The sequence below is a fragment of the Mchenga conophoros genome, linkage group LG3, assembly GCF_057382185.1.
Source record: "Mchenga conophoros isolate Kocher_MC1m ecotype Shallow Benthic linkage group LG3, M_conophoros_male_GT1.1, whole genome shotgun sequence".
In the NCBI taxonomy this organism is placed as follows: domain Eukaryota; kingdom Metazoa; phylum Chordata; class Actinopteri; order Cichliformes; family Cichlidae; genus Mchenga; species Mchenga conophoros.
In genome coordinates this window covers 30,611,466-30,755,644 of record NC_140528.1, presented here as the reverse complement: position 1 = coordinate 30,755,644, position 144,179 = coordinate 30,611,466, and the positions used below count along the sequence as shown (strand labels likewise).

The following is a 144,179-nucleotide window of genomic DNA, read 5'->3' as shown; positions in this document are numbered from 1 at the left end:
CCTAGGGCCAGCTCCCCCGCTGACCCCAGTAGGCACCCCCGTCCTCTGGTACCCACCAAGGCAAGGGAGCCCAGGCCCATCCAGCCCGGGGCCTACGGCAGCAGCACTGCCAAGCCCCACAGGACCCGGGGCAGCCCACCCTACCCCACCGCAGAGGAAACTGTACCCACCCCAATATTCAATCATCTCCCAGACCACAAAAGACAACAGACACCCAGGTTAAGTTTAGTCTCCACCTCTCCTATGTCTCTTCCCCACCTGCAGAGTGGACTCCTGCAAGGATGGAACAACCTCCCTGCCAGTTGAAGAGCGTCCCAGTTAGGTCGATGCACAAGAGGCCCCCTGCGCCAGGGCTGAGCCCCCGTGCACCCACCCGCCCACAACCTCGGTGACACACCGAAGAGGACCGAAGGATGTTTCACTTAAAAGCAGTACAAAAGAATGGCTATGTCTTCAGTGTTGGTGTCTTCAGTGTGAGCCAAAACAAAAGCTCGTGTAACCTGAGGAAACGGTACGTTTTTTCCAAATATCTTTTTAGCTGTGGTTAGCTGGATGTCAGTCTTATGTTACAGCACCTGTATCGCGCTCGAGCTGCGAGTCATATTTTCGGCGCTACGTTGTAGTGAGATAAGTTTGTGGGTGTTTTGTGCAGCTTTGGCTGTCCTTTTAACTGCTCGCTGGTTAGCTAGCGTGAGCTATAAGCTAACAGCTAGCCTGGTTAATGACGCTAGAGTTCCATGCACATGTAAACACAGCTCGTCTCTACTAGTGATGGGATTTCCGGCTCTTTTTAGAGAACTGGCTCTTTCGGCTTGGCTCACTACAGGGAGTGCAGAATTATTAGGCAAATGAGTATTTTGTCCACATCATCCTCTTCATGCATGTTGTCTTACTCCAAGCTGTATAGGCTCGAAAGCCTACTACCAATTAAGCATATTAGGTGATGTGCATCTCTGTAATGAGAAGGGGTGTGGTCTAATGACATCAACACCCTATATCAGGTGTGCATAATTATTAGGCAACGTCCTTTCCTTTGGCAAAATGGGTCAAAAGAAGGACTTGACAGGCTCAGAAAAGTCAAAAATAGTGAGATATCTTGCAGAGGGATGCAGCAGTCTCAAAATTGCAAAGCTTCTGAAGCGTGATCATCGAACAATCAAGCGTTTCATTCAAAATAGTCAACAGGGTCGCAAGAAGCGTGTGGAAAAGCCAAGGTGCAAAATAACTGCCCATGAACTGAGAAAAGTCAAGCGTGCAGCTGCCAAGATGCCACTTGCCACCAGTTTGGCCATATTTCAGAGCTGCAACATCACTGGAGTGCCCAAAAGCACAAGGTGTGCAATACTCAGAGACATGGCCAAGGTAAGAAAGGCTGAAAGACGACCACCACTGAACAAGACACACAAGCTGAAACGTCAAGACTGGGCCAAGAAATATCTCAAGACTGATTTTTCTAAGGTTTTATGGACTGATGAAATGAGAGTGAGTCTTGATGGGCCAGATGGATGGGCCCGTGGCTGGATTGGTAAAGGGCAGAGAGCTCCAGTCCCACTCAGACGCCAGCAAGGTGGAGGTGGAGTACTGGTTTGGGCTGGTATCATCAAAGATGAGCTTGTGGGGCCTTTTCGGGTTGAGGATGGAGTCAAGCTCAACTCCCAGTCCTACTGCCAGTTTCTGGAAGACACCTTCTTCAAGCAGTGGTACAGGAAGAAGTCTGCATCCTTCAAGAAAAACATGATTTTCATGCAGGACAATGCTCCATCACACGCGTCCAAGGACTCCGCAGCGTGGCTGGCAAGAAAGGGTATAAAAGAAGAAAAACTAATGACATGGCCTCCTTGTTCACCTGATCTGAACCCCATTGAGAACCTTTGGTCCATCATCAAATGTGAGATTTACAAGGAGGGAAAACAGTACACCTCTCTGAACAGTGTCTGGGAGGCTGTGGTTGCTGCTGCACGCAATGTTGATGGTGAACAGATCAAAACACTGACAGAATCCATGGATGGCAGGCTTTTGAGTGTCCTTGCAAAGAAAGGTGGCTATATTGGTCGCTGATTTGTTTTTGTCTTGTTTTTGAATGTCAGAAATGTATATTTGTGAATGTGGAGATGTTATATTGGTGTCACTGGTAAAAATAAATAATTGAAATGGGTGTATATTTGTTTTTTGTTAAGTTGCCTAATAATTATGCACAGTAATAGTCACCTGCACACACAGATATCCCCCTAAAATAGCTCAAACTAAAAACAAACTAAAAACTACTTCCAAAAACATTCAGCTTTGATATTAATGAGTTTTTTGGGTTCATTGAGAACATGGTTGTTGTTCAATAATAAAATTATTCCTCAAAAATACAACTTGCCTAATAATTCTGCACTCCCTATAAAAAGAGCCGGCTCTTTCGGCTCCCAACCGGCTCCCAACCGGCTCTTCAGGTTGTTTTGTTGCTTTAATTAATTTATTATTAACAAAAATATAAAATTATGCCCAAAAGGAATTACTAATGTAAAAAAAAAGAAAAGTGGTTTTATTTATATATGTTTATATATAAATATATGCGGTGGCACGTACAAACTCCAAAACACATTTATAGCATTAACTGAACTTCCAAAACAGAACTACCTAGATCACTTAAATTACACAATTGAAAGCATATGTGTATTGTTTGTGTATTTATACACAAGCACTCATATATATTCAAATAATTTAAAAAACAAATGTTCATTTACCTGTTACTACCACACACCAAATCCGGTTGTTGGTACTTCCTGGCTTGTGTAGCCACTAGGTAACAAAAGCTCAACACTGCCCCCTAGTATTCTGGACCACTTCTGTTGTCTTTTGTACGTGTTTTGGAGTTTGTACGTGCATCTGAGTTTTTACGTGTTTTGGAGTATTTACGTGTTATGGAGTTTTTACGTGTTTTGGAGTTTTTACGTGCTTCGGGGTTTGTACGTGCTTTGTCTCTAGGGGCCACCGTAAATATACTTTTATTTAAGATAAGATAAGATAAGATAAGATAACCTTTATTAGTCCCACACGTGGGAAATTTGTTTTGTCACAGCAGGAAGTGGACAGTGCAAAAGTTATGACGCAAAAATTAGAATACAATAAGAATAAATACAGTACACAGCTGTACAGAATAGAATAAAATAATATACTATATACAGTAGAATAAAATAGAATAAAAATATACAATAAGATAAAAATAGAATACGAATGCTATATACAACTGAGTAAAAATACAACGATGCCAGAAAAGATTATTGCACTTAGTGTTATTGCACATGTGTGGATGTGTGTGTTTGTTCAGTTAAAGTCTTTGTTGTGGAGTCTGACAGCAGTGGGGAGGAAAGACCTGTGAAATCTCTCCGTCCCACACCGTGGGTGCCGCAGTCTCCCACTGAAGGAGCTGCTCAGTGCTGTCACAGTCTGCTGCATGGGGTGGGAGACGTTGTCCAACAGGGATGACAGCTTAGCCGCCATTCTCCTGTCACTCACCACCTCCACTGGGTCCAGAGGGCATCCTAGAACAGAGCTGGCCCTTCGGATCACCCTGTTCAGTCTCTTCCTGTCCCCAGCAGAGATGCTGCCGCCCCAGCAGACCACACCATAAAAGATAGCAGAAGCCACCACAGAGTCATAGAAGGTCTTCAGGAGTGGGCCCTCCACCCCAAACGACCTGAGTCTCCGCAGCAGGTACAGCCTGCTCTGCCCTTTCCTGTAGAGGGCGTCTGAGTTATGAGTCCAGTCCAGTCTGTTGTTCAGATGAACACCAAGGTACCTGTAGCTGTCCACAGCCTCAATGTCCATACCCTGGATGTTCAGTGGTTGCAGTGGAGAATGCTTGTGCCTGCGGAAGTCTACCACCAGCTCCTTGGTTTTACTGGCGTTGATCTGGAGGTAGTTCAGCTGGCACCAGTCCACAAAGTCTTGAGTCAGTCCTCTGTACTCCTTGTCGTCCCCATCAGTGATGAGGCCGACTATTGCAGAGTCATCAGAGAACTTCTGCAGGAAGCACTGGGTGGAATTGTGGGAGAAGTCTGCAGTGTAGATGGTGAAGAGGAACGGAGCCAGAACCGTTCCCTGTGGGGCCCCCGTACTGCAGACGACCCTGTCCGACACACAGCCCTGAGTCCTCACATACTGTGGTCGGTCGGTGAGGTAGTCCAAAATCCAGGTAGTGAGGTGATGGTCCACTCCAGAGTTCTCCAGCTTGTCCTTCAGAACCAAGGGAAGAATAGTGTTGAAGGCACTGGAGAAATCAAAGAACATGATTCTCACAGTGCTTCCAGCGGTCTCCAGGTGAGCGAGGGAACGATGTAGGAGGTGAATGACGGCATCATCCGCGCCAATGCCAGGCTGGTAGGCAAACTGAAGTGGGTCCAGTGATGAGCTTGTTAGGCGCCGAAGCTGAGCCAGGACCAACCGCTCCAGGGTCTTCATCAGGTGGGATGTCAGAGCCACCGGCCTGTAGCTGTTGAGGTCCTTGGGGCGTGAAGTCTTTGGCACTGGTACAACACAGGAGGTTTTCCAGAGCTGTGGGACTCTTCCCAACCTCAGGCTCAGGTTGAAGAGGTGCTCCATCACCCCACACAGTTGGTCCGCGCAGGACCTGACGACCCTCGAGCTGATGCCATCTGGGCCCGCTGCCTTCTTGCCATTAATCCTCCTCAGTTCCCTCCTAACCTGGGTGGTTGAGAGAGACAGGCTGGAGCCTTGTGTTGAGTGTGTATTGGATGCTGTTGTTGGGGGTGGGGGGGAGTGAGCAGGGTGAATAGAGGAGGTGTGAAGTGTCTGAGGTGTCTGAGGTGGAACAGCAGCAGTGGGGGTGGGTGAGTCTGCAGCCGATGTTGTAGACTGTCTCATGGTTGAATCAAATCTGTTGAAGAAATGATTCAGTTCATTTGCCCACCTCACATCCCTCCCAGGCAGAGAGTTCTGCTGTTTGTGGCCTGAGATGGTTCTGAGGCCTCTCCAGACTTCACCAACGTTGTTTTGCTGAAGCTGGTTCTCCATCTTCTGCCTGTAGCTGTCCTTCCCATTCCTTATCAGTCCCCTCAACTCTCTCTGCACCCTTTTCAACTCCTCTTTGTCTTTGGATTTGAAGGCCCTCCTCTTCTGCTTGAGGACAGCTTTAATTTCTGGGGTAATCCAAGGTTTGTTGTTGGAGAAACACATTTATACCCTCCACATAAAATGTAATAAATAAATCATATAATACAAAAACCAACTATTCACGTTTCAACTTTTAACTATTTAAATTTTCAGCTTTTTCCTTTTAAACAAACACAAAACAACACAATTAAATATAAATTAAAATATGAAAACAAAAACAGCATGCATAATCTCTGTCATATAGGCCTGGATTAATAAACTTTCTCAATCCTTTATCATCCACAACTGAAAATAGTTGTGGATGATTACTATAGCTTTCTAATGTGACGTTGTTGTCCCTGGCTCTCTTTCTCTCTCCCTCCTGCTCTGTTCCTGTGCTATTGCGTGTAACTACCGCCCCTCCCCCCTCTTCCCAGCGCAAAGCACAAGGCTCGTATGCGGAGTGAAGCGGAAAAAAAGTGCAAGAGGGCGAGAGAAAGAAAAAGAAACCCACAGCTCGCGATAAGGAGCCGGCTCGCATCATTCACGTCAAAGATCCGGCTCTAAGAGCCGTTTCGTTCGCAACCGACACATCACTAATAGCTACAGGAAGGTTCAGCCCGCCCACAGCAGTGACCCCGCCCACAGTATTAGTCAGATTTGAGTGAAACTAGCACACAAAGGTCACCTGAGGCGTTGTCACTCAGTCGTCCTCAGTGGACTTGAACTGTGAACCTCTGAACCTTCTTTTTTGTTTCACTCATTCCAACAGCTGTGATGGAGTCAGAGCAGCTTCTTCGCTGATGTTCAGGTGAAACTGAACTTAATAAACTGTGTATAAATGATACACCTGCCGTTTCTTTCCATTTTTTACAACCACTTAAAAATATTACTAAAACTAAAATAAGAGAACAATCAGGTGTTGCAATGAGATGCCCCACAAATGATGTGTGCCAGTAAAAAAAAAAAAAAGTTTGTACACCAAAAGACAGAGGAGAACAGCACAGGGATAAACCTGCAGGCCTGACAACAGGTGGTGTATCACTCCGCTGGTTTTCTACTTAGTGACAGTGTTTACGTTGCAAATGTGCCTCTGTGACATTCATTAGTGCCCTCACTGACGCACAAAACAAAACAACTACACAACAGTAATTGGTTGACATGGTACATTTTTGTTTTCTGTAGCATCTAGTCCTTTTTACTGAATTATCCACCACATTAAATTTCATGGATTTGACCACACACAAGGCATCTCCTTCACCACCTCTGTTTTGCAGAGACTGTGAATTCATAACAATCTAGTTATTGATAGATGAGAAGAAGTTGTTGTCAAGATCTATTTCATATTCCAAGTCCTGTGTATTATGATCCATATAGTTAAATGTTTTCAGTTCCAATTGATCATATTCTGCAACTGTCTGACTGATGCAGCTATTTCTTCCAGATGTTTCAGTTCTTCCTTCCTGTGTGTGTCATAAGTGAGTGTGTGGTTGTTTGTTACCTTGTTTGTAGTCCAGATCATGTTGCTCACTGATATTTTTCAAGATCCACCATGTCTTTAATAGTCAGAACTTTAACGTCATGCTCCCCAGGTCCCTCATTGCTGTCAGCGGTCACCGCCTGAGCGTATGACCGGAGTTCAATATGGAGCCCATTGATGATAACGTCATTTATCCTGGAGTATTGTTCCAGGTTAGCAACCCTACTTTCCAGGTATGCAATCTTTTTATCTTTTTCTGCAGTTTGGATATGGAGGGGCTTTACCTCCTCCACAATTTCAAGGATACTTTTCTGCTGCAACCGATAGTGGAAATTTCCTCCATTAAGAAGTCAAGAGACTTTTTAATGTCCTCGACTTCCTCAGCTCTCGGTGACCTCTTCGGCATCATTTTATCTGGATTCACTGGTAGTAGGTACGGGGGCTTTATTTTGATTTCAATGTAAAATCCTCATCAATACAAAGCAGCAGACATCAGCAGCATCAAATGAATGCTGCAGTGTTTTATTGCAAAGAAGTTGGGGAGGAAACCTGCTCCCCCTGTTGCTAAGACCCCCACCAATGTTTTCTGCCTTAGGCGTGACTCTGCCACCTCAACTGCCTTCTCGGCCTTCCACTTTCTTCCTGTCCTTACCTCAATACCTGCTGATGCCACCTTGCAGTCTTTAGAATCCCTGTACTGTTTTTTTTTTCTGTTATTAAATTGTTCTCCCATTAGGAGCTCAGTGTGAGTGGAGTTTTTTTTCTCCTCCTCTCACCTCATGTCATGTATTTTTGTTGTTTTTTTTTTCCTATCAGCCTACCTCTCTGATATGTCTGCCCAATGTGTTGTTTGTGTAAGTTTGGTCAGAAGGTTCCTCTGTAAGTGTGCATGCGCCATTAGGGTGCTGCCTGCTGTAACCCTAATTTCCTTCGGGATTAATAAAGTATTCTGATTTTGATTCTGATTCTGTAGGGCTTCTCGTGTGCGAGCCACCTTGAACTCATCTGTGAGACCACTGAAGGGTAACTGCAAGCTGTTGCTTGCACCATACAAGGCGGCGCTGGTGAGGCTGCAGGGAAGTCCCAGCTACTTACGAAGAAAGCCACTAATCTTCCTTTCAAGGGATTCCAAGGTAGTTATTGGAACTGTATAGACAAGCAGAGGCCACAGGTTTCGGGGCAGGATGGAATGCTGGTAGATCCAGGCTTTAAATCTTCCAGGCAGGCTGGACTTGTCCACCTTAGTGAACCACGCTCCTAGCTCCTCATTTGCCTTCTGAATGGCAGCAGAGTCTTTCAGGCTGGAGTCAAAGAGTTTCCCCCAGTGTTAGTGACATGTCACTTTAACCTGCTGCTAAATGAAAACAAAACATTTATGTCTATGATTCAAAGGCAGCTTTGCTTCCTGTGCTGCTGCTGCTGTGCTCCTGGATGATGCACATGTGGATTTGAATGCTTCTCAAATTAAAGCATTGCCCAGTTTGGATCACAGTTCAGTCACTACTCTTATAAATTCTTGCTGTGGCCACAGTTTCATCATCACTTTGTAAAGAGGGAACTTCATCTGACACATTTTCACACTTTTGAAGTGGAAATGATGCTTTGAAGGAAACACAGAATGGATTTTCTGCCACAAAAGAAACAGCAGCAGACTGAAGAAGTTGGAATGTTACATTTCAGACACTTTGATAAGTCTTCACATATCTCGCACCAAAACTTCAGAACTGGTGGACAGAACCAAAGAGCGTGGATATAATTGTCCGGTGAATTGGTTTGGCAGTGTGAGCAGTTGTTGGTAGACGTAAAGCCCATCTTGAACATCCGATGACCTGTATAGTGCACTCTATGTAGTATTTTGTATTTAATTAATTGAAGACTGGGATTTCTGATTAGATGAAAGGTTTTTAAGCAAATCTGAGACCAGAAGTTTAGGTCTAAGTTAACTGATAAATCCGCTTCCCATTTTGCAATAGGAAGTGATATTGATTCATCTGTTTTAGAAAGCATTCTGTATATTTTGGATAGTAATTTGGGGGTTTTAAGAGTAAGAAGTTGAACCACACTTGGTGGTGTTTGTAGTTCAACTTGACCCGGTTTAAATTTCTTTTTTACTATGGATTTAATTTGTTGATATTCTAAAAATCTTTTCTTGTTGATCCCATATTTAGCCTAGCGTTGTTTCTGCTTAGCTCACGCTCTGCTCTGCTCTGCTCTGTATGGATGTATTCAGCTAATGCTAGCTATTGCTGAGACGGCATGAAATGACAAATTTGTTAGTATTCAGCTGGTTTATTTAATTCAGGAGGAGCAGATGGACGTCTTGCTGGTGTGGTAAAGGCAAAGCTTGTGTGGTCCTTTCTGCGAGTGTGAGCTGTGAATTTTCTGTGACCCGGAGGACTGTGTTTGCCGCACTCTACTGGCGGCCTTGACCCTTTTCCTCCCACCTGTCCCTTTGAACTCTCAGGAGCCGTGAGTACTGATATTTGCATGTGCCTTCCAAAAATCAGTAAATAAATTCAGCAATACATGCCTGAGAAGAGCACATGTGACCATGGCATGACATGTGATTAAAAAGGGGCGGCGTTGGCAGCATCCGAGACATAATAATGTGGCTTCTATTTATTCCAAGCAAGTGCATGTATAAAAGAAAACAGCCAACATGTCATTATTATTTCAGCTGTGGACTGTGAAGACCAATAAAGGCTCTCCATTCACTTAACACAGCCAGATCTAAAGTGTGGTGAAATTAATGTGATCTTATAGGCAGGATTACTGTCATATAGATGAGACAGAAACAGACTGCAGGCTGTCTGACACATATCAGCAGAGAGAGGCCACAGTACTCTCTAGTTTCTACTTTCAATAGAAATGTAGAAATGTTGTTCTACCTTGTTCTAATCTGCTGCTGAGTTTCTTTCACACTGCTGGAAACACAGAACACACACCAAGAATATCTGTTTAACCAATCACATTCATTTCACTTTGATCTGCCACGAACTGCAGCGATTTCCACGTGTCCTTTTCAGGCTGTGGGACGGTAAGCTTTACCCATTCAGTGGATCCAGTTTAAAGTTTCACAGCTCTAATGTGCAGCCGTGTTACATCCCCCAGTAGGATACTATTTTTTCCCTTGTGAAATCATTTCTTGTGTTTTGTCTTTAATTAAAACTACTCATGCTGATAAAGGGGATCAAAGCGAGGGGTTTCATCCCTGCTTTTAACCCTTCCACTTCGATGGCACTGTGTCATTGACTGGAAAGCCTGAGGATGAAAACCCCATTAAAATACTGAGAGATACGGGAGGGTCCCAATGTGTGATCTTATCTAATGTATTATCAGTGGGTGACCGTTCCTCCTTTCATGGTAGTATTTTGATCCAGGGAGTTGAAATGGGTTATGTTGAAGCTCCTTTGCATTATGTACACATCAAGTCAAATTTGATTAGTGGCATCTTCTCTGTGGCAGTACGTCCCTCCCTTCCGATAAAAGGGGTGCAGTTTATTATGGCAAATGATATTACCGGTGGAAAGGTGCGAAACTTGGAAAAACAATGACCTAGCAACATGTTTTCCATCTATTTTTCCTACTTGTGTTCTCACCAGGGCTCAAACACAGCGTAGAGCTGCAGAGATTGATCTGGCAGATTCCTTGTTGGCTCAGACTTTGGCTGCAGATGACTTGCAAACCCTGACTGAACTTAAAGGCAACTCAAAGGATACTACTGAGAAGTGGAAGGATCTCCATCTCTCTGTTGGACTTGCCAGTCACACGTGGAAGCCTTATTGCTGCTCAGAAAGCTGATCCCTCATTGAATCAATGCTTTGCTTCTCTTTCTGAAACATGAGATAAGGCTTATTTTTTTTGGAGAATGCGCAAATGGACTGCACACCAAATATTTCAATCAGATGTAGAGGGACAGTGATCTGATGACTGTGACTGAGGACTACTTTGATTGTTATGGCTCTTGGCTATTGTCACTATGTAGTGTCCCTTGCACATGAGCACCCCCTGTCCGGTCATTTGGGAGTTACAAAAATGTACCATAAGATACTCAACCATTTCTTTTGGCCATTAAAGGCTGATGTGGTGAAGTTTTGTCATACTTGTAAAGCATGTCAGATTGCATGGAAGCCAAACCAGATTGTTCCTAAAGCCACTCTCCATCCTATAGCAGCACTTGGTGAACCTTTTGAGCATGTCGTTGTGGACTGTGTTGGTCCATTGCTCAAGACAAAGAATGGTAATCGGATTTTGCTGACTGCAATGTGCACTTCGATTTGTTTTCTAGAAGCTGTTCCACTCAGAAGAATATTTGCACTTCTGGTGATTAAAGTGTTAAAAAGTTTTTCACCACTTTTGGTTTGCCAAAAGTAGTTCAGACAGACCAAGGTACCAACTTTCTGTCTAAACTTTTCAAACAGGTCATGCAGACTCTTGGGATTAAGCATGTTGTGTCAAGTGCATACCATCCTGAGTCTCAAGGAGCATTAGAGCACTGGCACCAGACATTCAAGGCAATGTTGCAGAAATACTACTTAGATACTGGAAAAGAGTGGGGTGACGGAGTACCATTGGTGGTGTTTGCTATTCGTGAAGCTAAGCAAGAATCATTTGGGTTCAGCTCAAATGAACTAGTGTTTGGTCATTGTGTTCGGGGACCTTTGAAGTTGCTTAAAGACCAGTTCCTGTCAACAGACAATGTAGTGAAACTAATGTTCTGGATTATGTTTCACATTTAAGCGAGCGCCTCCATAAGGCCTGGTTAGCAGCAGCAGAAGCCCTCTCCTCTGCTCAGGAGAAAATGAAGAGTTAAGAAATAAGAAAGCTGTTCCTCGATCGTTCAATCCAGGTGACAAAGATTTGATTCTTCTGCCAACTGCTAGCATTGTTTGCCCGTTTCTGTGGACCATACCTGGTGGATAAGAGGGTAAATGACACTGACTATGTGATTAAAACACCAGACAGGAAGCATAGATTACGCTTGTGCCATCTCAATATGCTCAAATCTTTTAATTCTAGAACTGATTCTCTCTGTGGTCTTGCAGATAAGTCTGCTGCATCTTCATCAGAACAAATTTCGTCTCCAGAATCTCTCTTGTTAAGCTCTTCTTCAGGACTGAGGCTGGGTTTAGATGAAGATGGGCCCAAACTCTGATGCCAGCTACCAGAGTGCCAGAATGCTTAATTCTGAGCTTTAAAACTAGCAAGAAATACACCTTTAAAAACTGACATCTTGACTCCTCATTCACTATTTTAACTTTATGTTAGTCCCTCCTATCCCCTAGGCTAGCCAGGGGACGTAACAGCCGCCACCTTAGAAATAAACAGCAGCACTGAGAACGCACTGGACCCTTTACTACGAAAACACAGCTCACTGTCTTTAACAGACTCAACGTTTTTCTTCCCTGGTTTTTACGGGAATTTCTCCAAAACATGTGTTGATCAGAATTATTGATAGACTGGTATAACAAGCAGGCTTGTTCAAGCTGAACATTTCTGCTGCTGCTGAATCATTTGAGGAATTTATAGCTCTGTAAATGTATTCCTATCACTGCTCAGATACTGTGTCCACACTCATATGTGATTATTAAATGTCAGCTCCCTCCAAAATAAGAGCTTTTTCAAAAACTCCAATTGAGATAACATTATTTAATTTAGAAACTTAGTTTGTTAAAACTGTTTCTTGGAGCATGACCTTGAATAATTAAGAGAAAAAAAATCTGATTTAAAAACACTTCATGATGCTCAATGTTTTTAATATTTTATACCGTGACTACTCTTGGATATCCACTTCTTTACGCATGAAGTATTCACTCTGTCAAATGTGTTTGTATTGTGTCAAACATTTTGATTCTTTTTCACCCTCATGTTGTGTTCTGGTCAAATTTTGACCAGTTTACAAGTTTGATCTCTGACAAAATGATTCCATGACTTTATCCACAAAGAGGATTTCAACATATAAAATTGTATTAATTTGCATACATTTTTTTCGTGCTTTACTTAACATTTGTTCACTCCTGGCATCCCTTGTCAAAAATGAACTATCATTAGAAATAGAAACAAGACAATAATACATGTACATAAACAGCAGTCTGCATGAGTACATAGGCATGTGGCCACTTCTATGTGCATCTGTCTGAGTGATTGCGATTGTGTGAAAGAGAACTCTTTAGAGTTCTTTCTTTTGTGTTTTTACCTTTATTTTCTCTTTCCTTCTGGCCCTTAACTTAGAATACACCAATAAAAAGGGTACAGATATCTTAAATGAGTAAATATAAACAAACCAAAGACTACCCGAATTAAGGAAGTAATCAAAACTAATTAAACTAACTAACTAATCAAAACCAGATTACAATACCCCCTGTCTCTCTAGAGCTGTATATTTCTTGAAAATGTATGAATTTCTTTAAAATGCTTTTCCTCATTTAATTTTTTCCATCAGGTCTCTTTTAGCTATTATGGCTTTGATGCATTCAGTTTCTTGTCAAAATATAACTGTTTTCCCCTCTCTGCAATTTAACTTTTGTGTCTCTCCAGTATTTATTTCTGCAAAAATGATGGTTAGAATAATTTTCGGTATCACTTTAAAATGCTGCCTTCTATCTCAGCCTAAAGCCATCCCATATTTGTATGCCATTTCTGATTCATATCCACTGGGACTTTGTATGAAGGTAAGGGTGCAAACAGGCATTTATTTGGTGTAATTATTTTTAATGAGGATTTGTTTCTGTGATAATTACATTTCTTTCCTTACTTTTCTTGGCAAGTTATGTTCTGTTTTAATATTTAATGACCCACTTTCACCCCCCCCAGTAATTTGCTGTCTTGTGACCCCATGATAATGTATTATGTACAAATATAAGAGTTAGAGCAGGTTACACAAACGCATTTCAAACCCTGATTCCAAGTTTTCCCTGTTATTTTTTGTATTTATATCAGTCATTTAATCAGAAATTTTGCGTGTCACGAGTAGAATCAAGCCACTAAGGCTACATTTACACTGCAGGTCTTAATGCTCAATACAGATTTTTCGGTCAAATCTGATTTTTTTTTTGTCTGCTTGTTCACACTACAAATAAAATGTGACAGCAAACGTGCTCTAGTGTGAACCCTCAAAGCAGCCCGCATGCGCAAAAGAAGACGCGACACACAACGCGCTCTGTTTAGACCCAGACCAAACAGTATTGTTTGACTGATGGCCGTAAATATAAAGACTTGTTTCAGACTTTACGTTTCCCAATTTTGCTTTAAGTTATAAAGTTATTTTGTTATTTACATATGGCCTAATAATGATCCTTATTGCTGATTTAGAGAGGAGTGGTGCTTCAAAGGATAGTTGCAGATTTCTGTCAGAATCTGTAGATTATACAGTACAAATAAAATGTTCACGTTTCTCCAACGTTGTCTTCCAAACAGTTTCACTCGATGGCCAGGAAGCGTTCGCGATGTCTTATCGGGCGCTTCTCCGGCGCTGATAATTGGCGTCTGTCTTGTGTCAGTGACGAAGAAGACAGATTTAATGCGACATGACCATTCAAACAGCAGTCGCTTTCTAAAGATCAAATCAAATCAATTTATTTATATAGCACTTTTCACAGGATAAAAACCACAAAGTGCTTCACAGTAATATAAAAACAGAAATGCATAAAATACATTAATAATCAAACATACAGCACAAATTAATTAAAAGCCAATCTAAATAAATGAGTCTTAAGCTGCTTTTTAAAAGAATAAATACAATCCAGGCAACGTAATGATGGAGGGAGAGCATTCCACAACCTGGGGGCCACCGCTCTAAAAGATCTATGTCCTCTGGTCTTAAAACGAGTTCATGGGATTACCAACAGCCTTTGATTAGATAATCTCAGGCTGCAAGAGGGAGCGTGGGGTTCTAAAAGATCAGAAATGTAGGCAGTGGCATCACAATTCAAAGCTTTAAAAGATTTTAAATTTTAAATTTTTTTAAAATGAATTCTAAAATGTACTGGAAGCCAGTGTAATGAACACTGGTGTAATGTGCTCTCTTTTTCTTGTCTTAGTTAAGAGCCTTGCAGCAGCGTTTGGGACTAACAAACAACCAAGAGTCCACCTTCGGCTGATTAGAGTGAATCGACTCTTTACAGGTGCACACCTGACAGACGTCCTCCAGATGTTGTTGGTCTTTTATTTTTATTTCTAAACCACACCTTCGGCTTTCACATGCCTACACATATCTCAAAGTCTCATAACACAATTACCTACCTACAGGTGGCTTCCACATTAGCATCTGCTGTACACTGTTCTTTCTACAGCAAAAAATTAAACTTCAAATCTGAGCAAGCACGCTAGCACGCTGCTACAGGAATATTCACAGAGAAACCCCTGGATCCCCCCACTGAAATGACCGCTGCAGCACCGTATTTATTTTTTGCTGTGTTTTACTTACATCTATTTGAAACAGTGAGTGTAAAAACAAAACATTATTTTATTTTATATGCTGGAATATGCAGAAAATAGATTTAAATGTTAAGAAAATTTCTTCTGTGATTAACAGTCAACAGTCAGTTCAACAGTCAGACTGTTTCTCTTTCTTGGACAAGTAATTAGTAACTAATTACATTTTTCAAGTAACTTGACCAACACTGATGGGCAACTTTGACATGCAGAAAATCAACCCTCTCAGACCTACTTTCAGTTAAAACGTTGACATGTGTATAAATTGAGTAAAGCAGCATGTCTTAAAGCAAATTAACCCATACCTAGTATAATCAAGAAAAATCATTACATGATAGTGAGCTTAGACTTGTTGAAAATGCAGGGTTGTGAACTGAGCTTTAGTGAAACACAACATACTGATATTCAGCTTTGAGTGGAAAAAGACAGAAAAACAACATGTGGATCCTGGAATAATGGGAGCTTCCATCTTTAAAAGACTGAAGAGGAAGAAGTTTACAAGGAATCATTCAGAACAGTTTAAAACATCAACTGATTGAATTCATGAATCTGAAAACGTGTTTCTGAGCGTAAGAGACAGACATGAACAGACTGAACTATCTGTTCAACAGTCAGAGTGTTTCTCTAACAGGAGGACACCCTTTACACTCCACTCAGCACAGGGACACTGAGGAACCAGAAAAGAGGTAACCAGTGTAGCTGTACCCTAATCGAAACCCAGGATAAAGAGGTTCAGTGAATGTGGTGTTGAAGGTGTGGAGGTGGATCAGAGTGTCAGAGGAGACTCTGTAGAAGGACAGAGTGCCAGCAGGACAGTCCACATACACTGCTACTCTGTTAGAGACAGAGGAGGAGGAGGAGGAGGAGGAGGAGGAGGAGATGGGAATAAGAATTTGCTTGTTATTGTGCCAGACACAATGAGGACCACCAGCAGAGCATTCCAGACTCCAGGACTGATCATTACACCCAAACAAACAGTAATTAATATCTAGTAGCTCTCCTTTCCTTCTGATTCTTCTGTAACTCACTGATATATCAACATTTCCTCTCCACTCGACCTCCCAGTAACAGCGATCAGTCAGACCATCTCTGCACAGCAGCTGATACCAATCAAATCTGTCTGGATGATCAGGATATGACTGATACTCCTCCGCACGTGTCACCTTCCTGTTGTCGTCAGACAGTTTGAGTTCTCTGTTCACTGTGTTTGTGTCGATTGTGAGTTGACAGGAATCTGATGAGAGAACAAACACAATCCAGCTGCAGTTATTGATCCATCATCTGTTCATTGATTGACACTTTGATGATGACTCCTGACATCAGAGATGTGAATGAGTGATGTGACAGTTTGAAGATGGTTGAATGTGTGCTGCTTTGTTTTCATGAATCACATTAAAAACACACTTACACTTCCTCAGACCTGGTCTCAACCATCGGACTCCAGCAGGCTCCACCCTGAAAGGAGGAGGGGGGTCAGACCAGCACAGTCTCTTTCAGCATGCACACATGGACATTACATGGCTCTCGTACACATACTGTTAGACACTGATAAAGGAACAGTCCAACATTTTCACAAATACACTTCAAGCTGGGCAATATGGGAACATATTTGTATATTTTAAATACAATTTTATATAAATAAAATCAGTATTTCTGTCATATTTAAATGGTTCCTTTTTTTTTTGCTGAGTGAGATGGTAAGATAGATGTTGAATTTAAAAAGCACTGAAAAACATTATGAAGTTAAATCAATAACATAGGTACAGTATAGGTGTATATATAAAGAGGTAAAATCTTATTTCATACCAGTCTCAGTTCCATATAAATATGTCTTAATGCATCATCCCTCATGCAGGAAAGGAAATCCCAGAAAATGTATTCTATTCATCCGTTAATCTAGACCAGGGTTATCAAACTCATTTTACACTGTGGGCCACATACAGCCCACTTTGATCTTAAGCAGGCTAAACCACTGAAACTCCCCTTTCTGTCAGTGTAGAGAAGTCAAACATTTAACTCTTTTTCTGCATGTTAAAGATAAAGCTGCTGTGACAAAGAAAGATCTGTCAGCATGATTCTTTGGAATTAAATTGTAAGAAATAAATGTGTAGTTCTGGTAGTTCTGGTAGCATATGGCCCAGACTGTCTTTTTGTTTGTTGTTGTTGTTGTCATGGTTGTTTGTTTGTTTCTTTAACTAGTAATTTAAAAAAAGACTTCTATAATAGAAAATGAAAAACATAAGCTGTGAACATAATACAACACAAACTCTCGTAGAGGATACAAAGTCAGAGAGAAAAATTTTGAAATGACAAGGAGCAGGCGCATCTAGTCCGTCAGTATCGTAAAATCTTTGCTCTGCTACTAGTACACTTATTCATGTTTTGTCAGATGCTGGTAGTGCCACTCCTTTCATATAAACCATAGGTTTACTTATCAGTTTGATAACTAGCTTTGTGAGACTGCTTGTCCCCATTTCTGATGTTAATGTGAGTGAAACCAGGTCAGTAAAAGAAAATTCCTCTATGTTGCCCTTGCTTTGTAGTAGAGGGCTCAGCTCTTCTTCCTCTATCAGACATTCTCTCCATACCTGAGAGTGTCCAGTCTCCAGCCTTGATCCTTCAGTCCAGCCAAGAGCAGCTTCATTCCTGAGTCTCCTGGATGATTGTAGCTCACGTCCAGCTCTCTAAGATAGGAGGGGTTGGACTCCAGAGCTGAAGCCAGAGAATCACAGCCCTGATCTGTGATCAGACATCCTGACAGTCTGCAGACACACAAAATAGCAATACAACTGCTTTAGAGCAGCATGGGAATAGTAACTGAATTGAGCGGAGATTCCAGAGTGTGGAGAATTAAGCAGAGCAAATAAAGAGAATCCAGAGTTTAATTGGACAGGTTTCAGGCCTGACCAGGAGAGCTGAGGAGGTGAAGCTGCAGACAAGGTGGGTGTTGGATGATCAGAGGCAGATGTGAATGAGATAAACTTTGACTGTTCTACTTTTCAGGACAGGGTCGAAATGGTTTCTCCTGGTGGATCTAGGGAGTTTTGAATCACTAAATAGTGCTAAGGAGAATACTTCTGTGGGTTGAGCATCAGAGTCGGTTGTGCCCATAATCCATCCAGCCATTCGCTTCTGCTTATCCTTTTCAGGGTCGCGGGGGACGCTGGAGCCCAGCTGCCATAGGGCGAGAGGCGGTGTACACCCAGGACAGGTCGCCAGTCTGTCGCAGGGCTAACACACAGGGACAGACAACCATTCGCACTCACATTCACTCTCACATTCACGCCTATGGGCAATTTGGATTAACCAATTAACCTTAACACGGGGAGAACATGCAAACTCCACACAGAAAGACCCCGGCCTGATGGTGGAATTGAACTCAGGACCTTCTTGCTGTGCGGCAACAGTGCTAACCACCGTGCCACAGTGCTGCCCATAATTTAAAATTTTGACTCTTGTTTTGAGCTTCTGGTACTCCAGGTGCTGACATTCAGATGCCTGATTGGCACCAGATTAGTGCTACTGAGTAAGAAGTTCAGATTTTTTCTAAGCCAATTTGATCGTAGGATAAACTGTGAAGAAGATATGGGGAACACTATCCTGATTGGTGCTCTGATAGAGTAATCGCATTTGGTAGAGGTAATGTGACTTGTGTGGAGGGGCCTCGCAGTCGCTGGAAAAACAAGTCTCCAGAGACTACTTTCAGAATTTCTGAGTGGACTCACTTGTGACAAATTTTTCCTGAATTTATAATCTAGCATGGCAAAAATGAACAGAAAAAAACAAATAATTTTTGGGTCCAAAGATTTTGGGTACTCTGGCGTAATCACCTGTTATCCAGCTATCATCATCATACATCCATGTTTAATTCAAAAACATAGGAATATTTTCTCTCACTTCTTCCTCTAGAAACTCTTAGCTCACCAATCACAATATACTTCAGGATAGTTTCTTTTATTAAGTATGTCATGGTTAGATAAAATGTTCTATAAATGTATGTTTAGTCACTCTGTCCAAGCACTATAGATCCCAGACAAGCTCTTGGCTGTGTATCATGCTTATATTTCTGCTTATTTAAGGATCCCAGTATAGAGGCACACACATACAAACTGAATCAGTCACAAGTCAGATATTGGAACAAGTTCACTAATCAAGCTGTATTTCCCATTCATCATATTAATACTTTAATTGTATTTGTATAATAATAATTATGTAATAATTAAAATTATTTACCATTAGCAAAGGAATAGACAGATAAACTTTTATAGCACTCTAACATTTTAAAAACAAAAGGCTGGATTTTGACACCTTGCACCATAGTTCAGCTGTAATGTGAAGTGACAGAGTTAATCTCTTTCAGTCCCACCTCTCTTGACAGTTGTCACAGCTTCAGTGCAAAGTTTTGGATATCCTAGAACTGCATAAGCATTTCCCCCTATAACTGAACTCACAGACAAATTCCAAGTCATTACGGCAAAGTTTCACCACCAAGTTCAGTGTGCAGCAGTAGATTTGGTGCACACTAGACTTTGTGGACCAGTTATTATTAACGTATGATACTAGCCACTAGCATTAATATGTTTTAAATGGGTAGAATTTGGAAGATTTAGAGAAATGGTAATGTGCCAATACATATTTACAGATACGATTCTAAATGAGTTATCATCTAAATGATCATTTATTCATGCAATAAATGATCTTTATTGAAAAGTCAAAATCCTTACGTGAGAATTTCCAGTTTACAGAGTGTACTCTCCACTCCGGAAGACAGCAGCTTAACTCCTGAATCCCCCAGGTCATTGTCACTTAGGTCCAGCTCTCTCAGACTAGAGGGCTGGGAGGTGAGAACTGAGGACAGAGCTTCACAGCTTTTCTCAGAGAGTTTACAGCCACTCAGTCTAAATTTTATTAGGAAGAAGACAGGAAAAAGAAATACTGGTGTTAATGAGTATTCCTACCTTAGTGAGAGGTTACTAGATTTGGAAATAACAAAAGCAGTCCCTTGTGTTAAACAAGTCAGAAATGGTGCCGTTTACTTTGACTTAGAAAAAAATACAAAGAAACAATAATAGCATTCATATAGTTCATATAATTACCTAAAATAGTTAAAATGTATTTTTGTAATTTTATCAAAGGTATATCACTTTATCTTACCTGAGAGTTTTCATCTCAGTTGAACTCTTCACGCCAACAGAAAGAAGCTTCACTCCTGAATCCTGTAGGTTGTTGTTACTCAGGTCTACCTCTCTCAGACTAGAGGACCGGGAGCTAAAAACTGAGGACAAATCTTCACAGCTTCTCTCTGAGAGATTACAGCTCCTTAATCTAGATTTGTAAATAAGTAATCTTGTTTAATTACTGACTGAATCCTCCATTTTATGTTAAACAAATCAAGAATTAAATTAAAATGCTTAAAATACAAATATAAAACAAAGTGTGAATGAAATCGACTTACCAACATTTTGTAATGTATTTTTTTTTTCAATTGATAGAAACACAAAAACAAAAATAAATGAATAAGCAGTATCAGTTCGTCTGACCTGAGACTTTTGAGTGTACAGTGTGGACTGTGCAGTGCACTACAGAGATGCTTCACTCCTGTATCCTGAAAGTTATTGTTACTCATGTCCAGCTCAGTCAGACTAGATGAGTTCGAACTGAAAAGTGTGGACAGATCTTCACAACTTCTTTCTGAGAGGTCACAGTCACTCAGTCTGAAAAATTAGGAAGACAAATAACACAGGTGTTAAAGATGAATCATGCTTACTAAGGGAGCTACTAGATTTTGCAATATTTAATGCTAGTTTAGAAATAGAGCTCACTATTGTCTTAAACTCATCAAAAAAAAATTTTTAATGTGTAAAACATTCAAATATTAAATATGGGACATAAATATTTATGTAAACAGATAAACACATTACCACTTCAACTCACACAAGAACTTCTAGTTTACAGTGTGGACTCTTCAGTCCAGCAGACAGAAGCTTTATGCCTGAATCCTGCAGGTTGTTGTTACTCAGGTCCAACACCCTCAGACTAGAGGACTGGCAGTTGAGAACCGAGGACAGAGCTTCACAACTTCTCTCTGTGAGATTACCATGACTCACTCTAAAAAATTATAAACAATAATTCAGTTAAATTCCATCTTATTAATACCACAACAGCTGCACTCAAAATTTTTAAGACGACAAAAAAAGTTTTTTATGCTTCATTGAAGAGTTACTTGAATTGGCAATATTTTATTCTATTTTACGACCGACTGGAGTCCTTAAAGCTTTACCATTCATAGAACTCATTCCATCAATGTTTTGACAGACTAAAACAAAAACTGTCATTTAGAAGAGCCCAGCAGCAAATGAATCATGTGGTTTGAATAGTGCTAGAGCAATATCATATTAGGGTTGACAAACAAGCAGGAGGAGCAGTGGGCAGGCGTTATCTGAGGAATTAAAACCCAACAAAGAAGCATAATAACAAACTTCAACTGTGTAAAAAGCATGTTCCAGGTAATACCAATCGTTTTGCATCATCTGAAGTGATAACCTGTGCAAAGCACACACATTGCAAGATTGTACAGAACCTGCCACTCTGTCTTGTACTATGGTTTACATCATAAAAATAAAGATATAAAGTGGTGTCATGAATGCTTTTGCAGTCCTTGTCGTTTCCTTTAATGTAAAGCTGGAGGGTAATGACTAAATGCAAGACACAGGAGACAAAAGAGCACTAAAATAAAACAGGACCTAAAGAAATCCAAAGATTAGAGATTCTTTGTACATTTGTCACGCTTAAATGTTTCAGATCATCAAACAAATTTAAATATTAGAAAAAGATGACACAAGTAAACACAAAAAGCAGTTTCTAAATGCAGGTTGTACCACCCTTAGCAGCAACAAATGCAATCAAACATTTGCAAAAACTGGCAATGAGTCTTTAACAGCACTGTGGAGGAACTGTGGCCCACTCATTTAATTAAACAATATTGGTAGGCTTCCAAGCATGAACTACCTTTTTAAGGTCATGCCACAGCATCTCAAACAGATTCAGGTCAGGACTTGGACTAGGTCACTCCAAAGTTTTCATTTTGTTTTTCTTAAGCCATTTAAAGGCGGAATTGCTGCGTTTTGAATTATTGTCCTGTTACAGAACTCAGACCTTCTCCTTCAAGATGCTTTGGTACACAGCAGAATTCATGGTTCCATTTACCACAGCAAGTCTTCCAGGTCCTGTGGCAGCAAAGCAGCCTCAGATCATCACACTACCACCACCATATTTAACTGCTGGTGTGATGTTACTTTTATGAAATGCTGTGTTACTTTTACACCAGATGTAATGGAATACACACTGTCCAAAAAGTTCAACTTTTGTCTCATCAGTCCACAGAGTATTTTCACAAAAGTAGCCAGAGTTTAATGTTGTAGATTTTGACTGCTCTTAGATTTTCTTAGATTGTTTATCCAACCTAAAAAAACTAATATTTCTTTGTGGAAATCACCTTCTTAGTGTACATTGGTGACTCATACCTAGACCTAACAACATGACAAATGTAGTAGTTTACTGTAATTTATACTAAAATATAAGAATTCAAAGGCAAAACAACATGAGTGTGAAGTTCACTTAACTATTGGCAGTTCTTATTGGTTATATCTTTTATTTTTTAAGAGAGAACAAACACTTGATCTGACCTTAGAGTCCGTAGTTTACAGTGTGGACTCTTTGCTGCAAGCGACAGAAGCTTCACACCTGTGTCCTGCAGATTGTTGTCACTCAGGTCCAGTTCTTTGAGACTATAGCAGTCGGATATGAGAACTGGGGACAAAGCTTCACAACTTCTTTCTGAAAGGTTACAACCTCTAAGTCTAAGGAAAAACAAACAAACAAGAAGACAAAAAAAACCTGGTGATAAAGTGTATTCATGAGACAAGATCTGAGATTATCCAGTATTTCTAATAGCAGGACTGGCTGGAATTCTTACAGACATAATATTAAACAGTGACTTCTACTCCATTACTAAAAATTCAAAGGTAGCATTTTTTGGAAGAAGTCAATTTATTTAGCACATTTAATTAGCAACAATTATTACTGTTTATTGTTGTTGCTTGTTAAAAAACAAAATAGGACTTGATCTGACCTGAGAGATTCCAGTTTACAATGTGGAATCTCCACTCCAAGAGACAGAAACTTCACTCCTGAATCTTGCAGGTTATTATTGTTCAGGTTCAGCTCTCTCACATTAGAGGACTGGGATCTGAGAACTGAGGACAGAGCTTCACAGCTTCTCTCGGAAAGGTTACAGCCACTCAATCTGAAAAAAAACAAAACCCCAAAACAAACAATGATATTACTACTGGTCACTAACTTATTCTGTTACTAGTCAACAGTAATCATAGGTTAAATATAAATATAGACTAGAACATATTCCCAGGTGTGCATGAGGTCCGCCCTGAGTTCCTGAAGGCTCTGGATGTTGTAGGGCTGTCCTGGCTGACACGCCTCTGCAATGTGGAGATCAGGGGCAGTACCCCTGGACTGGCAGACCGGGGTGGTGGTCCCTATTTTTAAGAAGGGGGACTGGAGGGTGTGTTCCAACTACAGGGGGCTCACACTCCTCAGCCTCCCTGGGAAAGTCTATGCCAGGGTGCTGGAGAGGAGAGTCCATCCGCTAGTCAAACCTTAGATACAGGAGGAAAAATGCGGTTTTCGTCCTGTTGTGGAACACTGGACCAGCTCTTTATCCTCTCGAGGATACTGGAGGGCACATGGGAGTTTTCCCATCCAGTCTACATGTGTTTTGTGGACTTGGAGAAAGCATTCGACCGTGTCCCTCGGAGTGTCCTGTGGGAAGTGCTATGGGAGTATAGGGTGTCTGGCCTATTGCTACGGGCCATTCGATCCCTATACAACCATTGCAAGAGCTTGGTACACATAAGTCGAACTCGTTCTCGGTGGGTAATGGGCTCCGCCAGGACTGCCCTTTGTCACTGATTCTGTTCATAACTTTTATGGACAGGATTTCTAGGCACAGCCAAGTGGCGGAGGGCTTTAACTTGGGTGGTCTCAGAATCTCATCTCTGCTTTTTGTGGATGATGTGGTTCTGTTGGCTTCATCGGGTGATGGCCTCCAGCTCGCACTGGAATGATTCACAGCCGAGTGTAAAGCGGCGGGAATGAGGATCAGCACCTCCAAATCTGAGGCCATGGTTCTCAGCCGGAAAAGAGTGGAGTGCCCACTCCGGGTCGGGGAGGAGTTCCTTCCCCAAGTGGAGGAGTTTAAGAATTTTGGGGTCTTGTTCACGAGTGACGGGAGAAGGGAGCCAGAGATCGACAGATGGATTCGTGCTGTGGCTGCAGTGATGCGTACGCTGTACCGGTTCATCGTGGTGAAGAGAGAGCTGAGTGTAAAAGTGAAGTTCTCAATTTACCGGTCAATCTATGTCCCTACCCTCACCTATGGTCATGAGCTGTGGGTAGTGACCGAAAGAACGAGATCGCGCATACAAGTGGCGGAAATGAACTTCCACCGAAGGGTGGCTGGCCTCTCCCTTAGAGATAGAGTGAGAAGTTCAACCATCCGGGAGGGGCTCAAAGTAGAGCCGCTGCTCCTCCACATCGAAAGGAGCCAGTTGAGGTGGTTTAGGCATCTGACAAGGATGCCCGAACCACAGATGGATGGAACAGACTGCATGCCACACAGTGGCCAGTGAGTGGCATCACTCGATGAGTTACAAGAGTGTCTCCTTCATAAAAATCAAAACCCACATTTTTGAAACCTGATAACAACGAAATGTTTGCAAAAAAACTAACATCGTGATCCTAGAGTCTGACAAAATGGCAAACATCGAGCAGCAGGCACACCATGCCCTCAACATCCTCCTTTGTTGTATTATTTGTGTCTGATACCAATAATGGTACAGGACTTTCAGCCGCGTTGCTATATCAACCCAAGCACATGAAGTAATACTTATTTGTAATGGAAAACAACTAAAACTGTGTCAAGTCAAGTTGCATTGAGTCGAGCCGAGTATGTACTAATGAAAAAGGACAATGTGTGAAATATCCTCTTAAAGTCTACTAGAAGATGTGAATGCAGCATCAGGGACAATCCCTACAGTGACCATCACTGAAACCAACCAGCTGATGTACACTACAACAAAACTGATCATCCTGACCAGTAGGGATGGGTACCGGTATCCGGTGCCATTATGGCACCAGTTCTGTGCTTCGGTGCTTTTTTTTTTACTGAGATGTCATACACTTTGGATTCTAGCCAATCATTTTACCTTTGCAAGCGTAGTAGGCGAGCCCAGGTACGTACATTCTTTTAGAGCAGAAATACAGATTAAACACGCCCAAGGCAAAGCAGTCAAAGTCTGGCTGTACTTCACAGCAAAAGATGCAAACTCAGCAGCCAGCAACAAGTGCTTTAAGGTGATACTGTGCAAAGGAGGTAACTCCTCGAATCTGATGAAACACCTGGCGACGCATAGCGTTTTTTTAAAAGCCGAGAAATGCACCGTACTTGATAGCTTGCTGCGAGACCTCACATTGAGCACATATACTGCGGGTGGTGCCTGTTATCGGTCCCGGAGTTAGCAACATCCCCCAAAAACCTGAAGAGCAGAGTCCTGGCCCCTAGCCCTGCCAGTGTAGCAGAAATGATGACGGATGATGATGATGGCAGCAGCAGCCGTTCTTCTCTGCGTGAGTAGCTTAATGTTGTTCGTGTGTAATTTACGCTGAGTGGGCTAACCACGTTATTAAATTAATGCATGTAAGGTGAACTAGCAAACACCGTCGTAATTACATGCGGCTGTCTTCTTGTTTGATGGCAGATACTCCTTTCACCCTGGCTAAAAGGCTAAAATGACAAAAGAAAAAGTGGGAAACAGCTAAACATGAGAGGTTTTTGGATAAAGTTCGTGTTTTTTTCATTGATTAAGCACTGCTTCCAGCCAAGAGTGATACCAGAAATCCCCTATAGCTGCAGAAAAGGCTAACATTGTTATCTTTTTACAAAAAAACAGCTAAACATGAGAGTTTTTTGGACAAAGTTTGTGTTCTTCATTCTTTAAGCACCGGTTCAAGCACTGTTTAAGCACCGACACATTTCAAAAGTACTGGTTTGGTACTGGTATCGGATAAAACCTAAATGATACCCATCCCTACTGACCAGAGATGGGTAACGCATTACAAGTAACATTACAAGTAACGTGTTACAAGCAATGTTACATGTAACGTGTTACATGTAACGTGTTACTGTAACCTGATTACTTTTTTCAAGTAAGGAGTAAAGTAAGGGATTACTATTGCAATAAAGGTGATTACTGTTACTTTCCCGAAAGCACGCTGCGTTACTGCATTACTAAAACCGTGATTTTTTTGCGAGAGTGTCTCATGACAATGACGTAAGCGAGTGCAACGTTCGTGGCAAAAGCTGTGTGCAGATCAACAATGGATAATATATCGAGTGCAGGAGAGCATATGACTGTGCAGTGTTTAAAGCGTGGAAGTACTGACTTTACTTTGAGTTTGATTCCGTATAAAGTGACAAAAACATTAGTGTCCGCTGTTCACTGCATGGGAAGTAAAACTATTTTTAAAGCGAAAAAAACCCCCTAAACTTCAGAGCAAGCACTGAATATTAGTGATGGGACTTCTGGCTCTTTTTAGAGAACCGGCTCTTTCAGCTTGGCTCACTAAAAAGAGCCGGTTCTTTTGGCTCCGAACCGGCTCTTCAGGTTGTTTTGTTGCTTTAATTAATTTATTATTAACAATAATATAAAATTATGCACAAAAGGAATTACTAATGTTAAAAAAAGTAGTTTTATTTATATATGTTTATATATAAATATATGCGGTAGCTCCTAGAGACAAAACACGTACAAACTCCAAGAAGCACGTACAAATTCCAAAGCACGTACAAACTCCAAAAAACATTTCTAGCATTAACTGAACTTCCAAAACAGAGCTACCTAGAATTAAATTACACAGTTGAAAGCATATGTGTATTGTTTGTGTACTTATACACAAGCATACATATATATTAAAATAATTTTAAAAAATGTTCATTTACCTGTTACTACCACACACCAAATCCGGTCGTTGGTACTTGCTGGCTTGTGTAGCCACTAAGTAACAACAGCTCAACACTGGGCCTAGCATTCTGGAGCACTTCTTTTGTCTTTTGTACGTGTTTTGGAGTTTGTACGTGCTTCGGCGTTTGTACGTGCTATGGACTTTTTACGTGTTTTGGAGTTTTTACATGTTTTGGAGTTTGTACGTGCTTCAGGGTTCGTACGTGTTTTGAAGTTTGTATGGGCTTTGTCTCTAGGGGCCACCGTAAATATACTTTTATTTATTCACTCCACATAAAATGTAATAAATAAATGATATAATACAAAAACCAACTATTCACATTTCAACCTTTAGCTATTTAAATTTTCAGCTTTTTCCTTTAAAACAAATTTAAAGTGAAGCAACGCAAAACACTGCAAACCACAACACAATTAAATATAAATTTAAATATGAAAACAAAAAGAAGATGCACATTCTCTGTCATATGGGCCTGCACGAATAAACTTCTAATGTGACGTTGTTGTCCCTGGCTCTCTTTCTCTCTCTTTCCCTCCCGCTCTGTTCCTGTGCTACTGCGAGTGTAACTACCGCCCCTCCCCCCTCTTCCCAGCGTAAAGCACAAGGCTCGCATGCGGAGTGAAGCGGAAAAAAGTGCGACAGAGAGGGTGAGAGAAAGAAAAAGAAAAAAACCCACGGCTCGCGATAAGGAGCCGGCTCCCGTCGTTCACGTCAAAGATCCAGCTCTAAGAGCCGTTTCGTTCGCAACCGACACATCACTACTGAATACGCTGCAACTGGAATGTGAACTTCACAGAGAAACTGCCTTAGAACTGTAGAAAAGTGTGACAAAGACAAGGAAGCAGCTAATAAGCACAACAAGCTGTCTATATCTCAGACCATGCCAAGCAAAGACCAAAAACTTTGGTTAACCGCTTGAAGAAGTATACCAGAGATATTGAAGCCAGGAGAATAAATCAAATTTGATCAAATATTCTCCACTTAACCATCTACGGTGTAATCTCAGGGGCGGGAGAAGTGAGGGGTCACTAGGAAACCTGCAATCACCAAATACCTGCAGAGAGTAAGTCACTGGAATCAAAACAAGAAAGCTTCGTAACATGCATGGAGGATTTTACCATACATGGGAAGCCATAACCAAGTGGCCAGCATAGTATACAGGAACACCTGTCGGGAATAGAGCCTAGAATTTCCAAGGCTGAAATCCAAATTGCACCCACGGTTGGTTGACAATGACCGAGATAAAATCATACCAAAATTGTGCATACTGGTTACATTTTATATCACCTGACAAATCAAAATGGATTAATGTGTGAAGATATAGCCCTGTGGCTGAATAAAATCGCTGATTCAATTAATCGATGGATCTCTCCAAGTTCGATTGCTAGTTAAATCATTATTTGTATTTATAGAAAGGTATAAGTACACATTTAATTACAGAGCTTTGTTGGAGGCTTGGACCACGGGCAGCAGCCTCAGAAGAGCCTCCTCTGAAGCAGAGTATTTCTTCAGGTCAAACACATCCAGATCTTTTTCTGATGACAGTAAGTTAAAGACCAGAGCTGACCACTGAGCAGGAGACAGTTTGTCTGTGGAGAGACTTCCTGAACTCAGGGACTGTTGGATCTCCTCTACTAGAGAACGATCATTCAGTTCATTCAGACAGTGGAACAGATTGATGCTTTTCTCTGCGGACAGATTCTCACTGAGCTTCTTCTTGATGTACTGGACTGTTTCCTGATTGGTCTGTGAGCTACTTCCTTTCTGTGTCAGCAGGCCTTGTAGGAGAGTCTGATTGGTCTGCAGTGAAAGACCCAGGAGGAAGCGGAGGAACAAGTCCAAGTGTCCATTTGGACTCTGTAAGGCCTTGTCCACAGCACTCTGAAATAAAGTCAGCCACTCTAAAGAATTACTCCGCTTAAAAGTCTTGGAAGTCAATTGCTGTTCTTCCAGCAGATTGAGTCCAAAGTTGATGAAGTTCAGATGGACATGAAGAGCAGCCAGAAACTCCTGAACACTCAGATGGATGAAGCAGAACACCTTGTCCTGGTACAGTCCTCTCTCCTCTTTAAAGATCTGTGTGAACACTCCTGAGTAAACTGAGGCTGCTCTGATATCGATGCCACACTCTGTCAGGTCTGATTCATAGAAGTTCAGGTTTCCTTTCTGCAGCTGATCAAAAGCCAGTTTTCCCAGTGACTCAATCATCTTCCTGCTCTCTGGACTCCAGTGTTGATCTGTCTCAGCGCCTCCATCATACTTGACCTTCTTCACTTTGGCCTGAACCGCCAGGAAGTGGCTGTACATGTCAGTCAAGGTCAGGGTAAACTTTCCACCCTCTCTGGTTTTCAGCACATCCTCCAGAACTGTAGCAGTGATCCAGCAGAAGACTGGGATGCAACACATGATGTGGAGGCTTCGTGATGTCTTTATGTGGGCGATGACCCTGCTGGCCTTCATCTCATTGCTGAATCTCTTCAGGAAGTACTCCTCCATCTGTGGGTCAGTGAACCCTCTGACCTCTGTTACCATGTCAATATATGCAAGAGGGATCTGATTGGCTGCTGCAGGTCGTGTGGTTATCCAGAGGCGAGCAGAGGGAAGCAGTTTCCCCCTGATGATGTTTATCAGCAGCACATCCACTGAGGTGGACTTTCTAGGGTCACTTAGGATTGTAGTTTTGTGGAAGTCCAGAGGAAGTCGACACTCATCCAGACCATCAAAGATGAACACAACCTGGAAGTCTTCAAAGCTGCAGATTCCTGCTTCTTTGGTTTCAGTAAAGAAGTGATGAACAAGTCCCACCAAGCTGAACTTTTCCTCTTTCAGCACATTCAGCTCTCTGAAAGTGAATGGAAATATGAACTGGATGTCCTGGTTGGCTTTGTCTTCAGCCCAGTCCAGGGTGTATTTCTGTGTTAGGACTGTTTTCCCAATGCCAGCCACTCCCTTTGTCAGCACTGTTCTGATTGGTTCATCTCTTCCAGGTGAGGCTTTAAAGATGTCTTCTTGTCTGATTGTTGTTTCTGGTCTGTCTGGTTTCCTGAATGCTTTTTCAATCTGTCTGACCTCATGTTCATCATTGACCTCTGCAGTCCCTCCCTCTGTAATGTAGAGCTCTGTGTAGATCTGATTCAGAAGGGTTGGGTTCCCTGCTTTAGCGATCCCCTCAAACACACACTGGAACTTCTTCTTCAGTGCAGATTTAAGTGTAGATTGACAAATTCCACTCAAAGTTCCTAAAAGAATAAAGAAATAAAAATATCAATGAAGTGCACATGATAATTTGATTTCTGTCAAGAAGGACTGAATACATCTTGGTCATCTAAGTAAGTAAGTAAAATTTATTTATATAGCACATTTTCACAGATAAAAATCACAAAGTGCTTCACAATAAGATCGGACATACAAGTTAAAATTAATTAAAAGCCCGTTTGTATAAAAATGTCTTCAGCTGCTTTTTAAAGGAGTCAGTAGAGTCTAGACAGCGTAAAGACAACGGCAGAGATTTCCACAGCCTGGGTGCCAGTGCCTGAAAAGCCTGATCCCCACGTGTTTTAAACCTAGTACATGGGACCACCAGTAGCCTCTGACCTGAAGACCTAAGTGCTCGGGATGAAGCATGAGGTTTCAACAGGTCAGAGATATACTGGGGAGCTTCACCACGCAGAGCTCTAAAAGTTACAACTAAAATTTTAAAATGAACCCTAAAATTTACTGGCAACCAATGAAGAGAAGCCAAAACTGGAGTAATGTGTAACCTCTTGTTTGTACCAGTTAAAAGTCTTGCCGCTGCATTCTGTACAGACTGAAGGCGATCCAGAGCTGATTTGTTGAGACACGTAAAAAGACCGTTACAATAATCCAAACGAGAAGAGATAAAAGCATGAAGAATTATCTCAAGTTCTGCCTTTGACACCAGTAGTCTGAGTTTAGAAATGTTTCTTAGATGATAAAAACAGTTCCGGACAAGTTGTTTAGAGTGTACCTCAAGAGACATTGAACTGTCAATTATAACACCTAAGTTTCTGAGACTCGACTGAAATGAAGGGTCTAAAAAACTGATATGCTGCCTAATTTCTGAGAGCATGTGATCAGGTGCAATAATCAAAGTTTCTGTTTTATCTGCATTTAACTGAAGGAAATTGTCATTTAACCATTGTTTGATTTCTGACAGACAATTATTTAAACAAGACAATTTATAAAACTCAGAAGTTTTGAAAGAACAGTATAACTGAATGTCATCAGCATAGAGATGATAAGAAATATTATTGTAACATCTGATAATCTGGCCTAGAGGGAGTATATACAGCAAAGAGAGAATAGGACCTAAAACAGATCCTTGAGGTACCCCAGAAGGCAGAACTGATGTTTCCGACAACACATGATTCATACAGACAGTAAAGGATCTCTCAGATAGATACGACATAAACCATTTTAAAACAACAGCAAACAAGTCCTTCAGCCTATTTATCATGATGCTGTGATCAACAGTATCAAAAGCAGAGCTGAGATCCAACATAACCAGAATGGTGTACTCTCCAGTGTCTGCTGCCATCAGAATGTCACTAGACACTATACTGCAAAACTAACTACACTATCACTGTTTGGGGACTGCACTCATGTACTATTTTGCCCCATTTAGCAAATCTGGCACCAAATCTTTAGAGAAATCTTCTTACTGCTCTGCAGACGATTAGCCAGCTCCTCCTGGTTCATTCTCCTCAGGAAGTTAAGTGTGATCTTCTCAAATGCCTCTCTGTTGCTCTTCCTCTGCTCATCATCCTCTGTCTGACTCTGTAACCATTCTGGGTAATCTGGACTCAGAACCTTCTGGATCTTCTTCAGCTCGTTCTTCACAAAAGTGATGATGTTGTCCTCCAGCAGCTGGAACAGAATACTTTATGAATGACCCAAACAGACTGAAATCATGGAGCCAAACATCAGATCCATGTTGGACACACTGACAATCCACTGGTCTACAAAGAGCCGCATGGAGATGACTGTGAACAGAATAGATGTAAAAAGTAGTTGTTGTACATGTACAGACCTTAAATATGAAGTCCAGGTGTGTTTGATGCTGCTGGACAGACTGACCACTGTGAACCTCTGAGCTCTGCTGGTCCACTCTGTGGAGGAATCATGAAGAATTAGGTCAAGCCTGAATTTCCCTGGAGATGGTAAAATTTAACGGTCTTGCAAATTGACCGAATTAAGAGCTCAGCTTAGTGTTTTTCTGTGAGACTGAATGGCAGTTTTGAGTTTTAGGGTCAGCACTCGGAGAAATTAATCTCAGTCAGTGGAAGTATTTCAGGGTTTAAACTGAATCTCACTTTTAAAAAATCAGATAGCTTTATTCAGGGTGTTTGAGTTCCTTACTTATGTCCAATAGGCTGACACTTCCTTGAACGGAAAGTATATTTTCCTATCTGGTCACTGTTCACGGACAAAGATGGATTCCATGAGTGTTTTACGTTTCCAGCTTTCACTAACCAACCTGCATTGTATACAGTAGTCACTAAAACATTCACATGTGTGTAACAAGATGCTTGATATGGAAGTTGATATGGATGCTTTTATTTTGCTTCTTTATTATAACTTTGGCTTTTAGAAGGCCTTTCTGACTTTTCTTTTTAAGTTTCAGTTCAGTCCTTGAACCATCGGGGGTGGTTAGGCTACTTAACACTGACCTATTAAAAAAAGCGCCAAACTCAATGGATGAACAAGTGTTGTGCCTACACAAAGAACCAATTTTAACTTGTATCTCTGAGAATGTTGTTACTAGCACCCTGATTTAAATACACATAAAACACAAAAACATATAAAATGGCATTTTCGTGCCAACAAGGTGATCCCAAAGGGTTATTAGCTGAAAACTTGGCATCTTATACTTACATCAGAAATAGGAAAGTCTCTCCAGCAAAGACAACATCCAACATTTCTAACTACATCAAGCAGTTAATCACCTCTCAAAGAGTTTATGTTACTAACAGCTCACCTCTCTGCAGCAGACGACTGCAGTCCTTTAAAATCAATAAGGTCATATTTAGACTGGTCACTCTTTACGGACACACAGCTGGGTCCAGGTTCACGTCCAGCAGGTCTCTCCTTGATCCTGCTGGAGAGGAAAAGTTGTGTTTTTCATTTGCAGCCAGAGAAGCTGATGAAGAATTAGAATATCTTCATCATCCCAAAGAGAAACAGGTTTTCAGGATGAGCATGAGCAGAAGGAAACTCCAAGCTAGTGTTGGCAGTGTAAGAACAGAGCGCCACCCAGAGGTAAACACAGTCATTTACACTGTGCAGGACTATTGATGAATGTACATGTTGGATACGTTTTATAGAATAAATAGATTCCTCGCTCAGTGACTTCCTTTGAGTGGAGATAATTGATCTGCATTTCAGGAGTGGGACACATCTCATAGACTCCCCCTCTGGTCCTCAGTCTATATATACAAATCCTGCCTCAATCTGGCTCTACGATTTGGTGGGACTGGCCTTTGACAGTAGAGCTCATCAGCCTTTCCCAAGAAACTATTTAAACTATTTAAACCCTATCACTAACGGTTTAACTGAAATTAAACAGTTTGATGAGTAGCAGCTATTTGAGGGATTTCTTAAAAACAGTAATGGCTTTATTCCATGTAAGAAACAACTCATCTCACAATTAAAGTCACTTTCCAACCTGCATTGTATACAATAGTCACTAAAACATTCAACGTACTAGCCATATATCTGATAAAACATTGTCAAAGAATTATTTAAGCCTGGACTGAACACTTATTTTTATCCAGTATTAGTATTCAGTAGTATACTACAGTTCCAATAAACTCCACCAATTTAATGTCTAAGATGAAGAGGAGCAGAAACATGCACTGGTATCCTGGATGTTTGACCTGTTTTTCTGATAATTAACTGGAAAAAAACTTCATGAAATGCATTCTGGGTAAACTTTAAAACTGGCCATACCACTACGTGGGACAAGTTGATGCTCAAAACAGGTTAGAAGATATCTCAAGTGTCATTTTTACATACATGTTGATGTCAGGCTCATCTTGTACCCATGATTTTTTGCATCAAAATAAGTTTGTAATTTTAACTCACTAATTGATGAAGCCCTTTTATTTTGTCACTTGCAGTTACCTGCAGCGAAATTGGACTGACAACTAAGAACTGTCAGTGCTTGCTGAAGAATTTTTATGCTCTCATAGTTTTCAGCTCTTGTTTTGTCAGTTTGCACTGTTGTAATGGTTTGCTTGGGTATTTAAAGTTTATTGAAGTAAATCCTTTCTCCTCAGGTATGAGCCAGGTGGTTCTCCTCCTTATGGGATTTTACCTTTAATTAAATAAGTTACCTCATAAACTACACTAAGGATGCAAGTAAAACTTAACATCCTAAATGTGAAATTAAAACCTAGTATCAGTTTCTGTCAATAACACTAAAGAGTATGCTCAAACTTTTTAGTGTTATTGACAGACAACAAAAACACATTAAAGAGGATAAGGCTCTGATAAGGTTAAGCGGGAGAGAATGGATGGTCTCCAGGTGTGCAAAGCTTGTAGAGATTTATCGCAACAACTTTTGTAGCTTTGATTTGCTTTAACTGCAAATCAAGGGTGGTTCAATAAAAGTACTGATTCAGGGATGGGGGGCTGCATACATCCTGTATGCATTCGACACTTTTTAGATTTGTATTTGTATAAAAATGGATTTTAATTTACGCATTCATTTCTGTTGATGTACAACATAAAATCCCAGTGAAATATACTTAAGTTTGTGTTTGTACAATATGGAAAGGTTCAAGGGTATGACTACTTTTACAAGGCACTGTGAGTGAGAAAGAGCCATGTCAATTGTTGTTTTTGTTTAGTTTGTTTTCCTTTGCAGAATCTGGAAATATTTGTAAAACTATCAATTAACACAAAGCTCTACATTAGTAGCCGTGTACTGGGCAGTGCAGAACTGTGGTTCACAAAGAATGCATTCAAGTGCACCATTTAGTGTAGGTCACCTGTGTTTTAGCTCAGCTCACAGTCAGTGTAGGTACAAGTGTGTAACAAGTAGAGATGGACCGATCCGATATTACGTATCGGTATCGGTCCGATACTGACCTAAATTACTGGATCGGATATCGGAGAAAAATAAAAAATGTAATCCGATCCATTAAATATCACGAAAGCACCTCACAAAACTTGCAACACGCCGTAACTCACCTCAGAACGTTAGCACGTCGGAGCAGTATGCATCACGTGATAGAGCGGCTGTGGCATGCGGGACCTGTCGGTGGTCTGGATAGCATGTGGAGCTTCGCTAGCAACCTGGCATTTCATCTCCGACAAAGTTATCCCCGAGAGAAGTAAAGCAAGTGTGTAAGTCCATCTCTGAATGTTTGTAAAGCATTCCCACGTTAAGCTTAACAAGCGATATATGGAGCGACTGCCTCTTCTTGCTGCTACTTCAATCATGAAACTGCTTAATGATCAGCTGATCGGCTTTTCTGTCGCGAGTCCGTCTCTGTTGTTTGTTTTTGGCCCACTTTGCACCAGAAAGAGGAAACCAGCGGCTGAACAACAGCAGCAAGTTTAAGCTTGATAAGCTGTTGTTAGAATTTATTTAATATTACTTTCTACACCAGGATCTTTTTCTACATAGCTGACGCTGGTAACTGTGCAGGGGCGGATCTAGCAAAGTTTAGCCAGGGGGGCCGATAGGGCATTAACAGGGGAAAAGGGGGCACAAAGACATACTTTTCTTTCTTATTCTCATTTAAAATGTCGAGCTTTTAATAAATAATTGTGCAGTCTGCAATTTTGTTGAAGAAAGATGTTGAATCTATTTAATATTTCTTGAAAAATAATTGATTTCTGTGCATTTTTTTTCACACTGCATCAAATTAAGGTTGATTACGTCGATTAAGCATCATGAGGTGGAGCGTGAGGGGTGGTTCCCTATTTTTTATTTATTTATTTTTGTTGTTGCTGGGAGTTGGAACCCTATTAGTTAGGTTGCTTAATATTTACGCTAAGTACTCTTTAAAATACCAGAATAGGGAGGATGGTGTAGGTTTAAGTTTATTAGATTGATCAGTATTGCTGAACTATGAAATATTTTTTTTGTATACAGGTATAACAGAATAGCTTTAGTGTAGTTGTTGTTTTAAACTTGAGTATGAACTTGCAGACTTGCAAAATGCAGCAAGATATTTAAAAAAACAGTTTTGTTGATTAAAAAACACTATATCGGATTCATATCGGTATCGGCAGATATCCAAATTTATGATATCGGTATCGGACATCAAAAAGTGGTATCGTGCCATCTCTAGTAACAAGATGCTTGATATGGATGCTTTTATTTTGCTTCTTTATTATAACTTTGGCTTTTAGAAGGCCTTTCTGACTTTTCTTTTTAAGTTTCAGTTCAGTCCTTGAACCATCGGGGGTGGTTAGGCTACTTAACACTGACCTATTAAAAAAAGCGCCAAACTCAATGGATGAACAAGTGTTGTGCCTACACAAAGAACCAATTTTAACTTGTATCTCTGAGAATGTTGTTACTAGCACCCTGATTTAAATACACATAAAACACAAAAACATATAAAATGGCATTTTCGTGCCAACAAGGTGATCCCAAAGGGTTATTAGCTGAAAACTTGGCATCTTATACTTACATCAGAAATAGGAAAGTCTCTCCAGCAAAGACAACATCCAACATTTCTAACTACATCAAGCAGTTAATCACCTCTCAAAGAGTTTATGTTACTAACAGCTCACCTCTCTGCAGCAGACGACTGCAGTCCTTTAAAATCAATAAGGTCATATTTAGACTGGTCACTCTTTACGGACACACAGCTGGGTCCAGGTTCACGTCCAGCAGGTCTCTCCTTGATCCTGCTGGAGAGGAAAAGTTGTGTTTTTCATTTGCAGCCAGAGAAGCTGATGAAGAATTAGAATATCTTCATCATCCCAAAGAGAAACAGGTTTTCAGGATGAGCATGAGCAGAAGGAAACTCCAAGCTAGTGTTGGCAGTGTAAGAACAGAGCGCCACCCAGAGGTAAACACAGTCATTTACACTGTGCAGGACTATTGATGAATGTACATGTTGGATACGTTTTATAGAATAAATAGATTCCTCGCTCAGTGACTTCCTTTGAGTGGAGATAATTGATCTGCATTTCAGGAGTGGGACACATCTCATAGACTCCCCCTCTGGTCCTCAGTCTATATATACAAATCCTGCCTCAATCTGGCTCTACGATTTGGTGGGACTGGCCTTTGACAGTAGAGCTCATCAGCCTTTCCCAAGAAACTATTTAAACTATTTAAACCCTATCACTAACGGTTTAACTGAAATTAAACAGTTTGATGAGTAGCAGCTATTTCAGGGATTTCTTAAAAACAGTAATGGCTTTATTCCATGTAAGAAACAACTCATCTCACAATTAAAGTCACTTTCCAACCTGCATTGTATTCAATAGTCACTAAAACATTCAACGTACTAGCCATACATCTGATAAAACATTGTCAAAGAATTATTTAAGCCTGGACTGAACACTTATTTTTATCCAGTATTAGTATTCAGTAGTATACTACAGTTCCAATAAACTCCACCAATTTAATGTCTAAGATGAAGAGGAGCAGAAACATGCACTGGTATCCTGGATGTTTGACCTGTTTTTCTGATAATTAACTGGAAAAAAACTTCATGAAATGCATTCTGGGTAAACTTTAAAACTGGCCATACCACTACGTGGGACAAGGTGATGCTCAAAACAGGTTAGAAGATATCTCAAGTGTCATTTTTACATACATGTTGATGTCAGGCTCATCTTGTACCCATGATTTTTTGCATCAAAATAAGTTTGTAATTTTAACTCACTAATTGATGAAGCCCTTTTATTTTGTCACTTGCAGTTACCTGCAGCGAAATTGGACTGACAACTAAGAACTGTCAGTGCTTGCTGAAGAATTTTTATGCTCTCATAGTTTTCAGCTCTTGTTTTGTCAGTTTGCACTGTTGTAATGGTTTGCTTGGGTATTTAAAGTTTATTGAAGTAAATCCTTTCTCCTCAGGTATGAGCCAGGTGGTTCTCCTCCTTATGGGATTTTACCTTTAATTAAATAAGTTACCTCATAAACTACACTAAGGATGCAAGTAAAACTTAACATCCTAAATGTGAAATTAAAACAACCTAGTATCAGTTTCTGTCAATAACACTAAAGAGTATGCTCAAACTTTTTAGTGTTATTGACAGACAACAAAAACACATTAAAGAGGATAAGGCTCTGATAAGGTTAAGCGGGAGAGAATGGATGGTCTCCAGGTGTGCAAAGCTTGTAGAGATTTATCGCAACAACTTTTGTAGCTTTGATTTGCTTTAACTGCAAATCAAGGGTGGTTCAATAAAAGTACTGATTCAGGGATGGGGGGCTGCATACATCCTGTATGCATTCGACACTTTTTAGATTTGTATTTGTATAAAAATGGATTTTAATTTACGCATTCATTTCTGTTGATGTACAACATAAAATCCCAGTGAAATATACTTAAGTTTGTGTTTGTACAATATGGAAAGGTTCAAGGGTATGACTACTTTTACAAGGCACCGTGAGTGAGAAAGAGCCATGTCAATTGTTGTTTTTGTTTAGTTTGTTTTCCTTTGCAGAATCTGGAAATATTCATAAAACTATCAATTAACACAAAGCTCTACATTAGTAGCCGTGTACTGGGCAGTGCAGAACTGTGGTTCACAAAGAATGCATTCAAGTGCACCATTTAGTGTAGGTCACCTGTGTTTTAGCTCAGCTCACAGTCAGTGTAGGTACAAGTGTGTAACAAGTAGAGATGGACCGATCCGATATTACGTATCGGTATCGGTCCGATACTGACCTAAATTACTGGATCGGATATTGGAGAAAAATAAAAAATGTAATCCGATCAGAATCAGAATCAGAATGGGGTTTATTGCCAGATGTTGAGGTTTACAACATTAGGAAATTGCTGCGGTGCTTCAGTGCAGACAATAAGAATTAAAGTGCTATGTAGAAAGAAAGATATGTGCATGAGATATACATGAGATATATACATGAGAATAAGAATTATGAGTGCTACGTAGAAAGATATATACATGAGTGCAGGTGGTGATCAGTGCCAAACATGGAATGATGCAGTGAACACAGCGTAGGGTCATGTGTTAGTGGCGGGGACAGTCATACGGTTATTGTTCATGTGTCCAACAGCAGAGGGGAAGAAACTGTTCTTGTGGCGAGAGGTTCTGGTGCGAATGGACCGGAGCCTCCTGCCTGAGGGGAGCAGGTCAAACAGACTGTGTCCAGGGTGAGAAGGGTCAGCTGAGATCCGGGCTGCACGCCGCAGTGTCCTGGAGGTGTACAGGTCCTGCAGAGATGGGAGTCTGCAGCCAATCACCTTCTCAGCAGAGCGCACAACACGCTGCAGTCTCTGTTTGTCCCTGATAGTGGCTCCAGCGTACCACACGGTGATGGAGGAGGTGAGGATGGACTCGATGATTGCAGTGTAGAATTGCATCATCGTCCGTGTTGGCAGGTTGAATTTCTTCAGCTGCCTCAGGAAGTACATCCTCTGCTGGGCTTTCTTGATGACGGAGGTGATGGTGGGCTCCCACTTCAGGTCCTGGGTGATGGTGGTACCCAGGAAGCGGAATGAGTCCACAGAGGTGATGGGGGTGTCAGTCAGGATGATGGGGGGGAGTGGGGCTGTGTGCTTCCTGAAGTCCACAATAATCTCCACTGTCTTCTGGGCATTCAGCACCAGGTTGTTGTGGCTGCACCAGGACACCAGACGTTCAACCTCCCTCCTGTAGGCAGACTCGTCCCCGTCCGAGATGAGCCCAATGACGGTGGTGTCATCTGCGAACTTGATTAGCTTGACAGACTGGTGGGTGGAGGTGCAGCAGTTGGTGTACAGGGAGAAGAGCAGAGGAGAAAGAACACAGCCCTGAGGGGAGCCGGTGCTGATGGTCCGGGAGTCCGAGACATTCTTTCCCAGCCTCACGTGCTGCTTCCTGTCCGTCAGGAAGTCAGTGATCCACCGGCAGATGGGATCAGGCACATTCATCTGGGAAAGCTTGCCTCGGAGATGGTCTGGAAGGATGGTGTTGAAGGCAGAGCTGAAGTCCACAAACAGGATCCTGGCGTAGGTTCCTGGGGAGTCCAGATGCTGCAGGATGAAGTGTAGGGCCATGTTGATGGCGTCGTCTACAGACCTGTTGGCTCTATATGCAAACTGCAGGGGGTCCAGGAGGGGGGCCGTGAGGGTCTTGAGATAGGAGAGAACTAGGCGCTCAAAAGACTTCATGACCACAGATGTCAGAGCCACGGGTCTGTAGTCATTTAGTCCAGTGATCCTAGGTTTCTTGGGGACAGGGATTATGGTAGAGGACTTGAAGCAGGCAGGCACATGACATGCCTGCAGTGAGGAGTTGAAGATGCCAGAAAACACTGGGGCCAGCTCGTTTGCACAGTGTCTGAGGGTGGCAGGAGACACACCGTCTGGGCCGGGAGCTTTCCGAGCATTCAGACTCCTAAACTGCTTCCTCACATCTGCTTCATGAATATGAAGAGTTGTGGTCGGAGGAGGTGGTGTGAAATCCTCTTTTGTGTGGGGTGAGGGGGCGGGTGTTGCAGGTGAACAGTTTGAAGGTGGTGATGGCTCTATGGAGGGGGGAGAGGTGGGGGAATGAGTGTCCAAAGTGCCTCTATTGTTGGGGTCGTTGGAGGTGTGAAGGCTGCCTGATGGCTCGTCAAAACGGCAGTAAAAGTCGTTGAGGGTGTTGGCTAAGAGCAAGTCATCAGTGGAGTGGGGGGTTTTAGGCTTGTAGTTTGTTATATTCCTAAAACCTTTCCACACAGAGGCCGAGTCATTCTCTGAGATCTGCTGCTGCATCTTCTCAGAGTGCTGATGTTTAGCAATGTCCACTTCTTTAGTGAACCTGTACTTGGCCTCTCTGTAGCAGTCCCTGTCTCCGCTTCTGAACGCCTTTCTCTTTTCCAGCCACAGCTTTTTGAGTTTAGGAGTAAACCAGGGTTTGTCATTGTTATAACTCACCCTGGTGCGTGATGGCACAATGCTGTCCTCACAGAAGTGGATATAGGAGGTGACAGTGTCCGTAAACTCGTCCAAGCTGTTAGAAGCAGCCTTCATTGTGTCCCAGTCTGTGGTCTCCAAACACGTGCGAAGCTCCTCCACAGCCTCGTTGCTCCACAGTTTTTTGGTCCTCACGACAGGTTTGGAGAGCTTCAGCCTCTGTCTGTACGCGGGGATTAGGTGGATCATGACGTGGTAAGAAAGTCCGAGTGAAGCGCGGGGCACCGCGCGATAGGCCCCGCTGATCGTGCTGTAGCAGTGGTCCAATGTCCTCTCCTCTCTGGTCGGGCATTTAATATACTGCTTGTATTTCGGAAGCTCATGGCTCAGATTGGCTTTGTTAAAGTCCCCAAGAGCAATGATGAGAGAGTCCGGGTATGTCCGCTCCATGTGGAGAATCTGCTCCGCGAGTGCGCACTGAGCTGCTTGCGCATCCGCGTCTGGCGGGATGTAAACAGCGGCCAGGATGAATGAAGCAAACTCCCGCGGAGAATAAAATGGTTTGCAGTGAATAAAAAGATATTCCAGAGAGGGAGAGCAGTGCTGAGCAATCACTGTTACATCTGTGCACCAGCCACTATTGATGTAGAAGCAGACACCTCCACCTTTGGTTTTACCGGAGAGAGCAGCCTGCCGGTCCGCGCGCAGCAGATGAAAGCCCTCCAGCTTGAGCACGCAGTCCGGGATGTCCTCACTGAGCCACGACTCCGTAAAACATAAGACACAGGAGGAGGCAAAGTCTCTGTTCATGCTTCTCATCAGGGCCAGTTCGTCTATCTTATTCCAGAGTGAGCGTACATTAGAAAGGAAGATCCCAGGAAGGACCGTTCTCAGTCCGCGTCTCCTCAGACGCACGAGTACGCCGGCTCGCTTACCTCTCTTTCGACGTCTCACTTTCCTGATCAGAGTCAGCAGTAAATCTGCCGCAGATGCGACAAATATTGGAAATAAATCCACAGGCGTTGTAGTCCAGCAGTTAAGGAGCTCTTCTCTGGTGTAAGAATATCCAGAGGAGTGCCCAGACACAGAAGAAATGCACAAAAACAAGACAAAAGTAACGCACTGAAGCACCAGGGCATCCATACGCGGCGCCATCTTGGTTAGATATCCGATCCATTAAATATCACGAAAGCACCTCACAAAACTTGCAACACGCCGTAACTCGCCTCAGAACGTTAGCACGTCGGAGCAGTATGCATCACGTGATAGAGCGGCTGTGGCATGCGGGACCTGTCGGTGGTCTGGATAGCATGTGGAGCTTCGCTAGCAACCCGGCATTTCATCTCCGACAAAGTTATCCCCGAGAGAAGTAAAGCAAGTGTGTAAGTCCATCTCTGAATGTTTGTAAAGCATTCCCACGTTAAGCTTAACAAGCGACTGCCTCTTCTTGCTGCTACTTCAATCATGAAACTGCTTAATGATCAGCTGATCGGCTTTTCTGTCGCGAGTCCGTCTCTCTTGTTTGTTTTTGGCCCACTTTGCACCAGAAAGAGGAAACCAGCGGCTGAACAACAGCAGCACGTTTAAGCTTGATAAGCTGTTGTTAGAATTTATTTAATATTACTTTCTACACCAGGATCTTTTTCTACATAGCTGACGCTGGTAACTGTGCAGGGGCGGATCTAGCAAAGTTTAGCCAGGGGGGCCGATAGGGCATTAACAGGGAAAAGGGGGCACAAAGACATACTTTTCTTTCTTATTCTCATTTAAAATGTCGAGCTTTTAATAAATAATTGTGCAGTCTGCAATTTTGTTGAAGAAAGATGTTGAATCTATTTAATATTTCTTGAAAAATAATTGATTTCTGTGCATTTTTTTTCACACTGCATCAAATTAAGGTTGATTACGTCGATTAAGCATCATGAGGTGGCGCGTGAGGGGTGGTTCCCTATTTTTTATTTATTTATTTTTGTTGTTGCTGGGAGTTGGAACCCTATTAGTTAGGTTGCTTAATATTTACGCTAAGTACTCTTTAAAATACCAGAATAGGGAGGATGGTGTAGGTTTAAGTTTATTAGATTGATCAGTATTGCTGAACTATGAAATATTTTTTTTGTATACAGGTATAACAGAATAGCTTTAGTGTAGTTGTTGTTTTAAACTTGAGTATGAACTTGCAGACTTGCAAAATGCAGCAAGATATTTAAAAAAAACAGTTTTGTTGATTAAAAAACACTATATCGGATTCATATCGGTATCGGCAGATATCCAAATTTATGATATCGGTATCGGACATCAAAAAGTGGTATCGTGCCATCTCTAGTAACAAGATGCTTGATATGGATGCTTTTATTTTGCTTCTTTATTATAACTTTGGCTTTTAGAAGGCCTTTCTGACTTTTCTTTTTAAGTTTCAGTTCAGTCCTTGAACCATCGGGGGTGGTTAGGCTACTTAACACTGACCTATTAAAAAAAGCGCCAAACTCAATGGATGAACAAGTGTTGTGCCTACACAAAGAACCAATTTTAACTTGTATCTCTGAGAATGTTGTTACTAGCACCCTGATTTAAATACACATAAAACACAAAAACATATAAAATGGCATTTTCGTGCCAACAAGGTGATCCCAAAGGGTTATTAGCTGCAAACTTGGCATCTTATACTTACATCAGAAATAGGAAAGTCTCTCCAGCAAAGACAACATCCAACATTTCTAACTACATCAAGCAGTTAATCACCTCTCAAAGAGTTTATGTTACTAACAGCTCACCTCTCTGCAGCAGACGACTGCAGTCCTTTAAAATCAATAAGGTCATATTTAGACTGGTCACTCTTTACGGACACACAGCTGGGTCCAGGTTCACGTCCAGCAGGTCTCTCCTTGATCCTGCTGGAGAGGAAAAGTTGTGTTTTTCATTTGCAGCCAGAGAAGCTGATGAAGAATTAGAATATCTTCATCATCCCAAAGAGAAACAGGTTTTCAGGATGAGCATGAGCAGAAGGAAACTCCAAGCTAGTGTTGGCAGTGTAAGAACAGAGCGCCACCCAGAGGTAAACACAGTCATTTACACTGTGCAGGACTATTGATGAATGTACATGTTGGATACGTTTTATAGAATAAATAGATTCCTCGCTCAGTGACTTCCTTTGAGTGGAGATAATTGATTTATGTTTAGTTCCTCGTTTCTTCCTGTGAATAATGATGCAGCAGTGATGTGAGTGCTGAGCTGTGACATGGAGAAGAGTCATGGACAGTTAGAGATGGTCATCTCACCTCTGAGCTTTGGTCTGGCTCTCATGTTCCCCACACAGAGTGCTTTTAGAGGGAGGGGCTCCCTCCTCTCTGTCCTCACACTGATCCATGCTGCTCAGCTCACACACACTTTCTACCTGCAGAGGAAACACAAATCATTCATGTGCACATCAACTGAAATCCTCATTTTCTTCAAATATCAGCAACTTTATTTCTTTGTCAGCTTAATTTGTAATTTGTATTTCGGAGCATTTTCCCCAATTTTTCCTGTTTCAAACCGAAATACTGAGAGTTAAATAACATCTATAAAATCTACAGTTTGACTGAAGTGAATTTCTTTCTTTTTTTAACAGATAGAAATTGATGCTGCATATTATTGTATAAATACTTTATTGTGCATCAACATCATCGCTATTATTTTAATACAAATAGTATTTTCAAAGTACTTGGTCATCAAAACAAGCTGAAAAATTCGTTTTTGCATGTTGCAGTTTAACATCTGACTTATTTTAATTCAGTTGTTTGTGATATGTAGCCATTTGTAAATGGTTTAAGGATTAGAGGCTGAACATAAGTTTTCTTCAGTCTCATGCCGTGAATATTACATAAGAAATGCAACACCTAATGCACCAGCCACCTTTCCTTGTGAAAACCCTTTGTTGGAGCACAGACTTTGTGATGCAAGCTCAATCAGTGCTACATCTGATTTAAATATTACTTCATAAAGTCCCACGTAAACCCAAATCATCCCGTCTGCTCCACACCGAAACATTCAGCCAAGCAATGTGGTTTATCATATAACATTTCACAAAACAAACTGTTTTAAAACCAGCGTTATCCAGTCAGTTTTATTACCAACATGCAACAAGTGCAGCAACAACTGTGTTTTCTGACACGAGTTTCTGTTTAGATGAAGTTAGTTTGTGACGCAGTATTTTAAATCAGGCCTACGTGTTTAATCTATATCTAAGCTACATCTATAATAACATCAATAATAGCAATAATAATAATATCTCCTGCTTTCTCCTTAACACAAGTGGATCTCTGAGTCTCTCGAGCGGCTGTTGTTGTGTCAGTGAGGGGAGAGCAGCAGCTCCACTCCGCCTCCTCCACAGACTGATGGAGGCAGGAAAAGCTGCCTTTAGTCATCAGGAAGTGGATCCACAGTAATCCACAGAATTCAACTGCTCACCGTCAACTAACTCTGCTGCTGCTCTCAGTCCCGGACTCTGATCACACACTAACAGGAAATTGGATTTGAGATGACTCGTGTTTTAGTTCAATATATTGCTGTTATTTGAGTATTATATTGTTCCCTGCTACTTCTGAGTTTTGTTCTCCATGCTCTTATGGTCTTGGTTCCCTTTTGTGTCTTGTTTGTCCTCATCTTATCTTTGTGTCTTGTTGTCAGTCTCCTGTGGACGTCAGCCTTTCCTCCATGTGTTCTTACCTACCTACAAGGTTTGTCTGCCTCTATAGTTCATCTTGTTTCCTCAGTCAGTCATGTCTCTATGTTTGTTTACCTTTCTATCAATGTCAAGTTCATATATCTGTGTGTTACTCACTTCCTCTTTTGACAACCACTTGTCTTGTGTGTGTCTGTTCTGTTCTGCTGTATTCCCCAAGTGTACCAAGTCCCCCCCCCATATAAGGTCTGCGTCTCCCTCTGTGTTTTGTTTCGTCCTCCTTTATGGTGTGAGAGTGTCCATCCATCTGTTTGCAAGTTAGTTTTTGACAAGCACTGCCTCGCCTTGTTATTATTAAGGTTTTGTTTGTTCTACCTTTTACCAGCCAATAAAACTTTGATTTTGGGTTTACTTTCATCTGTGAGTCCTGCATCCTGGGTCCACTCTCTGCCTGCCACACATCCACAATCCACGACAGAGGGTTTCTGCCTTGGCGTGTGTTTTTCTACCTCCAAACACCCTTTGGGGGTGTTTGTGTTTTTTGTTTTGTTTTGTCCCACAAAGCATTTGGAAAATTGTTTATAAAATAACACAAGCACAGACATGTTAAATAAAAATTTGTAACTTCCCACGTATTGAATAAATGTTGACTTATTTTCAGCAGATTTGATTTGAAGTTTACTAGGAACCTTTCTTCCTCCTGTGAGCCTGATTGTCTTCATCTGAGCTCTCCATGATTGCTCAGCTTTTCACTGGCCACTCCCTTAGCCTGCTGGCTCTTCACCAGCCTTAGAGGTCCAACTCTCCAGCTCCCCAGTGTGCTCCTCAACAGCTTAGTTTTTGGTGGAGATGTGGACTGAGAATATAGAGCCTGCCACCACTGGGCCCCAAGCTATCTCTTCCAGGTGAAAGTGGGGCTCGTGTTGTCGGTTTTACACACTGCAGCTAGAGCCTGTGTCTGGGCCTGCATAACGTTTTGTCTTTTGGTTGGGTCCCAGAAACCTCTTCTTGTGTTCCTGAGCCAGCTGACTCACAGACTGCCAGTTGTAGACCTGTGCTTGCTTTCCAAGATACTGTTGCTCTGCCCAGGGTCCCCTAAGAGACTATCAGCCACTGGGTGTCTCCACCGAGACTGAGGACCCTGCTCTTACGGTGAGATTGTGTATATTGCTGAACAGCCCCACACACAAGCTTTCTGCCCTCTCAGACTCACTTCCATCACCCTCCAGATGGTTTCAGTTGCCTGCATCACCAGAAGTGTTCCACCACTGCTGTCTTGACTGGCCACCTCCTCAGTAAACGGGGCACTCCAATACTGGCCTTTGGTCCCCTGAACAGGTCTGCCGCTGGCTCCCTCGTCTTTCTCCCAGGGAGTCCCATCTCCTCAGCCAGTGCTGTTCCCATACCAAGTCCCCTGAATTGCTTCACTCTGTTGCTGGCCTCTCTCTCCTGGTCTTGCACCATTGTTGGACACTCCCCCAGAACTGTCTCTTCATTTGTGGACTCTTGTCCTCCCTATTGTTTTCCTATTATTCTTTTTTCTGATTGACCTGTTTGTTCAGCTGCTTGCTGATACTGAGAAGGTTTCTGTTTCTCTGTGTTTGATGAGCTCTGACTTCTGTGTATCTAGCAAATACTTTGCCTCTCGCCCTATTGTAGCATGGATAGATGGATGAAAATACTGTAATTAGTCCTGTATGTAATAAGATGGAGCTGAGCTTTGTCACATTTTCACAATTCAACATCTTCCCATCCTCAGTAGTGTGTACTGCTGACTGAAATTCACGTATCTACAAACAAGTATGAAACTCCAAGCTTCTGTACCTCTTACTGAAAAACAGAGCTACTATCAGGAGTCAGAGCTCAAGCTTAATGACAAAAGAGACAGGGAGGAGAGGAGGCAGATTTTCACAGTAAGAGGAAGTAAAAAGACAAAAAGGAAAATAGAAGCATTCCTTTTTAAAGCAAGAGTCAAGTTCATTGAACAACATGTGAACAATGAACGTGATAAACAGAAGTCATCTTTACTGCAGCTCATGATTCAGAAACAACAAACACTCCATCAAACACAGAGTAAAAGTGTCTCCAACGGAAGCAGAAAAAATGTCCCTTTAATGAAAACAAATCACATGAACGAGGAGCTTCACTCACAGCTTTTCCTTCATCTTAATGCAGCTTTTTACTGTCTGTGTACAAACTGATCTTAGAGTCTTACTTCAAACTGGAATTAACTGTAGCTTCTTGTCTTTGCATATCTGTGCGCGCGCAGGCCACACCTTCATGTCTTCACTCAAAATATGCTGTCTGACTGCTCAGACGGAGTTTAAGGCGAAGGAAAGTTTACATGCTGACTTGTAAAGACATAAAACCTTTGTCTATTTCTGTCACAGCCCAGCTCCAAAGTCTGTGACAAAGGAGGTAGAGCACACAGTCTGTAGATGATGCTCACAGTTTTAATGAAGCCAAGAAACCACAAAGTAGTGTGTGTCTGTCAGCAAATCACTGTGCAGAGTCTGAATGAGTGTATGAATGGGACTAAACACCAACGCCAACAAGGAGCTGATTCAGCCAGGCAGAGGTAGTGGGAGTGAAAGGATGCCTGTGCTGGTACAATACTGATATTTTATTTTGAAAAGACTAGCAGGAAACAGAAATACACTGCTGTGTGTTTGACTTTAATGGAGAGACGACAGTTTTCTTCCGAATAAAAAAAGTAAAGAAATCAATGAAACATCAGCTGTTCATCAAATTGTCTGATTCAATCAATAATCTATAATCATGTGGATTTGTCTTCAAACACAAGAGTGATCAAAGTTTGTCCTGAAATAAGAGCTGAACATCAGGTCCAAACATCACAGAGACAAACAGTCAAACTGTTAAAGGAGGAAACAACGCAAACTTACAGTTTCTTCAAACACGCACACCAACAACAAGCTCCACACCTGGACACTAAACACGGACACACAGGTGGGCGGCTTCCTGGAAGGAGGCGGGACTCCACCTGAAGCAGGACAGGTGGGAGGAGGAGATTTTAGATTAGATTAATTTCTGAATTAATCTAGGAGTGTTGATCCTGAATACAGCACACAGAGGGACTTTCGCCTCTTCAGTTTTCTGCATGACTTCAGTCTCTTTTATTTTCAAATAAACTTTACTGAGACCATGAACAGTACAACAGGCTACATAAAGATGATTGAGATCTGGAATTTAGAGGATTTAGAAAAAAAGGTTCTCAGAGCTGCTGTAGAAACACTGATCAAAGTCTTTTTAAGTCAAACTCCTTATTTTAAACTGCTATTAACTACATGTACTCACACGGGAAACTACTGGGTGATATTAACATTGAAATGCAGCTTAGAGCTTAGAACATTTGACCAATACCACACAGTTTTTAATAGTTCAGCTATTTAGCCAAACTATATTTATGTTACAGTTTTACAGTGACCATGAGCTTAAAGTGCATTTTCTCAGCTTTTTTTAAATTCAAACAGCCCAGTTGTGCAGAAATATTCGATCATAGCAGCACTGTTACATACAATGAAACCTCCAGAATTGTAAAAATACAGAGATATACATGTTTGTCCATACTGTCAGGATTATCACGCAGTGGATAAAGAACGTTCAGCACAACTGGATCCAACCATCTGAGTCACTCCGCCATTCAAACAGAGCTTGCATTCGTATTTTTTAACATTCATTAGAAACAATGGATCTATTCTGAATTAAGTAAATGCAAGATCATAAGAGGTGAAAAAACAAAATATAATCCCCAAATCAATTGTTTGCTGCATTTCTTTCATTTTTACAGTAACTGTTGTTCTGTTTCAACAAAAATATATCTGTCCTATGAAAAAAGGACAGAACTCAATTCAGTTTAATTCCCCAAATTTTAATAAAGAAAAACTTACAAAAAATCTACATGTTAACAAATGTTATTTTACACTGAAATACACAGACTGAATAACATCTGTAATTTGGCCCAAATTATGTCTAATTTGTACAGATATAAGTGTCTTTTATTGGTGAGTCTTACTATTCAAATAGATGCCATAACATTATTCTACAAGTCAATGCTTTTACATCCCTACAATGTCATTTTTAAATGTAAAAATATTTTCTAAATATAATTCCCCTTAAGAAAAAATGCAAAACTTTATTGTGACGTCTATTAAAATTAAAATTGATTACTGATGTGCATATCATTTCTAAATAGTTTGAGTGATTAACCAAACACATTAAGTCAAATATAGCAACTTTTGTTTCGTCTAAAGCTGGGCAGACACTGTGCGATTTTTTCAGTCTCAGCTTCTGCTCGAACTGTAAGATTGACTCGCAGGGGTTAGAAGTTCATAGGTCCCGATGCAGGTCTCACACTATACCGCCCGATGCTCTGATCGACCTGAGTGCTCACACTGTGCCTCCATAACATGAAGGTTATAACAGAAATTCTGTCGCTCGCTCTCTCTGTCTTTCACTCACACAGACACGCCACCACCATCAACTTTGCTAAATTACTAATGAAAAACATTGATCAGCTGTGATTGAGCAGCGATGTCCATCCAATTATTTTCACGGTTGTTGTGGTCGTGATGATTTTGTGAGGACACATCGAAAAGGCTCGGATGAGCCATAGTCCTACAAGTTGTGCCTCCATCTCTTGTGTCCAGATCACACGCCGCACTGCCGTGCTGCTCCGTCTTTTCACTTTCATTTCTGTTTTTGCGCGTGCGCAGTGTGAGATGCTGCGGTGACACGCTCATGACAGGATTTCAAACAGGTTTAATTTTTTATGACCAAGCGATTGATGATCGGGAGGTGGTCGTGAGGTGTTAATCGCTTCTCGCTACCCCACGTATACTACACGATGCACGACGCACGATGAAGGCGAAACTCGGGCCGATCACCAAAACGGTCGCACGACTGAAAAATCGGCTCAAAATGAGTCAAAAATCGCCCAGTGTCTGCCCAGCATAATCCAGTCAGTCACACTTGAAATGCAAACCCTGCTCCACAGTCCTGTCTCTGCTTTGGAGTGAATAGGCTGTTGGAACAGAGCCAACAGTTTATGACGCAGTCGTTTTAAGCCAGTGAGTGAGTAAGGTCAGTGATCTAAATATAAGCTATAACGATATAAAATAATAATAATAATAAGTTGACTATCTCCCGCTGTCTCTGTGAATATAAAAAGCGGAGCTCAGACTCTCTCCATTAGCTGTTGCTCGTTTGGTGTGTCCCTGTTAGCCAGGAAAACGTTACACGCTGACTTTAATGGAGAGAACAGAAATAAAAACACAGTTTGTTGTGTGAAGAAACCAAACGTGAGCTGAACAAACAGTAAAGTTCCTAAAGACAAACTGTTAAAGGAGGAAACAAAGCAAACTTACAGTTTCTTCAAACACACACACCAACAACAAGCTCCACGAATTTCAGGAAAGACGAATCTTGGAAAGAAGGAGAAACACCCAAAGAGGCGTTTGAGGACACTCAGGTCCATCGAAACCCTATATGCTGCGTTCAGGTGAACCTCGGAAACTCCCTAATCTCTGACAGGTTGTGATTTTTTTCTGTTGGTTTTCCTGTTTGAAACACAAACATCTGTCATCACTTTGTTGTTCTTTTTCCTGCAGCGGTTGAATATTTCAGCAGTAAACTGACGTTTCTTCAAGCTCATTTCAACATGTTGAAGTCATGAATGAAAGTGCAGTTTAAGGAGGGTCATGTGACATGTTCAGTATTGTCACACATGTCTAGATTGTCCCTGATATCATAACTGCTCAAACACTGATGATTATATTTGAAGCATTATTACTGATGGCAGCAAAGTTTGAATGGAGCTCTCTGTCTGTGCTGATTTGTCGCCCTCTGGAGGTGAAAATACAAACTGCATGATGTCACTGTAACCACCACAGTGACAGGAAGTGTTTTTAAATGACTGAAACACTGAAATGATGCTAACGGCTGTTGTTGGGCTCACTGATAGCAATGCTGATGCGTTCATGTCAAACACTGGCTCAGGTCAGACTCCATCCTTCTCCAGCGTGAAGCTGCCCTCAGACCCACAGCAGTTCTGACTTTTGACCTCCTAACCCTAACGATTTTAGTCTCTTTGCCTCTTTAATGCAAATCCATCTAAACTGTAGCAGAGCAAAAGACGCTGTAAGCTGTTCTATGACTGATGTTCATACCAGAGTTTCTGTTTCCAGCTCATACGTGTTAAACGCTGCTGCTGTGCTACATTTGTCATTTCCTGCTTTCACTGCCATCCATGTCAAAGCGCTGAAGTCATCACTTTAATGCAGTAAAAAGGACATTTATTTACTGTCATCACAAACACACACAGCTGGATTAGCACCCAGACAAAGGTCTGAAAAGCTGAAAATCAGCAGCCTCTTTGCTGTCTTCACTGCTGATTCAGCCTTCCCGTTACTCTGGGGGTAACCTGGTGAAGACGTTTTGTGCTGGAAATCCCACAGTCGACTAAATCTCAGAAACTCACCGGACGTATACTGTGGTCCATTATCTGAAACAACAATGTCCGGGATGCCCTGTCTGGCAAAGTGAGCCTTCAGCTTTCTATTCACTGTGCTGGACTTAGTTTCCGGGAGATAGTCAATTTCCCAGAAGTTTGAATAGTAGTCCACTGTGATAAGGTAGTCCTTGTTGTCAAACATGAACAGGTCTGAGCCCACCTTAGCCCATGGTCTAGTCGGGATCTCAGGTGAGACCAAAGTCTCTTTCTGCTGTCTGTAGTCAACTGACCTGCAGATGTCACACTTAGTCATATAAGTCTTAATTTGTTCGTTCATGCCTAACCAATACACACACTCTCTGGCTCTCCTTAGACAACCTTCTACACCTAGGTGTGTCGAGTGTAGTCTAGTTATGATCTCCTGTCTCATGGTAGTCGGGACAACAACACGTTCACCTCTAAACACAAGTCCATCCTGACTACTCAGTTCATCCTGGAATGAGAAGTATGGTCTGATGTCACCGTCAGTGTCTCTTTTGTCTGTCGGCCAACCTCTGTGAATTGTATCTATGAGGATCTGTAGTGCTTTGTCCTCTTGTGTAGCAGTCCTTATGCTGTTTAGTCTGTCAGGTGAGATGGGTCTCCTCCTCTATGGAGCCCTGTGGTGAGCACTCTGGAAGATATGCCCTGCTCAACGTGTCTGCTAATAACATGTCTTTGCCTGGCACATACACCACATCTATGTCATATTTGTGAATGCGCATAAGCATCCTTTGCAACCGTTTGGGTGCACTCAACAGCGGTTTTCTTACAATGGTCTCTAAGGGTTTGTGATCACTGTGTACCACCACTTTACGACCATATGTGTACTGATGAAACTTCTCCATGCTGAAAACTACAGCCAAAAGCTCCTTTTCGATCTGGGCATAACCTTGCTCTGTACGTGTAAGTGCTCTACTCACAAAAGCCACAGGCTTACCCGTCTGCATGAGTGCTGCACCTAACCCTTTGTCAGAAGCGTCACATTGTACTGTCAGCTCTTCCTCTGGGCAGTAGTATTTCAGGACTGGAGCCTCTGCTATAGTCTCTTTCAGTCTCTGGAATGCGTCTTCATGTCGAGTTGTCCAGTTCCACTCACTGTCTTTGTGTGTCAGTTGTCTCAATATGTCGCAGTGGTCAGACAGATGTGGGCAAAACTTTGCTAAGTAGTTCACCATACCTAACAGTCTCTGTACTGCCTTCACGTCTGTAGGTCTGGGCATTTGTTCTATAGAGCTAACCTTCTCTGGGTCTACTTTCAGACTGTTGCATGTCAGCTGATGTCCAATGTACGTAGTCTGCTTCTATTTAAGTTTAAATTTGTCTGCGTTTAACTTAATGTTTTTTCTGCCTGCAACGAGTCAAAAACTGTCTCAGCTTCTCGTCATGGTCACGTACTGCTCCAGCATCTGTGTCCCCCTGACCCGTGATCAGCACACCATCTGCAACGATGTAGATCCCTGCCAGACCATCCAAAGCTTGTGTGAGCTTCCTCTGGAACACTTCCGGAGCTGGACTTATCCCCATTGGCATCCTCAGCCATCTGTAGCGTCCAAACGGAGTCTAAAATGTTGTCAGGTAGCTCGACTCCTCCTCCAGTTTCACGTGCCAGAATCCACTCTTCACGTCGCAGACAGAGAACACTTTAGCCTTTGACAGATCTGGCAAAATGTCCTCAATGGTGGGCAATGGGAAGTGGCTCCGTAGTATGGGCTTTGTTTAAGGGTTTTGGATCTATGCACACCCTTAAGTCCCCACTCTGCTTTTGGACCACAACCATCCCACTGATCCAGTCTGTGCTGCATTCTACTGGTGTAATGATCCCTCTGCGCTGAAGATCTTGAAGCTCCTTTTTTAACGGCTTTATCATTGCAATAAAAAGCTGAACAGAGTCCAGAGTGTGGGGAACCAATGAGAGCAAATACAGAGAGAAGTGAGAGCAGAGCAGCCAATCAGACGGGTTCAGGGCTGAGGAGGCGGAGCTGCAGACTAAGGAAGAGCAGAGTGGACTCTACATGAGAGACTGCAGATGATAAACGTTGACAATAATTCATTGATGAACATGTGTTTATGTGAGGTCAGATTATAAATGTCCTCAGTCAGCTGTTCAGTCTGTGGTTAGATCTTATGTTAGCGCAAACATTATTGCATGTTACCCACAATTCATGTGGAACTTTCACAGTGGAATCATTCACATCCATGTGTTAGCTGTTGTACTGCTGGACCATTTCTAATGTACATTTAACTGTATGATCTCTAATCAGTGATCCAGTTCATTGATTTAACTCATCAAAACCCCCAAAATGGACTTGAAATACTCGATTTGTGACATTTGAAGTCAAATGTGAAGAAATGAACATCATAGTTTCTTCAAGAAATGATTTCTCTGTCATTGCTGCTGCTGCTGCATACAAATATCAAAGTTGAGTTTGGTAATTGTTCTGTAGTGATTCTATGATATTTCAAAATCATATTCAGTAAGTATCCCATGAGTCCATCTTCAGTCTGATTTACCCAGGCTGGCACTTGGAGTACACTGGCATGTGGCCCCTTGTGCCAGCATTAGTGCTTTCCTCCTTTCTGCTGTTCACAAATCACCAATCACACTTTGACTATTACCATTAAAACAACAGTAAGTAAATGTAGCAACAGAGCTACGATACTTTAAATGTTGTCCAAGTTTCATGATTCATGTGAGGATGTTGCATAAGAAAAGCATGATGTATAAAGCATAAGTGTTTCTGACCAGTTGCTGATGTTCCTTCATTTTTCCCTGATGAAATCTATCAAATACTGTCCAACAGACTGATGGCACAGCAGTGCAGAGGCTGCTGAACCTGCCTCTGAAGCCTCTGGTTTAAAATAGTTAAAAGAAATAATCCAGCTATACTTGTCAGTATTTCAACTGCTGCACAGCAAATAACTTTATTATAAAATAAAGCAATTCTGCTGATATTGGGCCGCCGTTGTGTTGCTTTGAACGTGTATTTTTTTGGGGTGACAAAAATGTTGTTTATTTCTTTAATAAATAGTTTTGACCAGTAAACTCTTCTTGTTTAAACATGCACCATGGTGTGGTCTTTCTTTGCTTGCGACTTCTTGATGTTGGTAAATACAATAATTGGAAAATACCACGTTACATATATATACATATAATAATGTACAACACATTGTGGAGTATGCTTCTGCTGTGAGGTCCCGCCTCCATGTACTCATGCAGTTAATCGCTAGACGGGTATTTTTATAAATAATATTACATTAGGGTAATTTTCCTATACATATTTTTGACCTGGGGGTAGAATTGATTGTGAAATGGAAACGGAAAATGCTTATGAACTTGCAAATTAAAAACATGATGCATTTAAGGTAACCCTTTTTCATTTTTATTTAAGAAGAGAATTTGTTCCACTGTGCGATGGCCGAACCTGTTCCTTTTCGTGGAGATAATTTCTCCTGCATTAAGGAAAATCCCCTCACATGGAACAGAAGAGGCTGGAGTGCAGAGAAACTGGTAGAGATGCAGTTATACAGTCTACCTGGGCCCCACAAACTATCAGCTAAAGAGAATAAAGAAATTCAATTGCTGCACATTTTGCAGACTAACAGTTTAAGATTATTTAAATCATAAAATATATCTTTTTACAACATTAAATTTAAAGAGTCAAATAGAAGTCTTTCTAAAGTTATTTAATGATATTTATATTATGGAAGCAGATTTTTGACATTTGAAGTTTTTCCCGTTTTCAGATAAAATAAACACGCACAAAACAAAAGCAAACGGCCAGAACACAAAGCTGGAAAACCCACCCGATTGACCAAAATCAACCCAAAATACTCCCACACAACAGAACCTCCTCTATTCCTCGCTGGCTCCAAATCTCTCAGTAGAAATATCAGTGGTTCGCTATCTGTCACCATCAAAACACTCCACAAATCCCGCGAATGATTCGCTTCCTTTTAAACCATGGAATCAGATACCGAAGCAGTTAGGTTCTAAATGAAGTGTCAAACCTGCTCCTGTCACCTCTGTTTACCTCTGACAACAAGAACATTTAGCCAACAGTTTATTAACTTTGGTAAATTATGAACAGGCATCAGCGCGGTCACCTATACTGTCCTTTAGTGCTGCAGCAGGAGGAATCTGTTCAGTTAATCTGAAATCTCTTTCTCTCTCTAAAACAAACGTCAGCAGACTGAGTCAAAGATAATTTAAACACCAGATATTCACCGGCGTCACTTCTTGATCCAGGAATAAAAGAGGATGTTGAACTTACTCAGCTTCTTCCCATGAACGTCTTCACTCTGCAGCTCTCTGCTGTCTGGACCAGGTCTGTGTAGAAACAGAGAAAATCCTCTGCTTCTCCTCCGTCATCAGTCCTCTGTGTCTGCAGGCTGTGTCACACTAAACGCTTCACACCAGCAAAGAGTCTGAAGCTCACAGGTCAAAGGTCAGCTGCTGCACCTTATGTGATATTAATTTGATCAATAATTAACCTGCAGCAGGTTTCTGCTCCAACACTCTGAACAACCCTGAGAACAAATCAGATGATGTGGGTGTGTCTGCAAGCTTCAATAGTATTAAACACCTCACACCAGCAATGAGTCTGAAGCTCGCAGGTTAAAGGTCAAAGGTCAGCTGCCACACTGTATATAACATTTCAACAGTATACAGCCTGACTGTGGGCATCTCTGCAGCCATAAACAGTTTAAACATTAAACACGGAACTATAAAAGAGTCTTAAGCTGCAGCTCACAGGTTAAAGCTCAGCTGCTGCACCCAGTTATGAGTTTAAATAAATCATCAATCATGATCTTTTCCCTCTCGGCACATTCACTTGGCCTTGGGGTGTTTTGACTGAGCTACACTGTATGTTTCAAATGTTGTAAATAAACTGGGAGTGATTTGGTTGTATTATTTGTTTGGTTTTTGGTTCTATATTTCCACGTAGATGAATCAAAAGACATTATTCTTACCTTTTCAAACTGTGACACCACGCCTATGCTTTTCTGCCTCTTCACAGATTAACAACATGCGCAGTTCATCTTTAATAGATACTGGATCTAATCAGTGAGCAGATATTTTATCACCTTATTTATAACTATACTAGAAAAAAATACAACTGTGTTGGTGATTCATGCAAACTTGCATATCAGCCTTTTAAGGTTTTGTTGTATTGAGAACAAAGAGGTTGTGTTAGGGCTGAAAACCCTGACTTGTTCTCCTTTGCAGGTCATCAAATGCACCACAGAAGTTTGTATTTGCACAAGTCTGTATATGTTTGATGGCTTTATTATTCTCTGTTCAAAGACAATAAATGTGGAAAATGTCTCATGTAGTATCAGCTTCATTTAAAATGACTGCAAACATTTAGCGAACATGTGCTGCTGTTTGTCCTACATTTACAACACTGAATGAACCCTGAAAACGTGATGGCAGCTGGCAGATTGGAGTTCATATGAAATATAGGCTGTATGAAGACTGGAAAATATAGATGATAAAAATATGCAGCCAGACATTTGTGGACATGAGCCATGAGAAATGTCTGTCAGTCAGCTTGATAACTCCATCTACTGTGGGCTACATATACTGGGCTGGTAGCTCCATAGTGTTGGAAAGAAACGATTAAATGTGCAAAGTTTAAAATCATCGTCTCTTCTAACACAGGAGCCATGTTGAGTTTAGATCACAGCCGACCACCGGCAGTCTGAAATGGAATGAAGCCCACTGACAGCGAGCAGGTCTAAACAGGAACGCACCCATTTGTATGCGTTTGCAATGATGTGGCTGCAGCTGACACAGGATTGGTTCAAACTAATACAATATAATTGTACAATATAATTATCATGTTCGTACAATATAATATTTATATTGTATGAACGTGATCCTATATTGTACGAACGTGATGATTATGTATATTGTAATAACGTGATATTATGTTGTACAAACAGGAAAAGTATCTTGTTAGAACAATAAACCTTTCACGTTATAACGTGATACACTTGTATTTTTCTTTTGCCTGAGTGGCAGCTCTATGCTTCCGTAGTTCAACACGACAACAATTTGACTTCAATGTGAACGTTTGCCATTAAATAACCTTCTTCATCCAGCTGACAGCATCTTCATCCTATGATGTGAACAGTTCCTCCTGTTGATGACAAACCTCTGACATGATCTGCTTGAGGAGCCTTTTCATGTGCAGCTCTCTGAGCTCAGGGCTGAGCTGCTGTGTTTCATCTTTAAGAGCTGCTGCCTCCTCGCCGGACTTGTTCTCCTCTTCTTCTCCTAATGACACCATTTCTGCTTCATATCTTTCACTGGGCCTAAAACAGATGAAGAGTAGATCTGCTGCTGTTCACTGTTTGTATTAATATGGAGAAATATGAAAAGACAAACACAGCACACACAGAGAAATGTAGACAGGATGTGCAGCCAGTGCAGTAAATGGTCTCAATATCAGCTCTTTAGAAAATGATCCTGATGAACATGAAACTAACATCCAATGAGAAACACAGCTTCCTTGTTTCATGTCCAATAACAATAAATGAAGAGCTAATAAAGAGCTGTTCTATTGTAAAATGCTGAGATGATTATTAGACAGAACCCAGCGGCTCACCAAAAGCCTGCATTGAAAATCTATATGAAAGTAATCTATGCTCATATATGGCAAAATCCTTTGACTGTCACTGTGTTTTTCATCTGTGCTCTTGTTGGTTGGACAAGTTTGTAAATGACAAAGAGCTCAGTGGACTTTGCATCCATCAAATCCTGTTAGATGTTTGTTTTTCCTTCACAGCTTTGTGATGAAGGCTGAAGAACAGAGATATGAACTATTGCCAATATGAATCCTGATGCATGACGTGGGCACAGACCCACCACAGCAACACTCAGCTCACCTCATTCCAGGCGCTTGTCTGCTGGAGACCATGAGCCTTGTTAGTCACACATCAGCACCGTGGTAGGAAACAGCCTCCATCATTTCATTAGATCTGAATTTGGACTGTTTCCCTCTGGATGAACCAAGTCTGTCAAATCTATTGATCCAACACAAACAAACACATTGGCTCACAGTCAGACTGGCTTTGTATGGATGGTGTAACAGGGGGCTGGGAAAGGATGCTGAAAGCTGAATATAACACAGAACAATAACAGGACATATAATAATGCAGCAAACATGATCTTCAACAGGCACACTTCTATTATTCATGATCACAAACACAAAGAACTTGTGCAGCCCTGATATCAGCCCTAATATATGAGTGTGTTTGCCCAAAGACTGAAACAGCATCAACATGACAGCTGTAAGAAATCTTCTCTCAGCCTTGTTTGGCAGAAGATCCCTGCAACAAAGATTGTAGCTGAAAGATGACGTGTGTAAAGTTTGCTCTGTGGGAGGGTCGAGGCTGTTTTTAGACCTTTGATAGTTTCCAATCCAGTTCTGACAGACAGGAATAAAAACAACATCATTAAGATCAGATCATGGAGCTGTTTGCTGCCTTGTTTCTATCTTCACATTACAAGACTTTACTACAATAAAGATGCTAACGTGTTTCTGTAGGAACAACATCATTGAATCTGTAACAACTGGAGGAAAACCAGTGGCTCTGCTGGGATCACTGGTGAGCCAACACTTCCTTGTTGGATGCAGATTTCAGGGCTTCCTTTTGCTCCTCAGTTATAACTGTTCTCTCTTCTCAACACATGATGACACAAAGGAATCAGCAGTGACAAAGATGATGCTGAAGAGAAGCACACACTTCACACATATAACAGACCAGTGCAGTTACACACACCTCTGCTCGACATCAGGCCTCAAACAAAGACACAAAACACTAACTTGACTCTAAACAGAAGAAACGAGCAGCTGTTTCTGTTCTGTGCTTATTTATATTTGACACACATGCTTCTCTTTGTGCAAACACACATTGCACTATAAGGGTAACCTCGCACACAATGATTGGACAGCACAGTGATGATGCTGGGAGATCCTATACAAAGCAATACAGAAACACTGAGAACTTTAAACATTGATTATACTGAGATAAGCAGCCAACCCAGTCTAGATAAAGGCGAGCAGCTGGGACCGCTGCTGCACCAAAAACAGGTTTCCAGTGTTTCCATGTGTTTGTGTATGTGTAATGTCTTTAGCCATCCTTTGAATGTCTTTCAGTTGAACTGAACCAAAATGCCAGATAGTTGCTTTGCTATTGGATGCACTAATCGGCATTTATTTAGCGCTGCCAGTAGGGCATAGAGTATGACAGCCACATGTTAGCACACCTCTCCAAACCCTCCTGTTTTTGGTTTTTGCTATCTCAGATTGATTGAAGCCAGTGTTATTAATGATTCTTATTGCTCCTTGTTGGAATGTATATGTATTGGTTGGAAATGCTCTTCATTAAGGACGACACCTGTCACTGGTTTAATATGATGCAGTTCCTCACTGTGGCCACCTGAGGCCAGTAAGCTCTCATCAGTCAGTATATCTCTGTTGACAGTGTTTTTATCAGTTTAATAATATCTGTGTTCACATATAGAGTGTCATTATCACACTGATGAATATTAGTGCTGAAACGCTGCAGTGAATGTGTCCTAATGTCAGTATTATTGTATGTGGACAGTTATAGTTACTGACAGTGACCACTGAAGGAAATGGAAATGGCTCCACAGAAACAGACTGATGAGTCAGTCACAGCCCCAAGCAGCAGGTATAACATCGCCTCAACATTAGGGATGGGTACCGGTATCTGCTGCCATTATGGCACCGGTTCTGACATAAACGGTAGTAACCAGACTGAAAAGCAGCGCACATTTCTGTGCTTTATTTCGGTGCTTTTTTTCCCTAAGATGTCATACACTTTAGATTCTAGCCAGTGATTTTACGTTTCCAAGGATAGTAGGCGGGCTAGATAGAATTATCTGCCGTCATTCAAACATAAGTTGAGCAATGGTTTAACCAATTTTCTATCAAACCATACAGGGATGCCGGATTTAAACAGAACAGGATGTAAGTTAAGGAAATATAAGTTTGACTATGGAGCTTTCACGATGATGGATTGCATTTCTCTCAGTCAACTGACTGTTTAGGGGGGGAAAGCGGCTAATAGTTAGTGGGCTCTGTGTTTGTGGATGTCTGTGGGTTGTTGTTTGTTGATCACACTAGGAGTGAACAAAAGCAGAAAAAAACCCCTGTAAAGACGCAGACTGTGAAAGTCTGGTTTATACCATAAATCATACCAGCTGTAACTGAGTTTTGTGTTTTAAGTTTAAGTTATAAGCACGTGTCAAGACTTCTGTCTCCCAGCAACATTGCTGATGTGATCCTCCTTTTTTTGTTCCCTATTAATGATCTACGGTAATTTGCAATATTGCCCCCATAAAATAATAAGGCTTTAATGAAATCATTGTGATACAGAGATTTGGATTCTTGTGCATGCTTTGGATAAAAAAGTAATTTTGTCAACACTCAATGTACTTCTGTGTTTACCAACTGCTCCTCAGTCCAAACTGACTTTATGGTTCATACTAGGGCTGGGTTTTTATAATCGATTCATCGATTAAAATCGATTCTGGCTTGGATAACGTAAAATCGATTCATTAAAATCCTGAATCGATTTTTTAATATAAATTTATTTTGCCCGAAATGCCAGAATCTCTGGTGACATCTCACAAAATTTCAAGAACCACCAAACAGTTAAGACAGTAAATGGAGCAGGAACACGGATTCTGCACATAGACTTAAACACACAGTGCGACCCGCGGATCAGAATCAGTTAGATGTCGCCTTTCTCACGGTCGGGGCTGAAAGCCGACAGCTCGCTGATTCTGATCTGTGGGTGGGTCCGCGCTTTGTGTTCACGCCCTTTATGCGCTGATTCTAAAGCTGTTAGTTTGATGTCTCTCCAACAATATTGACCGAACCAGCAGCAAAAGAAGATCCAAACGCTTCACATAAACATCGTCATGGATTCACTCTGACTTTTACTGTTTTGCTTCCATCGCGATGCACAGCTCTCTCTCTCTGTCTCTCTCTCTCTCTCTCTCTCTCTCTCTCTCTCCCTCTCTCTCTCCCTCTCTCTCTCTCTCTCTCTCTCTCTCCCCCTCTCTCCCTCTCTCTCTCTCTCCCTCTCTCCCTCTCTCTCTCCCTCTCTCCCCCTCTCTCTCTCTCCCTCCCTCTCTCTCTCTCCCTCTCTCTCTCTCTTTTCAAGAACAGTTTCCCTTTCTTCATTATTCGCTTGCTTGTTACGCACAAGTCTACCGTTGTTTACAGCGCTGTCGGCCGCTGTTTTTTTCCCTTTTACATTCTTCCAAAAAGAAAACCTCATTTCTGCTGTTCAATACTGAACAAATTTAAACTTTTTAAAATTATTCAAAATGCAAAATGCTTAGCCGTGTCTCTAATAAAACCGCTGTAACGTCAGAGGTAATGTTCATATGTTGATTAATGGTTTTCTTTCGTTTTTGATCTACTGCAGAATATTTTTATAAAATCCCAGGCCAGGAAAATCACCTTCATGTTTTTCTGTGTTTTATCCTCAGCTACTTTGACACAAAGGCCTCTGCTGTGACGCTCACACCTGTGATAAAGTCTTGCGTGTGTCAGCTTCCTTTTTATTGATACAAAAATATGTAAATGTACTGATCTGAATTATATTTCTGACTGTCAAAATTTCCCAGATTTAAATAGAATCGAATCGAATTAAATGGAATTAAATCGAATCGAATTAAATCGAATTAAATCGAATCGTGGATCGAATCGATTCGGGACCTTGTGAATCGGAATTGAGGCTCCTACTGAACCTGTCGCTTTACATGGAAGTGCAAGCTTCTCAATCACAATGAAGGTGTGAATGCTGCTTCTTGTGGATCCCTGAGTGAGAAGGTAGGGCTGACTGCTTCGAGTGATGTTAATAATAATAATAATAATAATAATAATAATAATGAGGCCGGGGATCGAACCGGCGACCTTCCATTTACAGATGCGCTTCCCAACCCCCTTAGCCACAGTCTAGATGCTGCTGTACACTGGTTCCAGCCTACAACAACACATTAAACAACAGTATTAAGTGACTATCCTCTGACAGTAGATTAGCTCACTGTCCATGAAAATAGAGGTGATGGAAAGTATATTTTAAACAACATACCTTTGGGAATTTGATGAGGTTATTGACAGCTTGAGATGCAGACATCTTTCCTGGTCCCTTTCGCCCTTGTGCAGATGGTGGTAGCAGATGTAGCAGCAGCAAGATAGTAGACAAGTCACTGTCCCAGCCTACAGACGAATAAACAAAGAATTATTCCAAAAATACATTGACAGAATTACCTATATAACCAACAATGGCAAATAAAAACAGTCACAATCATACCATTCTCAACTTCAGTACCTGACTCAGCATTGCACATTAACTCCAAGAGCTCTGAGGTGGGGACAAGTCCATGACTTTCCTTTACAACCTTTGCTTTGAGATTGGTGAGCCACCTCTCCAAGAATTTGCTCCCAGTGACCTCACAAAAAAGGAGTCGGAAATCTTGTTCTATCTGTAATTCAAAAATACAGAACATAGAGAAGTGTTTGATTGAATCCTGCCTACAAATTACATCAGTATCATTTAAGTGATAAGTGAACTTACTTTTGGGAGATTTGCAAACTCAGACGCTTCTTTCCTCCACAGCTTTTCTTTGAATGGTCTTCAACCGCCATGCAATGTATCCTGAACTGCTCTCTGGATCGTAGTAATGTTTCTATGTAATTAAATAAACGAAGAAGGACTATGTTATCAACATTTCTGAGGGCAATTATGTATTTAATGTTGAAAAGTTCCCTTTACTTACATATCCATGTTGTGAATATGGGTCTTCCAGATATGGAGACAGAGCAACAATGCCCTGCGCATACATCACTCTTACGCTTTTAGGGGGAGATGTCCTAATGTATAAATTCAATAATTGGCATTAAACATCACAATTAAAAATAATACAATGTTAAAAATGTTTCTTTATATCTTACATTTTTGATTCTTACCCACGTTATTCTGTCATCTCAGCCTCAAGTATGTTTCTCATCCGTCTTCTGGTTGCATCTCTCAGAGATTTGGTTTTTGCCTACTCTTAAACTTTTCTATAAAATAGAAACATTACTTAATATTACTTAACATGTCATTAACATTGCTATCAGTTAATTTACACAAAATACATATTTCTTACTAAATAATGACCAAAACTCTAAAGTAGTGTATGCCTTTGGCATTTGCTTAAAATAATATAAACCAGTAAAGTTAACTTTATAGTAATGTTACCCACTTTTTCTGAAAGTATGTTCGCTTATGTAAGCTAATTAGCAATTATTAGCTTACTGATAAACGGTAATTTAGTTGTTCAAACTGTGCGATTTGACATGTGACAATGATATTATTTAGACAGCATTTAGAAGAAATACATAGTTAAAATGTTTTAGGTTCATATTAACGCAGTGAGAAGATAACGAACATCTGAACTTTTAGCAACTGCTAGCATGTAGCTACTGGAATGTCATTAAACCTATGGGTAAATGCTGCTAACATGTCCTCACTCGACATCAGTGAAACTATAAAGAGCTATTTAGTTTAAAAATACCTTTTAAACAATGTTACCAGTATGGGAATGTTAACTTCACTTACCTGATTGTGGCAGCTCTTTGGAGAAAATTCCATGTGCATTAGAGCTCTGAGGCCGCACACGCCTGCGGACTGGTAATAATCAACACTGTGTGGAGTTAAGTCTTCACTGCGTGACTAACAAACTTTACACTGACTTTTAACTCTGATAGAGCTGGTTTACTCCTCATAGAGTTGTAAATACTCTATCTAGGTTAAAATAGGTTTACTCTGAAATATTGACACTCCATTTTTTACTGTGTAGGAGCAGTGATAGTTTAAAGACATTTTCTAAAATAAAGAAGATTTCATCATCCGCAGTTTGTGAAAACTGCAGCTAGAAAAACAAATCAATAGATTCACAAATGATGGACTCTTTTCAGAGGTACGCTTCATGTACTGATTAACATACAGTTCAAAGATGTACATTAGGGTGCACACTGGTTATGTGGATTTTGCTATATGAATATGCTCAAGAGTCTATTTGAGCTAAAGACTTGAAATATATATCTGTATATTTTAAATCAGTAGCACAGATAAAAAGTTTTTGGATAACAAACGAGTCACATTTTAAACACTGTTTGAATAATCAAAGAATCAGAATCAGAATCAGAAAGGGTTTTATTGCCAAATGTTGAGCAGGTTTACAACATTAGGAAATTGCTGCGGTGCTTCAGTGCAAACATACTGTCATAAATTACGCTTAAATAGACATGAAATAAAAGAGATATTTATAAAGGGCAGGCTACAACAGACATGCTTACCGGGAGCAGAGAAACACGCTGTATTGTCTCTTCTGCATAAGCCACACCAGAAACGCTCTGTGCGGATAGCAAAGTCTGCGCTGTGGGAGTGTCTGGACCCTCCACGCCGGGATCTGCCGCACAACCTCGCACTGGTCCCCAGGGGCACGGCAAACTTGTAAGCCCTAGTTCAGCTCCTGAAAAAGATGCTCGAGTTGTTCTTGTGTCCAGCAAAAATTAGTTCTAATATGTTTTATTTTTAATGTTACTGCGTTGAAGTAAGCACAATTTAAATTCAAAAAAATATTAGTCTCTTAAATGAATGGCATCTTGACGTGGACTCGGTGAATGGCTTAAACAAACTAATACATTGTTTTACATCTCGTGCACTTGGATACACTCCAATGAAACTCAAATAGTAGGTCACACAATTTGGAGATGATGACTTGGCCTTTGTTAGGGAGGAGTGTAAGTATAGAGAGGAGGAATTCCTACTTCCCATTCATGTACTCTGCAATGTGCATTGTGTCGAAACTGTCCTTGTAGCACGTTTACTTTTTTCAGATTAAATAGCTGAGAAAAAAAGCATCAAAGTTGAGGTAAGTGTTCACCATAACTAAACAGTATCGTGTTTTTCTTTTAACTAGTTTCCGAGGGTGCCACACATGCTAATTTGGTGACTGCGGGAATGTGTAAGGAATGTTTTGGGACTGTACCCCTGTCTGATCTTAAAAAACTAACTTTGTTGTTACATTACAGCAATATTGAGGAAACATTTTACGGTTGATCATGGAGCAGGATGAAGGTCAAATAGAAAGTCCCTGGGACGCTTCCGGTTATGCTTCCATCCGGCGTAGTCATCTGACCGTTCCATGCTATATCGCCCCTCCTGACCCAGAGTGGTCAGGAGGTTTTTTGGTTTTTTTTCTTATACGCTTATGGTACCCGATGGAGGAAGCATCCCGAGCTCTCGGAGGTAATTGACCGGGATGAACCGACGGTCATCTGACTCCTTGATGTGCGTAAAACATGGCCGTTTTCTTTTAGGGTTTCTGTTTTTCTGTCTATTGAGCGTTTCTGCTAATGAGAAAACCTGTTGTAAAAGTAGCTCAAAAATGAAGAAAAACTCTTTACTTTGGTCTGAGAAGGAGTGGCTGCACAAAACCAGAAATACCTGATCGGGGTGATTCAATAAAATTATTTAGGATTGAGTTCTGAATATGTGCGCGGTGCTTTTTTTAAGTAAGGGTTTTTTTTGTTTTGTTTTTGTGTTTTTTAAACATACAAGGACTTGAGACCTGTATGAAATTATTTGCTAGGTTACAAGTATTGAGAAATACTAATTTCGATTAGAGGGGTAGTTGACTCCTCCTTGATGTTTGTAAAACAAGACCGTTTTCTTTTAGGATTTCTGTCTGTCGAGAGTTTCCAACTAATGAGAAAACCCGTTGGAAAAGTGACTCTAAAAACAGACAAGTCTTTCCCACACAATACCTCATCCGAGCGTGTAAAATTGTTTGGGGCCAATTTCTAAATAGGACCGAGTTTTGAATATGGGCGCGGTGCTTTTTTTTTTTTTTTTAAACTCTGGGTTATTTTTACACATACAAGCAATGGTGTAGCTTGCCTCCCCCCGGCACTATATATATATCTATATATATATCTATATATATATATATCTATATATATATATATATATATATATATATATATATATATATATATATATATATATATATATAATGCAATCCGTTACTAGTCAGATAATCTTAAAGGTTTTTATTTTATTGCGCCTGTAATAAGATTAACGTAAGAAAGCAAAATAAAGCCGCTATTGAAAAAAGAAATAGCTTTTTACCGAGAAAATGGTTATCTGCTGCGTTACCCCCCTGAACTTTTTCTCCCTCCCCAGTAACCATACCCCCCCCTCTCTGATCAGAATTATCCCTGAAGCATCCCCCCCAGGAACCACACCTCCTTTTTCTCCCACCGGATGTGATTAGTCACACATATGGAATCGATTAGAGACTTCCAGAGTACCCTCCTCCCCTCACTGGATACAATTCATCACGCTTATGGATCATATTACACACATCTGGATTCGATTAGTCACTTCCGGAGTACTTCCGGTAGGGTCAAAAGGTCAAGGCTAGGGTCATCAATCAAACTCGCATTATTCAGTGACACAAGCTGGACACCATTTTTTTCCTGCTGCTTCCTTGCTCTTTATTCTTGCCATCACTTCCATTTCCCTGCACTGTCATACTCAACAATACTTCAAATCACTTCCACGGTCCAATCATTTTCTCAGCTGCCTTCTTTGAAGCATGCCTCTATCTTCAACTACAGCACCATCAGCATCCAGACTCTGTGGGAGTCTAACCGTCAAATAGCTTCATGAATATCTGTATCCCAATAAATCAGGTTTCGTTTTTCCACACCATCTCTCCTTATGGGATTATTTCAATCAGTATAGAAAAATATTCACAAGTGGGAAACAGTAAGATGATCATTACATTTTAATTACAAACACACATTTACTGACAAAAAAGTAAGTTGTAAATCAATGATGATATGCATTGAGTTACAACCAATTTTGTTGTCTTAACAAAGAAACGAAAGCCTTAAACTGAAAAGAAGGTATCTGATTAATATCTGAAGCATTAAGTTAAATCATTTAACACCAAGTATTACAGACACAAATCAAGTTTGTGACATGTCATTGAGGACATCAGCATATTTGAAAATGCTTCAAAACTCAGGCTTGTGAATGATTCCAACAGCTTCATGCATCTGTTAAACTTAGCTGAAAAACAAAACATTGAACAGTTTTTTACAGAAACACAATAGTAGAAGCTGCAGTAGTTAAAGACAAGCATGTTAGCAATGTAATGGTGCATTATATAGGAAAGCCAGAAGCCACAGGAAAGATGATCCCCTAACTTCCCAAACTGTAGGATGGATTTTGTCTCCATGGGGACAGCTCTGATTATGCTGCACAAGCTCCGCCCTCAGACTTGTCTCAGTGTGTGGCTCATGTTTCATTTGTCAAGCTTTAATAAACTGTAGGAGGAATAAGTGTGCTCCCTTATGGAGCGCCACTTACGGTCCATTTATTGTTCTGACACAAACAGAGTAAATGTAAGGGGACAGCCACCGCATTTTAACAGCTGGACTTAGCCCAAAATCAGCTGTTAAAAGAAATCTATGAAAACGCTTGTTGCACAGTCGAGCTGGTGTAACAGAAAAAGAAGCAGGGGGTTTAGCAGGCAGAGGTTTGCAAATAAGAATCACAGAATTGAAACAAAGAGCTTGATTAGTGTGAAAGTGAGCTGTAGCCCCATCAGAGCTGTGATAAAGAAGGAGTTTCTCCATCAGGAGCTAATGTCTGAACAACAATTATTCATGATTGATTCTTTATTAGTGTTTCTGTATACAAGATTAGTGTCCAACATAAAGGCTGACGCTGGACTCTCACACCACACCAATGCTGCCGTTACACTGTCAACACACCACTTCACCATAATTGACATCAGGACAGACTTTCAGAGGTTCACTGCCAACATTACAGCATGTAAACATAAAATACAAGGAATGCAATATTTGTGTAACATATGAACACAACACTGTGAGAAAGCAACCAGGTTTAAAAATTATTGAGCCAATATTTTCAGCTTATATGGCTGTGTGATGTAGCATAACTTAAGCAGCAAGGAAGGTGATAAGTAAATAGTAGTGATGGTCAGCTTGAAGCTGACGCTCCGGTGCGTGTGTCACAAAAATCAACACACTGCTTCAGAAGCACTGTGTCGAAGCTTGATTCGTTTGGCCAGAGTCACATGATCAGTGACGTCCGAAGCTTCATTTAGAACCTAACTGCTTCGGTGTCTGATTCAATGGTTTATAAGGAAGCGAATCATTCGCGGGATTTGTGGAGTGTTGTGATGGTGACAGATAGCGAACCACTGAGAGATTTGGAGCCAGCGAGGAATAGAGGAGGTTCTGTTGTGTGGGAGTATTTTGAGTTGATTTTTGTCAATCGGGTGGGTTTTCCAGCTTTGTGTTCTGGCCGTTTGCTTTTGTTTTGTGCGTGTTTATTTTATCTGAAAACGGGAAAAAGGTAAAATGTCAAAAATCTGCTTCCATAATATAAATATCATTAAATAACTTTAGAAAAACTTCCACTTGATTCTTTACATGTAATGTTGTAAAAATATATATTTTATTGTTTAATTAATCTGAAAATGTTAGTCTGCCAAATGTGCAGCAATTGAATTTCTTTATTCTCTTTAGCTGATAGTTTGTGAGGCCCAGGTAGACTGTATAACTGCATCTCTACCAGTTTCTCTGCACTCCAGCCTCTTCTGTTCCATGTAAAGGGATTTTCCTTAAGGCAGGAGAAATGATCTCCACGAAAAGGAACAGGTTCGGCCATCGCACAGTGGAACAAATTCTCTTCTTAAATAAAAATGAAAAAGGGCTACTTTAAATGCATCATGTTTTTAATTTGCAAGTTCATAAGCATTTTCCGTTTCCATTTCACAATCAATTCTACCCCCAGGTCAAAAATATGTCTGGGAAAATTTCCCTAATATATTATTTATAAATATACCCGTCTAGCGGTTAATTGCATAAGTGCATGGAGGCAAGACCTCAGAGCAGTAACATACCCCATAATGTGTTGTACATTATTATATGTATATACTATATGTAATGTGGTATTTTTCAATTATTGTATTTACCAACATCAAGAAGTCGCAAGCAAAGAAAGACCACACCATGGTGCATGTTTAAACAAGGAGAGTTTACTGGTCAAAACTATTTATTAAAGAAATAAAACACATTTTTTTAACCACCAAAAAATACACGTTCAAAGCAACACAACAGCGGCCCAGTATCAGACAGGATTCCACTCTGTAGAGTGGGCAATCATAATGAAGTGGTTGGGTTTATTTTGTGGATTCAAGCTGCTCTTCATATTTTTGGCCACCAGATGTCACCAGAGAGGACCGTGTTGAAAAGCTTCGAGTAATGAACCGTTTTTCAATACAAGCTTCAGAAAGCTTCATTTGGCCATCACTAGTAAATAGGATTAGCAGACGATTGAAGTTCTTTTAAGCATACTTTATTGCTGGCATCTCCATTTAACATAAAACAATCACACATGCAAAAATCCCACTGGCTTTATACAGGACTTTGCCCACACCTGACCTCGTTAGTCCCTACCATTGAAACAAATAGGTCAAACCAAATAATACAATTCTAAACAAAGAACAGGAATAAAGTCATGCATGAAACTGACAAACTCATTTACTCAACTAAATGGTAAAGTAAAACACTGCATACAATATCTTAGCTTAATGTTTGTTTGTTAGCTTAATCGACACAAGAGCACTTCCAATTAAGTGTGTTCACACTATTTTAACACTAATAAACTCAAAAGGCTACTTTAAAGAAAACAAACAATACTATACAAAATGAAAAACCCTCCATTTGGTTACACCCAGTGATGCAATCATTGACCTCATGACTCTATATAAACAGGAAGTAGTGGGCGGCCCTTCCCCTACACCTGTCTCACATATAGGACCTGAGTGCACAACATGGACACCATGGTAAGTATAACTCAAAGCAACATAAAGAAACATAATTTACCAGACATGTGCCTGTAAACAGAAGAGAATTCAGATGATCTGATGGTTAGTAGTGTTTGCTTTAAAACACATGCATGGATGTAAAGGATGTAACTACTGCTACCACAAACAAAACCCGGGATAGTGTGTGTTAAGAGAAGTTACACCAGCAATGTCTAAATCAAAGCATTATGGCTGACTGTAAAATAACAGAACACAAAATAACAATATATGCAAGTGACAAATGGCAAATGAATTCTGTCCTAGCCACTTTGTCACAGGCTGAAACATTTTCAAATGATAAGCTTTCAACAATAAGTGAAAGAGTAAGAGCATGTGGAGAGTTTGGAAACATCCCACTAAGAAAGAGAAATAAAACATTTTGATTCATTTTAATGAGCTCAGACTGCAGAGGAGCTGGTTGTGAACTGAGCTTCAGAGAAACACAACATACTGATATTCACTGTGAAGCTTTGAGTGGAACAAGACACAAAAACAACACGTGGATCCTGCAATAATCGGAGCTTCCATCTTTAAAGGACTGAAGAGGAAGAGCTTTACAAGGAATCCTTTAGAACAGTTTAAAACATTAAAATCAGTTAAAAACTGGTTGAATCCATGAGTGAAAGAGTCAGAAATGTACAGATTGAACTGATCTCTTCAACAGTCAGTGTTTCTCTAACAGGAGGACACTCTTTACACTCAACTCAGCACAGACTCACTGAGGAATCAGGATTAACCCAAAACCCAGGATAAAGAGGTTCAGTGAATGTGGTGTTGAAGGTGTGGAGGTGGATCAGAGTGTCAGAGGAGACTCTGTAGAAGGACAGAGTGCCAGCAGGACAGTCCACATACACTGCTGCTCTGTTAGAGACAGAGGAGGAGGAGGAGGAGGAGGAGGAGATGGATGTTTTTATCTTATTGTGCCTGACAGACTGAGGACCATCATCAGAGCAGCTCAGACTCCAGGACTGGTCATTGAGTCCAAACACACAGTCATTACTGCTTCCTTCCCTTCTGATTCTTCTGTAACTCACTGATATATCAACGTTTTCTCTCCACTCGACCTCCCAGTAACAGCGACCAGTCAGACCATTTCTACACAGCAGCTGCCACTTGACATCAAATCTGTCTGGATGATCAGGATATGACTGAACCTTCTCCACATGTGTCACCTTCCTGTTGTTGTCAGACAGTTGGAGCCTTTTGTTTACTGTGTTTGTGTCAATTGTGAGTTGGCAGGAATCTGACGGAGAGAACAAACACAATCCAGCTGCAGTTATTGATCCATCATCTGTTCATTGATTGTGTTGAGATTTAAATATATATTTTAAGGCTTATTTGCTGATTATATTGTTTTATGTATAAAAAAAAGGGCCAGCTTTGAGACAACTGGCCTTTGGGGGCTGTGCAGGGGTCTCTCTTCCAGAAGATGATTGAATAAAACAGAAATATAAATGTTTTGACCACTATGACTCAGGTTTTCTCTGTTCTATCGTGTCTAATTGACACTTTGATGATGACTCCTGACATCAGAGATGTGAATGAGTGATGTGACAGTTTGAAGATGGTTGAATGTGTGCTGCTTTGTTTTCATGAATCACAATAAAAACACACTTACACTTCTTCAGACCTGGTGTCAACCATCGGACTCCAGCAGGCTCCACCCTGAAAGGAGGAGGGGGGTCAGACCAGCACAGTCAGCATGCACACATGGACATTACATGGCTCTCATACACATGAACATTCACAGTGTTCATCAAAGTGAAAGCTCGGAGGAATGAATTGTCTGTGGTGTCTGTTTTTGTTAACAACACTCTGTATCATCTGCCTGAAGAAAGAAATGCGAACAGTTTATCTCCATGATGTGAAAGGTCTATAGAGATGTTTGTCCCATTTCCTCATTCTGGACCTTTCCAGGTCCTGGATGGAGGAAAGACAGCACAGATGAGCCTCTCTAAAGACCTTATTGTCTGTTGCTTCATGACTGAGGCCAACAAGACAGTGACGGAAACAGGACAGGAGTGGATGATGGCCAATTTCTCCAGACTGCACAGGGTTATATCTTTGTATTAGTTCTGACACATTCATCAACACCATATCTCGAGTCATTGGAGAAAATATCTGAGTAGAAAAAGGTCAGATTTTTACTGTAAAAACCACAAACATGTTTAACCAATCATTTTCAGAACTTGAAATGCTCATAGAATTTGTGCATTTTAAAAAGTGATGCATACGTTTTGCAAACAACATGCAACTATTTCCCTAAAAATGCAGCCAAGGCCTCAGGTGGTTTTATATAAGCATTTCAAACTTCACTATGTCACAACCCGGCTCAAGGACGTGACAAGCAAGTGGGATAACACATACAGTCTTTTAAAGGCTGTCAGATATTTTTAATGAAAATAAGGTGAAGAAAGTTTAACACAATTTAAATGATATAGCAGCCATAACAAAAGCGCCGAATGAACACGATGGATGCCAGACAGAGAGAGATTCAATCAAGGTGGCTTTATATGCTGGGACTGGCCTTCTCAGGTGTGCTGCGTCTATAATTGGGTCAGCTCAACCTACCACTTACCTGAAAAAGACAGGCAACAAGAAAAGCAAAACACAAGGCCAGCCCACTGGCTGTCACAACTAGTAGAACTGACACACAAAACCAAAGAATGACTACACTACACACTAACTGTAGCACACACAACTGATACAACGTCCATTTCGTGGGCAGGAAAGGAAAATTCCTTTGTTATGTCATTATCAATTAAGTACAAAAAAGGCAGGGGTGGATTTGAGGTGTGGTGCTTGCATTTGGAAGAGTTTGCTGTAAACTAGGGGTGGGTGGTATAAACGGTAAACTGTAGAAACGATATAAATTTGGCGGTAGAGCTTTTGACTATACCGCTCTGCCTCGATAGCGTATGTTGATGGTGTCATCAAGCTGCGCCTGTTTTGGTTCAAAGCATCGCATCATCTGCAAATTATGCCAGGCCACAGTAATGGCAAAGCGACAAAGCAAGTTTTGGAATATGTGGAAAGCCAAAAACTGCGCTCCTTCCACTTCCCTACCATTGAGTCATTAATGTTACATACCCTAAAATGAAGGGATTATGTTAAGAAAATGCTTTCGTTTGTCACATTTTTATGCAAGCTTTTTGTTTAAACCAATGAATTAAAGCTGAAAGTCTGAACTTCAACTGCATCTGAGTTTTTTTATTTAAAGTTCACCGTGGTAACCCAAAATTGCAAACTGTTGTCTCTGTCCAAATATTTATGGACCTATTTGTAGGTCTACTTTTAATGAAACTCACAACATGACTTATCTGTTATCATGTTCCTGCAAACAGGCTCCTTGGAGACCCCCTACACAAATATCCATGTACTATCCAGCTAGACTAGTGTGTCTGTCCCTGAAAATATTCCTGCATGTGTGATTGTTCATGTCTCATCTGCAGGAAACAAACAGGAAGTGAGTGAAGGACACAGGAAATGTTTCCAGCTCTTTCTCCTCTATCAGACATTCTCTCCATACCTGAGAGTGTCCAGTCTCCAGCCTGGATCCTTCAGTCCAGCCGACAGAAGCTCAATTCCTGAAGTCCCTGGATGATTGTAGCTCAGGTCCAGCTCTCTCAGATGGGAGGGGTTGGAGCTCAGAGCTGAGGCCAGAGAAGTACAGGCTTCCTCTGTGATCAGACAGACTGCAGACACACAAAACAACAATCCATCTGTCAACAATCATTTTCTGTTTGTCACATATAATAACATCTGTCCATTTACATGCATTAAATTTAACTTTATTTATAAGTGACAATTCCCAAAAGACAACAGCAGTCATCTCAAGCTGTTTAACAGTGTAAGGTAACAGCAATATACTACAATATTAGAGAGAAAGCCCCAACTATCAGACTATCTACTTTGAGCAGTACTTGGTGATGGTGGGAAGGAAGAACTCCCTTTGACACAAAGATCCTCCCTGTGAATACAGGCTCCAGGAGGAGCATCTACCATGACTGGTTGCAGGGTGAGGGGAAAGAGAAGAGATGAGCTCAGAGAGACAAGAACAAAATACAAACTAGGGAGAGAGGAGACAAAAGTTAAGGACATGCAGTAGTGACATATAAAAGCATCAGGAGTGAAAAGAGGGGAGTGGAGAAGAAAGCAGAGCATCATGGGAAGTCCACCAACAGCCTTAGCCGATAGCAGAATAACTAAGGGATGGTTCAGGGTCACCTGATCCAGCTCGAACTATAAGCTTTATCAAAAAGGAAAGCTTGAAGCTGATCTTCAAAGTAGAGAGGGTGTCTGTCTCCTGAACTCAAACTGGGAGCTGCTTCCACACCAAGTCCAACATAGCCAGGCTGAGTCGTTATATTAGTCCAAAGTAAAGTCAGAAAGTCATTATTTGTGTCACATTTTAGTGGAAATGTAGAAAAACTATCCAAAAGTTATTTCTAAATCTGATATTAAACAGTTTAAATGGTGAAAAAAAACTGTAAAGAAAAGAGAAAGTCAATTAAAAAAAGAGAGTCGATAAAAGGCTCTTTAGAGGGTCACCAGTTTAAAACTCAGACTTTTAAACTGGTGATTCTCCTTCTCTGCTCCATTTCGTCTCTAGACTTCCTGTTCCTATGAGGGATTTGATTAGCTGAACATCCTTCTGGCCTTTCTTTAGTTCTTTGGGTGCTAATCAAAGGAGAAAACACACGGGTCATGTGACGTGACATAAGGAGCGCTCTGATTAGTTGGGATTCACAAACTATGGTGCTGTTTGCAAGCTTAGCTTTGCAGTGCCAAGAAGATCTCTTAAATAGGGATGAGACACTCAACACTGACGTTTCCACAGTTTGGAGCTTCTAAAGTGCAGATGTTTGGAAACGCTGCGCCGTGGTTCAAACAGTCAGATCACGTGATTCCGGCTGCCACAGGTAGCATACCTGCTGCTTTCAGGCATTGCCAGGCTCAGGAATTCCAATTTTTGATTGGCTGGTCTTTTGGACTTTTTGGGCCTTGTAATGACTGAATGAATGCTTTTCATTCAGAGAGAGAGCCACACACTGTCTGTAACATCATTAGAATATCTCAGTAAAAACACCACCTCTCCTTCAAGGACTAAATCAAACAGGCACCAGTTTTCAGCTCTGTCTGCGCTCTACTTCTTTCTACTTTCTTCTTTTCTACTTTCAACAGAAAATATGATTTACTGCAATCAGGGATATCATCCTCACTGTCAGCAGTTTATTTCTACACACAGTGTGTGAGTAGAAATAAAGAAAATATTGATACTAAGTAAAGTAAAGTAAGTAAAGTAAAATTTTATTTATATAGCACCTTTCAAGATAAAATCACAAAGTGCTTTACAGAGGCAGAAAACAGACATTAAAATCTAAAACAAAACAAAATCAACCAAAAGCGAGTTTAAACAGATAGAAAAAAAAGCAGTTAAAAACCTGAGTCCACAGATCTCAAACTTAGAGGGAGCGAGTTCCAGAGTCTGGGAGCCACTGATACAAACGCTCTGTCACCTTTTGTTTTTAACGTTGTATGCGGGACAGCCAGCAACCCCTGGTCACACCAAGGTTCCTAATGGATGATTTAATATAAGAAGCAAGAGGGCCTAGATTTTTAACCACGAGGGGAACAAATTTCTCAGGAGCAAAGACAATGACTTCCGTTTTATTAGCATTTAGTTGAAGGTAATTACCAGCCAGCCAATCTCTAACGGAATCTAAGCAGGACTGCAGGATTTAGAGCTTAGAAACATCAGGTGGCCTAAAAGAGATATATAGCTGAATATCATCTGCATAACAATGATATGAAATATCAGAGAAACAGCTGAGAAGTTTCAGAAGAGGGAGTAAATACAACAAAAACAATAATGGTCCCAAGACAGAGCCCTGAGGCACCCCATAGGCAAGAGAGCTGACGGAGGATCTGAACTTAGAGGTAGCCACAGAGAAAGATCGATTTGACAAATAGGATTTAAACCATTCCAATGCGGTACCCAATACGCCCACCCAGTGGTTTAATCTATCTAACAAAATAAGATGATCAACAGTGTCAAAAGCAGAGGTCAGATCCAGCAACATCAAAACAGTGCACTCTCCAGCATCATAATTCATCAAAATATCATTAAACACTCTAAGAAGTGCAGTTTCGGTAGAGTGAGCCTTACGAAAGCCAGATTGAAGTTTATCAAGAAAGTTGTGCTCATCTAGAAAATCCGTGAGTTGCTTGGCCACAACCTTTTCTAAAATTTTGGCAATAAAAGGCAATTTTGAGATGGGTCTGTAACTGGAAAGCAAAGAAGGATCTAGTTTAGGTTTTTCAAAAGTGGGTGAATGACAGCACTTTTACAGTAAACAGGGACCTGACCAGAGAGCAGAGATGCATTAATAATTTTAAGAACACTAGGACCAATAGACTCAAAAATTTTTTTAAGTAAAGACCCGGATAAAATATCAAGGGGGCAAGAGGATGATCTCATTGAAGTGACCAGCTTCAACAACTCAGGTAAAGACACTGGTGAAAATCTTTCAAATCTGACAGGCTTAAGTAAAATCGGAACAGGCAAATGGTACATGGAGGGAGAGATTTTGCTCCTTACATTGCTAACCTTTTCAACAAAGAAGGAAAGAAATTTTTCACAGTCTTCATTCGAAGAAATGGGGACAGCAGCAGAAGCTGGAGCAACAATATCCCTAATAGTGTCAAATAAAACCTTAGGGTTACCTCTTCTCCTAGAGACTAGGTTTGAAAAATAAGCAGCCCTTGCATCACGAATTGAAGCGTTAAAAGAAACTAAAAGGTCTTTTAAATGAAAGAGATGAACCGGTAAACAAGTCTTTCTTCACAAACGCTCAGCTTTACGACAGACACGCTTTAAACAGCGAATGCTGTCGTTTATCCAGGGCGAGGGTTTTGTAACAGGGGCTAGTCTAGTTTTAATAATGCAAATATTATCGATAATAGAAAGACATTAATTATTAAAAAGATTTGTTAATAAATCAACATCATTAGAAGCAGGCAGAACCAAATTAAAAACGTCAGAAAATCACTCTCTCCTTAACTAAACACAACTCCCCCTCTTCTCCCATCGCTTCACCTGCAGGCAGTGACAAGATGGACACGGCAAATCTCTGTTAACAAGTTTCCGCGCATTGCCCCGTGCGTGTGGCTGGACGGCGTCAACGTGTTAACGAGCTAACCATGCCAATGCCGTGCAGCCTCAAATCCTTTCATTCTCTCAAAAGTTGACAGCGCGCCTTATGCATGAATTCTGGTTGTGCTTGATGACTGCGAAACGATTTTATGTGGAACAATGCGCTCAGCAATCTGTCAAAAAAAATTTAATACGACTTTGGTAAGCTACAGAGCTGCACCGCTTGATGGCTTGTCGGAGCATTACGGCTACTGAGGCGCCTCGAGTAGTAATACGTACTGTGCTTCAACGTAATATTACAGTATTGTGTGTGTTTAAGGACCATAAATGGCACCTGTTAAGAGACATGGTTACGAAGCGGATTTCAAACTCCAGGCTGTCAGTCACGCAGTTAAAGTCAGGAACAGAGCAGCTGTGAAATCTGTATCTTTGTTATTATGCTCAGCGTTTCTTAGTTTACATTTTGAATTGTGAGCTTTTTGTTATGCACAAAAACAATGTTTTCTTTTATTTATGGAGCATTATTGTTTAATAAATGCTTAGTTTATTTTTGAGTAGTTTTTTTCATGTACATCTATGCTGTATGTTAATAAAAGTGCCTGTGTGACATCTGGGACACAGCTTTGAATAAGAACTCTTTTTGTTCCTACTTTATGGCTTTAAAAAAAAAAAATATCGAGACATATCTTATATCGCCATCCAGCTAAAAAAATATCGAGATATGAATTTTGGGTCATATCGCCCATCCCTAGTTCAGAAGATATTCAGCAGAGGACGACTTAAAGATATGCGTGAAATTGACGCTTATGATTGGTCAGAATTAGCATCTGAGAATGTGACAAATGCTTACTGTTTTAGAAAGAAAGAAAACACATACAGAGAGGGAAGTGATGGAAGTGAGGCAAAAGGTACATGTGTCACGCTGTAGGTCACGTCAGGTGGAAAAGAAAAGTAAATGGTATCTTATGTCTGTGAAGGTTCTCAGTCATCCAGGTCATCGTAGTCGTAGAGCATGGAAAGAAAAGTGTCTGGACCTCTTTAAGTTGCTTGAAGACGTTTCACCTCTCATCCGAGAAGCTTCTTCAGTTCTGTCAGAAAGAAGCTTCACCTCTCATCCGAGAAGCTTACTCGGCTGCCGTATCGCCAGAGGGGTGATACAGCACCCTCACGTCTGTCAGTCTGCCCCAGGGCAGCTGTGGCTACAACTGTAGCTGCCTCTAACAGTGTGTGAATAGTGGAACACACCCATATGCGCTCAATGTCAGCACATTTACAACACCCTCACAGTGCACATAGACATATAGGTCACACACACTCAAGCTCATACACGCCTGCTAATATTAGTTAATATGCACACACATAGTCAGAATTATGAAGCGTTACACCACATATCTTTTTTCCTCTTTAAACAAGTGTCTAGATTCTCTTCACCCGTAAAACAAAATATCCAGCGTACATCATTAGCCATATACACACAAATATGGGCACACTAAGTTTTATAAATTGGTAAATGTAAATGAAGATGGCACCAGAGAAAAGAGGTTAAAGATATTTAAGCAGCTCAAAAAACTAAAGGCAGATGTTGTTTTATTACAAGAGACTCACAGATGTGTCACAAGTTTAAAAGAACTTAAAACACCTGAGTTTCATAATGTGTTTGCCTGTTTTAAATCTAGACAAAGGGGAGTAGAGTAAAATTGTTGATTTTATAGTATGCGATACAGTTATAGATCCAGAGTACAGATTCTTAAATATTAACCATCTATACTTAACAAAAAGTTATGTATTTTAAGTCTATATGGCCCAAATGTTGATGATCGCTCATTCTTTCACAGATTTTTTAGTGCATTCTCTGAACACCTAGACTGCTTTTTCTAGGAAGCGAACTCAACCTTGGACTGAATGAAGAAATGGACAGGCTAAACACAGCAGGAACTCAGCGCAATTGGCAGTCCACAAATATAATCAAACAGTATATAAGCGCCTTTGGTCTTTGCGATGTATGGCGCTCCCATCACCCCAACAGTAAGGAATATACTTTCTTCTCACATGGTTATCACTCCTACTCTCGTCTGGATTATTTTCTAGTCAGCAGCTCACTGTTAAGTAAAAATTCAGACACTAAACTTCACCCTATCGCTGTCAGCCATCATGCTCCTGTATCTTTAACACTAATACATAAGAAGAACACTAAGAAGAAGTAAAAGCTGGAGGTTTAATACATCAGTACTCAAACATAAAGACTTTATTAAATATTTTAAAAAAGAGTGGTCTTTATATTTAGACTATAGTGACACTCCTGGAACATCAGCATCTGTTCTATGGGAAGCAGGGAAAGCTGTGATGAGAGGTAAAATAATTTCTTTCTCATCACATAAAAAGAAAAAAGAAAACAAAAATATACAGGAACTAGAAAAAAAACATCAAATCCTTAAAAAAAAGAAAGAAAACCCTACATGTCAGACCAAGATCAGGAAATACTGAACAAAACACGCGAAACAAAATTAGAATTAAATTAAATTATTAATTTAAAAATGAATAAATTCCTAAGCAAAGACTTCCCTTGCAGAATTTCGAACACAATAACAATTTTGTTATTCTTAGATAATCAAACAAACAATATTTTAGGGATTTCTACGAAACTTTATGTTTACCACTAAAAATGAAATTCATCAGTTTCTTGACAATGTAATTCTTCCAAAATTACTAGACAGTGAAGCAATAGCACTGGATTTGCCTGTGACACCAGGGGAACTCCAGGAAGCCCTGATAAGTATGCCTAATAATCAGAGATGGGCAGTAACGCGTTACTTGTAACGCGTTACTGTAATCTGATTACTTTTTTCAAGTAACGAGTAAAGTAAGGGATTACTATTGCAAAATCAGTAATTAGATTACCGTTACTTTCCCGTAGGAACGCTGCGTTACTGCGTTACTAAAACCGTGATTTTTTTTGCGAGAATGTCTCATGACAGTGACGTAAGCAAGTGCGACGTTGGTGACAGCAGCTGTGTGCAGATCAACAATGGATAATATATCGAGTGCGGGAGAGAGTATGAGCGTGCAGCGTTTAAAGTGTGGAAGTACTGACCTTACTTTGAGTTTGATTCCATAAAAAGTGACAAAAACATTAGCGTCCATCGTGCGTGGGAAGAAAACTTCTTTTTACAGCGAAAAAAAACCCTAAACTTCCGAGCAAGCACCGAGTAGCTACGACGTAATGGGAAACTCACAGAGACACTCGCGCGGATTCTTCAACTGACCGCAGCACACCTGCACCAGGGTAACCCTCCGCCTACCCTGCTCCTGCTTTACAGGTGAAAATAGAGCAAAAGGACCGCTGAGTCTTTGACTTTATTTATTTTCTGCTGTGTTTTACTTGCATCTGTTTGAAAGAGTGAGTGAAAACACAAAAAATATTTTATTTTATGTGCTGGAATGTGTAGAAAATAGGTTTAAATGTTAAACTAATTTATTCAAGTCAGAGAATGTTGCATATAATTAAATGTTTTGCTTGATGCATAAAGTTAAAAGATTAAAACTGATAAAACAAGTTAAAAAAAAGAGACTTTTCCATTTGATTACATTTTGTATGATGGATTATGTAGAAAAAGTAGAATTGGGCTGAAAGATCTATCACTTTATCACCTCTTCAGGTTGTAAATCGTGTTTTTAAAAAGTAACTAAGTAACTAAGTAACTAAGTAATTAATTACTTTTGAAAATAAGTAATCAGTAAAGTAACGGGATTACTTTTTTTGGGGGAGTAATCAGTAATTAGTTACTGATTACTTTTTTCAAGTAACTTGACCAACACTGCTAATAATAAGCCTCGAGTTCCAGATGACTTTCCTGCAGAATTCTACAAATAATTCTGGACAATTCTGGAACCTGTATTACAAAGAATCTTGCAGGAAATCAAGGAAAAATGATCATCTGTGGAAAAGTTGGAATCCTCACCTGAGAGTTTCCACTGCACACTGTGAACTCTTTAGTCTAGCAGACAGAAGCTTTACTCCTGAATCCTGCAGGTCACAGTTACTCAGATCAAGCTCTCTCAGACTAGATAACTGGGAGCTGAGAACTGAGGACAGATCTTCACAGATTCTCTCTGAGAAGTTACATCCACTCAGTCTGAAAAATAAAAGACAGTCTATAAAACAAATACTCTGTAAAGCTTGTTAATACTTTTCACATTAAATCTTGTCTTTCAATTTTCATAGGAAACATTAACATACTAAGATACAACATCATATGGATGAACTTAGCTTAAATATTTAATTAATAAATCTAAAAACAAAATGTAATTTGATCTGACCTCAGAGTATTCAGTTTACAGTTTAAACTTTGTAGTCCAGCAGACAGAAGCTTCACTCCTGATTTCCGCAGGTTTTTGATACTTAGGTCCAGCTCTGTCAGTCTCAATGACTGTGAGCTGAGAACTGAGGACAGAGCTTCACAGTTTTCCTCTGAGAGTTCACAGATGTTAAGTCTGAAGATAAAAACATGAATAAAGATTATTATTAAACAGTAATCAAGGTGCAATAGCGTATTGTCTTGTGCTGAGCAGGTTAGTAAAACTTTAACTTAAAAATGATTAAAAATGCTATGAAACAAGGATAACTGGATAAAGTTTACCTTTACTGGTTAAATTGTTGATTATTTTTTTCGGTTTATATAAACAAAAAAGACATCAAACATATAAGCAACAGAACTAAACAGTTGAACTAAACTGTTGAATTAAACTAAACAAGTTGATCTGACCTCAGAATATTCAGTTTGGTGTGTGGACTCTCCAGTGCAGCACACAGAAGCTTTACTGCTGAAGCCTTCAGACTGTTGGTACTCAGGTCCAGCTCTCTCAAACGACAGGACTGGGAGCTGACCACTGGCAACAGAATTTCAATGCCTTTTTCTGACAGGTTACAGCTGCTCAGGCTGAGAGAGAAAGGAAAAAAAGAGAAAAGAAGATCATAGGGAAACCACTACCAACTGAGCTAATAATAATTGTTACTATTTTTTATGTTTTCGGCATTTCTGATTTATTTCCCATGATTTTAAGATTTTTACTGATTATAGGATTTTAAGTGATGAGTTCATGTTTACTTACAGAGCTTTTTTAGAGGCTTTGACCACTGGCAGCATTCTCAGAAGAGCCTCCTCTGAAGCAGAATATTTCTTGAAGTCAAACACATCCAGATCTCCTGATGACAGTAAGATGAAGGTCAGAGCTGAGCACTGAGCAGGAGACAATTTACCTGTGGAGAGACTTCCTGAGCTCCTGCCCTGCTGGATCTCCTCCACTAGAGAATGATCATTCAGTTCGTTCAGACAGTGGAGCAGATTGATGCTTTTCTCTGCAGACAGATTCTCATGGAGCTTTTCCTTGATATACTGGACTGTTTCCTGATTGGTCTGTGAGCTGCTTTCTGTCTGTGTCAGCAGACCTCGTAGGAGAGTCTGATTGGTCTGCAATGAAAGGCCCAGGAGGAAGCGGAGGAACAGGTCCAGGTGTCCATTTGGACTCTGTAAGGCTTTGTTCACAGCACTCTGGTAGAAGAAATGTAGTTTGTATTTTGTTCTGAGGGTTTTAAATAAGTGAGTTGTTTCTAGATTCAGCAGATTAATTCCAGAGTTGATGAAGGTCAGATGGACATGAAGAGCAGCCAGAAACTCCTGAACACTCAGATGGATGAAGCAGAACACCTTGTCCTGGTACAGTCCTCTCTCCTCTTTAAAGATCTGTGTGAACACTCCTGAGTACACTGAGGCTGCTCTGATATCGATGCCACACTCTGTCAGGTCTGATTCATAGAAGATCAGGTTTCCTTTCTGCAGCTGATCAAAAGCCAGTTTTCCCAGAGACTCAATCATCTTCCTGCTCTCTGGACTCCAGTGTGGATCTGTCTCAGCTCCTCCATCATATTTGGCCTTCTTCACTTTGGCCTGAACCACCAGGAAGTGGATGTACATCTCAGTCAGGGTCTTGGGCAGCTGTCCTCCCTCTCTGGTTTTCAGCACATCCTCCAGAACTGTAGCAGTGATCCAGCAGAAGACTGGGATGTGGCACATGATGTGGAGGCTTCGTGATGTCTTGATGTGGGAGATGATCCTGCTGGCCTGCTCCTCATCTATGAATCTCTTCCTGAAGTACTCCTCCTTCTGTGGGTCAATGAACCCTCTGATCTCTGTCACTCTGCCAACACACTGTGGAGGGATCTGATTGGCTGCTGCAGGTCGTGTGGTTATCCAGAGGCGAGCAGAGGGAAGCAGTTTCCCCCTGATGAGGTTTATCAGCAGCACATCCACTGAGGTGGACTCTCTAGGGTCAGTTAGGATTGTAGTTTTTTGGAAGTCCAGAGGAAGTCGACACTCATCCAGACCATCAAAGATGAACACAACCAGGAAGTCTTCAAAGCTGCAGATTCCTGCTTCTTTGGTTTCAGTAAAGAAGTGATGAACAAGTTCCACCAAGCTGAACTTTTCCTCTTTCAGCACATTCAGCTCTCTGAAAGTGAATAGAAATATGAACTTGATGTCCTGGTTGGCTTTGTCTTCAGCCCAGTCCAGGGTGTATTTCTGTGTTAAGAATGTTTTCCCAATGCCAGCCACTCCCTTTGTCAGCACTGTTCTGATTGATTTATTTCTTCCAGGTGAGGCTTTAAAGATGTCTTCTCGTCTGATTGTAGTTCCTAGTCTGCCTGGTTTCCTGGATGCTGTTTCAATGTGTCTGACCTCATGTTCATCACTGACCTCTGCAGTCCCTCCCTCTGTGATGTAGAGCTCCGTGTAGATCTGATTCAGAAGGGTTGGGTTCCCTGCTTTTGCGATCCCCTCAAACACACACTCAAACTCATCCTTCAGGTTACACTTGAGTTTAAGTTGACAGCACTGAAGAGTCTCTGAATTAAAAACAGTATTTGAGATGATTAGTCTACTATGGTCTATAATTTCTATATTTATTTATTTGCATCTTAAATTTGTTTCAATTCATTAGATGTTTGGTTAAATATATGTTGTTCTTTTGAATTTCACCAAAACATGCTTTGTTTATTAAATATTTTATTTTGTGTTTTAATCTCCTGCCTATGTGATCTGAGTCTGTGTGTGTTCGTGTGCGCTGTGTGGTGATGTAGGTGCAAGCATGTGTGCCCCGGTCACAGCTCCTTTCAGCTTGACCGAAGGTAAGTCACTGCCACGTTGCTCTCAGCTAATGAAAATTTATCAAGACCAGAAGCTGCAATCTGAATATATCCAAACTGCTGCATTTTAATCTGTTGTTAACTGACTCAGTCAGTATGAGTTTTGCAGAGTGCTGAGTTTGCTAATTTCAGGTATTTTTTTTAATGAGTATTAGCTCGAAGATTCAGCTTTAACATTAGCTCTAACATTAACATTCTTCAATATTAAATATGATTTACCTATCTCTAATAATGGGCTATGTACCACAGGCCTTCTAGCTGGCTGTAATTAAACCTTTACTCAAAAAGCCATCCATAGACCCAGCTGTCTTAGCTAATTATAGGTCAATCTCCAACCTTCCTGTCATTTCAAATATCCTTGAAAGAGTAGTTGTCAAACAGCTAACAGATCATCTGCAGAGGAATGGTTTATTTGAAGAGTTTCAGTCAGGTTTCAGAGCTCATCACAGCACAGAAACAGCTTTAGTGAAGGTTACAAATGATCTTCTTATGGCCTCTGACAGTGGACTCATCTCTGTGCTTGTCCTGCTAGACCTTAGTGCAGTTTGTATCTTATCTATCTAATAGTTTGTTCATGTAAATGGAGAGTTCTATTCATACGTTTTTTTCTTCCCGCTGTTGCCAAAGTGCTTGCTCATAGGGGGTCATATGATTGTTGGCTTTTTCCCTGTATGTATTATTGTAGGGTCTACCTCACAATATAAAGCGAGTTGAGGTGACTGATGTTGTGATTTGGTGCTGTATACATAAATTTAATTGAATATGAACCATCCTCACGTGTCATCTGAAGCTCTGTATCCATCAAGAAATCTAGTGAACTAAAGAGACTATTAAACCAACCAGATGTTCATTCAATAGAGCTCGGACTTTTGTCGTAATGCAGAGCTGAGGCTACAGAGAAACCAGAGCTCTGTTTAATCACATCAGGCTTTATGTGTTATGGACTTATCAGTATTTCCTGAGACCAACTACTGAATTCTTACCTTCTGATGAAAGTGATGAAGCTGCCTGGGCTGAAGGACTTCCTGTTGGAGGAAAGTTCAGCTTGAGTAATAAATTTGTCTTCGAAAAAATGTAAGTATGATATTTGTACTCAATTATTTGAGAAGGAAAGACAAAATAAAAAGTAAGACTAAAATACATTTATAAAATAAGAATGACAATATGAGATCCAAGATGGCGTCACAAATGGATGCCCTAGTACTTCAGTGCGCTACTGCCGTCTTGTTTTTCTGCATAATTTGTGTGTCTGGACATGCTTCTGGATATCCTTACACCAGAGAACTACAGGACTAACACACTTTTGTTTTTTTTCCAGTATTTGTCACATCTGCGATGGATTTACTACAGACTTTGGACACAATGAGGGCTGCTTCTAACAGCTTGGATGAGTTTAGAGACACTGTCACCTCCACTTCTGCGAGGATAGCATTGTGCCATCATGCACCACGGTGAGTTATAATAATGACAAACACTAGTTTACTCCTAAAATCAAACAGCTGTGGCTAGAAAAGTGAAAGGCGTTCAGATGCGGAGTCAGGGACTACTACAGAGGTTCAGTAAAGAAGTGGACACTGCTAAACACCAGCATTTTGAAAAGACACATCAGATCTCAGATAACGACTCAGCCTCTGTGTGGAAAAGGAATAATTTAGGAATATCACTAACTACAAGCCTAAGGCTACGTCCACACTAGCCCGGATAGATTTGAAAACTACGTTTTGATATGAAAACGCTCCACATCCACACAGTCATTTTCAGTTGTTTTCACAGAATTGCGCGTCCTCGTTGACACGGCCGAAAACGCTTACGTTCCAGTACTGCACATGCGTGAAATGCAAGAAGATTCAACCTGCCTCATTTCTGTCTGGCACTTATTTACTTTCTGGCTCTTTGAAACGTCGGGGCAACATGTCAAGGAAAAGCACCGAGTTTTTTTTTTTTAAATGGACTAACAATGAGGTGGAGTTGTTGCTGCGAGAAACACAGAAGTACAAAGTTGCAAAAACGAGTGAAAGTTAAAAAAATGTGAAGAAAAGCTATCTGAAGCATGTACAAACTGATATTAATCTTTAATAGGGCTGTCTAAATTGACAGCAAAGAAAACAAATGCTGTATAATTCCCTCTGCTATCTTAGTTTAATTGGTCACATGACTGCATCATATGACTAACATGCGTCATCATTTTAGAAAGTCTCAATTTTTCGCTGTCCACACTGCGATGCGAAAGCTCCGTTTTAAAAGAATGCATTTTCGAGAGCATTTTCAAAAAGCTGTGTTTTCTTTCGGGGAAAACGACATCTCAATGTGGATGTGAGGCCAAAACAGAGAGAAAACAAGTGGACGTGGCCTAAAACCCCCCACTCCACTGATGACTTGCTCTTGGACAACGCCCTCAACGACTTTTACTGTCGTTTTGATGAGCCGTCAAGCACCTTTCATACCCCCACCAGCCCCAACAATAGGGACACTTTGGACACTCATCACCCCACCTTCCCCTCTCCCCCACCACAGAGCCATCACTACAACCAAAGACTTCACCCACAACACCCCCCTTCTCATCCCACACCTATGAGGATCTCACACCACCTTCTCCCACTACAAACCTTCATATTCATGAAGCAGATGTGAGGAAGTAGTTTAAGAGCCTGAATGCTCAGAAAGCTCCTGACCCCTGTCACTCTCAGAGACTGTGCAAATGCAAATATGCCTGCTTCAAGTCCTCCACCACAGTCCCTGTCCCCAAGAAGCCAAGGTTTACTTGAATAAATTACTACAGACCTGTGGTTCTCACATCCGTGGTCATAAAATAATTTGAGTGCCTGATCCTCTCCTATGTCAAGACCCTCACGGTCCCCCTGCTTTTTGCATACAGTGCCAACAGGTCTGTAGACGATGCTATCAAGATGGCTCTACGCCTTAACCTGCAGCATCTGGAATTCCCAGCAACCTATGCCAGAATCCTGTTTGTGGACTTCAGCTCTGCCTTCAACACAATTCTTCCAGACCATCTCCAAGAAAAACTTTCCCAGATAATTATACTTGATCCCATCTGCTGGTGTTTCACTGACTTCCTGACTGAAGAAGAATGTCTTGGACTCCCGGACCATCATCACCGGCTCCCCCCAGGGCTGTGCTCTTTGTCCTCTGCTCTTCTCCCTGTACACCAACTGCTGTACCTCCAAACACCAGTCTGTCAAGCTAATTAAGTACCCATCGCGCCTTTGAATGAACGATAGTCTATAGCAGACTTTCCCAAAGTGGGGGGCGCAGAGCCATTGCAGGGTGTGCGCGGCATGAAAAGGAAAAAAAAAAAAAAAAGAAATAAACAACAACCATGGGGCTCCCACACAAACGCAAAGCAGGAGATGAAGCATCGCTGAATATGTTTCCAAACCAACTTCATTCTAAGCCAAAGACTAGAAAATATGGTGAAGCATATCTGCCCTTTGGCTTCACCTGCACAAGTGCCGAGGTAGGTCTCCCTGCAGGATTGGTTTTCCCTGCATCGGGAGCAGCGCTGGGCTCTCCAAATCACGGACAAACAGAATCCCACATTCTTGATTTTTAGTTCACAAACACTTCTTGTAATGACTAACTACTCCTGACATTTTGGAGATGTTAGCTCTTTATACAGTAAAGTTACAGCGGGATACAAATAACATCAGGCTGATCCTGCCACAGTTTGTTCCCTCGGTTCAAATCACAAACAGTCTCTCACAGTCTCTCACAGCTGTTTATGTTTTTAAACCCAGAGATGCATTTTTTGAAAAATGTATTGATAGCAATGTTGAATATTATTACACATGAAAAAACAACTACATGTAAAATAATCACACTGTGACGCCTCTGCCTTTGTAAATGGAGGGACAGTAACTGCGTGTCTATATGTAAGCCTGTAAAACCTGAAGATAGAGACAAAATACTGTTAATCCGACTATCTGCCATTCTGCAATTCCTCTCATGTAAACAATAACGTGGCGCACAGCTGACGTGAAAAAAGGCACGTACCTTTAACATTGTGTGAGGAACTCTGTATTCCTCCTCCACACATAAACGCAAAAAATGAGTTTTAAAAAATCTTTGTTTTTGGTGATTCAAAACACCGTTTACGTGGACGAAACAGCTGCGTTTTCAAAAATACCCGTGTAGGTGCGGACATAGCGTAAAAGAGTTAGTAGTTTATTTTCTTACTACCTGTAGATTACTTGTATTTGCTTAATTGTTTACTAAATGTTTGAGGTATGAAATAAACCGCAATTGAGCAAAATATGGGTGTGTGTGGTTGGAGGATGTGTTAGTGCGTGCATGTGTGTGTGTGTGCGCGCACCGGTGGTCTATAGGATAACTGCTAACTGCAACAACAATACATGGTTAAAGTGGAACAGCGAAGCACAAGTACAAAAGCAAAGGGGTTGTCACATGATTCGGAAGGCATTCTGGGCTCAGCCAATCAGAGCCAGAGGATTTCGTTACGCGGGCATTTGCTCATAACACGGGCAGAAATATTGCCGTTAAGTGCCTTCTTAACTTGAATTTTTCGTTAGATGGGATATTCGTAAGTTGGGGTTCCACTGTATTTGAGAAGTGAAATGAAGGTTATTGGATTTACAGAAAGTGTGCAATAATTGCTTAAACAAAATCAGGCAGGTGCATAAATTTGGGCACCACAAAAAAAGAAATAAAATCAATATTTAGTAGATCCGTCTTTTGCAGAAATTACAGCCTCTAAACGCTTCCTGTAGGTTCCAATGAGATTCTGGATTGTGGTTGAAGATATTTTGGACCATTCCTCTTTACAAAACATCTCTAGTTCATTCAGGTTTGATAGCTTCCGAGCATGGACAGCTCTCTTTAACTCACACCACAGATTTTCAGTAATATTCAGGTCTGGGGACTGAGATGGCCGTTCCAGAACGTACTTGTTCTTCTGCATGAATGCCTTAGTGGATTTTGAGCAGTTTTTGGGGTCATTGTCTTGTTGAAAGATGCATCTCTGGCGCAGCTTCAGCTTTGTCACTGATTCCTGGACATTGGTCTCTAGAATCTGCTGATACTGAGTGGTATCCATGTGTCCTTCAACTTTGACAAGATTCCCAGTCCCTGCACTGGCCACACAGCATGATGGAACCATCACCACATTAAACTGTAGGTAGCAGGTGTTTTTCTTGGACTGCTGTGTTCTTTTTCCTCCATGACATAACACCCCTTGTTATGCCCAAATAACTCAATTTTAGTTTCCTCAGACCACAGCACCTTATTCCAGAATGAAGCTGGCTTGTCCAAATGTGCTTTAGCAAACCTCAAGTGTCTCTGTTTGTGCTGTGGACGGAGAAAAGGCTTCCCCTGCATCACTCTCGCATACAGCATCTCCTTGTGTAAAGTGCGCCGAATGGTTGAACGATGCACAGCGACTCCATCTGCTGCAACATGATGTTGTAGGTCTTTGGTGCTGGTCTGTGGGTCGACTCTGACTGTTCTCACCCTTCGTCGCTTCTGTCTATCCGAGATTTTTCTTGGCCTGACACTTCGAGCCTTAACTTGAACTGAGTCTGTGGACTTCTATTTTCTCAATATGTTCCTAACAGTGGAAACAGACGGCTTAAATCTCTGAGGCAGCTTTCTGTGTCCTTCCCCTAAACCATGATGGTGAACAATCTTTGTCTTCAGGTCATTAGAGTTGTCTTGAGACCCCCATGTTGCTGCTCTTCAGAGAAAACTAAAAGAGGAGGGAAACTTACAATTGACCTCCTTAAATACTCTTTCTCATTATTGTATTCACATGTGCATGTAGGTCAGGGGTCACTGAGCTTACCGAGCCAATTTCAGTTCCAATAATCATTTCTAAAGGTTTTGGAATCAATAAAATGACAACAGTGCCCAAATTTATGCACCTGCCTGATTTTGTTTAAACAATTATTGCACACTTTTTGTAAATCCAATAAACTTCATTTCACTTCTCAAATACCACTGTGTGTGTCTCCTATATGATATATTTAACTGACATTTTTTATTGGAACAACCAACGATTTATACAGGAAAATAATGACTATTAACAAGGTTGCCCAAACTTTTGCTTTCCACTGTATATATCAATCTCAGCACTTTTAAATTTTATTTAAGTGTTTGTCTTACAGCATGTTTTGCACTAAGTACTGCAGCAATTTCCTAATCTTGTAAACCTGCTCAACTTTAGGTAATAAATCCTTTCTGGTTCTGATTGTGTCAGCAGTGTTTAATGTTTCATTTTTCTCTTACTGACCTCCTTTCAGCCTCCCTAAAATCGACCTCGCCACCTCCATCACATGGTCTGAATACACCTGCACCATCACGTCTACTGTTTTCAGTCTGTCTGCGTTCTCCAGCTGGCACTTATAGATTTTAGGGAAGTCAGCTCCAGGTTCATACTGCAGGTAAAAGTGGAAAATCTTCAGCTCCTCTTCTCCCAAATTCTTCAACATTTCCAGCAGCTGCACTGGTGAGGGCTTCTCCATCTTTGATCTGTTAAACATGAAATCATGTGAACAGTCACAGTCTCTATCACATCTACATTTTACTAATTTAGTTTCAAGTTTTATTGTCATGTACAGATCCATAATGAAATTCTTTGGCTCGTGCCCCTCAGCTCTACATGAGCAGAGAGAGAGTGTGCAGTTATATTAAGGAGAGAATAACAGAAATTACCAGTGGTAATAATAAAAGACAAAAGGAGGGGAAAAAATTATTAAATATTAGAGAATTTACGACTAGTTGGCATTTACAAGTTTCTGCAAGAATTTTACTAAAGAAATGTAGTACAGTGGAACCCCGACTTACGAAATTAATTAGTTCCCGAGGGTTCAGTGCCTTCGTAACTTGAATTTTTTGTGAAACGGGTATTCTTAAGTCGGGGTTCCACTGTATATTGCACAGCTGATTAACTGTTTGATCTGGATTATTTAGGTTTTACATTTTTTTTTCCTGGATGGATTGTTCTGTGATGGGAATAACATCACAAACTGAATAATAAAGAATCAACAATAAGACCTGATACAATAAGAACTAACCCCAAAAAACCAAAGAATCATTAAAAGAGAATTGTGCAGAAATAAGTGTGACATGTAACTTTAATCCTAACACTGCTGTTAAAGAGTTATACCCGAGGATGTTTAACGTGAGGTTTCTAAATCAGGAATCTGGTACCAAGGAAATCATTATAACAACATTTACAATATAATCATCTGATGATGGGTTAACTCTGTTCCTTGGAGATATTCTCAGGTTCCCGTTGAATCTAATGAGCTAGTTCTCCTCTGTCAGAGCAGACAAACACAAGTATTAGCTGAGCTTAAACTTAGGCCACTCACAGGCTGGAGCTGACCACTCGCTCTAAAACACACAAGTTTCACACAAATCCCAATAACTCAGAACATCTTTTTTCTGGTTTCAGTTGGAAATGTCTGACGCTCAAACTATTCATCCTCGTCTATCCAGCACCACCTGAGACATCTGAGTGGAAGTTCCTCCCTACACTGTGTTTGAAGCAAAGCACAAAGGAGACACCTGCTGGAGCATCTGCAGGTGTCCTACTCAGCCTCTTCACTACAGAAACACCTCCTACAACATCACCCTTTACACTCTGACTGCTGTGTTCGTGGAAACACTCCAACACACACATATGAACATAGAAATGTGTGTGAAACACAGCTGAGCTGACATTAAACATGATAGAGGATTTATTCACAACAACATTTACACACACATTACCTCTTTGCAGGAGATAATACCTATATGAGACACAGTTTATGATTCAAATGTTAGAGATCCTGCGGCTGCCTTTGGGGTGTGCAGGGCTCTCTCTTCCGGAAGATAATTAAATAAACAATTATAAATGTTTGACCACTATGAGTCGGTTTTCTCTGTTCTATCATGGGGACAAAAGAATCTGGGTTCAATAAGGTCCAGGTTCATGTTTATGTTTAGTTCCTCGTTTCTTCCTGTGAATAATGATGGAGCAGTGATGTGAGTGCTGAGCTGTGACATGGAGAAGAGTCATGGACAGTTAGAGATGGTCATCTCACCTCTGAGCTTTGGTCTGGCTCTCATGTTCCCCACACAGAGTGCTTTTAGAGGGAGGGACTCCCTCCTCTCTGTCCTCACACTGATCCATGCTGCTCAATTCACATCAGCTCACACACACTTTCTACCTTCACCTGCAGAGGAAACACAAATCATTCACATGCACATCAACTGTAATCCTGCTTTCCATCATGTGTGCTGTCCAGATATCAGCTGCTGCTTTCCTGCTTCATCTCAGTGTCAGCTGGATGCAGTCAGACAGCAGTGTGAGGCAGAGGAAGCTGCCATCAGCTGCTCTGCTATCAGTCCACTAGATGGAGCCTGAAGCACAAACGATGCATTCACTGACACACATGGATTTACTGGAAATGAGAACCATTTAGTAATCTCTCATATGTGTGTATATATATATATATATATATATATATATATATATATATATATATATATATATATATATATATAGTCTCATGAACAACATTAACTAATTGTTATTTACTAACTAATCTTATATGACTGTTCAGTACAGAAATGAAGCCCAACAATCATGTTTTACAGTCCTGTGGTCTCAGCCTCAGATACTCAACTAATCAAAGTGATGTCAGAACAAAAATGAATGACTAACAAAACATTTTCTCCTTCATTTCTCTCACACAAAGCTGTATGTAACGTGTCTCGCGGTTAGTATCATGGTTTGCTAACATCGATACACGAGCTGCCTCATGTTGCTTCCAGGTTGGGAAAGAATGAAAAGATAAACCATTTTCAAGCTTATTTTCTTGCTGGTCGTGCGATCGAACATTGCAGCCGACCACACAGCAAATACGAACCATGGCTGTTGTGTGTGCCTTCGCTCCCTTTTCACTTGCGCTAGACCCCTAAAATGGCGGATCGGGCCAAAATCCTTTCAACGCCCACCCCCGTGACATCACGCTCCAAAGCCCTATACCGTCCCATTTCACGAGCCTCTCACTTCCGCACTTCTCGTACTGATAGTACGCACCGTACGTAGTACGCATAGTGCGCGTACTTCAAGCGCGTTGACCCTGGATTGGGACACAGGAGCGTCAGCTTCAAGCGAGCCATCACTATCTGAACTATCGAGCGGTCTCTCTCTTGAATGGAGGGACCGGAAATAAAAACACACAGCTTGTTGTGAGAAGAAATCAAACATGAGCTGAACAAACAGTAAAGTTCCTAAAAACAAACTGTTAAAGGAGGAAACAAAGCAAACTTACGGTTTCTTCACACACACCAACAACAAGCTCCACTTACTTCCTGACAGTTTAGCTGCTTCCTGGAAAGGAAGGCCTTCACCTACGTGCAGACCGATTTTCACAATAAAAGCACTCTGTAACTAAAGTAACGTCACACTGACAGTTTGTGACTTTTTAACTTTGTGCTGACAGAATTAAAGTAACTTGGTGTCACTTCTTCTTTCCCGTTTCTCTGAGCAGTTTCAGCTTTGACTGAAATAATCATACCGGTAATTATCAGCCGTTGTATTAAAGGATTTATCAGTTTATTCCGAAAATCAACAGGAATCTGGTGCTGATCAAAGAATTTCCTTTTAATGGTTGACATTCAAAGCTTTAAATGGACTTACCAACTTGCTACCTGGGACGGTTTTAGAGGCCAGTCGCCCCGATTGACTCTTACTTTGAAAGGATGGTGTCACCTGTAAGAGCCATTTACACTAAAACTCATTAATACTCACATTCATTCATGTTTCACAAAGCGTTCAAAAGGAAAAAATTTAACTGCAGGAGATTTTATTAAAGTCATTTAGCAGACTCAAAAATAATAATACTCACAGAAACGTAATCAGATTGTAGGACCCATATGAGTTGTTCCTTTTTTGATTAAGTGGGTGGGTTTAAATGGACTCACTGTATTGGTGCACGGGTGTGGGGTGTGAGTCATGGGTGTGTTAGGTGATAAATGTGGTTGCACTCACCTAGTGGTGGCCAAATGAAGCTTTCTGAAGCTTGTATTGAAAAACGGTTCATTACTCGAAGCTTTTCAACACAGTCCTCTCTGGTGACATCTGGTGGCCAAAAATATGAAGAGCAGCTTGAATCCACAAAATAAAACCAACCGCTTCATTATGATTGCCCACTCTACAGAGTGGAGTTCTGTCTGATATTGGGCCTCCGTTGTGTTGCTTTGAACGTGTATTTTTTGGTGGTTAAGAAAATGTGTTTTATTTGTTTAATAAATAGTTTTGACCAGTAAACTCTCCTTGTTTAAACATGCACCATGGTGTGGTCTTCCTTTGCTTGTGACTTCTTGATGTTGGTAAATACAATAATTGAAAAATACCACGTTACATATATATACATATAATAATGTAAAACACATTATGGAGTAGGCTTCTGCTGTGAGGTCTTGCCTCCATGCACGTATGCAATTAATCGCATTTATAAATAATATTATATTAAGGAAGTTTTCCCAGACATATTTTTGACCTGGGGGTAGAATTGATTGTGAAATGGAAAAGGAAAATGCTTATGAACTTGCAAATTAAAAACATGATGCATTGACGGTAACCCTTTTTCATTTTTATTTAAAAAGAGAATTTGTTCCACTGTGCGATGGCCGAACCTGTTCCTTTTCGTGGAGATCATTTCTCCTGCCTTAAGGAAAATCCCTTCACATGGCCCAGAGGAGGCTGGAGTGCAGAGAAACTGGTAGAGATGCAGTTATACAGTCTACCTGGGCCCCACAAACTATCAGCTAAAGAGAATAAAGAAATTCAATTGCTGCACATTTGGCAGACTAACATTTTCAGATTAATTAAACAATAAAATATATATTTTTACAACATTACATGTAAAGAGTCAAGTGGAAGTTTTTCTAAAGTTATTTAATGATATTTATATTATGGAAGCAGATTTTTGACATTTTACCTTTTTCCCGTTTTCAGATATAATAAACACGCACAAAACAAAAGCAAACGGCCAGAACACAAAGCTGGAAAACCCACCCGATTGACAAAAATCAACTCATAATTCTCCCAAACAACAGAACCTCCTCTATTCCTCGCTGGCTCCAAATCTCTCAGTGGAATGATCAGTGGTTCACTATCTGTCACCATCAAAACACTCCACAAATCCCGCGAATGATTCGCTTCCTTATAAACCATTGAATCAGACACCGAAGCAGTTAGGTTCTAAATGAAGCTTCGGACGTCACTGATCATGTGACTCTGGCCAAACGAATCAAGCTTCGACACAGTGCTTCTGAAGCAGTGTGTTGATTTTTGTGACACACGCACCGGAGCTTCAGCTTCAAGCGGATCATCACTACACTCACCTGTTCTCCAACCTGATGTTGATGAACATCAAGGTAGGGTGAGCATGAGTTAAAAACCTTCTGTTAACCGCAGCTTGAGCGCAGCTTGAGCGCAGCTTGAGCGCAGCTTGAACGCAGCTTGAATCATTTTGATGCGTTTTGACTGTAACTTGATGGTTTATGTTGATTAATGGTTTTCTTTCGTTTTTGATCTACTGCAGAATATTCTTATAAAATCCCAGGCCAGGAAAATCACCTTCATGTTTTTCTGTGTTTTATCCTCAGCTACTTTGACTCAAAGACATCTGCTGTCATGCTTACACCTTTGATAAAGTGTCAGCTTTATTTTTATAGATTCAAAATTACGGAAATGTACTGATGCATGATGTGAATTATAATATTTCTGACTGTCTGAGGCATTTCCCCGATTTGAATCAATTCTAGAAATCAGAGCCCTAACAGTTACACAATCATACCAAAACTCTGTCCTGATAGTTTTGACTTTCTCTGAGACAATATTCAGAATAAATAACCACGAAAACAATTTATTTATTCAGTTTAGAGCTTGACACATCATATCGTTATAATCACAGAGCCTATTTCACTTGAATCCACTTGATGGCGCAGTAGAGCAAATGAATTATCACAATGCTTCGAACCACGAGTCAACCAGGGGTCCGTTCTTCGTACCTCGCTTACTACATCCAAGATCAAATCATCGCGCCAACTTTGAGCTCACTATTCCGGTTCTCCGAACACACCTGTTGTTGACGATTAGTATAGCTGGATGAAGTAATGTGAGATCACTGGGTGGCTCAACAGGGGCTACGCATCGATAGTAGAAACATTGATCGGCAACCCTTTGATTGGTCGGTAATTTAATAATAATAATAATAATAATAATAATAATGGATTGGATTTATATAGCGCTTTTCAAGGCACCTAAAGCGCTTTACAATGCCACTATTCATTCACTCTCACATTCACACACTGGTGGAGGCAGCTACGGTTGTAACCACAGCTGCCCTGGGACAGACTGACAGAAGCCAGGCTGCCATATCGCGCCATCGGCCCCTCTGGCCAACACCAGTAGGCGGTAGGGTAAATTTATTATATTATACTAAATTATATTATATTATATTATATTATATTATATTATATCCTCTTTCACATTAGAGCCACGACAGGACCCACTAGAACATGGGAACAAGTAAAAGTGAAATATAAGAATATTCTACAGAATGGTAATATTTATCACTTATATTGCTTTTCGTCTCTTGGAAAGAGACCCTGAAATAATCTGTTTGTTTGTTTATAACAGTAACCAAGAAAAGGGCAGAGCAACAAAAGACAGGTGGTGGTCCTGCACCCCCTCGTCAACAAGTTGGTTAAGTGAATAATACCCTCACGGGAAAATCGATATCTCTCTATGAGCACACTGTCGCGCTGAGCTAAAGGATCCTGTCTATCCCGCAATATACGCTGAATTCTGAGGACTCTCCTTATCAATCTTGCACCTTCCTCAATGGGTGGCTCGCGTATACGGACAGGACATGGCTGCGACAGGCTTCCCAAATCCACCTTCGCTTTTATAGCCGTGGTCTCTCATCTTGATTACACGAAGTAATTTACTATTACTACTCTGTAAAAACTGTGACTAGAGGTTACTTAAAAAAGTTATGGCAACAAAGTGACACTTGAAATAATTAAGTAGATTTTAATTTCAAAAGATTTATGTAAAATGTAGAGAAAATGTTAATTAAATTCAAATAGAAAACAAAAGTAGATATTAATAGATTTAAACTGTAAATATGTGTTGGATTTAGGGTCAAAATCTCAAACTGAAGGTTGAAATTGCCCAACTTTACCAAAAGAAATAATTGATATAAAATAAGTCTCTGAATAATAAGAGAAAATGAAATGAATTTAACTTATTTTCTGAGTAAAATGAATCAATTTCACAAAGAAAACATCAAAACGGTAATGTGTTTTATTGTGGAAAATAAAACACGGTAATTTATAAAATAACATTTTTCTGCTTGTATACACTGAATTCTGATCAATAATCTCCTGATCTCCTAAATACATTCCTCTAAAATATGAATTACATCTGTAATAATCACATACATGTAATAGAATGTTAATAGTACATTTCCCTTTTTTAGGAAATGACCTGTATGTATCTGTGTGACATCAATGAAAGAATCAAATATGCATTATCTTTAGTTACATTGATAATATTTATTTATGGTAAAACAGTGGTAAAATATCGCTGTTGCTTTCGTATACATGAAGTGGACATACCTGAGTTCCCGTGATCTAATCCTGTTTACATAAAGTAAGCCTGCTCCCAAGCAGGTTTACGCTTACGGATCTGTTGCTATGACAGCAAGTCCCGGATGAGCTTCAGAGAACCGAACGATCCAAGATCACGCGAAATCGTCAACAATCTAATCCAGCTAACTTACTTAGCGAGGTACGAAGAACGGGCCCCAGTTGGATGGAAAACTTCAGTTCATCACGAGGCTTCACCTCACCATCACTAGGTGAGAGTAGGGACGGGTATCGTTTAGATTTTATCCGATACCAGTGCAAAACCAGTACTTTTGAAACTGTGCCGGTGCTTAAAGAATGGAGAGCACAAACTTTGTCCAAAAGCCTCTCATGTTTAGCCGTTTTATTTTTTGTAAAATGATAACAATGTTTCTCTAACAGGAGGACACTCTTTACACTCAACTCAGCACAGGGACACTGAGGAACAAGGGGACCTGAACCAAAACCCAGGATAAAGAGTTTCAGTGAATGTGGTGTTGAAGGTGTGGAGGTGGATCAGAGTGTCAGAGGAGACTCTGTAGAAGGACAGAGTGCCAGCAGGACAGTCCACATACACTGCTACTCTGTTAGAGACAGAGGAGGAGGAGGAGGAGGAGGAGGAGGAGATGGATGTATCCCACTTATTGTGCCAGACGGAATGAGGACCATCATCAGAGCAGCACAGACTCCAGGACAGATCATTGTGTCCAAACATACAGTATGGGGAATAGAAACTGGCAAGCGTAGCAAACATACCAGATTTTGATAATTGACACTCTCGTTTCCTTCTAATTCTTCTGTAACTCACTGCTATATCAACCCTTCCTCTCCACTCGACCTCCCAGTAACAGCGACCAGTCAGACCATTTCTACACAGCAGCTGGCAGAAATAATCAAATCTGTCTGGATGATCAGGATATGACTGAACCTCCTTCACATGTGTCACCTTCCTGTTGTTGTCAGATAGTTGGAGGTTTGTGTGAACTGTGTTTGTGTCGATTGTGAGTTGGCAGGAATCTGATGGAGAGAACAAACACAATCCAGCTGCAGTTATTGATCCATCATCTGTTCATTGATTGACACTTTGATGATGACTCCTGACATCAGAGATGTGAATGAGTGATGTGACAGTTTGAAGATGGTTGAATGTGTGCTGCTTTGTTTTCATGAATCACATTAAAAACACACTTACACTTCCGCAGACCTGGTCTCAACCATCGGAGTCCAGCAGGCTCCACCCTGAAAGGAGGAGGGGGGTCAGACCAGCACAGTCTCTTTCAGCATGCACACATGGACACATGGCTCTCATATACAAATACACTTCAGCCCATACGTGGATCAAACTGCTGATGATTTGGGCTGATCCTGGATCTGTCAGTACACTGAATTGAACAAAATATGAGTGATTCAAACTGACCTTCATTGTCTTTATATTCTTCTATTGTTCTATTTAGCTGGAAATGACCCCCCCCCCCCCCCCTTGCCTTTGCTGCTCTTTTTTTATCCTTTGTGTCAGTGTGGGTACTGTACATAACCCCTGACCTCTGAGTGAATGCAGCTTTGTTTTCATGGGTTTTAATGTCACCTATAACCTTTTCATGTTCTGATTTAACAGCAGATTTCACCACGTGCACACAGAGAAATGTCTGCATCTGTCACACGATCAGTGGACCATATATTTGTTTTTTCAATATTTCATGTTGAAACTATTAAGGGACTAGTGTACAGTGGAACCCCGACTTACGAATACCCCATTTAACAAAAAATTCAAGTTACGAAGGCGCAGCAAAACGCAAGTACGGAAACCAAGGGATTGTCACATGATTCGGAAGGCATTATGGGCATTCTAGGCTCAGCCAATCAGAGCCAGCGGATTTCGTTACTCGGGCATTTTGCCGGAACACAAGCAGAAATATTGCCATTCAGTGCCTTTGTAACTTGCGTGAAACTTGCGTAAGTCGGGGTTCCACTGTGTGTGTCTGTGTGTATATATATATATATATATATACAGTGGGGCAAAAAAGTATTTAGTCAGCCACCGATTGTGCAAGTTCCCCCACCTAAAATGATGACAGAGGTCAGTAATTTGCACCAGAGGTACACTTCAACTGTGAGAGACAGAATGTGAAAAAAAAATCCATGAATTCACATGGTAGGATTTGTAAAGAATTTATTCGTAAATCAGGGTGGAAAATAAGTATTTGGTCAATAACAAAAATACAACTCAATACTTTGTAACATAACCTTTGTTGGCAATAACAGAGGTCAAACGTTTACTATAGGTCTTTACCAGGTTTGCACACACAGTAGCTGGTATTTTGGCCGATTCCTCAATGCAGATCTTCTCGAGAGCAGTGATGTTTTGGGGCTGTCGCCGAGCAACACGGACTTTCAACTCCCGCCACAGATTTTCTATGGGGTTGAGGTCTGGAGACTGGCTAGGCCACTCCAGGACTTTCAAATGCTTCTTACGGAGCCACTCCTTTGTTGCCCGGGCGGTGTGTTTTGGATCATTGTCATGTTGGAAGACCCAGCCTGGTTTCATCTTCAAAGTTCTCACTGATGGAAGGAGGTTTTGGCTCAAAATCTCACGATACATGGCCCCATTCATTCTGTCCTTAACACGGATCAGTCGTCCTGTCCCCTTGGCAGAAAAACAGCCCCATAGCATGATGTTTCCACCCCCATGCTTCACAGTAGGTATGGTGCTCTTGGGATGCAACTCAGTATTCTTCGTCCTCCAAACACGACGAGTTGAGTTTATACCAAAAAGTTCTACTTTGGTTTCATCTGACCACATGACATTCTCCCAATCCTCTGCTGTATCATCCATGTGCTCTCTGGCAAACTTCAGACGGGCCTGGACATGCACTGGCTTCAGCAGCGGAACACGTCTGGCACTGCGGGATTTGATTCCCTGCCGTTGTAGTGTGTTACTGATGGTGACCTTTGTTACTTTGGTCCCAGCTCTCTGCAGGTCATTCACCAGGTCCCCCCGTGTGGTTCTGGGATCTTTGCTCACCGTTCTCATGATCATTTTGACCCCACGGGATGAGATCTTGCGTGGAGCCCCAGATCGTGGGAGATTATCAGTGGTCTTGTATGTCTTCCATTTTCTGATGATTGCTCGCACAGTTGATTTTTTCACGCCAAGCTGCTTGCCTATTGTAGAGTCACTCTTCCCAGTCTGGTGCAGGTCTACAATACTTTTCCTGGTGTCCTTTGAAAGCTCTTTGGTCTTGGCCATGGCGGAGTTTGGAGTCTGACTGTTTGAGGCTGTGGACAGGTGTCTTTTATACAGATGATGAGTTCAAACAGGTGCCATTCATACAGGTAACGAGTGGGGGACAGAAAAGCGTCTTACAGAAGACGTTACAGGTCTGTGAGAGCCAGAGATTTTCCATGTTTGAGGTGACCAAATACTTATTTTCCACCCTAATTTACGAATAAATTCTTTACAAATCCTACCATGTGAATTCATGGATTTTTTTTTTCACATTCTGTCTCTCACAGTTGAAGTGTACCTCTGGTGCAAATTACTGACCTCTGTCATCATTTTAAGTGGGGGAACTTGCACAATCGGTGGCTGACTAAATACTTTTTTGCCCCACTGTATGTATAAAATTCCCCACCCGCCGGTCAAGGGCAGTCAATCCTTCAAGCTCGGGTCCTCTACCAGAGGCCTGGGAGCTTGAGGGTCCTGCGCAGTATCTTAGCTGTTCCCAGGACTGCGCTCTTCTGGACAGAGATCTCCGATGTTGTTCCCGGGATCTGCTGGAGCCACTCGCCTAGCTTGGGAGTCATTGCACCTAGTGCTCTGATTACCACTGGGACCACCTTCACCCTCCACATCTTCTCGAGCTTTTCTCTGAGCCCTTCGTATTTCTCCAGCTTCTCGTGTTCCTTCTTCCTGATGTTGCTGTCATTCCGAACCGCTACATCGATCACTACGGCCGTCTTCTTCTGTTTGTCTACCACCACTATGTCCGCTTAGTTAGCCACCACCATTTTGTCTGTCTGTATCTGGAAGTCCCACAGGATCTTAGCTCGGTCATTCTCCACCACCCTTGGGGGCATCTCCCATTTTGACCCCGGGACTTCCAGGTTATACTCGGCACAGATGTTCCTGTACACTATGCCGGCCACCTGGTTATGGCGTTGCATGTATGCCCTGCCTGCTAGCATCTTGCACCCTGCTGTTAGATGCTGGATTGTCTCAGAGACATCTTTACACAGCCTGCACCTGGGGGAGATACTGGTCTGCCAGTAGCTGGTGCTTTGCGTTTTGCGGGTGTCTCTCGTCAACTAGCAGCTGGTTCATTTGTGCCAGGGCCTGGTGCTGTCCAACTCTTCATATTGTTCTCATATTGTTCCCCTGCCCATGCATATCAACCGGATCTGAAGCGTTAAGATTGGAATAGAACATTTTAAACTGGTCATTAATAGTTTTCAGATCGGACGTCTTTTCTCCAGAGGTTTTACAGATTTCAGAAATTGTGTTAACTGATATGGATTGCTTAATTTGATGTGTCAAGATTTTTCTGGCTCTTTCCCCATGCTCATAGAACTTTTGCCTTGATTTGAAAAATAAATGCTCTCTTTTGCTGAATGGACAGGATTTTGTTTAGTAATAATTTTCTCTTATAGAGGTCTGGTGTTGGATTTTCTACATATAAGCAATCAATCTCTTTTATACTGTTAGCTAGGTTATCTGTGAAGGTTCTCAGTCATCGTAGTATAAGAAGGAGCTTGGAAAGAAAAGCGTCTGGACTTCGTTATGTTGCTTGCATGATAGGGTGGGGACAGGTTTCACCCAAAACCCTGGCTGATTGTGACACCCCCCTGTTTCACATCTTGGCTCATGTGATTAGGTAGAGGATCATCAGGGGTCCTTTTGTCCCTCTTTGGAGGGTTATTCCCACTGCATTTAAATCTGGGACTCTCCGCCATTTTATCTTAGAATTGAAGAAGCTTCTCGGATGAGAGGTGAAACATCTTCAAGCAACTTAAAGAAGTCCAGACGCTTTTCTTTCCAAGCTGCTTAGACTGTTGGCTAGGTTGTTCATTTGTTTTAAGTATTTCTTTTTTTTTAAAAGGTTGCATATGAAATTATCTGGCCTCGAAGATAGGCTTTTAAGGCCTCCCACATAAGAGTTAATTTCATTCCTTGGGTTTGATTTGTCTCTCAGAAATAGAGTATTTGCTCAGAGACCATTGTTTTTGGTTAAGTTGGGATGTTAAAGGTATAAATAATCCGGTTAAATGCACAAGGGTATTTATTCATTTAAAATCATTGTTGTATATCTGCAGGAAACACACCTCCGATCAAGTGAACAAATTAAACTTTAGTATTTAGCATAAAAATTTGAGGATAGATCACGTGGTGTTGCTATTCTAATTAGGAAGGGCATTCCATTTATTCCACTATCAACTGTAGCGGATACCAGAGGGAGATGTATTATTATACAGGGCAGTTTGTATAGGAAACAAGTAACTCTTTCAAATGTATAAGGACCAAACTGGGATGACCTAAATTTTATAGTACTTTTTTAAAGAACCTCCCAGATTTAACAGAGTCCCATTTGATATTGGGTGGTGACTTTAACTGTGTGCTTAATCCTCAACTTGACAGATCAAATGCAAAAGCTGACAGCAAAAGTTCTGCAATTCTTTTTGCAATCTTACACTTTTTTGACCCCTGGAGGAATAAAAATCCTACATCTAAACAATTCTCATTCTTCTCACCAGTACACTGGTCATACTCACGGATAGATTTTTTGTTGTTGTAGATAATAGAATTCTTCCCAAGGTTTTAGATTGCCCATACAACTCTATCTCAGACCATAGTCCAGCTCAACTAGATGTTAATTTCTATAAATCCCCCAGTCAAAAACCCACCTAGCAGCTTCATCCTTTACTCCTAACTAAAGACTCATTCCTCAGCTTTTTTTTTTTTTTAAAGGTTTGTCATCAGATTTGAGGTGTTACCTCCTTTGCACAGTATCACAGTATCACCTTAAAGCACTTGTTGCAGGCTGCTGAGTTTGCATCTTTTGCTGTGAAGTATAGCCAGACTTTTGACCGCTTTGCCTTGGGCATTTTTAATCTGTAACTCTGCTCTAAAATAACATATGTACCTGGGCCCGCCTACTATCCTTGCAAAGGTAAAATTATTGGCTAGAATTCTGACATCTCAGGGAAAAAAAGGCACCAAAATAAAGCACCGAAATGTGCGCTGCTTTTGGGTCTGATTTTTGACATACACCAATTTTTATGTACTGCAGGAAAAATAAAAATAAATATTATAATCCAAATTTGTAATAAAGTGTCACGATCCTGGGGCTTTTGACCCAGCGTTTTGAGTATTAATTTACATTCCTGTTATGTTTAAGCCCTTTAGGTTTTCTAAGTTAATTTTATAGTTGGTATAGTTCTTTGTTATTAGATTCCCCTTTTGTCTTCCAACCCCTGTTAAGTCACCCTTGCCCTTCATGTGGTCCACGTCTGTGTCTTGCGTTGTCAAGTTCAGGTTGTCATGTCTGTGTCTCATGTTTCCTGTTTTATTTTGAAGAGGTCTTGCGTTTCTATGGTCACTGTATTTAGTTTTACTCTTTCCCTGCGAGTTCATTATGTTCAGGTGGGTTGTGCTGTTTTGATCTTTATAGTTATTATTTCCCTAGGTTTCAGTTATGGTTATCATAGGTTTAGTTCTTGAAATATGGCTTCACTGTGTTCCATGTTGTGTCTACTGTGCCTTTCTGTACCATGTTTCAGGTTCCTATGTTCTGTCTCCCCATTTTCTCTTAAGTTTACATGTCTAGAGTTCAGTCAGTGTGTTGGCTGTTTTGCTTTGAAGGTTCGTGTCTCATGTCAGTGTTTCTAGTTTTGCTTCCCTTGTCTCATCCAGCCTGATTACTCCCAGCTGTGCTCTCCTTCTGTGTCTCATTCCCTTGTTATCCCTCAGTGTATTTAAGCCCTGTGTTTCTCTTTGTCAGTGTCGTAGTCTCCCTCATGGCCGTTTCCCTTTGTGTCAGTTTATCCATGTCCCAGTATAGTTTTGTTATATTTTTCGTGCTATTCTGCAATAAAGCAGCTTTTTGAGTTTCATTCCTACGTAGTGAGTTGTGGGTTTGGGTCCTTCTCCTGCCTCCACACAGTCGAAACATGACAAAGCATTTCCAACAGTGTAATTTGAGTTCTAAGCATCCCAGAAAACTTATAGAAATACACCAGTAACTATTTAAACTACTTAAAACTAGTTACCAGTTTTAAAGGGTTAATCCAAATACTTAATCTGAGAACAACCAACCGCAGCAATACCACCCAGTAACAACTCAAAAAGTCACCAGTCCTGACACGTACATACCGTCCAATCAGCTCATCTCTCACCAACCAAACACACTCTCAGCATCTGCACCTGTACTTTGCTCCAACCTGTCTCTCTTTTGCAGGTATCCCAGTGTATATACTGTCCTCTTTTCCTGTGCCTGACTCCGTGTTTCCTCATCGTGAGTTTTGCATTTGGCTCAATAAACCCTCTTTTTTGTCACATTATACCTATATGTCTTCCACCTTGGTTGTCTCTAAATTTGTTTATTTACTGGATTGTTTTTGTTCCATTATTGCATAATGTGTGTTGGCTTTTCAAAGCAAATTGTGACCTTTGTATTTGAAAAGCACTAAAATACATTAATACAGTTACATATCTGTGCATTTAATGGCAAGCAGCTTTTAAATGTTATGAAAAGATCTCCCTGTAGTTGAGAGTTTGTACCACAGCCTTTTCTTTTAATAAATCTAAGATAACAGTTTCCCCTGCTTACAGTGGTTGTTGTATCTAGGATAAATATTAATTGTTGCTCTCTGAATAGAACAATTAATATAATCCACACTAAATATACCGAGATATCCATAACTTTTTCCTGGAAAACTTCTCTCTGAAAACCTCTTACATTAGTATGCCTTATTGATTTGTTCATGTCACATCTGCAGGAAACAAACAGGAAGTGAGTGAAGGACAGAGAAATGTTTCCAGCTCTTCCTCCTCTATCAGACATCCTCTCCATACCTGAGAGTGTCCAGTCTCCAGCATGGATCCCTCAGTCCAGCCGACAGCAGCTTCATTCCTAAGCGGCCTGGATGATTGTAGCTCAGGTCCAGCTCTCTCAGATGGGAGGGGTTGGAGCTCAGAGCTAAGGCCAGAGAAGTACAGCCTTCCTTTGTGATCAGACAGCCTGACAGACTACAGACACACAAAACAACAATCCATCTGTCAACAATAATTTTCTGTTTGTCATATACAAAAACATCTATCCATTTACATGCATTAAATTTAACTTTATTTATAAGTGGAATTCCCAACAGACAACAGCTGTTTAACAGTGTAAGGTAACAGCCTACAATATTAGAGAGAAACCCCCAACTATCAGACTATATCCTCTGATCAGCATCACCGTTGGGTGACGGTGGGAAGGAAGAACTCCCATTGACACAAAGAGCATCCCAGTTAGAACAGGCTCCAGGAGGAGCATCTACCATGACTGGTTGCCAGGTGAGGGGAAAGAGAAGAGATGATCTCAGTGAGACAAGAACAAAACACAAACTAAGAAAAAAGAAGAAAAAGTTTAAGGACATGCAGTAGTGGCACATAAAAGCATCAGAAATGAAAAGAGAGGAGTGCAGAAGAAAGCAGAGTATCTTGGGAGGTCAACCAACAGCCTGAGCATATAGCAGCATAACTAAGAGATGATTCAGAGAGACAAAACCTCCACCTTTGGACAATTTAGAATGAGTATTCTATGAGTATTCTAACCCCTCCAAGTGCATGCCGACTGGATCTGACCCAACAAAAACACTTTTAGCCATTACTCTTTGTGCTAAGAGAGGAAATAGAATGGAAATTAGCCATGTGACATGATGTAAAGAGCATGGTTGGTTGACAGCTACAGAGCTGCTGTTTGAATGTCTTGCCTTCCAGCGCTGAGGAGACCTTTAACAGAATTATTTGCGCTGTACATCTAGCCTTGGCATGTTGTCATGTATTGGAGTAATACAGAAGGCAGAGTGACTGAACCTCTAATTAATCTGATGTAATAAAGTGCAGAATAAAACTAAAGAAAGGACTATGTCTTTTAAAATGTCCATTTGGCCCCATCAGGCCTTAACTTAACAAAAAAGTTATCAATAGTTCTTTTCATCTTTTCTTATTACCCACAGCTACATCCACTTCTGCCAGGCCTAGGCTACTCACTAGGGCTGGGTATCATCACTGATTTCCACAATCCATTCGATTCGATTCAATTTTGCCTCAGACAGTCAGAAATAATATCATTCTGATCATTTATCAGTACTGACACTTGTGAGACTTTATAGGAGGTGTGAGCATCACAGCAGATGCCTTTGTGTCAAAGAAACTGAGGATAAAACACAGAACATGAAGATTTTCCTGACTTGGCTCTTTATAGCAGATAACCTTAAAAATATTCTGCAATTTAACGTAATTTTAAAAATGTTTACATTTTGTCAGTATATTTTTGTCCGAGGTCACTTAAGTAAGAAAAAAAAAAGAAAGGAAAGAAAGAAAGTCACCGACAGCGCTGTAAACAACGGTAGACTGATGGGTAATAAGCGAATGAATAATGCAAAAATTAAGATCTGAGATGAGAAACTGTTCGTGAAATACACAGAGACAGAGAGCTGTGCATGAAGTGTTATTTTCTTGTGGTGGAAGCAAAACAGCAAAATTAAGAGTAGTTTAATGACGATATTTATCAAATGTGAAGTGTAGTTTCGATCTTCTTTTCTTGCTGGATGTAAACACAAAGCTCAGACCCGACGCCTTAGAATCAGTAAGCTGTCGGCTTTCAGCTTCGTCGGCTTGTCCAGCACGGGAAGTCGTGTGAGAAAGACGAGAAAGAGAAACCTGATTCTGAGGTGACGTGTCCACTCTGTGTTTACGTCTTAGTGTGGAATCCGTTTATCTGTTCTTATTTGCTGTTTGGTGGTTGTTGAAAAAGTTTTTGAGCCTCATCTCTTTATTCAAGCTACTCACCTCTCTCTATCCACCTGCACTTCAACTAGACCACATCCAATCAGAGAGGTCCCGCCCCTGATTATCTGTAATTGGTTTAGACCACGATAGGAATGTAATGTGTGTCGTTGACCACACAGAGACTTTCAGAGTTGAAGAATTTTCTTTTTTCTTTTTTTACTCAAACAGTTGGTCGCAACGGTGCGTCCTAGGAGTATTTTAGTCGGACCATTAACAAATTTGGTTGCATTTGTTAATGGTCCCATTTCCGCTGCTTGTATCCGCGATCTCGTTCTTTCGGTCACTACCCACAGCTCGCTACCATAGGCGACGGTAGGGACATAGATCGACTGGTAAATTGAGAGCTTCGCTTTTACATTCAGCTCACTCTTCACTATAACAGACCGGTACAGCCACTGCACCAATCCGTCTGTCGAGCTCCTGCTGCCTTCTACCCCCACTCGTGAAGAAGGCCCCCGAGATACTTAAACTCCTCCACCCCAAAAGAAACCTCAACATGTAATTTGGTCATGTTCGGCCTACCAGTATAAAAGGAAATTGGTATCTTTTGTACACAAAATGACTATATATAAGTTTATTAGTGCATGAAGTAATTTTTGGAATCCAAACAAACAAATAAAAACTGTCACACATTAAAAAAAACCTCTTAACAATTCTTATATTTGTGCAACAATAATAAATCACATTTTAAATGATCATCTGTGGAAAGCTTTGATTCTTGACCTGAGAGTTTCAAGGTTACATTGTGGACTCTCCACTGCAACAGACAAAAGCTTGACTCCTGAATCCTGCAGGTTGGTGTTACACAGGTCCAGCTCTCTCAGAATAGAGGACTGGGAGGTGAGAATTGAGGAAAGAGTTTCACAGCTTGTCTCTGAGAGGTTACAAAGACTCATTCTGAAAATGAAAAAACAAAACAAAAAACAAAACAAAAAAACAAACAAACACTGGTGTTAACTTATAATCAGTGTGGAGCTATTATCAAAATTTAATACCCTTTTTTCAATAATACTTCAGGAAACAAAAACTGGCTTTTTTAGTGACTTGCAAAAGTATTCGGCCCCCTTTTCCACATTTTTTCACATTACAGCCACAAACATGAATCAATTTTATTGGAATTCCACACTACATGATTCCATTCTTTTCTTTTTTTTTTTTTTTTTTTTTTTTTTACAAATGTTAGATATTATTTTATGCCATGTTAGACCCCTAATTAAAGATTGTGAATTATTATGTAGTTTTAGTTTGCATTATTCTCCTGAATTAGAAGAAGCTGATAACTATTGCATTAGTTAAACTGATTTGCATTACATTAAACTGCTGACTTGTTGTGAATGAATGATATTGTTTAGGATGCATTATACTGCTGAGTTATAAGAAATACTGTTCGCAGAAAGTCATCGCCTTATTTGTCTGATTAGAAGAGAACATGCTGGAGTTTTCTGCCCCATCTCAGCAGGAGCAGATAAACAGGGAGCCAAGGTCGTAGCTTAGGCGCCGTGTGAGAGAAAAGCATGTGAATGTTTAGGCTTTTATGATAAGGTGGGGGCACCAGAGGCTATAAGAGTTTGATCAATGCTCCACCATTTTGAGATCTGAGGCTGTCTGCATCAGTGTCCATCTCCCACGCGTGTGATAATTAAAATCATCGTTTGACTTAACCCGGCCGGACCAGTGTCGTTATTGTGGTTTTTCCTCTTGTATCCATCCCCAATATTTGAACTCGTAACACAAATAAATAACTGCAAAGTGGGGTGTGCGTAATTATTCAGCCCCCTTTGGACTGAGTGCAGTCAGTTGCCCATAGACATTGCCTGATGAGTGCCAAAGACTAAATAGAGTGCACCTGTGTGTAATCTAATGTCAGTGCTAATGTAATCTAATATAAGTACAAATACAGCTGCTCTAAGATGGCCTCAGAAGTTGTTGTCTAAGAGAATATTGGGAGCAACAACACCATGAAGTGGAAAGTACACACCAGACAGGTCAGGGATAAAGTTATTGAGAAATTTAAAGCAGGCTTAGGCTACAAAAAGATTTCCCAAGCCTCTACTCAATTTTATTTATATAGAGCCAAATCACAACAAAAGTCACCTCAAGGCGAACATCCCATGGAGCACTGTTCAAGCAATCAATCAGAAATGGAAGGAGTATGGCACAACTGTAAACCCACCAAGACAAGGCTGTTCACCTAAACTCACAGGCCTAACAAGGAGAGCGCTGATCAGAACTGCAGCCAAGAGGCCCGTGGTGACTCTGTGAATCTATGGCAAGATTTGAAAACTGCTGTTCACAAACACTGCCCATCTAATCTGACTGAGCTGGAGCTGTTTTGCAAAGAAGAATGGGCCAGAATTTCAGTCTCTAGATGTGCAAGGCTGGTAGAGACAGACCCTAAAAGACTGGCAGCTGTAATTGGAGCAAAAGGTGGTTCTACAAAGTATTGACTCAGGGGGCTGAATAATTACACACACCCCACTTTTTAGTATTTTATTTGTAAAAAATGTTTGGAATCATGTATGATTTTCGTTCCACTTCTCACGTGTACACCTCTTTGTATTGGTCTTTCACATGTAATTCAAATAAAATTGATTCCTGTTTGTGGCTGTAATATGACAAAATGTCAATACGTTCAAGGGGGCTGAATACTTTTGCAAGCTACTTGTACATCAAGAAATGAATGAACTTTAATTGGTTAATTCTGAAAACCTCTTTATCTGACCTCAGAGTAGACAGCTTGCAGTTTAGATTCTTCAATCCAGCAGAAAACGTTTCACAGCTCATCTCTGAGAGGTTACAGAGACTCAGTCTGAAAAGGAAAACATGAACAATTAAACAACACTCATGTTAAACTGTAATAAGGGTGTAGTGAGGAGCTACTATGTTTAGCAATGTCTTTTAGAGAATCTCTAATGTCTGGGGTTAAACAGGTTAAAAATGCAACAGTTTTACTAAGACATATTACAATGTGATTAAAAATTTATGGGCTACAAGTTTTTAACTGTTTAATTTTATCAGTTGAAAACAAAAGAAAAACAATAACAAAAACTGAGTATAACTGATCTGACCTGAGAGTATTCAGTTTACAATGTGGACTCTCTATTGCTGCAGACAGAAGCTTCACGCCTGAATGATTTAGGCTGTTGATACTCAGGTCCAGCTCTCTCAAACTAGAAGACTGGGAGCTGAGAACTGAGGACAGAGCTTGACAACTTTCTTCTGACAGTTTACAGACACTCAGCCTAAATAAAAGAACAAAAGATGACATTTGTGACATTTGTTCAACCTTGAAAAGAAAAATAAATATACTGGAGGGCACTACAAGACATGGTTAATTAAAAATCTCTAAATATAAGTGTTAAATGGAAGAAAACCCTTTAACTTTTCTTAATACAAGCATAACTACAACCCTTTATTGGAATGTAATTTAATGACAGGCTTGTAGATTTAGTAATAAAAGTATACCAGTATGTATTACAATACTTTTTGGTCACTTCCTAATTCTAATGTCTGTCATAACTGTTGGTCGATGCAACTCAACATTATCCGTACTTGTCACATACTGAACCTTTTTTTATAATATGCTTGTTTCAGGAAGCATTCCATCTTTATGAGCTCCATCTCCTCCACCCTCTGCTTATAAAATTTTGAATACAAACTTTAAGTCTCGTAGAAGAAATAATTTCTGGCCCCTGGATGCAAGTAAGATCTTCTGATTCCTGACTGTGAAATATAATAGCGGAGGTCTTCAAAAGTTGATTCTGTTCATCTGGACGTAGCATTTTCAGTGGGAGAAACATTTTGTCACTCATCCAAGTGACTTCTTCAGTCTCAGCTGACTGCAGGTTTCCCCAATCTTATAAACCGTACGTTTGCATAATGACTAAAACCAGGCCACTGAGGGAACAATGGGCTGGGAGGTCAGTTCCTTAATCTTAATTATGCAAATTCTCATGACCATTGATCAACAACCACTGACAAAACGCACCGATCAAAGACCACTGATCAATGGCCATGAGTATAGAGAGTCAGTATGGTTTACCAAAAATACATAAACAGGGTGCACCTTTAAGATCGATTGTCTGCATGATCAACTCACTCACCTATAACATCTCCCAAATTTCTGGCTTCGATCCTCAACCCGCTGGTGTGCAGCTCTGAACACCACATCACTTGACTTTAGGGCAGGGATAGCTCAGTAGGTAAAGTGGTCGCCCCATGATCGGAAGGTCGGCGGTTCGAATCCACTTAACGGCTACCCTGAGGTACCCCTGAGCAAGGTACCGTCCCTACACACTGCTCCCCGGGCGCCTGCTTAGTGGGCTGCCCACTGCTTCACTGAGTGAATGGGTCAAATGCAGAGAAAAACAAGTATATAAAGTATCCATTATTATTATTATTATTTACTTGCATCCCAATCACGGAAAAGTTGGAGGTAGTCTGTAAGAGATTACAGGATGACACCAACCTCAGCAACAGGATCACTCTCAGCTTCGTTCAAGTGTGTTTGCTTTTGGAGCTGTGTCTTCATTCCAACTACTTAACATACAAGGGTCAGTTCTACAGGCAGAAACATGGGTGTGCCATGGGCTCCCCAGTTTCACTCATCATGGCCAATTTGTACTTGGAAGAAGTGGAAAAGAGGGCTTTGCTATCCTACCCTGGAACACCACCAAGCCATTGATTCAGATATGTGGATGACACCTGGGTGAAAAATCAAATCTCAGGATTTTCCGCAATTCACGGATCACATTAATAATAATGGATTGGATTTATATAGCGCTTTTCAAGGCACCCAAAGCACTTTACAATGCCACTATTCATTCACACACTGGTGGAGGTAAGCTACAGTTGTAGCCACAGCTGCCCTGGGGCAGACTGACAGAAGTGAGGCTGCCATATCGCGCCATCGGCCCAACACCAGTAGGCGGTAGGGTAAAGTGTCTTGCCCAAGGACACAACGACCAGGACAGAGAGCCCGGGGATTGAACCGGTGACCTTCCGGTTACAGATACGCTTCCCAACCCCCTGAGCCACAGGAGTGACCGTGGCTCAGGGTGGACTGACATATCAAATTCACCAGGGAGGATATGAAAAGCGGCAGGTTAGCCTTCTTAGACTGTGAGATTTCCATCAGTAATGGGGGACATCTAAAAGCTGACGTGTACCGTAAACCTACACATACGGATCAGTATTTAAGGTTTGACTCTCATCATCCACTGGAGCACAAACTGGGTGTCATTAGGACGCTACAACAAAGAGCGAACACCATCCCCACTAACACAGCGGAAACCTGCAGTAAGCTGAGACTGAAAAAGTCACTTGGATGAATGACGAAATGTTTCTCCCACTGAAAACGCTACGTCCAGATGAACAGAATAAACTTTTGGAGATTTAATTTTCTGGATGATCGAGAATCCATCAAGACATAATAGTAGAGGGCACAATTCTAACAACAGCGTAATTCTAGGTGTTTAATGTGAGTATCAGCATACTTATAAGAATAATTGAATAAAACAGTGTTCATGTTAAAAGATGGATGTAAAGGCGATGAGCTGAAATGCTGACATAAGTGGAACGTCTTTGCTTTCTGAAATTGATCATTTATAATGTCATTTATAATACAATTTTTAAAAAGATTTTGAATGCTGCAGAACCCATCACAGTTTTTGGATTTGTTAATTGCTAACCTGATTTTTTTGTTAAGTAGAATCAACATTTCAAAACTAAAGCTATGATCACATATTTACTTACAGAGCTTGGTTGGAGGCTTTGACCACTGGCAGCAGCCTCAGAAGAGCCTCCTCTGAAGCAGAGTATTTCTTCAGGTCAAACACATCCAGATCTTCTTCTGATGACAGTAAGATGAAGACCAGAGCTGACCACTGAGCAGGAGACAGATAATTTGCGGAGAGAAGTCCTGTACTCATGCGCTGTTGGATCTCCTCCACTAGAGAACAGTCATTCAGTTCATTCAGACAGTGGAACAGATTGATGCTTTTCTCTGCAGACAGATTCTCACTGAGCTTCTCCTTGATGTACTGGACTGTTTTCTTATTGGACTGTGAGTTACTTCCTGTCTGTGTCAGCAGACCTCGTAGAAGAGTTTGACTGGTCTGCAGTGAAAGACCCAGGAGGAAGCGGAGGAACAAGTCCAGGTGTCCATTTGGACTCTGTAAGGCCTTGTTCACAGCAGTCTGGTAGAAGTGTTTCTCTGAATATTCTTTCATTTCAGACTTCAGGGAGGTTGTTTGTTCATCTTCCAGCAGATTGAGTCCAGAGTTGATGAAGGTCAGATGGACATGAAGAGCAGCCAGAAACTCCTGAACACTCAGATGGATGAAGCAGAACACCTTGTCCTGGTACAGTCCTCTCTCCTCTTTAAAGATCTGTGTGAACACTCCTGAGTACACTGAGGCTGCTCTGATATCGATGCCACACTCTGTCAGGTCTGATTCATAGAAGATCAGGTTTCCTTTCTGCAGCTGATCAAAGGCCAGTTTTCCCAGAGACTCAATCATCTTCCTGCTCTCTGGACTCCAGTGTGGATCTGTCTCGGCTCCTCCATCATACTTGACCTTCTTCACCTTGGCCTGAACCACCAGGAAGTGGATGTACATCTCAGTCAGGGTCTTGGGCAGCTGTCCTCCCTCTCTGGTTTCCAGCACATCCTCCAGAACTGTAGCAGTGATCCAGCAGAAGACTGGGATGTGGCACATGATGTGGAGGCTTCGTGATGTCTTGATGTGGGAGATGATCCTGCTGGCCTGCTCCTCATCTCTGAATCTCTTCCTGAAGTACTCCTCCTTCTGTGGGTCAGTGAACCCTCTGATCTCTGTCACTCTGCCAACACACTGTGGATGGATCTGATTGGCTGCTGCAGGTCGTGTGGTTATCCAGAGGCGAGCAGAGGGAAGCAGTTTCCCCCTGATGAGGTTTATCAGCAGCGCATCCACTGAGGTGGACTTTCTAGGGTCAGTTAGGATTGTAGTTTTGTGGAAGTCCAGAGGAGGTCGACACTCATCCAGACCATCAAAGATGAACACAACCTGGAAGTCTTCAAAGCTGCAGATTCCTGCTTCTTTGGTTTCAGTAAAGAAGTGATGAACAAGTTCCACCAAGCTGAACTTTTCCTCTTTCAGCACATTCAGCTCTCTGAAAGTGAATGGAAATATGAACTGGATGTCCTGGTTGGCTTTGTCTTCAGCCCAGTCCAGGGTGTATTTCTGTGTTAAGACTGTTTTCCCAATGCCAGACACTCCCTTTGTCAGCACTGTTCTGATTGGTTTATTTCTTTCAGATGAGGCTTTAAAGATGTCTTCTTGTCTTATTGTTGTTTCTGGTCTGTCTGGTTTCCTGGATGCTGTTTCAATCTGTATGACCTCATGTTCATTATTGACCTCTGCAGTCCCTCCCTCTGTGATGTAGAGCTCTGTGTAGATCTGATTCAGAAGGGTTGGGTTTCCTGCTTTAGCGATGCCTTCAAACACACACTGGAACTGCTCTACCAGGTTAGACTTGAATTTAAGCTGACAGTTTTGAAGAGCCTCTGAATTTGAAACAGAAGATGATATGATTGGCCAATTGCCATTTATGTAGTGTGAATAACTTCATTTATTTGCCTCTTGGTAACTTTTGTTTAGATCTCATCAGATATTTAGGATTTTTTGAACTATGGTCCAAAAACTTCTATTTTTAATCATTTTAATTTATTTAACATTAAATTGCAAGAACAGACACCCCAATGTGCTTTATATTGTGAAGTAAAGACTACAATAATATAGAGAAAACTCCAAAATTCAAAGGACCCCAGTGATTTGATGAAAGTGGTCTGATCATTTAGTAATTAATCCTTTGTAGTATATCATTTATTTTTTTAAGAATTTCGGGGTGTGCTAGCTAAGCTTGACCTTCAGATAAGCATACCCATGTTTCAGCTGTCTCAGCCTGACACTCTCTGACTCAAGGTGTGAAGTTGTTAGTCACTTCTTGTTCTCATTCAGTGAATATACAGGTAGAAATGTCATAGAATTTGAGATTGTGTTCTACACTGCTGAAGAACAATCATATAGAGTAGGCTCAGATGGTATCCATATCCCCCCTTCACTTTTTTCACTTTTCTTATGTTGCAGCCTGATGCTATAGTCATTGAAATGACTTAGTCCCCTCGTTAAAGAACAGAAATTTTTGTAATTGCAGTCTCAAATCTTTTTGAGAATGATGGAGATTTTCTACTATTCTTCTTTGCAAATCCTCTCAGACTCTCAGTGAGTTACTCTAGAACATTTGCAGAGTTGTCCCAAAGCCACAGCTGTGATGTCTTTATGTAATTATATTTATGTCATAAAAAAAACAAAATTAGATATGTACACAAAGTAGAACTCATGCACTTTTGAGTGGATGTGGAGCCCAAAGAAGGTCAGGGTTCTAATGTGATTGGTTTTGCTGTGCAGCTTTGGAAATACTGACAAGTGGCACTGGATGATTTAATGTTAAAGAAATATTTTAAACCAGAAGATTCAGAGGCAAGTTCTGAAGCCTGTGCACGGCTGGCTGGCCCATTAATCTATTGTACAGTATTACATACTGTAACTTCTATGAGTAAAGCAAAAATCATCATAATGAGAAGCACACATCACTCCAAAGAAAATTGTTTCTTAGTTAACTGAGTAAACTTGCCATTTTTGGGAGCATTTCAAGTTGATATACATCAATACAACCATTATAGCCCAAATTGTAATATGTCTGCATTAAGTGCATAGTAATTACATAAATTGCAAAAAAGTGCAATAAACTACAAAATTTTTTTAAAATTGTTTTTGTTTTTTTAACATATATTTCTAGAGAAATTTAAGAGGCTTATCCCTCAAAACTGTAAATACAAAAAAGTTGCACAAAATAGTTTCACACCACAGGAACAAACAACTAAATTCTTACCTTCTGATAAACGCGATGAAACTTCCTGGGCTGACGGACTTCCTGTTGGAGGAAAGTGTCTCTTGAATTATGAACTGGTCTCTTTAAAAATGAAAACCTGCTTCACTTCAAAATAATGTAAATATAACATTTGTACTAAAAGAACCTGATTAGAGAGGCGCAAAATTAAAAAGTCAGACTAAAACTGTTTAATACCTTCATAATAGAGCTAGACGATATGGCCTGAAATCCATATAATTGGAATCACGTGCGGTAACGATATATATTGCAATATATTCTTTTCTTCTTTATAGCGTATTTTCCACACTATAAGGCACACTAAAAATCCATTAATTTTCTCAAAAATCGAGAGTGTGCCTTATGAATGAATTCTGGTTGTGCTTACTGACCTCGAACCGATTTGGGCGTGCAGAAATCTGTTAAAAAATGTTTTAGTAGAACTTTGGTGAGCTGCACTGCTTCCTGCCGTAGTGAGGAGCTTTGCGGAGTAATCTGGTTGCAAAACTCCGTCCGCTTCAGGTCCCAAAGTCAAACGAACACTGAGAGTTAAAGACGGTGTAAATTCTTTGATTTTTAATAAAATCATCAGCGTTGCTGCTTTAGCAGGTGTAACAATTAAGTTTTACATCCAGGCATCCATGGAAACAGAATTTATTAAATTTAACGGAGTTACAAGTTAACAGTAACTAAACATGACATACCATGTTCTGACTCAGAGATTTTTGAAAGTAATTCAAACGTACAGCTCTGCTATCACTTCCAACATAAATGAAGACAGAAAACTAAACAGCAGTGGCGTTTGTAGGGTTACTGAAGTTTGGCTAGCTGGTATATAATGTTGTGCTACGTGATTGCTTGTGACACAGCTATGTTAGCATAACATAAACAGTGAAGCTGGAGGATGAACGCTAACTTTTTTTTCTCCACTCGATAAAAGTTAACGTGAGGGACTCTGGTGGTCAGGGACAAATGCAATCGCATAGCAGGATGCTATACACGGGCCAAACTTCAGTCAGGAGAACAACTGAGATCATTCATCCACAATACGAGGTTAGTTATTAATATACTGCAACAACATGGGAACAGAGCAGCTGCGAGAGAATTCAACATTATTGAATCAATGTTATGGAAGAAGCGCAGTTTTTGGTTTTCCACATATTTCAAAAGTGTTTCATCTCTTTGCTATAACTGTCGCCCGCCATAATTTGCAGATGATAATGGTTGTAGCCGCTGCGATGCTTTCAACCAAAACAGACGCAGCTTGATGACATCATCAATATGCGCTATATAGTCAAAATCTCTATCGTTGGCCAAATTTATATCGCTTCTATCGTATATCGTTTATATTGCACACCCCTACTTCATAAAATAAATTGTGACGATGTCATGTCTGCATACCGTGTTTGCATATCTGTGTCTGCATACCGTGGGTGTTTGTTTCTCTTTCCTCTGACTGACCTGCATTCATCTTCTTTAAAATCGACCTCGCCACCTCGATCACGTGGTCTGAATACGCCTGCACCATCACTTCTACTGTTTTCAGTCTGTCTGCGTTCTCCAGCAGGCTCTTATAGATTTTGGTGAAGTCACCTCCAGGTTCATACTGCAGGTAAAAGTGGAAAAGCTTCAGCTCCTCCTCTCCCAGTTTCTTCAACATTTCAAGCAGCTGCACTGGTGAGGGCTTCTCCATCTCTGACTGTAAAACATGAGAATATGTGAATCACGGTTTCATCTCATCTATTTTTTTTAACTTATTTACTATAGTTCACAACAGATTACATGTTTAATCTGAATTATGGGAGACACCTGCCTAGTCACTGTTTCAGGGCTCCTCCTCAGTGAAGCTGCTGTCGTGTTTCCAGTTTCATTTATTGTGAACTGTGTTGCTGTTTTGCTCCTGTTGTTCTGCCTCACCTCGTTGGGGCTTTGGATTTGTTTTGGTTTTATTTAGCCAATTCTGAACTATTGTCTGCACTCCTGTTTCTGTGGCTGGCTAGAGTGATCTTCTGCCGCATATCATCAAATATTGCCTCCGCTTGCTTCTCCCAGAGTGCGGGGAGCTGCACCGGACTATGATCAAGGCTTGAACAATTGCAGTAAAAGCTTGGTTGGACTCGTGGGGTGCAAGTTTCGTATGCATGTGCATGTGCGCGGTTTGTTTTATTATAGATTAAAGTTTTTTTAATTTCTTTTTATTATAATCTGTAGCGAGCTTGTGGCTCGGTGTCATTTTATTCTTTTAGCCTGTTGTCCCATGCTTTTATATTTTTTTGTGAACGGAAGATGCTCCAGTTGCCCTGGGACCATAGGTGGTTGGTCGTCTTCACACTTTCCTTTGTACAGCACTAGGTGCAGGCTATAGTGTTTGTTCCCTTTCCGTGTGATTTTCTTTTGGATCCACAGCTGCTGCTAAGTCCTAGTTCAGTGATTGTTTTATTGTAATTTAGGACACTGTCAACAACAACGCTGCATTCAGTTTTCTTATTGTTTTATTCATTATTTTATTCAGATTACATTAGATTAGATAAAAATTTATTAATCCCTCTGTGTTATAAAACTGTGTTATTATTTGAGCTAACCTGCCTCAGGGTGCATCCTTGAACTTTTTATTTGCTTTTATCCCCCTTTTTAAAAAAATAAATATATTTCCTGGGGGTGAAATCCCCCTTGGTGGCATTGTCTTTTTATTATTTTTTAATCTAACCTCTCTGACCACTTAGTCACACATATTTGATTTAGTGGAAGTTACGGCACCAACTGTCAGAGAATCCAGTAATCCAGTTTTGAGATCTCCAAATGTTGATTCTGTTCATCTGGACGTAGCGTTTTGTGGGAAAAATGTTTTGTCACTCATCCAAGTGACTTCTTCGGTCTCCAAAATCAATCAATCTATATTTATAAAGCACTTTTCATACAAAAATGTAGCACAAAGTGCTTTATCCAACTCACTCCCCACACTCTCATTAACATAAATGATCATGGATGCATACACACACATCCCCCCCCCCCCACACACACACACACACTTAAAGAGTAAAATTGGGCTGGGTACACATGAGCCAAGTGAGGAAACACTATCACAGGGAGCTGTCTGCACCGGGAGCCGGTCACAGACTGCAGCCTTCAGGCCGGGCACACAGCAGGAGGAAGCCCCCCAGCCAGGCTGAGACTGAAGAAGTCACTTGGATGAGTGATGAAACGTTTCTCCCACAAAATGCAGATGAACAGAATCAACATTTGGAGATTTACTTTCCTGAATGATTGAGAATGCATCAAGACAGTTTTGAGATCCCTTCCCAGACGCCTTAATGCCCACTTAAATCCTGGGCCATCTGACCTCAGGAAATCACATGATAGGGTGGGGCTAGTTTTCACAATGAGCTCACCCAAACCCTTGGCTGATTGTGAAATACACCCATTTTCACACCTCGGGTTGTGTGATTAGGTAGAGTTTCATTAGGAGGTCCATTCTCACTTTTGGGGGGGACACCCCCACAAGGCAAAATGTAGGACTCCACCATTTTACCCTAGAACTGAAGAAGCTTCTCGGATGAGAGGTGAAACATCTTCAAGCAACTTAAAATGTCCAGATGCCTTTTTTCCTTCCAAGCTCCTTAGACATCCAAAAGTTGATTCTGTTCATCTGGATGTAGCGTTTTCAGCGGGACAAATGTTTCGTCACTCATCCAAGTAACTTCCTCAGTCTCAGGTCATTTCCTTGATCATTAATATGCAAGTTCTCATGACCACTGATCAATGGCCATGAGTACCATTCACATAGAGTTGGGGAATGGCTGCAATCACAGCATTGTAAGATGGGGACAGATGTACCCTTAGGCTCCCTCCTCGATTCAGAGATGGCCTTTCCTTTTTCCATTTTGACTCCACGCTCTAACCAGCGTTCCTCCCTGTCCAGGATGTGAACATCCTCATCATTGAAAGACTGTCCACTGCCGTGTAGGTGTAAATAGACTGCAGAGTCCTGGCCTAAGGTAGCGTTTCTGTGTTGTGCCAACCACTTCTCCAGAGGTTTGGTTTCTCTGATGTATAAATCCTGACAATCCTCCTGGCACTTACCAGCATACACTAAGTTACTCTGTTTTCTTTACTTCCCGATCCAGGATTCAAAGAGTATCAGCAGAGTTAATGTGTTGGAGAATTGGACATTCCAGTTCATTCAAACACAGCTGCAGTCAGAGAAAAAGATGTAGAGACAGAGGAACATCACGTGACTCAAGAAGAGTTATTTAAACTGTATAGACACAGAAGACAGCAGCATCGCTTGATGCCTTCAGTGACCATGTTCCTGTTAAACACAGTTACATTTTTAACAGGTTTTGGGGGTTTTTAAGGTTTTAGTTTTTTTTACTGAAAATCATTTCAAGAACTTCTTAGTCACCGTTATGTTTTATTGAGTATGGTCATTACTGTTTTCTGCTCGGTGACAGAGGAAGTAGACTCTTTAACTTCCTGTGGTCAAAGTCATTAACTCTTTAATGTTTCTCCCAAAATCAGGACTCACAGAGAAAAAAATCAAGAAAAAAAACAGGAAGTGTGTTTGCTAAGCTGTTGCTATGTGTGCTGATGTCATACAGGCTAGGTTGTGGGGGAAGTATAAAACAGAGAAACCTCAGGCTGTTCTCTTCTTCCTGTTCTGGTCAACGGTCATCTTCCTGCCCATTTTTTATGTGCTAAAAATAAATAGATTTTGATTTGATGTAAAGGCCAATTCTAATTTTTCTGCATAATCCATCACACAAAATGTAATCAAATGGAAAAGTCTCTTTTTTTAACTTGTTTTATTAGTTTTAATCTTCTAACTTTATGCATCAACCAAAAATGTAATTATATGCAACATTCTCTGACTAGAAGAAATTAGTTTAACATTTAAACCTGTTTTCTACACATTCCAACACATAAAATAAAATAGTTTAGTGTTTAGTATAGTGTTTACACTCAGTCTTTCAAATAGATGCAAGTAAAACACAGCAGAAAATAAATAAAATCAAAGACTAGCGGTCCTGTTGCTCTATTTTCACCTGTAAAGCAGGAGTGGGGTAGGCGGAGGTTAACTCTGTGCTTGCTTGGAAGTTTATGGGTTTTTTTCCGCTGTAAAAAGAAGTTTTCTTCCCACGCACAGCGGACACTAATGTTTTTGTCACTTTTTATGGAATCAAACTCAAAGTAAGGTCAGTACTTCCACGCTTTAAACGCTGCACGCTCATACTCTCTCCCGCACTCGATATATGATCCACTGTTGATGTGCACACAGCTGTTGTCACGAACGTCGCACTCGCTTACGTCACTGTCGTGAGACATTGTCGCAAAAAAATCACGGTTTTAGTAACGCAGTAACGCAGCGTTCCTACGGGAAAGTAACAGTAATCTAAGTACCGTTTTTGCAATAGTAATCCCTTACGTTACTCATTACTTGAAAAAAGTAATCAGATTACAGTAACACATTACTTGTAACGTGTTACTGTAATCCGATTAATCAGATTTCACCATCTCTGGTGTCAACCCATCCTCAACAACTCCAAATGTTTCCAGCTGCACATTCATCACATCAGGAAAACAATGGTAGCAAAACTGACCAAAGGCTCATGTTTGTCTGTGAGCAGCATCAATAAAACCCCTTTGGCCTCTCCGCTTTTCTACAATTCCCCCATGGGAGAGGTTGGTATCATTTCTTTTCCAACACTGTACAACACTGGCTAAATACACATTATATGTGTATTTAGCCACCCCGATGTTACTGGTTGTCTTTTCAGTACAATTATTATGCCAGATTTTGCTAGATGCTGTAAATGTGTAGTACACATGTGCTGCATATGTGTTATAGGCACTCTCATTGCTAGCATGAATAAATAATTCCTGCTAGTTTAGAAGTTGTGATGGGTTGAGCTAACGTTCTTCCCTATTGTTTGCATTTGGTTGTAGGAGCTGGAGCAAGCAAGTTAATGACTTGGAGTCTTTCCTTTCTTTTACCTTTCTTTGGTAGGAATGTCGAATTTTGTGTTGTTTTTCTCTTATCTTGTCTCAAATATGTTCCATGTAAGTTTGTACTTGATGTTTAATGTAAAAATAAACGTGCACCCCTTTTCTACAAATTCCCCTGTGGGATGAGTTAATTACTTGTAGGTCTTTCTTTCTTTTTATCTTTCATTGTCAAACACAACGCAGGGATACACCGGTTACATTATCACACTCATTTGCACAAACAATAAAAGGGGGAAGAGCGTTTAACACTGGGCCTCGTTGGTCCAGGTGCGAGTCCATTACCGTGAACTAAGTGCTGGAACTAAGCTGCACACAGCTGATACCAGGAAAACATTACAGCTTGCTTCACTTACCTTCACGTGGCGCTTCACAGAGAGTTATCAGCATCAGTTAGGAGAAACGGGAAGTTCAGGACAGAAAAAGTCAAGTTTGAGCAGGAAGAAAACACCCATAAAGTTGTGTGAGGCCCTCTCCACAATCTGAATCGTTAGAAACTGTCTGTGCTACATTCAGGTGCACCTCGGAAACTCCCAAATCTCAGGCAGGTTTTCCAAAGGAGATTTTATTTCTGCTGGTTTTCCTGTTTGAAACACAAACATGTGTCATCACTTCGTTGCTCTTCTTAGTTTGAATATTTCAGCACTAAACTGATTGTCTAATGATTATATTTGAAGAATTATTACTTATGGCAGCAAAGTTTGAATGGAGCTCTCTGTCTGTGCTGATTTGTCGCCCTCTGGAGGTCAAAGCACAAAGTGCATGATGTCACTATAACCACCAGAGTGACAGGAAGTGTTTTTAATTGACTGAAACACTGAAATGATGCTAACGGCTGTCGTTAGGCTCACTGACAGCAGTGGTGATGTGTTCATGTCAAACACTGGATCAGGTCAGACTCCTTCATCCTTCTCCAGCTTGAGGCCGCCCTCAGACCCACAGGAGCTCTGACCTTTGACCTCCTGTGACCTATAAAAATGTTGTTTATTGTAAGCTTTTAATGTCCACAAGCATCAGACCAGCTGATTTAGCCTTGAAGCAGTTTGTTAATAACAATAGCTATTACAAGCTCTTTGAATTTTGTTTTTATATTTTTTGAGCCACCAGCTAAAATAAAAGGATGAAGCAGTTCTACAAGAGCAGATGAGAGGTGATATTAATGTGATGAATGCACATTTATGATCATAGTGTACAGTGCCAGGGCAGTGATGTTATCAGCACCATTTGTTTCTGCGTTTGAGGTCAAAGGTCAGCTTCATACCTGACTCATGTTTTTTGTGTTGAACTGCAGAGCTGTCAGTATGTGTAAACTCGTCTTTATTCCCTGATGTAGAAATGTCTTTGACTTGTTTGAACAGTTTATCCTGAGTGGTGTCACTTTCTGTTTTAAAACTTCCTGTCACCACCAATGTTCCCTCTAAATTTTTGTGTGTCTGAGCGAACACACAAACTCCCTGAGCGGTCCCTTCGACCACTGTGAACAACAGCAGACGTGTGCACTGTGGTCACGCCAGCATTGAATCCATCCAAGTTACATGGTTTATTAACGTAATCAAATTACAACATTTACATTTATGTTAGACTACTTTTAATTTAACTGCTTTATCCCACTTACAATGAAAATTACAAAAAAACTTGTTCGTGACCTGTGTAGTATGTTAACACTATTGGAAGTAAAAATAACTTGAACTCCAATTTTGAAAACACAACTTTCTTTTTTTTATATAAAGCTCTGACTTGTTTTATGAGTCTGTGGTCTGGGAGAGAGTCTGTAACTCTCAGCTATCTGCTGAGGTGTCTGCCCTGGAGGAGAAACCCCAGCACCATGAATATTTTTAAAGAGGCAAGTATTCTGTTAGTAGTGCATTTTTTAGATATTACTTGTTAGATCTTTATTAACAGGATTGTTTGCATCTTTCTGAATACATCTTAGTGACATGGCAGCCATCAGCTGGAAATACAAACCTAGGTCTTGCTTGTGGCACCTCCTCCATCTCTCTGGTGCTGGTCCAGCACATTCAGCACATTTCTGTGCACAACACAGATTTTCTGTGTGCTAGCAGTGAGCAATTGCGCACACACGCAGCTTAGAGGGAACATTGTTTACAAGTGAAATCCAAGCAACTCAGCAGGAGATGATTTAAGACCATTTTCAAAAGCTCAGTATCTTGAACCATCTTATCAGCTTCATAAATACTTGTGCTTAAAATGCTGCAAAAAGAAAAACGCTACAAAAAGAAAAACGCTGCAAAAGCACACAAAGCACAACGGAAATAGGAAAAAAGACAACAGAAAGCTTCATTTCTAAGGCTACATTAAACATTATCTTTGTTAGAATTACCTTTGAATGTATATTCCAGATATCTGTAGTATTATTAGAATCATGAGATTACAACACATTTACCTCTCCTCCACTTCTTTGAAGCATGTCCCAGTCCTAGCGCACTGGTTAGCATGTTTTGGTTCGTGCAGCTGGTCCGTCGGGTTATTGTCTCCACAAGGAACATTTTCGTTGTCTTTTTTCCTATTTCCGCTGTGCTTTTGCAGCGCTTTTCTTTTTGCAGCGCTTTTCTTTTTGCAGCGTTTTTCTTGAAGTTGCAGTGCAGCGTTTTCCTCTTTGCAGCATTTTTCTTTTTGCAAGTGTTTTCTGAAGTTGCAGTCCATTTGGCCTCTCAGGGCCACCGTAATATCAGCTAGTCAAGTACACACCTACACAGCATGTTAACAAATCGTGAAAAAAAGCCACACAAAAAATGAATGATTGCTGGTAACGGTTTCTATACATTGTATGTACGAAGGGTATGTTGTGACTTAACTTCAAAATTACAGTGGTCCCTCGCTATAACGTGGTTCACCTTTCACCTCGCTGTTTCACAGATTTTTTTAGTGCAAGTTTGCATGCTTATTTTTACGTCACATTGTGTCCTGCGTCCTGATCGCTGCAGACGATTTCCTCCGTGACGTCTCTCCTGTACAGTACAGAATCGCTGCATCGATTGCTAGCAGTGTGACTCTGAAGTGCAGTACTGTATGTCGACGAAACGTTTTGCACTGTCAAAAAATAAAATTGGCTACTTGATTTCACCTATCGCTGGTTATTTTTAGAACATAACACCCGCGATAAACGAGGGACCGCTGCTTACAGATACTGAGAAATATAACATTTGAATCCCTTTTCACTTTTCTCAAGAGTACTGAGTGAATCATAAATTCTAAGGAAATATATTTTTCCAAAGCCAAACAATCAATCTGTCATGATCCTGGGTCATGTTGACCCAGCATTAGGGATGGGTATTGATAAGATTTTAACGATTCCGATTCCATTTTCGATTCTGTTTAACGATTCGATTCCTTATCGATTCTCTTATCGATTCTTTTTTTAAAAAAGGAGAACACTAAGGTCGATTAGCTTAGAACTGTGTTTTATATCTTCTCTTTGAACAAGATAGAAATTTAGGAGTAACATGGCCTTACAAACCCAACAGTGAGATCTTAAGAGATCCAGCCTACGGCTCTTCAATGGGGTGTCACAGGGTCCCCAGGAAAAAAAATGTATATGTAAAATAATAAAATAAATATTCTCCTGTAGCAATAACAAAGTTTAACATAAATTATTCTGTAGCAATTACACAAGAATATCCAGTAATGTCCTGCCTACAATTAAACACATTCACTTACCAAAGTGAAATTGGGGGCATCTGCTGTGGCAAATGGGTGCAAGCCTTTGACCACAAACTGAGTCACTGCTCGGTGACATTCGTCTATCCAGGCCTGAAAGGAGACGCTACCGGTAGACTGCAGCGAGAACTGCCAGCATCTGAGCCAGACTCTGTCTGTCTCATCATGGTCACTAAATGCAACGCACAGTAATAGCAGGTTTTGTAATAAGGTAAATCGCGCTAACATAATATGCAATGCTAATTGATTAGTTACCTGCAGTATTAACGGGAGAGGACGTGGAAACGCTACCGCTGCTGCTGGGTTGAGCTTCGCTAGTCCGGAGCGGATCAAAAACACGACATTCGTTGAAAGCAATCGCGTGTTTTTTGAGCAAATGCTTTTGCATGTTCGTAGTGTTTCCTCCCTCTGATGAAATCTCTACTTTGCAAGTATTGCACGTTGCCCTGTTGTCATCCTTTCTCATAAAGTGTAACCAAACTTTTGAGCGTTTGTGCCGCTCAGGCGCCGTGTTTCCTACTGGGTAAAAGACGCTACTCAACGTGATGACGTCATTCGGGGCGACTGGAATCGATAAGGGAATCGTTTTTAAAAGTGGCAAACGATTCCAAGGAATTGAAACAGTGGGAACCGGTTCTCAACAAGAACCGGTTTTCGATACCCATCCCTACCCAGCATTCTTAGTTTTTGTCTGTTTTTGTATCTTTTTTCTGTGTGTATGCCATGGTTCCTAAGTTGTTATGTTAAGATGTTGCTTATAGACTATGTGCACGCTAGCATCAGAATCAGAATCAGAAAGGGGTTTATTGCCAAATGTTTACAACATCAGGAAATTGCTGCGGTGCTTCAGTGCAAACATAGTGTCATAAGTTGCGCTTAAATAGACATGAAAAAATAAAAGTAAGAATAAGAATTAAAAGTGCTACGTAGAAAGATATATACATGAGATATATACATGAGAATAAGAATTAAAAGTGCTAAGTAGATAGATATATACATGATATATACATGAGTGCAGGTGGTGATCAGTGCCAAACATGGAATGATGCAGTGAACACAGCATAGGGTCATGTGTTAGTGGCGGGAACAGTCATATGGTTATTGTTCATGTGTCCAACAGCAGAGGGGAAGAAACTGTTCTTATGGCGAGAGGTTCTGGTGCGAATGGACCGGAGCCTCCTGCCTGAGGGGAGCAGGTCAAACAGACTGTGTCCAGGGTGAGAAGGGTCAGCTGAGATCCGAGCTGCACGCCGCAATGTCCTGGAGGTGTACAGGTCCTGCAGAGATGGGAGTCTGCAGCCAATCACCTTCTCAGCAGAGCGCACAACACGCTGCAGTCTCTGTTTGTCCCTGATAGTGGCTCCAGCGTACCACACAGTGATGGAGGAGGTGAGGATGGACTCGATGATTGCAGTGTAGAACTGCATCATCGTCCGTGTTGGCAGGTTGAATTTCTTCAGCTGCCTCAGGAAGTACATCCTCTGCTGGGCTTTCTTGATGACGGAGGTGATGGTGGGCTCCCACTTCAGGTCCTGGGTGATGGTGGTACCCAGGAAGCGGAATGAGTCCACAGAGGTGATGGGGGTGTCAGTCAGGATGATGGGGGGGAGTGGGGCTGTGTGCTTCCTGAAGTCCACAATAATCTCCACTGTCTTCTGGGCATTCAGCACCAGGTTGTTGTGGCTGCACCAGGACACCAGACGTTCAACCTCCCTCCTGTAGGCAGACTCATCCCCGTCCGAGATGAGCCCAATAACGGTGGTGTCATCTGCAAACTTGATTAGCTTGACAGACTGGTGGGTGGAGGTGCAGCAGTTGGTGTACAGGGAGAAGAGCAGAGGAGAGGCATATGCTACTTCTGGTGCGGAAACTCCTGAAATAAAACTCCTTTGTTTCCGGTGTCCTATTCGCGCCTTGTTTACGGTTTAAAACAAGTTAAGCAAATGAATTAATCAAGCGGCGATTTACATTTCTCTAGATCAGCGGTCCCCAACCCCCGGGCCTTGGACCGGTACCGGTCCGTGAGTTGTTTGGTACCGGGCCACGAGAGTTGAGGCTCAGGTGTGAAATGTATAGTTTTCAGGGATTTTATCGGTTTTCAGCGTTATTTTGTTATCGTTTTTATCGTTTACTGGTTTTCCTGGGTCTTTTCACGTGTGTTATGAATAAATTTTCTTTTTTTTCGGTACCGGTACTAGTTTTATTTTGTTGTATTTATCCGCGACATGTTAAAGGCCGGTCCGTGAAAATATTGTCGGGCTCTAGATGTCTTAGACATTTGACCAGAGAGTGCAAAAATGTATATTTTCACTCAAACTTCATTTGTTTCTCTTTTCATGTAAATCCTACTGCTAAGATGAATGATTGTAAAAGAAAACAACTATTTTATAGAGCAAAAAAAGAGCAAAAATTCTAAAGGGAACATTTAGTTATTTTTATTTTATTTTATTAGTATTTTCCTTAAATGTGTCATGCGCCTTAACATTGGTTGCCAACCAAGAAGAAGCTGTGAGCCAGGAGGGAGGGGGTGAGTGAGTGATTTGTACATGCTATGATTCAGCACAGCAAGGGAGGGGGTGAGTAACTCAGATGTGCTGTTAGCATGTTAGCTGAGCGATGCTACTGTGAACGGAGGAGCTATTGTCTTGATGTGAGCTTCTACTCAGGGTTTTTTCTTCCAGTTCAGAGCAGAAATGTTTTTGTTAGGAAACTGGTTGTTGCTTTTCCCCCCACAATTTTAATTATAAGCTAGATATATTTCTACTAATGGAATTAGTTTGCTAACAGCGACAGGGATGAGTCAGTTGCGCTTGTGAATCATGATTCACGAGTCAGTAACGTGAGTCTCGAGTATTCAGTATTCAGAGTAGTCATTATTTTTGCGATTAGTCCACTAATCAAATCATGCATCCGTACAGCTTATTGCACCAGCAGCATCTGCTCTTATATAACTATCATTAGCTTACAGCTTTAAGTGTTTAAGGTATGTGCTAACTTAAAATGAAGACAAAATGATAGTTTATTAAATCTTAATGAAATCTGAAGATTGTTTCGGTGAAGTTTAATAAATCCATCTGCTCCTTGCTATCTAAAATATAACAGGACACCGGAGTATATTCTCAGCATCTCACACTTCTGATAATCAGCTGTCTGCTTGACGTTTATTCAGCTGTGTAAAAACTGAAAGAAATCTCTCCTTCCAGGTCATCCGTGGATCGAGTTTCCTTCGAGACGTGGGCAGCGATAAGCAGAGTTTTGTATAAAATTAATTATTCAAAGTAAGCTCAGGTATGCCGTTCAGCGGGTTAGTTACAGCGCCGGGAGTAGCCTGGGAGAACAAAATGATACAGAGACTGCTTCAGGTTGCTTTCCCAAAATCAACTCAAAGTTTATTCTTCTGTGCAGGGTTTTTATAGGCAGAAGGGTTCGTGTGTCAACAAGTTTCAAGTTACAAGTTACAACCATATAAGGAAGTTCCCCCTAGCTCTGAAAGGGGCCTTCTATAATCTCAACATACTTTTGACAGGTCCATTAAACACTAGACATTTAGAATCCTTTAGTGATATAAGTTTGCACATGGTAGAATACTACATGTAGTTATTTGCATTAGGAAATGTTTAACCATATATACCTAAAGGCACATAATCAATGGTGTGTGATCTTTAGCAGGCTGCACTGAGGAATGCACTCTGTCCCACTATACCACAGCAGGATCAACGCAGCTATGCCTGTTCCAGTTTAAGTGCCTTCTTTACATATAGATGAACTGTTGGATTTTCCAAATCAGCAGACCAAAGGAAATTGCCGTGGGGTCGCAGCAAGAGGAGATGAAGTTTAAACAAAGGCCATTGCAAAAACAGGGTCCTTTGTATAATATCATCAAAAACAATATCCTGTAAATGCTAACCGTAGTGCTAAAATTCACAACAGTTAAAAACTATAACTTTAATCTCAGCCAAACCGATTTACTCAGGAACAAATAAAATACTGAAAAAGGCCAAACAATAACATTTTGAAGTTATCTAAGTGACTTATATATCATGTTTAACCTGAGTAGTGAAAGATGGCGGTGGGTTTGAAAACAATTTGCCGGGAGTCCGGTATTCTCACCGGCTCTAGTGAGCCTTGAACCCCCAGTTAGCTGGTGGGTAACAGACGCCTCCGAAAATGTTGGAGCGCTTTTGAAAATATGTGGTGTCTTGAGAAACTGTGCAAATATTTAAGGTTTACACAGCTACATTATCGCCTGAAAACATGTTACACATTTATTTTGTGACCCAGAAAGAATAATACGAGTAATATTAAAACTAACTAGCTGCCGCCATTGTTGGAAACTGAGCAGGGCTACGCTGGGCTATGCTATGAATTCTCGGACACAGTTTCTTCTTCTTCGGGGTTTAACGGCAGCTGGCATTCTTGTACATGCAGTGCTGCCATCTTCTGTTTCAGTCCATTATTACACTCTTAAAGCTTCAAACGACGCGTCGACTATTAAATTAGTCGTCGACGATTTTGATAATCGACGTAATTGTGACTAGTGGACTAATCATGGCAGCCCTACTGCACATAGACCTTTTGGACTACACCAAGCAATTAATCTGTGAGAAGAAGAGTCTTCACTGGTACCAAACCAGGAATTCAGAGACATGTGCCAGAACATTTTAGAAAACTGTCAGTTTCCCTGCACACCTGATGGTTGTCTTGCTGCATACCTCATGTTAGTCCAAAAATTCATAACTGCAAATGCAGTTCCTACACCTTCTACATTTGCAGAGGCAAATGACATATACATATTTCTAAAGCGAGAGACAATAGAAGGTGCATCGTTAAACATTTCCAATGACCAATAAAATCATACAACATTGTTAACATTTATTTGTCCTTGTTTACAATCAACAGATAATTTGACAATTGTGTGACCAACAAAATACAATAAAAATGTTGTGGTGTGTGGAAGGAGCGGACTCGAATGCAGATCTCCTTTTGCAATGAGACAGTGAATTTATTTACAGTGTGAAATAATAACAGTCCAGTGGGAAATCCTTCGGCCGTGGCTCCCCGTGGTCAATTCACCCAGCTCCCGAAAGTGCAGTACGGCGATGGCAAAACAGGCGATACTCGTGCGTTTAATTCCCCGCTCGTGATTTGGCTCCCGTGTTCTCCTCTCCACCTCCTGGTGCAAAAGACAAAAAAGAGTGAGAAGCAATCCGAAAGGGAATATGAAAAAGTACATGATCTAAACACTACAAACGAGCTTAGTCTAATGAACCAGCGCTGACTGAAGCCTGGTCACAGCGTTAAATACATCGGGGTCTGACGGCGGATAATTCACAGCAGCTGGTGAGTGCTGATTAATCGGCGGTGTGCAGAAACTCCGAACGGAGCTACTTCCGGGTTGGTGGACCCGCCTCCGAGGAAGCATCAAAGTAAGCACAAACATAAACGATCAGGTCGCCTAGCAGGGCTTGGTCAGACCATGACAAAAAACATGGAAATACAATTGACAAGGTGCCATTTTTCACAATAATTAATGTAGAACATAATTAACACTGAGAGACTCTTGAACTGCAGACTGTAGCAACATTACCACTTGTAGCCATATCTGTTTGCAAGATCAAGGGAACTTGAGAAACTTAACAACATCAGATGTGGAAGGGTCATAGCTCACCAAACCACCAAGAAACCTGTGTGTCACTGATATGTGATAGGACATGTGGTGGGGTTTTGGTGGCCATTAATGCAGCCAGTTCTCTTTGTGTTTTGACAATCCATGGCGCAGACCCCATTAGGATCTCCAGATATGTGGCTCCAAGGGACCGCATGTCTGTGTGGAACGAGGCCTCTCAAAACATCACTATGCATTCAGGAGCCATGTAAAGATATATGCCACCAGTTGAACCAACAGCCTAGGCAGTGAACTTACTCCCTTGACGAAGCATCACAGTGTCTCTTATGTTTGCCATGCCCCAGTCTGTCAGGACTGCCGTCTTAGATGGGTGGCAAACCTTTAAGGTATACATATGAGAACTTTCCAGGTTGTCTAAACCCATATGGAAAAGATATATATAAATGTTATAAAGTTTGTATCTGTCTTGTGTGAAACTTGTATGAAAAGCATACAAGAGTGAAAACAGATATAAGATCCCTTGAAAATTTATATAATGAAACTAGTATGTTTTGGATACTTACTAAAACAATATATGAAAGTAATGAGAAAGTGGCCACTTTCATGCGTAAATCATATAATTTTTTACTATTTCTTTTCCATATGGGAAATCTCACAGATGTTATCAAAAACTGTCATTCCCCATTATATCCCCATTCCACTGAAGAAAGTGGTACATACTAATAAAAGTAGGTAGGGCAGGGCAATATGGCCAAAATATTTATCACGATATGTATTTGAAAATTTGCGATAACAACATAACTGACGATATAATTGATGGGAGACAAAATACTTTACAACTTCACAACTTAATTAGTGGAAAAAAAAAAACCCATCAATTTATTTTCACTTAAACAAGCAGCTGTTTTTTTATGTGCATTAAAGCTATATAAAAATTTAACAGTGCAACGCAAATTCTTTGCTGACAGTTTAACCAAAAGGCATTTCCAGAGGAAATGAGCTGACATATCCTGAGCATAACCATGTATAATATCCACAAAAGTTAAAATGAGGTGCTTTGAAACATCAAACTGCATTGTGCCAAATAAATAGGTCAAGGAACATAAAGTGCACGGGGGTTATAAGAAAACAAATTAGTCAGATAAGTCTAACTTTACTCAACTCATTATTCTTGTTTCCCCCACTTCTGCACCATTGATTCATTAATGCCGAATTCTCTCGCAGCTGCTCTACTAGTATGGTCTACTGCGCGACTGATTGACTTGAGTTTAAAATCCGCTTCATACGCATGTCTCCTAACAAGTGCCATTTTGGGGTCCTTATACATACACACAGTACGGTAATATTATATTGAAGCACAGTACGTATTACTCCGCGAGGCCCCTGTCTACCGTAGCCATAATGCTCTAACTATCCATTAGGGCTGGGTATCGTCACTGATTTCTAGAATCGATTCAATTCCGATTCACAAGGTCCCGAATCGATTCGTTTAATTCGATTTAAATCTGGGAAATTTTGACAGTCAGAAATATAATTCAGATCAGTACATTTACATATTTTTGTATCAATAAAAAGGAAGCTGACACACGCAACACTTTATCACGGGTGTGAGCGTCACAGCAGAGGCCTTTGTGTCAAAGTAGCTGAGGATAAAACACAGAAAAACATGAAGGTGATTTTCCTGGCCTGGGATTTTATAAAAATATTCTGCAGTACATCAAAAACGAAAGAAAACCATTAATCAACATATGAACATTACCTCTGACGTTACAGCGGTTTTATTAGAGACACGATTAAGCATTTTGCATTTTGAATAATTTTAAAAAGTTTAAATTTGTTCAGTATTGAACAGCAGAAATTAGGTTTTCTTTTCGGAAGAATGTAAAAGGGAAAAAAACAGCGGCCGACAGCGCTGTAAGCAACAGTAGACTTGTGCGTAACAAGCAAGCGAATAATGAAGAAAGGGAAACTGTTCCTGAAGTACAGAGAGAGAGAGAGAGAGAGAGAGAGCTGCGCATCGCAATGGAAGCAAAACAGTAAAAGAGTGAATTCATGACGATGTTTATGTGAAGCGTTTGGATCTCCTTTTGCTGCTGGTTCGGTCAATATTGCTTGGAGAGAGATCAAACTAACAGTTTTAGAATCAGCGCATAAAGGGCGTGAACACAAAGCGCGGACCCGCCGACAGATCAGAATCAGCGAGCTGTCGGCTTTCAGCCCCGACCGTGAGAAAGGCGACATCTAACTGATTCTGATCCACGGGTCACGCTGTGTGTTTAAGTCTATGGGCAGAATCCGTGTACCTGCTCTCATTTACTGTTTGGTGGTTCTTGAAATTTTGTGAGATGTCACCAGAGATTCTGGCATTTCGGGCAAAATAAATTTATATTAAAAAATTGATTCAGGATTTTAATGAATCGATTTTACGTTATCCAAGCCAGAATCGATTCTAATCGATGAATCGATTATAAAAACCCACCCCTACTATCCATTAGTAGGGGTGGGTCATTCGCGAACAAAATGGCTCTTAGAGCCGGCTCTTTGACGTGAACGACGCGAGCCGGCTCCTTATCGCGAGCCGTCACGTGGGTTTTTTTTTTCTTTCTCTCAGCCTCTCTCTCGCACTTTTTTTCTGCTTCACTCAGCAAGCGAGCCTTGTGCTTTACGCTGGGCAGAGGGGGGAGGGGCGGTAGTTACACTCAGTAGCACAAGAGCAGAGCCAGAGAGAGAGAGAGCGAAAGAGAGCCAGAGACAACAACGTCACATTAGAAAGGTATAGTAATCATCCACAACTATTTTCGGTTGCAGATGATAAAGGATTCAGAAAGTTTATTCATGCAGGTCCATATGACAGAGAATGTGCATGTTCTTTTTGTTGTCATATTATAATTTATATTTAATTGTGTTGTGGTTTGCAGTGTTTTGTGTTGTTTTCACTTTAAATTTGTAAAAGGAAAAAGATGAAAATTTAAATAGTTAAAAGTTGAAATGTGAATAGTTGATTTTTGTATTATATGATTTATTTATTACATTTTATGTGGAGTGAATAAATAAAAGTATATTTACGGTGGCCCCTACAGACAAAGCACATACAAACTTCAAATCACGTACGAACTCTGAAGCATGTGCAAACTCCAAAAAACTTAAAAACTCAAAACACGTAAAAACACGTACAAACTCCGATGCACGTAAAAACTCAGAAGCATATAAAAACTCAGAAGCATATAAAAACTCAAAACACGTACAAAAGACAACAGAAGTGCTCCAGGATACTGGGCGCAGTGTTGAGCCTTTGTTATCTTGTGGCTACACAAGCCAGCAAGTACCAACGACCGGATTTGGTGTGTGGTAGTAACAGGTAAATTAACTTTTTTTTTAAATTATTTGAATATATATGAGTGCCTGGTTATAAATACACAAACAACACACACATGCTTTCAATTGTGTAATTTAAGTGATCTAGTAGCTCTGCTTTGGAAGTTCAGTTCATGCTAGAAATGTGTTTTGGAGTTTGTACGTGTTTTGTCTCTAGGGGCCACCGCATATATTTATATATAAACATATATAAATAAAACCAAATTTTTTTACGTTAGTAATTCCTTTTTTGCATAATTTTATATTATTGTTAATAATAAATTAATTAAAGCAACAAAACAACCTGAAGAGCCGGTTCGGAACCGAAAGAGCCGGCTCTTTTTAGTGAGCCGAACCGAAAGAGCCGGAAATCCCATCACTACTATCCATCAAGTGGTGCAGCTTCCTAGCTTACCAAAGTTGTAATAAAAGATTTTTTTGACAGATTTGAGTGCCATGTACCACATTAAATTGGTTTAAAGTCAGTAAGCACAACCAGAATACATAAGGCGCACCAGATTATAAGGTGCAGTGTCGATTTTTGAGAAAATTTGAGAATTTTAAGAGCGCCTTAAAGTCAGAAAAATATGCTAATAACGACAGCCCACTGGCATGTTCTACAAAACAAATGTGCTTTGGTGGGTATCTGAAGGGCAAAAAAACAAACCAGTACCACATCACTGAAGTTGCACCATTTTTTACAAACTAATTGTGGTTCATCGGTTTCATTCAACGATCTGCTTTTGCCCTGAACGGTATAATATAGCACAGCCCTAACTAAAAATATAGAAAACAAGCAGTTTGTATAGTCTAAACTTACTACAACATGTTTAGGAATTTTGTAGATGTGCAACAACTAACGTGTCAATACATACAGTGCATTTACATGTGCAGTCCCTTTGTGCAGATTATAGAGCAAATTTACAAGCATCGTGTCTCAAGGACCACACAAGCACCCCAAAGCACCAAACAAATTTTCCAGAACAACCATACATAAAAACCCAAATTCCAATTGCATGCCGCTGTGTCGTGTGTCGTAGAAAGAGATTAAAGTCCCGTCATCCTGCCGCCTCAACATCAAAAGTAAGGTCAAAGGTCTTAAAATATAAAACATATGTAATAAAAAAATTCTAATAACTTGAGTTCTGTGTGTGTGTCCACGCAATCCAGCTTCATGATCCATGATCAAGCTTCAAGCTAGGCAGTTTTGTGTGTGTCTGAAGGAAAGCAGGAAAGTAAGAACTGTGTCACCAACTCATCATACACATAATCTTGAATCAATAACATTAAATGTTGTAATTGTTAAATGCAGAAACATGATCTCAATGTGGTTTTACTAATGGTTAACAACGTTGTACAAATATCTAAAACTGATCAAAATATAACCCAAAATATTAAATGTAAATATGTTCCAGATAACATAACTTGTATGGAGCTCCTAATCTCAAAGAATATCTAACAAACAAAATATATGTTTTCATAAAAGGCGTTGTATAAATTAACTAAAGAAATAAATGGCAATTTACTGAGTTTTAAAAACCGTTTGAATTGAAAATCGGATTTTGAATGAATGTTCATGTTAAAATGTCCTAAACACAAATCTGACTCAAGTAGAATCACATAAACTGAATAAAACATGAAGTGAATTACATCCACATGTGATTGAATATGAATTTTCTATGTTAATATTACGCTCCTCGGTCTCTGACCCACCGTTTTCCGTTTACGTTTTGAGTTCCTAAGTTATCCCTTTAAATTTTGAGTAATAGGATTATCATTTGGTTGCCTTAAGTTTAGTTTGCTTATGTTTCACTCAGGTCTTCTATGTTAGTCGTGTTTCTTGTCGAGGCAAAGACTAAACAGGGTTTTGTGCCCTCACACAATTTAGAGACAAAATACTGTTGTTAATCTGACTATCTGCAGTTTTTACACACATGCAGTTACTGTCCCTCCATTTAGAAAGAAGTGTCAGAGTGAACTTTGGATGTGGCTTCTACATTCAAAACAGACGCTGTCACAGCCTAAATCCCGATGTCGGTTTTGAATAAATTTACTTAAAAAAATAAATAAATAAATAAAAATTACATTTATGTATGCTGTATGCATTTTGTTTATTCCTAAGCTGTGAGTCTACCCCAGCCAAAATACTGTCTTTAGCTATTAACATTTGAAATGATGAAGGCACTTAAGTAACACAATTATCTGCCTTTCAGAAAAACAGAAACTTATCAAAAGACGCTGGTGCACAGCGTCACGTCAAAAAAGGCGCACACGGTGCATACGCATAGAAAAATCTGCATTTTTAACAATACCCGTGTACGTAGCTTTTTTATCCACATTAGGTTTCATGTTTTGTTTTTTTATGTTTACCTTTAGGTTTCCCAGTTTTGGTTATGGTTCAACTTGACCTCTGCATTTTTGTTTCGTAATGTTTAATCAGCCTTATTAAAAGGCTCTCTTTGTTCACATTAAAGTTTTGCTCCACGTTCCTTGGTGTCTGCATTTTGGGTCCGCTCCTCAAATTCTTATAGTCAGCTTCACAGCCTGACTGTGACAATTTAGAATAACAATTAAAATGTATAATGAAGCGTTTTTCAAGTTTAAGAGGGAACCAAACAAGCTAGGACCACCCCGACTCTAACCATAATAATGAAAATAATCTTTCCAATGATCTCAGTTTCAATGTGTGGGTCACTCTGATGTAAAGATCTGTAGAAGCTTTGTCTTAACCCAATCCTGGATTCTGCATAATCCATCTTAAAATAAAAATAAACATTCTGTTTACAGATTTAATTATTGCAGTGATCTATACAGCAGCAATCTTCTGGGGACCCTCTTCAGTGACCAAAGCAAGTTTTTCTGCTTTGACAAGTCTGTTCGAAAACAAAGTTAAGCACAATCCCTGAGACACTTTACCTACTTTAATGACATGATGTCAATAATAGAGGTAGAGTAGGTAGGTAGAGATGTGTATTATATATGTAGATCTAGACTTAGATCGACGCACATTAAACCGGTGCCCGACTACTTCACGGCCAGTATCTCTGTTACGTGGCCTTAGTTCAACCAAAATGGTGTTGATTCTTTTAATTCCAAGTCTGACTTGTGGTGGTGACATGTTTAAGATGTATTTCATGAAAGCACAGCATCCATCAGATAACAGAAACAGGAGGTCAATGTTTGGAATTGCTGAGTCTGCCATGAATTCAAGAAACTGGATGACATGAGTGGCTCACTGCCTTGCATTTTCATGTAGTTTTCTGCTAGGGTTCACACCTTCTGCATGGGCCTTAAATTCTTTCACCATTCTTACTCATGAGGCAAGAACAGACATCGTGTCAAAGTACATTTGTATAGCCCTCATATTTAAGCCTTGGGTCTTTTACCTCAGATGGATTTCATTGATAACACACACATTTTTCTTCAAGCTAAAATATAAGATAATATTTAGCATAGTGATGGGGTTTGCTGGGTGAAAAAAGTTTACATCTGCTATAGATTTGTTTGTCAAAAGTAACTTAAAGATTTTTTCACAATGAGGTGTACAATCACAGAAGGTAAATAATACTTACAATTTCACACTCTAGCTGTGATTGAGCAGCAGTGTAAATCCAACTATTTTCACGGTTGTTGTGGTCGTGATAATTTTGTGAGGCCACATCGAAAAGGCTCGGATGAGCTTTCCAAAGTTCTACAAGTTGTGCCTCCATCACTTGTGTCCAGATCACACGCTGCACAGCCGTGCTGCTCCGTCTTTTTCACCGACGTTTACGTGTTTGCGCGTGAGCAGTGTGAGCGGCTGTGGTGACACCCCTCACGAGCGATTGATGATCGGGAGCTGGTCGTGAGGTGTTAATCGTGTCTGAATGGGTGGATGACTGGATATGTAAAGCGCTTTGGGGTCCTTAGGGACTAGTAAAGCGCTATATAAATACAGGCCATTTACCATTTACCATCTCGTTACCCCACGTATACTACACGATGCACGATGAAGGCCAAAATCGGGCCGATCACCAAATTGGTCGCACGACTCAAAAAGCGTCTCAAAATGGGCCACAAATCGCACAGTGTGCGCCCAGCATTAGAGCAGCAATGTTTGTTCCCCTCAGAGAAAGAAAGAAAAGGCTGCAAAGGTACAGGGAGGACTGGGAAAAACAACTGGCTGGGAAAGTGCACGATAACACCTTTAAAGCGCACTGCACTGTGTGCTGGCGCACTTTTTCCATAGGCATGCTTCTAGTGGTGGACACATGAAGAACATGAGGGGCGTGAAAGCTCGGGGAACCCTTAACCAATTTTTTGTCCACCAGGCCACGGCAGAAGCAGATATGGTATGTAAACACTGGTTTCTTTTTTAAACCCTCTGGTTAAGGTTAATATGGGCATGTGCAGTGAATATCAGCGCTATGTGGCCAGAAGTGTGATAATATAATTTATTTTGTGTAATAAACAACTGCAAGGATAGATGATTACAACAAATAGATCACTAATACATAAAAGTAATACATAGATGAATAATGATGATGAGTTAAGATGCGTAATCATGGGAACAAGCGGGTTTACAAACAGGAGCAGCTGATTAGCGTTAGAAAAGCTGAAATAATACCTCAACTGAAGCCAATTGTACTAAATGCACTAAATGTGCACTGTTACAAGAATATTTTTCTTTCTATTGTTTTCTATAATTTTAAGTTAAGCAGGACAGAGTTCTTTTAAAGAAAGATTTACTTATATTCTCAAAAGTTAAGCATGACAGGCTTCTGTCTAAGAAAGAGACCTGTTTTACTGTGTTGATGTTGTCATTTTGAGCTAAAAATAAATGGCTAAATGAGTCTAATAGAGTCCTGGCCCCTAGCCCTGCCAGTGTAGCAGAAATGATGAGGATGATGATGCAGCAGCAGCCTTCCCTGCATGAGTAGCTTAATGTTGTTTGTGTGTAATTTATGTTGAGTAGGCTAACCACGTTATTACATTAATGCATGTAAGGTGAACTAGCAAACATCATCATAGCTACATGCGGCTGTCTTCTTGTTTGATGGCAGATGCTCCCTTCACCCTGGCCAAAAAGGCTAAAATGACCAAAGAAAAAGTGGGAAACAGCTAAATATGAGAGGTTTTTAGACAAAGTTTGTGTTTTTTCCATTGTTTAAGCACTGCTTCCTGCCAAGAGTGATACCATATATGCCCCATAGCTGCAGAAAAGGCTAACATTGTTATCTTTTTACAAAAAAACAGCTGAACATGAGAGGTTTTTGGACCAATTTTGTGTTCTCCATTCTTTAAGCACCGGTTTGAGCACCGTTTAAGCACCGGCACCGTTTCAAAAGCACCGGTTTGGCACCAGTATCGGATAAAACCTAAACGATACCCATCCCTAGTCCCTTATTTATTTTTCAGGGAGTTGGCAACCCTAGTGGGCGGTGAACGAGGAGACCACGCCAGCGAGCAGGGATCGGAGAGAGCGGTCCGGCTGCTGCAGTAACTGGAGGCCAGATCACTCTTCTGCGGGGAACTAGAGGCGGCGAGACAGTGCTCCACCTCCCGCGGCGAGACGGGCCGGTGCCGATTGGCGTGTTACAAGGAAGCGGCGGGCAGAGTTAAGAGCTCTGCCCACCCGGGGTAAGTCTCCTGACTTATCCCACTCTAATGAACGGTAGCCGCTAAAAGAGTAGTGACTGTCGCTGCCCCTTTTTTTCCAGCGCGCCGGAGCGGAGAACACAGACAGGAAGGCAAGGACGCCGCCGGGTTTCCCCCTTCTACACCGCTTGCCTGGATTTCTAATTTTTTAGTGACTTTTATTGCGTGGCGGACGCCACTGGATGTTTAATGTTGTGTTTTATTAATGTTTTTTGTGTTGTTCCCTGGCCAGGGTTGTTTTAATTCATTTTATATTTTTAACTGTTTAAGTATAATAAATTATATTTTAGTCATACAGTTTTTTAAGTCGGTGCATTCCCTTGGCTGCTCCACTGCTCCGTCTGTTTTTTGAGGAGGGTTTCCCTCCTGTAGTACACTTGTGTTAATTCACAATCTCCTTCACCTCGGTTACATTCGCGACCTGTAGCTCAGTGAATAGCATCTGACTCTTTTAGCAATCAGGAGCAGGTGTTCTCAGGAGAGGACGTCCCTTTTTTTTGCTTTGCTGCATTGTAAGGTATACTGCTTGGGACTAACACATTAGGGGATATCACTGTTGAATCACAAGCAACCTTGCTGGAAGAGATAGAAAAAAGCTGCATAATTTGGATTGTGTGGTCACGGGGAGTGTCATTGGTAGAGAGAGAAGGTTGTAGGTTTGGTTTTTTTACAGAGTCACCGGGAGCCTCACTATCAGAGGGAGGAGCAGGCTGGTGTTTCAGTGTGGCATGGTCACTGGGAGCCTTGCTGTACGAGGCTATAGGAGAAGTAACCTTTGACCTTGCCTCTGGTGCCCTAAAGATGCCCTCTTCAATTACTGCATCATCCACTTCATCCTCATGTGAGACCATTCTTGGTGTGGGATTTGAAGTCCTCAGAAGTGCCAGTTCCTTAACAATGCGTCTGTCCCTTTACCATAGACATCTGCTGGGCCCAGTATCACTCCAGAGCTGTATATATGGTTGTGTGCTTTAGATCTAGGGCTGGCTCACCCACACACAAAAACCACACAGAGACAGCAACTCAAAAACATACCTGTAATTCATGGACCTTTTTCAGGTGCTTGTCAAGCCAGCAGACTGGAAAATCCAGATTTGCAGAAAAGCCGTAAAAATAGTTAAAAATGCTGTAATAGAAATTGGGTGTATAAAAAAGGTAGTAATTAAATGAATGCAGTGATTAGAAAAAAAGGTGTTGGAACAGTAAAGATGAATTTAGTCTCCTTTAGAATTTATTAGGACTTACAGCTTTCTCAAAAGAGTCAGCTCAATCTCATTTACCACCTGCTCTGTTGTTCTTAGGTGTTTGCCAATATCAATGGGACGCTTATGTCCATTTCTGACATTGTGATGCCTTTGATTCTTGAAGACGACAGCAACCTGTTGCTGTTCGTCTGTACTCTGTGGCTCTCCGATGTTCACAAACACCAACTGTACACAAAAACAGGACTCATACAAGTACTGAAGGAGAAACATTGTTGAATTATTAAATCAAAATTAGGTAAGTTTTGTTTTGTCTTACTGTACCTTTT

The 144,179-nt window shown here is 40.8% G+C and overlaps 3 protein-coding genes across 12 annotated transcripts; all 3 read right to left on the bottom strand.

The window, feature by feature from the left end:
* Positions 1-14,129: 14,129 nt before the first annotated feature.
* On the bottom strand, positions 14,130-56,750 carry LOC146578114 (protein NLRC3-like). 9 transcript variants are annotated; one of them, XM_085257374.1, is made up of 18 exons: positions 56,612-56,750; positions 48,733-48,830; positions 44,445-44,560; positions 43,941-44,060; positions 36,878-36,997; positions 33,105-33,224; positions 32,157-32,235; positions 31,789-31,993; positions 28,545-30,345; positions 23,145-23,318; positions 22,699-22,872; positions 20,948-21,121; positions 20,554-20,727; positions 20,168-20,338; positions 19,738-19,911; positions 17,602-17,775; positions 16,422-16,468; positions 14,130-16,247 (listed from the first exon to the last, which is right to left on the bottom strand). In XM_085257374.1, the coding sequence occupies exons 3-18, from the start codon at positions 44,531-44,533 to the stop codon at positions 15,667-15,669; spliced, it is 4,377 nt and encodes a 1,458-aa protein (XP_085113500.1). In that variant the 5' UTR covers positions 44,534-44,560; positions 48,733-48,830; positions 56,612-56,750; the 3' UTR covers positions 14,130-15,666. The 9 variants fall into 9 exon arrangements, with proteins under 9 accessions (XP_085113500.1, XP_085113491.1, XP_085113529.1 ...); XM_085257365.1 differs by lacking the exon at positions 56,612-56,750 and adding an exon at positions 51,214-51,316; XM_085257403.1 differs by lacking the exon at positions 56,612-56,750 and adding an exon at positions 51,214-51,316 and having other exon boundaries at positions 33,105-33,221.
* A 15,761-nt stretch (positions 56,751-72,511) lies between these two features.
* LOC146578113 (protein NLRC3-like) lies at positions 72,512-95,053 on the bottom strand. Of its 2 annotated transcripts, XR_014890001.1 has the most exons (11): positions 95,000-95,053; positions 93,764-93,889; positions 91,966-92,204; positions 86,687-86,728; positions 83,612-85,403; positions 83,266-83,439; positions 82,820-82,993; positions 82,462-82,635; positions 74,876-75,041; positions 72,965-73,011; positions 72,512-72,589 (listed from the first exon to the last, which is right to left on the bottom strand). XR_014890001.1 is itself a non-coding variant. In XM_085257703.1 (10 exons), the coding sequence occupies exons 2-10, from the start codon at positions 93,850-93,852 to the stop codon at positions 74,857-74,859; spliced, it is 2,877 nt and encodes a 958-aa protein (XP_085113829.1). In that variant the 5' UTR covers positions 93,853-93,889; positions 95,000-95,053; the 3' UTR covers positions 73,021-74,856. The 2 variants fall into 2 exon arrangements, 1 of the variants encoding a protein (XP_085113829.1); XM_085257703.1 differs by lacking the exons at positions 72,512-72,589; positions 72,965-73,011 and adding an exon at positions 81,841-81,848 and having other exon boundaries at positions 73,021-75,041.
* Positions 95,054-99,233: 4,180 nt separating this feature from the next.
* Positions 99,234-124,836, bottom strand: LOC146578112 (protein NLRC3-like). Its single transcript, XM_085257626.1, has 10 exons — positions 124,710-124,836; positions 119,815-120,052; positions 118,357-118,398; positions 115,174-116,968; positions 112,488-112,661; positions 112,142-112,228; positions 110,143-110,316; positions 107,437-107,610; positions 100,561-100,607; positions 99,234-100,385 (listed from the first exon to the last, which is right to left on the bottom strand). Exons 2-10 carry the CDS (start codon positions 120,044-120,046, stop codon positions 99,793-99,795), a joined length of 3,318 nt encoding a protein of 1,105 aa, XP_085113752.1. The 5' UTR covers positions 120,047-120,052; positions 124,710-124,836; the 3' UTR covers positions 99,234-99,792.
* Between the last annotated feature and the right edge of the window lie 19,343 nt (positions 124,837-144,179).

Coding starts and splice junctions, on each gene's coding strand:
- LOC146578112 (XM_085257626.1), bottom strand. CDS start 120,046: ATGGAGAAGCCCTCACCAGTGCAGCTGCTTGAAATGTTGAAGAAACTG. Junction 110,317..112,141: donor TGCAAGCTGTCTACTCTGAG/GTCAGATAAAGA, acceptor TTTCATTTTCAG/AATGAGTCTTTGTAACCTCT. Junction 107,611..110,142: donor TGTAACCTTGAAACTCTCAG/GTCAAGAATCAA, acceptor GTGTGTCTGTAG/TCTGTCAGGCTGTCTGATCA.
- LOC146578114 (XM_085257374.1), bottom strand. CDS start 44,533: ATGGATCAGTGTGAGGACAGAGAGGAGGGAGCCCCTCCCTCTAAAAGC. Junction 36,998..43,940: donor CAGTCGTCTGCTGCAGAGAG/GTGAGCTGTTAG, acceptor TTTCCTCTCCAG/CAGGATCAAGGAGAGACCTG. Junction 20,728..20,947: donor TGTAAACTAGAAGTTCTTGT/GTGAGTTGAAGT, acceptor CTAATTTTTCAG/ACTGAGTGACTGTGACCTCT.
- LOC146578113 (XM_085257703.1), bottom strand. CDS start 93,852: ATGGATCAGTGTGAGGACAGAGAGGAGGGAGTCCCTCCCTCTAAAAGC. Junction 85,404..86,686: donor TTCATCACTTTCATCAGAAG/GTAAGAATTCAG, acceptor TTTTTAATTCAG/AGACTCTTCAGTGCTGTCAA. Junction 82,636..82,819: donor TGTAAACTGAATACTCTGAG/GTCAGATCAAAT, acceptor TTTATTTTTCAG/ACTGAGTGGATGTAACTTCT.